The sequence below is a fragment of the Siphateles boraxobius genome, unplaced genomic scaffold (genome assembly GCF_051911475.1).
Source record: "Siphateles boraxobius isolate OS27281-9 unplaced genomic scaffold, OSU_SipBor_1 160, whole genome shotgun sequence".
Lineage (NCBI taxonomy): Eukaryota > Metazoa > Chordata > Actinopteri > Cypriniformes > Leuciscidae > Siphateles > Siphateles boraxobius.
Window position 1 is genome coordinate 3267 of NW_027508767.1, and position 116834 is coordinate 120100.

The window sequence follows — 116834 nt, forward strand, 5'->3', positions numbered from 1 at the left end:
ACATGCGTGTAGAAAACAGCTATTTTTCATTGTGATAATGTTTAACAATATTATTGTTTTTACTGTATTGTTGATCAAATAAATGCAGCTTTGGTGAGCAGAACAGACTACTTTCAAAAACATGAAAAAATCTTAATTACATAATTTTGACTAGTGGTGTAATTTAAAAAAAAAAGAAGTTAAGTAAGTTCAGTGATGGTTCATGGTTTAGTACTCACATATGAAGAAAATTAAGTTAAATATATTTATATCATGACACCTCTGAATAGTTTTAGCATGTTTATGAATATGTTAATGTATTTGGTCTTGACGGACTCGATCTGCCACGCTTGCTGTTGGTTATTGCTGTCATTACAGAGGTATGGACTTTAGAGTTATGGCAACATGGACTTACTACTAATAGATACACAGACACTCCGCTGTGAGCATGTAAGATATGCTGCTGCTGCATGAATAGACACACATTAATCCTGTATCAGATCTAGGCAGGTGGAGCTGGGGAGGTGGAGCGGTTCACAGGAGCTCTGAAACTGCAGGACTAGCTTACAGTAAACACTGAACCAGACTATTTACAAGTTCAGCGAGCGATCTCATTGGCTGCAGGATCAGCCGAGGCCAATCAGCTTGCGTCATGCGGTAATGATGCGATTTGCATGTTTAGATTGCATGTGAAGGACCATCAGCCGGCGCCCTCTAGAGTTTCATGACTGAACTAGATGTACTGTACAGTTTAAGGCTAGCATTAGCAAAACTTGATACCAGCTTGTCTAAAATTCTGACATCAAATTACCATTTTTTTTGTAATGAATATTAATTGTGTTTAGTTTTTCTATAATTGAATTACACGACCAGTAAATCAGCTTTATTCGTATAGAAACCATGACACAGGTGATTAGCATAAGACATCAACTCTCACTTTAATCAAATATCTGTCCCAAAGTCTCTGAGGATAAGACTGGCTCTGTTGCCACAATCAGATTACAAGACCCATCAGAGAAAGTAGACGTCTTTAATTGCGAATGTCTGAAGGAACTACAGCGAAACAAACCCACAGGGAAAAGCATGGTCTGATCCAACAGGATAAGATGAGCTACTGCCGCTTGAGGAGGAGATGTGTAACACAAAATACACACTGCCATTTAAAAGTTACTGTTCATTTTAAAATATATTAAAATATAAAACTGTTATTAAAAAATCGAATATTTTACATTATTACTGTATGTCCCTTTTGATCAAATAAAAGAGACGTCTTTTTAAAACATCCTTACTAACCACAAACTTTTGAGTAGTAGTGTATACAAAAATCTTCACTTATCACTTAAATAGTTGAGAATTTAAAGGTAATTTATTTTAAAGGTAACATTTATTCAAGATTGGCATGACCTGTTATTTTTTCTTGATATATATTTTCTGTATATATTCCAATAACAATATGAATGACCATATGTAATGCAAAGTATAAAATGCTTTAATATAAACATTTGACACATTTTAATAAACAGTTGCTTTTCTTGTCATTTTATGAGATTAATTTAGATCGATTATAAATAGGCAAGACATAATACATTTTTTTAAATTAAGTACGATTCCTTTCATTTATATTTCTTTTTGAAATAAAAATGAGATCTAATATCTGTATCATGACCTGATAAAAGTGATTTAACATGTAAGCGATAAAAAAATAAACATACAAAAATTTAAAATAAATTTTTAAGACATTTAAAAATACACATTTGTGCACAGACAAAGTGAAAACACAGCAACAAACAAAATATGCTAACACTATTCATTTAAAGTTTTCATATGTTACATTCATGTTATTCTCTCTTAGCATGTATCTGTATTTGCTGTAATGCATGGACTGTACATAAAAACTTTTGCTGCAATAAACATCTGAATAAAACATAAGTAGGCTTTTTATTAATCATATTTTGCACAACAGTAATTTTAAATAGTAAAATGGCTTTCACACTTTCCATTTACTTCCATCATACTTTAATAATCAAGTATTTCCATTAATTTAGTTTCCATAAAATTCGATCTTGCACAAAAAAAAAAAAATACAGCATTTGTTTACAACTAACGTAAACGTTAAACAACTGTTATCTCAAACTTTTGCAATGACCTTTTTCTGATAATCTTTAGACTTAAATCAGACATTAAAAAAAGAAAGTACAATCAGTAAGTCCCATCAAGTCTTTCAGTTTCACAGTGTGTACACTGATTCATTCTGCATACAGAATAGACAATGAATCAAACATTAAAGCTGTGCAGTGCAAATTTGGCAAAACATTCAAGAGTTTAACACTTCAACGTTTTGGACAAGCTATGATATACCACTCTCCTACACTTTCTTGGAAATTACATTTACAAAACAAAAAGGACTTAACACTTTTAAAAAGGAAAAAGGTTTTTGGCAAGAATGCTAAAAACCACACGCTAAATGAACACTACTGTACCTTATTTTATGCTTCATTTCATCCTATATAACTGGTATATTCCTCATTTATTAACCTAAACAGTTATCAGTATTGCTTATTCATGCATCTGTTAAAAAAGACACATAATACACTTTTTGATATTCCAAATTTAGCATAATATTTTCCCTTAACTATTTCCTTTGGCTCTTTTATTTTAGATAACTTTGATATAAAGTTAGAGTTATGAAGCAGTTAAAAGTCAAAAACAAACTCATTCACAAGAATTCACAGACAGTGGAATTTTGGTTATTTTGCATTTGTCGTTATTGCTATATTGCATGTTGTCACATTTTTAAGAGCACATCATTTTATCACATAAACAGGCAACATACTATTTCATAGTAAAAAAACAAGAAGAAAAACTTATATTCAGCATACAGTCCCAAACATACAATTACCAGGTTTATGATTTTTAGTAAGACTTTTAAAATGTGGATTCAACACTATGTGCAAGGTGGTACAATTTTACTAATTGTTTTAAAAGCAAAGGCCCGATCCATGAAACAAGAGCTCATCATTCATGATTCATAAAATCATTCATCATTCATAAATTGTCACATTTAATTGAATGCAATAATTCTACTCCAAAATGTGGTTTTACACAGAAATTCATTCCGCTCTTGTTCATAAATGGGCCAATTGTTTAAATCATTATAATCACTTTTGTATTTTTCTTGATTGACACATTATTTATAATGTAAATTACATATGATTTGACAGATGCAAGAATAAGACAGACGGCAGTTGTACATTTCACAGATACAAATAATTTTTTGGATGACCATACAAATATGCCATACAAAAAAGTTGAAAACTGATTTTATAGTGACATACTGGTATATTCCATTATATGTAAGATCCATATTCATATATTAATGTGTTGATTATTCAAGTTGTAATTCTTGTTCCAACAAACAGAACTGGAAAATTAATGAGCCATAGTGGCGTTACACCATATGATTGCTGCCCACTAGTTTATGGTTCAGACAAAAGGAGAAAGTTTTTTAACATCGAAAAAATTACACTCTTTATTTTCAAAGGTGAAGTATGTAGATTCTTCATCACCAGTGACGCCTAGAAGAATATCAAAGATAAAGCATTTCTTCCCCATTTGTGTGTTGCGTCCTCCAAGTCATCACAAATACAGCCCTTACAGGAGCTTGTGAAGGTATGTCTCAACAGGTAAACGTAAGCTGCTTTCAATTAAAGGTCCAACATATTAGGAATACTTTTAGCTGCTACAGTAGCCACGCCCCCAACTCTCAGTCTGCTACAGTAGCCACACCCCCAACTCTCAGCCTTCTACAGTAGCCACGCCCCCAACTCTCAGTCTGCTACAGTAGCCACGCCCCCAACTCTCTGTCTGCTACAGTAGCCACTCCCCAAACTCTGTCTGCTAGTGTAGCCACGCCCCAATCTCGCTGTCTGTACAGTAAGTACGCCCCAATCTCTCAGTCTGCTACAGTAGCCACTCCCCAAACTCTCAGTCTGCTACTGTAGCCACGCACCCAAGCCTCAGTCTGCTACAGTAGCCTCGCCCCAACTGTCAGTCTGCTACAGTAGCCACGCCCCAAACTCTCAGACTGCTACTGTAGCCACGCACCCAACCCACAGTCTGCTACAGTAGCCACGCCCCCAACTCTCTGTCTGCTACAGTAGCCACTCCCCAAACTCTGTCTGCTACAGTAGCCACGCCCCCAACTCTCTGTCTGCTACAGTAGCCACGACCCAAACTCTCAGCCTGCTACAGTTGCCACGCACCAAACTCTCAGTCTGCTACAGTAGCCACGCCCCAAACTCTGTCTGCTACAGTAGCCACGCCTCAACTCTCAGTCTGCTACAGTAGCCATGCCCCAAACTCTCAGTCTGCTACAGTAGCCACGCCCTCAACTCTCTGTCTGCTACAGTAGCCACTCCCCAAACTCTGTCTGCTAGTGTAGCCACACCCCAATCTTGCTGTCTGTACAGTAATTACACCCCAATCTCTCAGCCTGCAACAGTAGCCACGACCCAAACTCTCAGCCTGCTAAAGTTGCCACGCCCCAAACTCTCAGTCAGCTACAGTAGCCACGCCCCAAACTCTGTCTGCTACTGTAGCCACGCCCCAACTCTCTGTCTGCTACAGTAGCCACGCCCCAAACTCTCCACCTGCTACAGTAGCTTTGCCCCAAACTCTCAGCCTGCTACAGTAGCCACACCCCAAACTCTCAACTCCTACAGTAGACACACCCCACACTCTCCACCTGCTACAGTAGCTTCGCCCCAAACTCTCCACATGTTACAGTAGCTTCGCCCAAAACTCTCACCCTGCTACAGTAGCCACACCCCAAACTCTCCACCTGCTACAGTAGCCACGCCCCAAACTCTCAGCCTGCTACAGTAGCCACACCCCAAACTCTCCACCTGCTACAGTAGCTTTGCCCCAAACTCTCAGCCTGCTACAGTAGCCACACCCCAAACTCTCAACTCCTACAGTAGCCACACCCCAAACTCTCAGCCTGCTACAGTAGCCACGCCCCAAACTCTCAGTCTGCTACAGTAGCCACACCCCAAACTCTCCACCTGCTACAGTAGCTTCACCCCAAACTCTTACCCTGCTACAGTAGCCACGCCCCAAACTCTCAACTCCTACAGTAGACACACCCCACACTCTGCATATGCTACAGTAGCTTCGCCCCAAACTCTCCACCTGTTACAGTAGCTTCGCCCCAAACTCTCAGCCTGCTACAGTAGCCACACCTCAAACTCTCACCTCCTACAGTAGCCACACCCCAAACTCTCACCCTGCTACAGTAGCCACACCCCAAACTCTCAGTCTGCTACAGTAGCTTCGCCCTAAACTCTCACCTCCTACAGTAGCCATGCCTCTAACTCTACTGGTTGAGCTGAAAGTGATTGACAGATCTGAGTGGACGCTCTCAATGCTTTAATGGTGCTTAAATGTTTACAATTTTTGGAAACCCATGAATGGCATACTAATAGCAGTCAGTGAACAATAAACTGGGTTAAGAGAATGTATTTTAACATAACAAATCTTACATACTTCACCTTTAAAGTAAAATACTAATTGAGGTCAGTTTGGTTTGACTAGAACAGGATCAAACCATCTTCCCTTCAACCCATCCTATCAGACATGAAACACATTAGGAGAACATATCATCCCTTTCTGAATCTGGAGAGCCCGGCCTTGATATGTCAAACAAGTTCGAAGTTCTTGAGGTCTTTCTGTCTTTGAGAAGTTGGAGCATCTCTGCGAGCTGTGCTTCGATTCCGCTCATTCTGCTGCTGAGGGAGCTGATGTCTCCTCGCAGCTCCTGCTTCAGCTCTGTAAAACAGGCCTGAAGACTCTTTTCGGGAATGGAGTGGAACGCTCGTGTCCCCTCAGGCTGAATGGGGCTCCGTTCCTGAGGAGTTCGAGCACTACCGTCACCCATATTATCGAGTCGCAGGTCACTCTTGGTGATGCCGCTGTCGCACGAGTCCGTCTTCTTGAGGGACAGTTCATTTTGAGACTTAGTCCTGTCTGGTAGCATCTCCATGGACTCAGCTTTGGACACAGGACACCAGGAGAGATCAGACTTGGCGGTGGCTTCTTTAAACCGACCCCAGCCTTTGCTTTTGGTTGGTTCTGCTGACTTTTTTCTTGTATAGTTTCCATTAGAGGCCACAGGAGCGTAAATTTTTGCTCGACATGACGAGGATGATGAGGTGGGGGAAGACGTAACCGGAGTAGCTGGACTTTCAGTGACCGTGATGACGCTGGTTGGTGACGTGATCTCGAGCACCATGGTCTCCGCTCTGCCTTTCTCGAGATCCGGTTCTCCTTGACTTGCTCGCTCCGCCGCCAGACGGGCCTCTCTCTGCTGGCGGAACCGCTGGAAGAGACGTCGCACAGGGTGATCTGGAGGTAGATTCAGAGGGGCTTCATTCTTCCTTCGCAGCATCTCCTCTTCCTCCCGTTTGACGTCACTTATTTTACGGAAGACGATCTATATGATTCAAACAAGAGAGTACATGTATACATAAGAATAAACACAGTTTATTAGTAAGGGATAGTGTACATCCAGCTGGTTGTTATCTCAGAATAAACCCCCGAAAGGGTGATGAGGACCCGACACGAAGCGGAGGGGTCTTGCATTAGCCTGAAGGGGGTTATTCTTAGATAACAACTGGCTGGATGTACATCAACCCGCTTATTACACGGCTACTTGCCACGTAAGTTAATAATTAGACACAAAATATTGATCTGATTCTAAATATTTTATTAGGTCTTTAAGTGAGCATTTGCTAGCGCGGCAAGTTCAAACTAGACAGACATTTAAGGGACACGGTATACAGTCATGCCACTTATTACACAGAATCTCGCAACATAAATAACTATGGGGATAAGAGATATTGATTTCAGATTAAACGGTTTTAAGATCATACCTGTTTGTTATCCAATAATCCAACAGTGTACAAAAAAATTGTCACAAAATGGCAGCAGCTGCGTTTGTGTGAAACAAGAGAGACCAAGGCCACGATACTGGATGGCATAATTAAATAACTTTACAAAATATTGATTCAACTGAGTTTTATTATTTTATTAGCACACCAAAAGCAAAACTTCCATGAAGAAAAAACATTATTAGCAAATGTATAGCGCTGCTGACTTCAGTAACCCGGATGGACCTTTGTTATCCATTTTCAGCGTTTTTTGTCAAATTTAAGTTTTTACAGGTTTTGTGAAGAGTGCTTTATGTGAAGAACAAACCAAAATTTAAGTCGTTAATTATTAAAAAAAAAACATTCAATCATGGCATTCAAACACATTCAAACCGACTCTCAAGTAAGATGATGATGTCCAACATCATCTGACGACAATCATGACGTAATGTGTTGAATGTGTTGATTGCAACATGAAGGACAATAAAAATTAGAAATGCATCATTGACCCAGAAATGTTCACAGCCCCTAGTCAATTTGTGCTTTAATTGCATCTATCTGGACTCTTGACGCTTAAGCACCTTGAACGATGAGAAGTGAGTCACATGGTTCATTTTAAAGTGTTTGCTAGAATGGTTAGTCACTGCTATTTTTAACTTCATGGTCAATCAAATAAAGCTTTTAATTTCTGAACTAGCTGAATAAATACAACAACCAGTACAATAAAATGTTGTCAGATTATGTGTGGGATAAAACTAAATGCAACTTAATATCATTGTGCAGAAATATTGCCAGAAGTACGTTTCTTCCAGAATGGATTGGAAAAATCAGTCACTGGTAGAACATCTACTATAGTATAATGAAAAATCTGTGATTTTGTCATGTCTGTTTAGGTTTTGTTTTAGGTTTGTGATTCCCTCTTCATCTTTAGTCCATGTGCAATCTTTTCATTTGTTCATTGTCTGGTTATCTTGATGTCAGTTCTGTTTTTTCACTGGTTCATGTTAATCAGTTCCACTTTGCCATTGGTTGTAGTTGTCATTTGTTTCCCATTGTCCTTGTATTTAAGCCTTCGTGTTTGGCATGTTTATTTGTGCGTTTTTTTGTTTATCCTGATATTGGTGAGTTTGTCAAGTCTGGGCAGGTTCAAGCCAGGTCTATATTATCAAGTTCAAGTTCTCATGTCCATGAAAATTTTATTCTAATACCATAAAATATTAAGTGTCTGTATAATATGTATTCTTTTATTAATTTTCAGGGCTATGGATGGGTCAGCTAAACAGAGACTACTATTATTCCTTTAAATTATACAAATGCCTCATTAAAATGTTTAGAAATGTATAAAACTCATCAGAGATCAGGAAATAGACACTTAAACACTTCATACAAATACTGTAGACATAGAAACTTCTTCAATGGTTCACCACTGGGGGGTGATCTCAGTGAATCTGCATTCATGTTGGTGAGTTTGTCAAGTCTGGGAGATCATACCCCCCCTTATGGCTTGGCTTGTTGATCAAATCATGATGTCTATGGTTGAATCTCTCATTTTCACCCCAGAACCAAAGAAAAAAAGGCAACCACCAGCAGGTGAAACTGCCCAATGGGAACCACCCACATCTTGTTTAACAAGAATGTTGTTCCGGGACCAACAAAAGATGCTGATCCAGAATCATGTCTTACTTGGCGAAACCTCTGTGTCCTTCTACCAACACGGAGGGTATCACATCTCAGTCTACATCCAAGACAAATTTATCTGGGCCTGCAATGTGCCTTCAGCCTTTAAAAGAGATGGTAATTTTCCAAGTCAAAATGAAAGTGGACGAGGACTATAATATCGTGCAGATATTTCATGCTGTGTTCATACAAAAGGGTGGACAACAGCTTTCCATACCCTGGGAGAGTGATCTCACACGTTTTTACTTAATTATGAATGAACCTGGAGGCAGAATGAAAGCAAGATCCCTGTATTATTGCTACCTTCTAAAAACTTTTAACTCATAAATGTGATGTGATAAGATTCATGAGATGTCCTTGTTCGGTAGTAGTTCACAATTTATAGTATTCCTATGTTATTTTCGCATCCGATTATTGTTTGATTATTCCTGCTTCTAATGTAGATGATTTTCACAATTAGAAGACTATTAAGGTATTAAGTTTAGTTTGTCTTGTTTAGGTTAGATTGATTACTAAAGGAGTGTGAGTCAAGTCACCCTCATTTATATAGAGCTTTTTTTTACAAAGATTTACAGAGATAACAGGAAAATAATGCAGCAAAGATTGTTTTTGCTTTACAGCAGAACTGGAAGAAAGTCATTGTCCAGTTTAAGTGCATTTTTGATTGATTCATTTCTTTTGTGATCATTAGTTATTAACTTAAGGGCCGCTAACACGACACCGTTTTAACTGAAATAGGTTTCAAAGTGCAAGTTTTTGAAACGGGTTTTGAAAGCGATACCATCATCATCTCCGTGTAAACTTCAAAAACGTGAATCTGTGAGAACAGTGACGGCATGCATATGCGTATTACACGTTTAGTCCGTAGGCATGAGCGTTTCTTTACAAAGTGACATTGACAGTTACTTGTCTGGCATGCATAATACAGCGTTTTTAGTCGTTTAGTTGGAGATTAAATGGTACTACATTTAAATGTAAAACATGAATATTAAGCACAAGGTGTTTAGAATGGGCAAAAAAAAAATTCTAACCTAATTACAAGCATTATGTTCATGCATGCGGAAGCTGTCCTAATGTGTTAATGATGTTGGTTCATTAATTCATTCCTGTGCACAGACTGACTCAGCAAGACTTTGTTTTCTTACCCGGTCACATGGATCTGCTTCCTGATGAAGCCATTTAGGTGCATTGTAAAGTGCAAAAATAAATGGATTTTCTATCAGGTCAGACAGATGACTGTGAGATGTGCGGTGGGAGCAGCACTGGACTGCAGGCGGACAATATTCACGAGTGCCGTTTCTGCATTTATCCTGTCAAAGCTGAAGATAATGAGTTTTGGAGGTTAGAAAGGTTCATAGTTTATTGCCCAAGTCTGAAAACAACAATGAACATGATTTTCCTAACGTAGAGCCAGCTGTGGAGAATTACTCTAGTTTGAAATAAAATGAAAAACATTACATGCTTCATTGCTGCACGGCTAAGACAAATACGTCACTATACAGAAGCCTAAAAGTGCCCTTTAGCATCTGTTTATTAACACGTTGGGTTCACTTACAAATCTTTATTATCATAAAGCTATTTTCTTAAAATATATTTATTCTTTTGCTGGCTAAAATACATCCACGTTTGTGTTTATTTGTAGAGAACAAATAATATAGTGTGTGCATTTTATTAAATTCACTTTTTGTGTTCTGTGAAAGAAACAGTCATGTGGCTTTAAGTAAATGACGACCGATTTTTTTTTATTAACATTTTGGCTGAACTATTTCTTTAAGACATTACAAGAAGGTTTTTCAGTAATGATTTTAGAGTCTTTAAGGAGACTTGGTTAAAATTGAGTCTAGAAATGTATCCGGCTTTTACTGTACGTCATCCGCGCGCTTTAAAACACATTTCTTCATTTACTCACTCCAATGCAGGTGACTAGTGACAAAACTATTGACAATTTACTGCTCATGATGATCAATAGAGCCACAAGACTTTAAAATTGGCTTCCAATGTCTGTTATTAGCATAGAGGTGAGAGGAAACAACTGCATGTCTCAAAGATGAATTACTTCAACAACTCAGAAATCACTGTTCAGCTCTGAAGTGACATCCAAGTCAGTTTTTGAGTTTTTGCTTATGTAATTAAATAGTTATAATTTCTAAATTGAATTATTCACTACTACAACAACACTCTGTTGTAATAAAAGGTACTTGGATACTCTGCATAACATGAAAATATTCTGTGTTTACTGATGCAATGCAGATAATCAATGAACCAGAAGTATAATTTATTACCTATTATCCACATGTAGCATCATGAGGTCACGTGATAACAATATAGGATACTTCATGTCATTTATCATGAAATAATGTCTATGGTTTCACTTAGACAGTATAAACTGCACAGAAATAAGCTAGTTTTACTTTCTGAACAAATGTCTATATATTTTACTGATTCAAAATGATCACTTGTGAGTTTGTGAGTCTTTTGAGCAATTAATTAAAAAAAGCTGAGAAACATTTGTTCCTGAATCAGACTACACTGATCATGCTGAATGTATTTGCATGCAGCAACTAAAGATAATGCTATATACAGTAAATATGAAATATGAACTCTTTTTGCCATGTTGCAGCTAAATAATGGTGAAGGAAATACTGCTGTCTCTTTGACCTTTATGTGATGAAGGTGAAGTAAATTCCCAGACATATACTCATTAAGTGTCATTTATCATAAAATGACATGCTAGAGATAGTTTCCAAACCTTGCCTAACAGCAGGATCATTTCACAAGGTGCATCGGTAATATAATATTTCACATGCAGCCACTCGCCTGATTTGTTTCAACATCATCATCACTTTTTATGGGCAAACAAGAGACTAGATACTTTCCCCAGGGTTGGATGTGACCTAAATCAACGGGGACTTCTGAAAGCAATGTATCACAAAAAAATTAAGACCCTGTCCAGCTTTAAGGTATGATTATCATACAGAAAGTCACACTTGTAGCGCAGGCACTGTTAGAGATCGATGATATAATAGAGACAGACAGGAGCGCAAAACAGGAGGATGTAAATAAAGTAAAATGAGTCTGTGGGAGAGAGAGCCATAATACCAGTGAAGATCGTGAAAAGTCTGCTTAGACAAATGCGAAAATAAAAGGAAATGGGAAATCAATATAGTATAGCTTCAAAGAAGGTGAAATGCAAGAGAGATTTGTCTGAATAAACAGCACACAGTTTGATAAGCAGCAGAGGACACTGAATAAGAAAGATCTGTCCATCCCAGAACACAATCAATACCACTGACCGGTAACGGAGAGCTTCAAGCGGCCCAACATGTCACTGTCAGGATGCTCTGGTATTAAAGGTTATAATTCACCCTAATGGAAAACTAACTGCCATTACATACTGACAACAGGTGATTTTTTAAGACTATTCGGGGGTGAATAGTCTTAAAAAATCACCTGTTGTCAGTATGTAATGGCAGTTTTCTAAGATGATCTTAAACTACCTAGCAGACAGACAGACAGATCAGTCAAGTCACCTTCATTTATATAGTGCTTTTTACAATACAGATTGTTTCAAAGCACCTTTACAGTGAAAAATACTAAAAAAAAAATTTTTTGTGCTGTACAGCAGATCTAGAAGAAATTCATTGTCCTGCTTAAGTTTTTAATCGATTAACTTTAGACAGACAGCAGATCTAGAAGAAATTCATTGTCCTGCTTAAGTTTTTAATCGATTAACTTTAGACAGACAGACAGACAGACAGATAGATAGATAGATAGATAGATAGATAGATAGATAGATAGATAGATAGATAGATAGATAGATAGATAGATAGATAGATAGATAGATTAGGCTGCATAAATATTTCTGCATAGTCTTTCTGTTTATTCAATGATATACTGTAGTCAGCTGAATCCAGGCCGTTTCCAGACCAGATGGAGGACCTGCGCCTAGACACGACCACAACGCATGATGCAGTAAGCCGGATCCAGGCCGTATTCAGACCAGATGGAGGACCTGCTCCTAGACACGACCATAACCCATTATGTAGCCAGCCGGATCTGGGCCGTATCCCAATCAGATGGAGGACCTGCACCTAGACACAACCATAACCCATTATGTAGCCAGCCGGATCTGGGCCGGATCCAGACCAGATGGAGGACCTGCTCCTAAACACGACCATAACCCATTATGTAGCCAGGCGGATCTGGGCCGTATCCAGATCAGATGGTGGAACTGCGCCTAGACATGACCACAACACATGATGCAGTCAGCCGGATCCGGGCCGTATCCAGATCAGATGGAGGACCTGCGCCTAGATACGACCACAACGCATGATGTAGCAAGCCGGATCCGGGCCATATCCAGATCAGATGGTGAACCATGGCAAAGCATGACGCAACCAACATTACCGCAACGCATTCCTGAAGTGTCAGCAGAGATTGTGTCAACTAGACTCTCCCCTGTGAAGGCCTCATCGACACGACAGCCATCGGCACTGATCCTCAACAAAACGTCTCCATACCCGCATGACTCTGATCGTCAACTAGATGAACTGAGATAATATATTTTGATTGTTTCAAACCAATTTGACTTCTGACCTGTAATGCCTGAATCATAATCATACACTGTTGGTTCGTTGGCCAGAGGAGAACTGAGCGATTGAGTCTGGTTTCTCCCGAGGTTTATTTCTCCATGCTGTCATTGATGGAGATTTGGGTTCTCCCTTTTAGCCTGGCTAACGTCAGACCTAGTCTCATTGAGACGTGGGTCTGGGAACCACATGTTCATTTTCTAGTATTTGAGGCGTGGTTTACGAATGCCCAGAGCCGTTTATTGGGTGCTACGAATGTCTATCAAATGCGCCTATACGTAGCTCATAGCCAATCGTTTCAATTATACCAGATGACGTATGTAGAGCGACAGAAATTAGACGAGGAAGAAGACGATGTGTCAGAGATTTATGTGTACATGATGGCGTTCAGCGACTAACGCCGTTTGTGCTGCATCGAAAGGTAACCTCGCGTCTGCTGATTTCATGAGAATGCTAATGTGAATCATATGACAAGCCTTGAATCCTGCCTCTTTAGTGCATTCTTAACAGAGAGAGAGAGAGAGAGAGAGAGAGAGAGAGAGATGGAGAGAGAAGGAGAGAGAGAGAGAAAGAGAGAGAGAAAAGGAGAAAGAGAGATGGAGAGGGGGGGGGGGGGGGGTTGAGGATGAAGATACTTCTGTATCAGGTTTCTATTTTCTGTTCTTCCAAGGTCAGTTTGACATTGAGTTCCTCTAATTCAGCTCTTGACTCTACATGGCCATTTTCTGACCGTTACTAAATTGAACGGCGACTTTGATCATGGCTATCTAATCTTTACCTCTATCTCTCTCTTCATCCTGCACTCACACACAGAGCAGAGCCACGCTTAAGATTTACAGTAAGCTGGATCTGATCAGGCTGTACCGGGATAATACAGAAGATACACAGAGCAGCTTACGACACTATCTCACCTGGACAAAGAAGGCCATTACTGTGATGATAGCCATTCAATCACTGAAACATGAACACAGGCAATGCTTGCTTCGGTTTCATGTGCTGAGTGAACCAAGAGCCTTTCATAAATCACACCCACAGTATAATGCCAGACTAGAGAACAACCAATCATTCTAGTGGTGTCATTTGTGTTTAGTATAATGCAAGGGGGCTGGGTTCAAATCCTGATCTAATGCAATGTTTTATGATGAACTGCAAATGCAAAATTGCAAATGAACTCGACTTTAGCTATGGACAACAGCAGAATTGACAGTTACACTTAATTTCGATGGCCTGTTTTAGACATTAGTTAGAAGAATAAGTTGACATGTAGTTGCAAAATTTATTTTAGTAAGTAGAACGTCCAAAGTGGACCATCAAAATAAAGTGTCACAGAAGAGGCTTTTTGATACCATTTGTGTCATTGAAAAATCCACACATAAAAATAATAATTATCATTATTTATAATAAAACTTTCCTTTTTTAAAATCTAATAATTATAATGTCTTCAGGCTTGATTCTATTATTTTTTAACTTGTTCTGACTTATGAGCCAAAGCGAGATCATACATTATTAATCATATTCTTTTAATTATCCCTGAAAAGAAAACTGTTTATGGTCGTTCAGTTTTGGTTTTGCTGCTCTACTGTAAATGATTGAAATGTGCTAAAAAAGTCATTGCAATTAGAGTCATATATTTCAATCTCTGCATTTAAAAAAATAGTTGGGAGTGTTTTTTATCACAGCTTGTAAATGTTTTAAATGAATGTTTATATGTGTGTATTGTAATGTATGTTTGTATGTCTTTCATGAGATTTGAACCCTCCTGCCAGTCTGTTGCTGAAAATAAGCACTTGTTTTTAAATGGTTAAATAAAGGCTAATAATAAATAGTATTAATGCTTACTGTGGCTATTCCAGAACATTTAAAGTCCTACATAGATTCAGTCTTCCCCATATTTTAGCTTAATGTGACAAATGAATTTAAACCATAAGTTTTGGACACCGCAAGGTTAAACTGCATCTCTGTCTTTGGAAGCGCATCTTGTGCAAACACTCTTTTGGCGTTAAAAAACTACTGTCAGGAATTACTAAGGACACGCAGTATAAAACAAAGTGCTGGAAAATTTACCAAAAAATTGGTAGATTGTGTTGGTCATCATGGAAATGATCCGGCTGTGTGTGTGTTTAATGTGTGTGTCGTGTGTCTTGTCAGAGCTTTTTTGGTTTTGCACTCTTGTGCTAATCTGCTCTGTTTAGTAAATCTGGCCCTTAAACTCTTAGGTTGCGTTTGTTTTGAAGGGAGATTTTGTAGGGATTCGCCAACCACTGTATGCAAAAACTCCTACTGTATGCATTACTTTTAAAATCCATCTTTCGTCTATTTAATACAGGCGTCTGCAACCTTTTTTGTCATGTAGTGTCATTTTTAAGTTTGTGAGTTTATCATGGTGCAACATTGTGTGACGCTGAACTTTGTGCTTGCTGAAGAGATACTGACCTACTATATCTGTGTCGTATCTGTCTCGTATCTGTGTCGTATCTGTGTCGTATCTGTCATATCTGTATCTGTGTCGTATCTGTGTCGTATCTGTGTCGTATCTGTGTCGTATCTGTGTCGTATCTGTGTCGTATCTGTCTCGTATCTGTCATATCTGTATCTGTGTCGTATCTGTGTCGTATCTGTGTCGTATCTGTGTCATATCTGTGTCGTATCTGTCATATCTGTATCTGTGTCGTATCTGTGTCATATCTGTGTCGTATCTGTGTCATATCTGTGTCGTATCTGTGTCATATCTGTGTCATATCTGTGTCGTATCTGTGTCATATCTGTGTCATTTCTATGTCATATCTGTGTCATATCTGTGTCGTATCTGTGTCATATCTGTGTCATATCTGTGTCGTATCTGTGTCATATCTGTGTCGTATCTGTGTCGTATCTGTGTCGTATCTGTGTCATATCTGTGTCGTATCTGTGTCATATCTGTGTCATATCTGTGTCGTATCTGTGTCATATCTGTGTCTTATCTGTGTCGTATCTGTGTCGTATCTGTGTCGTATCTGTGTCGTATCTGTGTCATATCTGGGTCGTATCTGTGTCGTATCTGTGTCATATCTGTGTCGTATCTGTCACATCTGTATCTGTGTCGTATCTGTGTCGTATCTGTGTCATATCTGTGTCGTATCTGTGTCGTATCTGTGTCATATCTGTGTCGTATCTGTCATATCTGTATCTGTGTCGTATCTGTGTCGTATCTGTGTCGTCTCTGTGTCATATCTGTGTCGTATCTGTGTCGTATCTGTGTCATATCTGTGTCGTATCTGTCATATCTGTATCTGTGTCGTATCTGTGTCGTATCTGTGTCATATCTGTGTCGTATCTGTCTCGTATCTGTGTCATATCTGTGTCGTATCTGTCATATCTGTATCTGTGTCGTATCTGTGTCGTATCTGTGTCATATCTGTGTCGTATCTGTCATATCTGTATCTGTGTCGTATCTGTGTCGTATCTGTGTCATATCTGTGTCGTATCTGTGTCGTATCTGTGTCATATCTGTGTCATATCTGTGTCGTATCTGTGTCGTATCTGTGTCGTATCTGTGTCATATCTGTGTCGTATCTGTGTCATATCTGTGTCATATCTGTGCACACCGGATCTAGCTACCGGGAGCCGGTATAACATGCTCTCACACATTTATTTTTTGCCATTTTGGGAGGAGAAAAATCTATAAAAATACGTATATTTAATGATAAATGATAAATACATTTTCATTTCTGTGTGAACTATCCCTTTAAAAATAGAACATTTGAAAATATGAATGAAACATTACAGTGCATTCATCCCTACAGCCGCACAAGTGATGGAGTGCTATAGGGATTGTGCTGTGAGAGGGTGTAGATCTTCCCGCTCAGTTGGCTTCATAATCACTTCACTGTAAAAAGTGCTTACACAGAGAAACGAGACATGAATTTAAACGAAGCCGTGTGCAGTCCGCCTCCACATTGACACAATGTAGCTGACAAACTCTAGGACAAAAGCAGCGTTCAGCCGCACCAGCGATGATATTAATAAAAAACCTGTCAACGTCGTTCTAGGAAGAGCAGAGTAATTGAAGGACTTGTCAGTGAAAGAAAGAGGAAAACATAATAACTAAATGAATGAAACATCACAAAGCTTCAGGAGTTTGTTCATTCAAATGAGATACATTAAGATAAAGAGGTTAGGTCACTTTTACATTTCAGAGATGTGTGAACACGGCCTTTGAGAAGTATCAGTAAATTAGTCAGGCAAACTTTCCAAGATAAGAAGTTATAACTTAACCAGTAAATTACCATTGTGATGCTTGTGTGAACAAGGTTAAAAGGGCCATTCACAACATGGATGATAACTATAATCATAACACTAAAGATATATTTAAAAACATATTCTATATGTAAAATAATAGCAGAGTCCACAGCACAACTATAACGATAATTACACAGCGGAAGGATAACTTTGCAATCACTTTCATAACAATTCTTTCCAGCTGATGAATGGTATTGACATCCTGCTTCAAAGAGCTCGAGCATTTAAAGCTGCAGCGCACGCTTAGAAGAAACCGGATGTTATTGTCTGCTGGTGTGGAAGCTAATTCAGTTATCATTAGTGAAGACTACCAGTAGAGTACAGTAAAGGCCCCCATATATTCATGGGAAAACTCATTTTGTTCTTTGTTTTGGAGTAAAAAGAAGTTTGAAATATCTTTTTAGCGACACTGCGCACATTTAGATGAATATGTAAATATGTGCTGCACGCTTTCCTTTCAATAATAAATTTGTATGAAAACAGCAGCTTTACAATGTTAAACGTAACGTAAAACGGAAAAACAGTTTCTGTGTCTCTTTCAATGAAAATTACACTTCAAATTCTTAAAGAGTAACTAAACACTAAAATAACTTTTTTTAGTAAATGATCTGTAAGAATGGAGCTTCATAAATGCTGTTCATTGATTCCAGTAAATTTTTTGACATTTGGGTTTAAAGTGTTTTAATTACATATTTAAAAGTTTTTTACTTAAAAATGTTTATTTATGGCATAAAATAGCTTGAATGTAACTCGACACCCTTGCCTCATTTAGTATTTGTGGTTCTATGAATATGCAAATAAGCCCCGCCTCCACTCACTCACACGTTGACCTGATTGGTTTCAAGGTTTACCAGCCAGTTTGCAAAAACAGGCTTGACAACAAAATTGTAGATCCCTGTGAAAAATCACAATTTTCAGGTACATAAATTAAATATAAATTATATTATGTTACAAAAGTTATTGAGTAAAGAGCAGTGACTGATTTTTCTTTGTCTTTTGTTGTTTGAGTAATATTAAGGACGCAGAGGGCAGAAGGAATATTAGGCTGCTGTCACTTTAAGAGGTAATGCACCTATCCAATACACTGTTACTCATGCGTTTTCTTTCTCAACTGTTTATGTTCACTTAAGACATAACCGGTGAAGTTTACAAGGATGCTCGCCAACGTGAAAGAGCTCAATTCAGTATTTGCACACTGGCTAAGATCCGGATTTCTGGACAGTTGCTTCAGATGTTTAAAGACAGAAAACTTCCCACACGGTAAGTAATGAATTGAGCTCCCTATCGCGTCTTCTTGCGCTTAAATATTTAAATTGGCAAAGACTAAAAAAAAAAAAAAGATTTCCACATCAAAGAAGACGGAGCCTCAGAGCACACCTACCTATTATGTATTCTAGGACCAATGGTAGTTCAATTGTGTTTAACAGCTGGAGCCGAGAAGTTTGAGTTGGCATGCTGTTTCAAACTCCCGAAATGAACTTCGTTTGGGCCTGATTTTGATCAAAATGATGTCACACATGTCCATTCTTTGATTTTGGTTGAAATATATCAGGGTCTATTTAGATGTACAACACCTGGCATGTTAGCTTTGTTATGTGACCTTATTTCAGTCATTTAGAAGTCAAAAAAATTTTTGAAGGCTGAGGTGTTTCAGAATAAGCACAATTTAGTCTGACTTAAATGCACCATTGCGTCTTTACACTGAATTTTAAGCAGGCACAGAGCAGCCTTAACTCTGTAGTGTAAAGATGCTTATAGAGCACACTACTTATGAGTTTGTCAGTTAATGAACCATTCAGTGTGTTAAATAACGGTGACATCCAAAATGAGTAGGTTGGGAAACTGCTTTAACAAGAGAAGCCTTGTCATACTCATTTGGAACTTTGGGGGGGAACTCATTTGGAACTTTGGGAAACTCATTTGGAACTTTGGGGGGGGGGGGGGGGGAGACTCATTTGGAACTTTGGGAAACTAATTTGGAACTCTTGGGAATTAATTTGGAACTTTGGGGGGGAAATCATTTGGAACTTTGGAAACTCATTTGGAACTCTTGGGAATTCATTTGGAACTTTTTATTTTTTATATGAAGTGGTCTAGGCACTCACCCTTTTCCTCAGGTTGTAGGTTAACACCAGATTGCGTGAGAAGTGGCCGGCGAAGGCTGCGTAGAATTCCAGAACCTTCTGTAAGGCATCCCGCTTTATGATGTGAAGATCGCAGTAGGTCAGTGCACGAACATTGGCACAAGCCTGAGCTAAATTCACCTCTTTCCAGAACACATCCCCGAACACATCTCCCTTTCCTGGGAGAAAAAAAGAGAGGGGGACATTGAAAAATGAATTCCATTAGGCTTTCTAATACTTTCAGGGGAATGTCCCGGATTCGTTTATATAGTTGCACATTTTCATGGAGCACAGGAAACTCAATTTGCACTTTAGGATAAAACTGGTCAGGTTGAGGATGTTATTTCAGGGGAACATTAAATAAATTCATGCATATAAATAAGATCCACAGTAAAGTAAACCAGTAAAGGTATGGTCACATTTACCATTGTGAATTTACACACATACCAGTCAATTTTAGCAGACAAAAACCATGCAGATTTTGCAATGGGTTGAAGTAACGTGAATTTGCAGTATTGAAAAACAGAAAGCTGCTTGGTTTGAAAATGCCTTCTTTGTGATCTGTGCTTCATACATGCTACTCTAATGATGATAGACAGTGGACTTTTTTGCCCTTGAAATTTTGCCTGAAATGTTGCTTATGTGACCACAGATTAACATCATGTTTACACTTGCAGTGCCACACCATGTCAGATATCATTTATTATAAAAAGGAAATGCCTAAATTGTTCCAAATGTGTAAGACCATTTTGAGAAATGTCTTAGTGTTTTTGGTGGAAGTCAATGAGCTACAGTGCTTTCTTCAAAATATATTCTTCTGTTTTCCACAGAAGAAATAATTTTTTAGAACAACAATAGATTGCTCGATATCTGTAGCTCAACTTCTCTTTTTTTTATTTCCTATTCCAGAACAAGCAAACTGTGCCGGTGTGTCCACTGTGCTTTCATACTAAATTTACATTCTTCAACTCTATAAAATACATTCACACAGCGCTTCACCCTAGAGCAGATCTCATCCCCACTGACGACTCTGCTTTGCTTCCAATCCTGCAATGACAGATTTACACCTCCAGTGAAATGACACACTCTGCTAGAGACCCGCTGTCCCGCACGGGCTGCAGTGCAATATTTATCTCAGCGTAATACTGGACACCAGATCGTTCTCTGCTGTGCAGTTTCTCTGCTGAGAGGTTCTCGTGCGGCCTTGAGCTTATTAGAGGCATTGGGTAAGGGAAGCATCGCTATTATTATTGCTTATGCTTGTGTAACGGAGGCCAGCTAGTAGTTGCTGTGCGAGTAAACCTCACTCCTCTGATCTCAATAGGCGCTCTGGCGACAGATCCTAGAGGCTGCAGTCTTTAGCCTCCTTGTTAGAGCGCCTGACTCTCATGCCGGAGACCCGGGTTCGAGGCCCGCTCGGAGCAGGTCGAGTGGGACCCGGGTGAAGGGGTTACGCTTGACCTTATTTAATCTTCTTAACCCATTCAAAAACTGACACAATGTCTTTTGCATTCCTGGGTCAGTTTTGACCCGGTAGAATGTGAGCTTTTAATAACTTAATTTTTTTTAAGCTAAAACCATATTGGATCTGTTCAATAACTTCTCATCAATTAATTAATGTGCTATAAATTAAAGTCACACTTTATATTATTGGTCTTAAACTACTGTGTACTCACATAAAAATAATTGTTAGTACAATGTATAACTGTGTTGGGTAACACTTTATTTTACAGTGTCCTTGTTACATATGTTACATGTACTTAGTAAACTATGCATAAATACATGCAACTAACCCTCAACCAAACCCTAATCCTACCCTAACCCTATAGGGTATGAGTACATGTAGTCAATTCATATTACTCAGTACTTAAATATATAATTACACTGTAACAATGACACCTTAAAATAAAATGTAACCCAATGTTGTTTATTGCAAAACGCTTTTGATATTAAGGTGGATATGGGTCAGGTTAGGACAGGTTTGGTGGTATGGGTAGATTTAAGGGTTGGTTAAGGGGTGAGGGAAGGTCAACAGTGTAATTATAGATGGAATTACATAAGTTAATTACAGCTGTAATTATATGCAGTTATTTTCTAAATATAAGTACAAGGTTAAAACATGTATGTAGTATACAATAAATTTAGGATGTTACTTGTAATTACCATGTTATTACCATATTATCCTTCTTATTAATTAAATACTTCTCTTTTTGTCAAATTAAAACTATTTGGTCTTTGAACTTTTACTCAGGCTTAATTTTCAAAGATTTTTCACCTGCTGCTTGATAACAAATGGACAAATCATTTATATATTTTGTCTGGTAGGGATGGCAATTCCAAGAAAGACAAGCTCATTACTGATTTCACCGATCCTTTCAGATTACAGTTTCACAGGCACAATCAGACTATACAAGAGCTTAACTGAAACTCATGAAGCAGAACCCAAGAGAGATATTCAACTTTTAGAGACAGCGAGACCACTTCAGCCATCTGACAGAGCAGCCCTGGCTTAAGCAAAGCTAAATAATACACTCAACCAATATTACCAGTACTAGAGAGAAGGCAGAATAATTTGTATATTCAAGGAGTCATTTAAATAGTGCAGATATTAAAACTTAAAATTTGGTATTCCAGAAAAATCGCACACATCACACTTGTTTCCTATTGTGGAGTTGAAAAGGGAAATGTTCATCTCATCTGAAAAGGACTTGAGGGATATCCAGATTTTGAGATATGATTCAAGCAATGGAACTGGATCTTATTCAGGTGGATACTGGAACTCAATATTTTTTATGACGTTTGGTTCAGTTAACAGTTCTTGAACTTCTGTCGATATGCACAGAACACTGTGCTAAAATACTGTGACAGCAGCATTATTCACACTATAATGTCATAGTCATGTAAACACAATATTAAATCAGGATTTCATCTGAGTCTGTTTAAGCAAAACTCATCACATTACATGTAGATCTTTGCCCATTACCGATTTCGTTCTGCATGTTAACACTTTTAACGCATTCTGACAGCTAACTTAATGTGCAAGCCTTGTGCAAATGTAATGGAAAAACATGTCATTTAAAATCTCATGAAAAACAAAGTTTTCTTGCATTGTCTAGTTTTTAGAATGGGCCTTTTCATCAAATTGTTGCGTATTGTTGAATCACTGTGGTTCAAACGACAGAGGTGGGGCTATTTTACCACAGTTTCAGTAAACAGTCTTGACTAGTTGGTTAGTTTCTCCAATAGTGCATTGTACTATGGTAGTTAATCAGCGAGTTACATGGTTGTACCGTAAATGCACACCAGATTGGATCTTGTTGCATGCATGTAAACAGCAAAGCATTTGTTGGATAAGATTTTGGTGTTGGCAGCCATTTGGACCTCTGTTAAATGTGGTTCTAATTCCAATATATATCTGACATCGAGACCCCATTTTCAAATATTAAGATTAGTAAAGTGTTAAGCTTAAACAGAAATATTTTTGTGATCCAATCTACAACTAAACAGTCTTATCTGAAAGTGGTGACACTGGTTAAAATTGTCACCACTACTTTAAAAAAAATAGTAAAAATAGTAACCTAAAAATCGACTCGGTTACTAACGTAACCTCGGTTCCCTGAGAGGAGGGAACGAGTATTGCGTAAGTAGCTTACGCTATGGGAAAACTCCTTTTCTCGAGAATATTGAAGTCTTTATGTAAAACGCATTGCAGCTGCACAGCAGACAGCAATGAGCGAAGGAGCTCGGTCATTGGCTGTGCTGCGGCAACTTGCTCGAACCAATGACGGGTCGATTCTGAATGCGCGACCAATGCGCCCCCGCGCGTCAGAGCCCGCCAAGATGGGCGTGGCCAAGAGCTATATATTGAGCGCCCCGTCATGAGAGTTCTTTAGGTTAAAACGACTGAAGAAAACTAACCAAGCACAAGCAGGGCAGCTTACGCAATACTCTTTCCCTCCTCTCAGGGAACCGAGGTTACGTTAGTAACCGAGTCGTTCCCTTTCGAGAGGTCTCTCCTATTGTGTAAGTAGCTCACGCTATGGGAACTATCCAGTGAGAGATTCTCTGCTTTGAAACGGCGGAACCTTTCGTACGGCCGCCAAAGCATACAAACAGTTGTTCTGTCTGTCTGAATAGGGCAGAACGCTCCAAATACATTCTGAGAGCCCTAACGGGGCAGAGTAGATTAGCGTCGTGTTCGTCTGCTGGTGACGATAGCGCAGTTAGGGAGATAACCTGTGCTCTGAAGGGAGTGGTGAGCACTTTAGGAATATACCCATGTTTTGGCCTAAGGACGACCCTGCAGTCGTTAGGTCCGAATTCCAAGCAGGCAGCGTTTGTCGAAAGCGCGTGCAGGTCGCCCACTCTCTTGACCGAGGCGAGTGCCAGCAAGAGCGCAGTTTTGAGCAAGAGCTGCTTAAGGTGCACGGTTCGGAGTGGTTAGAACGGGGCCCTTTAAGAGCATCTAGGACCGTAGCTAGGTCCCAGATCGGCACTGAGGAGGGGTGTGAAGGGTTCATCCTCCTAGCGCCCCTTAGGAAACGAATAATTAGGTCGTTTCTTCCCAATGGACGTTCCATCACAGGGTCGTGTGACGCTATGATGGCCGCCACATATACTTTCAGCGTGGAGGGGGTGCGGCCCACTTCCAGAAGCCCTTGTAGAAAAGCGAGTATGTTCGTAATCTCGCATGTTTCAGGGTTCAGGCCCTCGGCGTTACATCAGTCACTGAACACTTTCCATTTCTGGGCATATAAGCGTCTCGTGGAGGGCGCCCGTGCCTCAGCGATGGTTTTTAGCGCTCCACTCGTGAGGTTCCTGGGAACCCGTTGAGGGGCCATGCATGAAGGGCCCACAGATCGGGCGGGGATGAAATATCCCGCTGGCCTGACTGAGGAGGTCTGGCCTCAGTGGAATCGCCCGTGGTGCAGATTGCATTTGCATCAATTCTGGAAACCATGTTTGGTTCTTCCAGAGTGGGGCTATCAGGAGCACTGCGTTTTTCTCCTCTCTGACCCGACTGATGACCTGCGGCAGCATCGCGATGGGGGAAAGCATATAAGGGGCAGCTCGGCCAGCTCTGGGCGAGCGCGTCCGTGCTTTTCGTGAAGAAAAGAGAGCAGTGTGCATTCTCCTTGGAGGCGAAGAGGTCGACCTCCACCTCGCCAAAGATTTTCCATAACCACTGAATCGTCAGCGGGTTGAGAGCCCATTCTCCTGGGAGAATCTTGTCTCTGGATAGCATGTCTGCCCCTTGATTCAGCGCGCCTGGCACATACGCTGCTCTCAGCGAGCGCAAGTTGTGCTGGGACCATAAGATGAGTCTCCTGGCCATTGAATGCATGGAGCTCGACCTGAGTCCACCCTGGCGATTTATGTACGACACTACTGTCATGTTGTCCCTTCGGACCAGGACGTGTGCGTTTTTTAGATGTGGAAGCAGGGCTCTGAGAGCCAAAGCGACCGCTTTCATCTCCAGGCATTTTATGTGTAGGCGCTTCTCCGGGTTTGACCAAAAGCCGGAGACAGGCCTGCCCTCGTAAAGGGCTCCCCAACCTATTTTGGAGGCATCTGTTGTGATCATCTTTCTCCTTGTGTTTCCACCCAGACTCACGCCTGACTGGTACCAGTCGGCGGCTTTCCAGTGCGTCAGGGCTTTTATACAGCCGTGGTTCGCTCTGATTAAAAGGTGGCCCGAACGCCACGCGTGAGCCGGGACGCGGCTCTTGAGCCAGCGTTGGAGAGAACGCATATGCAACAACCCTAGCTGGAGTACGGCCGATGCTGAGGCCATGAGACCTAGCATCCTCTGAAACCGCTTGACGGGGCGCGCGCGCCCGCCCTGAATGATGTTGCAAGGCGCCGGATGGTGAGCGCGCGCTCTGATGAGAGATGAGCTGTCATCTGCATCGAGTCTAGAACTCTTCCCAGGAAAGAAATCTTCTGGCTGGGAGATAGTATACTTTTTGCAAAATTGATCCTTAGACCCAGGCATTCTAGATGGCTGATAATCCAAGATCTGTGTGTTATTAACTGACTCTCTGATTGTGCTAGGACCAGCCAATCGTCGAGATAATTCAGTATTCGCACTCCCCTTCGTCTCAAGGGGGAAAGTGCTGCATCCATACATTTCGTGAATGTACGGGGAGCCAGGGACAGGCCGAACGGAAGTACTGTGTACTGGTAAGACTGTCCCTCGAAAGCGAATCTCAGAAACGGCCTGTGATGAGGCGCTATTGGAATGTGAAAGTAAGCATCTTTCAGATCCACTGAGAGAAACCAATCTCCTGAGCGTACTTGCGCGAGGATATGTTTGGTTGTTAACATTCTGAACGAGCGAATCATTAGTGCTTTGTTCAGATGTCTGAGATCTAGGATGGGGCGGAGACCACCATCCTTTTTCGGGACGAGAAAATAGCGGCTGTAAAAACCTGCCCCGCTCATAGAGGGGGGAACAGTTTCCACAGCGCCCTTTTCTATTAATTTGCGCACCTCGGTGCGTAGAACATGCTAACACTCCTTTCTCACTTTCGTCTCGACCTCAGTCGTAAAACGTGGTGGTCTGCGAGCGAACTGGAGCGAGTATCCGTGCTTTATTAGATTCAACACCCATTTCGGCATATCTGGAATGTTTTCCCATGCCGCTGCGTGTACAGCCCATATGGCTGAATACAGGCTAGGGGCGGGCCGCTGTGACGTAGGGACCCGGCCAGCGAATCGCCTGAGCTCCCAGCTCTCAGAGGCGCGGGCGCACGCTGAGCAGCTGAGTGAATTGGCGCGTGTGTGATTACAACAGCGCGCGCTATGTCTGTAAAACTCGCAGCCTGAGCTGGGGCTGTGTTTGACACCGTAGGGACAGTGTTTATAAGTGGGGGTGCATAGACAGTGGTAGGCACACGCGTCACTTTTATAATGTTTCCCGCTTTTACTGGGGATGAATTCATAACTGTGTGAACAGTGCTTGTGTGTAGTGGTGCGTACATGACCGTAGGCACGTGATCTACATTCATGGGGCGTGCATCCTGAGCTGGGAATGAATTTGGCACTGTTTTGACAGTATCTGGGAATGCATACTTTGTGGACATGTGAAGCCTTAGTGACACCGGCAGAAAAAGACTAGTTTTGTGTTTTCTGTGTGTCGCCGTAAAAACGGCGTTTGTTTGCAGGTGAGCGAGCTCTGTGACTGGCCCAATGACTGCTGTATGGACATTTCCAGCCGCCTGTAAGGGGACTGGGTAATGTTTGAGATTTTGCAGAGAGAGTGGTCCGGCTTTTGCGAGACACGCACTCTCTCTTCTCATTCCTGTGGCTAGGAAGGCTTTCGAGGCTCAGGGTTCAGCACAGGGTTCGGCGTAGGCGCGACCAGCGAGAGCCGAAGTAGTGCGGCAGGGCTTCGAGGGGTGGGAAGCCTTGGCTTTCCATCCGGTGGTGGAGGGCGGGCAGAGATGATTGGCCACGGCCTCCTCGAGGGGCGGCATTCCCTCGTAGCCTCTTTCCTTCGTGCTGTCCACAGAGGAGAGCGACGAAGAAAAAGAAGGCTTCAGACGCGAAGAGTGGGGGGCTTTCCATGACTTGGTGAGTTCGTCATGAACTTCCGGGAAGAGAGGAGAAGGCCTTTGCCGAGGGGCCTGCTGGCGCCCCTGCAGAAACCACTCGTCCAGTCGGCTTCGGGTTGGTTCTTCGGGAGAAGACCAATCGAGCCCGAGGTCCTCCACGGCCTTCGAGAGGATGCGGACAATCTCTGTATCCATGGTGGAGCCCCCACTCGTGTTAGTTAGCGTCGACGGGGCGGGGTCGAAAGCGGAGCCCGGCCAGTCGTCCGATGCGGCGTCGATAGACAAGGTGTCATCTACTCCCCCATCGTCCTCGGACGCGCCGAAAGTCACAAGGCCCACCGCTCTGCTAGAGGGGTGTGGGTCCGGCTGAGTGAACTGAACTGGCGGTGGGGAAGACAAGAGCGGCGGTGAAGCACGCGGAGACTGGCTCGGCGTGACGTCACTGAGCTCAGGTTCAGGAAGCCTCTGTGATGGGGCGCTTTTTCTTAATGCGCGGCTCAAACAGAGGGGTGGCGGCGGTGTGCGGAGAGACCCATGTCGTCACATTCCGGGCATCCGCCCTTGGTCAAAGCAGCTTCTGCGTGGTCCCGGCCCAGGCAGCGAGCGCAGATGATTTGACGATCCCCGTCTGGCAGAGGGTCTCTGCACGACACGCAGGAAGGCATTTAAAACAACGCCTCGGAAAATTGCTCTTTTACTCATTGGTCGCGCATTCAGAATCGCCCCGTCATTGGTTCGAGCAAGTTGCCGCAGCACAGCCAGTGACCCAGCTCCTTCGCTCATTGCTGTCTGCTGTGCAGCTGCAATGCGTTTTACATAAAGACTTCAATATTCTCGAGAAAAGGAGTTTTCCCATAGCGTAAGCTACTTACGCAATAGGAGAGACCTCTCGAAAGGGAACTAAATTTAGCAAAAAACGTGCCTTAACATAGACCTAAATACATTAATTTATACCAAATATATAAATACATTTTATTAGTTAAATTGGGTAGAAATAGCTCTTTAAGCTAACAATTGTAAGTTACAACTTCTTAAAAGGTAGAAATGTTGAAATTACTTGCATTGGACCTTTCACATAGTAACAATCAGGGGTTTGTTTCCCAAAAGCATCGTTAGCCAAATATGGTCGCAAGTTCTGTCGTTATCAACAGTTCGAGTCTGTGTTTTCCGAAAACATAGTTCCAACGAACATTCGCAAACAGCAACACAAAGTTGTGTGTTTGAATGACAGCTCTCGACCCTGGTTTTAGAAGCAGAGTTTCTTGTTTGCATGACATGTGGACTCAATAAACCCGCATCTTGAGCAAAATAAGCAAACTGACATTCAGTGCAATCTGTGTCTTTTATTTAGAATACATACAAATGTCATTTAAGTTTTTTAGTTTGTCAAAAGATTTAAAGTGTCGTTTTTGAAGAGTGCGCATGTGTGAACGTCCTCTAGTGCGTAAGAATGAGCATATGATTGAGTCTGGAAATAAAGCAAAATAACTAAGAAAAATGAGAAATAGTCCTCAAACGACATGTCCACAATCTATAGCATTTAGCTTTAATTAGATCTCAAACAGATTCATTAAAAGAAGTTATTACTCCACTCCTGCGTGACATCATTAACCAACGTGGTTGAACGACACATTTGCGACAATATGGTTTTGGGAAACAGTCGTGACTAGCTAGTTGATTTCTTACTATGGTACTTACTAGCTTACTATGGTAGTTAAGCAGTGAGTTACAGCTTTGTATGATTTAGTTAGGAACCGTATAAAACAGTGCTACTCAACTACATCACACAACACTGACCAAAATTGGCACGAAACAATTGGAAAACACAGAATTAATCTGTTTACTTTGGGTGAGAAATATTATACTTACCCAATATAGCAACGACTTCATCATCCTGGATGACCTCCAAAGACCCTGACACCACAAAGCAGAGGCTGTCGACGCTCTCGCCGGCGTGGTAGATGAGGTCGCCCGGGGCGCAGTGGATGGTCTGAAACTCCATGGCAAGGGCTCGCAGACAGCCGTCGCTGGCCAGGCGGAAAGCCGGATGTTCTTTGAACACCTTACGGTTGAGATGAACACAGATGTCTGCTCGCATGTCTTTGGGGCAAATCTGCAACACCTGCAGAGAAAAACAATCAAATATAAATTTTGTGATCCCTCACATGAACATTAGTATTATGCTAAAACAAAAACTGGAGGTTGTCCAAGCCTTTCACTATTAATTCATGAGATTTTGAGAAGCTGTTCAAAGCCTTACATAACACGTAAGTTAGACTGTGATCTTAAACATTAGAGGGACATTATTCACACATGCTACGGATGTTATGGCAAAGACAGAACAAATGACTTTAAAAATGAATGAAGAAAATAAGCTCCCTGGATAAAGATCGAGATCTTCTGTCTGCGAGACTCTGTGCCAAGTACCTTATCAGTGTCAATTCCTCTTGACATGGACCATGTGGAGACAATATAGTCCATGACCCTCTCGCTGAGGCCCTTGGGAACCTGGTAGAGCTTCAGGAAGTCTCTCACGCTGTTCAGCATCTCGTGGTAGCGGTTGGTGTTGGCATACATTTGCTGGAAGATGGTGGTTACATTACCAAAGATGGTGGCATAGAGGAGAGCTGAAAGTGAGACACTGGGTTAAGCTGACTTAGAAGTAAAAACAGTACTGAACAAAGAGAGCGCTACAGATCAAGTGGTTTGGTAGGTGCCCTTTAGTTTGAGCAGTTTGTCAGATTCAAACAATTCAATTGGAGTTTACGTCTTTGTCTCAAAATCTGTTGAGTACAGTTGGTTCTCTGCTTTTTACATTACCACGCAAAAATTGGTCCCACTTTATATTAAGCGTTATATGTGATAACATTTAAATTAGTCATTTGATATAATGCATTTATGGAGTACATACATGTTAAATTGCACTTATATCTAAAAAAATAAGTGCATGCAATTACAGCTGTAACCAACCTCTAAACCCTGTATACCACCAAACCTGTCCTAATCCTAATATTGTCATTCTACAAAGGTAATTTTTTTCAGCTCTTTATTAAATACAGCTGTTAATTTAAATTGGCTATTCAATAGCTGAACATATACGAGTTAAATAGCTCACAGTTCATCAGTAAATCACTGAACAATTAAGATTAAGCATTCAGATTATCTCTCATGCATTGAACAACAGTTTTAAATTGCAACAATTTAAAACCAGCTCATCGTACAATCATATAAAAAACAAATAAGACCAGATCATGTGGTTATGTGGTTTGTTATGTTGTATTGCTTCATCTCTGCACATTTCCCTAAATTGCAAGAAAACCCTGAATAGCACCATGTTATGAAATATGTCAATTTTTAGAGGTTAGACTAAAGACAGTTGTAAGTTGTACATTCATTAAAGGACAAGAAGCTACAAAAAGTTCATGGCTTAATTTGTAAGGAACTTGTTAATCTAATCCAGCCAATCATGAGCCATGGAGTATATTACCAGCATCTTAGCTTACCATCTTCAGATGAAGTCGCTGAAGCATCCCTTCTCCTCCCCTTCTCTACCTTATTCATTCATTTTCATTTCATTTATTCATTTAGCTGACGCTTTTATCCAAAGCGACTTACAATTGCTAAATATGTCAGAGGTCGCACGCCTCTGGAGCAACTAGGGGTTAAGTGTCTTGCTCAGGGACACATTGGTGTCTCACAGTGGATTCGAACCCAGGTCTCTCACACCAAAGGCATGTGTCTTATCCACTGCGCCATCACAAAATCTGTGTCAAAGAGAGATTGAAGTTAACTTTTTACCCTTATTTTTTTTTTATTCGAGAACCTTTAAAACTTCCCCAGTTATTGAGGACACTAATATGCATGGTTGAAAATCAAAGGTCCGGTGCACACGCAAGTTATTCAACATAACACTGTCCATCTTTCCCACAGTGCTCGGCCTACTGAACAGCTTTTTTGCAATCAAATTAACCCTCAAGACATTTCATACTGTAGGCAGTAGTTGACCTATTGGTAAAACTTCCCCTCTGAACTCAGATGAGCCAATGGCAGTTGAGTATCAGTTGTACGGGGAACTCAGACATCTTTAGGTTTCAGCGCCATAGAGAAACATGGGAAGATCCGAAGCTGTCATCGGTTTGATGGTGTTTATGCTACAGAAAATGGTAAAACGATGTGCCTGGGGAACTTGTAACACTGATTCCAGGTATAGCAATGGAATTTGTTTTAATATATATATATATATATATATATATATATATATATATGTATATATATATATATATATATATATATATATATATATCACTGTAAATCCTAACGCTCAAAATATTTAATTGATTTGAGTAGGGCTAACTTAAATTATACAAATTAGTTCAATCAAATTACCTTTTTTGAGTATTTATAACTTTCTTTTTCTTTTGAGTTCACAAAACTGAGACATTTTAAGTAAGTTGTTTCTTTTAATTTAGACAAACTTAAATTTTACTGAAAATGGGCTGGGATTTTTACTTCCCAGCATGCTTTGCCATGACACTTTAAAAGGAGAGTAAATGTTAAAATGAAGTGTTATGTAATGTTTTTCGTCCCAGATTAATGTTAAGTGGGAGATTTGGTAAGTGGGAGATTTAGTAGTGTACCCTAGGTGTACCCTAAGTGTACCCTTCCGATAGGTAATTTATGATGTGCAAACTGAAGTGTGTACTCTTGTGGAGTGTGTGATATCCAAGAATGCCCATTAATGAAGAACGTCTCAAATCTGCCACTTAGGTTGTAATATCATCTATGTAGACAGTTGGCATCAAGCATGTATGTAGTGTCCTGGTCAAGGACACACAGCAAGGCTGTAATCTGAGAAACCAGACACTTGCTTGCTCTGCAACTGAACCTCTGACACTAAGGATCTCAACTGCTACAGCTGCTGATGTCTTCCTCAGGTCCATTAGTATGTCATATAGGCAACAGTATTGATCACAGCCCTGCTCTAAACCAGCTGAAGATGAAATGCTCAGCCTCAGCGTGTCCAGCTGCATGTGTGTACAATCTCCCCGATGGAGCAATGCACATGTGCTGGAAAAGATTTACACAAAAGCCTTCATTTTAGAGGGAATCATCTAGGTAGATCTACTGGCTCATGATAAATAGTGTTATTCAGTACAACAAGAAATGGTTAGACTTCACCTTTATCTCACAACTGGTCTTAATGGCCATGACATGTCATTCTTGAATATCGTCACTGCAGACAAACACAGTTTTTGAGACCTCTCGTCTCGCTCCATCAGCATTACGGCTACTTTACAGCCCTGCTTTATTGGATCAGTTACATTCAGGCAATTGGCTCCGCGGTCAGCGGTTTTCCCCGGCCCGTCACCCTCTGTCGACCTCCGAGGGATCCCTGCTTCCCAGAGGTCATGTTAATCAAACCCGGCTCTGCATGTGCAGAATGATAACCATGATAGGGATCTGGTGAAGAGGAAAATCCCGGTGGGATTTCAGGCAGTGGATAGCTGATTTATTATTACTGATGTCTGTCTATGCTGTTCAACTGTAGAAATGAGTGTACAGATCTTGCAGGACCGTTTACACAGAGTTATATTTGCATTGCTATCAGTGGAAAAGACTGTTTTACTGTTGCATGTAAAGAGAGCGGCATGGACGAACAAAGTTATGCATAAATACTGAATCAAAATGAGATTGTTATTAAATTGTTATTAAGGGGACACAACATTTTAGTTGTTTACGGTTGCTATGCAATGTCAAACCTTGCTACTATAACCTTACTTATTGGTTGGATTCATATTCTATTACAATAACAAAAGAATATGTTATATATTCTAATATTTAACCTATATACATTTTAAAAGTGTAATAGAAAAATATTCATGTAAATTCTGAGTAATGTGCATATATATAATATGAACCTCTCCTCCAGATTCACAGATGCTTCATAAACTTCATATTTGTAACAGTTGTATCATGTTATCATGTGTATGTTAATGAATTCCTGTAACTGTCACATGACGGCAGAAAGAGTGTGTGTGGACACTGATCTCTCACCTGAATGGAAGGCCTGTCACCGGCACACAAGGACGTGTTCGTCACACAGTCTAAAAGAGGACACACACTAATACAGCTGTGATGACAGCACACAGAGACGGAGAGCAACTTCACGCTTAAGAGAAGCCTGAATAAATGTTGTAGAGATCAGTGGGGGACCGTACTTTACTTTGTTATATTTAAGTACATTTTATTTTGTTAAACATTTACCTTTGTTTATATAGTGCTTTCTACAATACAGATTGTTTCAAAGAAGTTTTACAGAGATAACAGGAAAATAATGCAACAGCAAAGTTTGTTTCCAGAAGAAAATAGCGCCACAGTCCAGCTTAAGTAAGTTCAGTGATGGTTCATTTCTGTTGTAAAAAAGTTATGTTTTTCTGGAGAAAACATTGATGTCATCGTCCAGCTCAGTTAAGTTCTCATATAATGGTGTCAATGCAGGAATAGCAATAATATTGTTGAATATTAAGTGTCTCCAACTAAGCAAGACAAAAGCCAAAGGCGACAGTGACGAGAACCCAAATCTCCATCAGTGACAGCATGGAGAAATAAACCTCGGGAGAAACCAGACTCAATCGCTCAGTTCTTCTCTGGCCAACGAACCAACAGTGTATGATTATGATTATGATTCAGGCATTACAGGTCAGGTGGAGGATTGGGTCAGAACATTCAGGATATTATCCAGTTCATCTGGATGAAGATCAGAGCCGGAATGATTTCACTACATTCCAAATCATGATGTCTTACATTTTAATCCACTACATTTCATAAAACATAATGTTCCTTGTTATTTTAAACTGAAGAAAACGTCACCCGCATTCGTGAACGAGCTGATTCTTTCCAATGAACTTGTTGAACTGGTCCACAAATCGCACTGGGCTCTTCACTGATTCAAATGATCCAGCCAAAATGAGCCAAGAACTGGGATATCGTCAGATCTTAAATGGTGCAAACAGTTTTACCCCGGTTTCACAGACAAGGCTTAAGCTAGTCCCAGACTAAAATGCAATTTTGAGCTGTTTTAACTGAAAGCAACTTGACCTGATATATCTTAAAATATGTCTGTCATTGTTTTGTCTCAAGAAGCACAACAGTCCAAGGCACCTTTATAAAAGCAACTTAGATGTCCTTATTAAACTAAGGCCTAATCCTGGCTTAATCTAAGCCCTGTCTGTGAAACCAGGCAATAATGCTGCATTTTACCATTTATTATTGTAAAAGAAAATCATATTTAGGTCATGACTGTCACTAATTGCTGTTGTAATCGTTTCAAATTACATAAAACTTGCATGTTTGCCTAGCGTTCCTCATAAAATATGACATAATTTTGCACGTGTGTCATCTGTACATTGTATTTTTATACTATTTACACAAATTTAGTTTTTCCTCATTTTTAAAAAGCTATATGGTATATTATTTCACTTGTTTGCACACTTGAATTATCAGTAACTCATTTGATATTTTTTAGAAGATTGAAGTTTACCACCAAACTCTGTTGTCATGCAAATGAACGGCCAGAACACATTAAAAGTTTTCTGTTTTCTGTTAGAACGGTGTCGTGTTAGCGGCCCCTAAGTTAATAACTAGTGATGTTTGCGACGGAAGTGAATCAATCAAAACTAACTTTAGCTGGACAATAACTTTATATCAGAGCTGCTGTAAAGCCAAAACAATCGCTGTTACTTTAATTTCCTATTATCACTGTAAAGCTGCTTTGAAACAATCTATATTGTATATTGTTTGTATATTGTGACTTGACTTTACTGTCCTGTTTTTATAGTGTATAATAAGTTTTAGTTATAGAATAAAAAGGGTTGCTTATTTTCAGATCAATACATATTAAATGTCTGCAGTATAATTTCAGGGCCCGTATCCCTAAAGAATTTTTGTGCAAAAAGTGGCTCCTAGCGGACAAATTCTAAGAAAATTCTCAGTCATGACGTTTTCTTAGAATTTCCCCTAAAAGTGACATGAAAATCCCAGTTAATATAAAAGCTATTCCTAAAGTTTCCTAGCTCTTAAAAGGGCTCCTAAGGCGAGATCTGCTAAGAGCAGGGAAGAGGACTTTTAGTGGCTCAGGAGTTCCCCTAAGCAGCTGCAAAAAATGGCCAACACAGGAGGCAGGAGAGATGTCCTGCAAACACCGGATGACAGGGAATTATTGAGACGCTACAGACATTGATAAAAGCTGAGCCGTGTTACCCTGGTTAAGACCACACTGAGTTGTAACATTGCAATTTCTACTTCATTAAGGACGGCCCCTTGAGATAGGCCATCTTGTTTTCAATGGGGTCCATATGGGAGTGAAAGTACAAAATATGCCAGCTAGGATATTAATATGAGCAAATAAGACACGACTCATTATTTGAACAGGGTGTAATGAGCTTAAGTTTTCACATATTTTAGATTCTAATGTTAGGCTATAACCCCTACAGCTTACTATTCATTTTCCAGATATTTTCTTGAATGTGAAATATTATTTATAATTACAGTCTGCGTAAGATTAGAGTGTATAATTATGTTTATTGATTTGAGAGTACATCCTTTGCTCATTATCATCAAAAGTTCATTTTCATCAAACTTGTAGGATCAACCAATCACGGCTTTTGAAATGATGACTCATACCTAGCAACGGGATCAACCACACCTCCTCACTAAGATAGGATTTTCCATCCATTCCTTGCTCAGAGTTCACTGAAAATGTTCTGGAATCACTTCTAAGCTAAAACTCCTGGCAAGGAATTTTTAGGTTAAGTTAGGAGCTCTCTGAGAGGATTCTCAGAATCTTTAGGGATACGGGCCCAGATTATTGCAGACTACTGACTAGCATGACTAGTGCTGGCTAGAAAAATAAAAATAAACATGGTCCATCGATCAGTACTGTTTTGCTTTTAATAGGCATACTTAAAAATCAAGTACTTTTGTACTTTTACTGAAGTAACATTGAAAATGAGTACTTATACTTTCACTGTGTCACAGTCACCCCAGTCACATGTCTTACTTTGTCCTGTTTTCCCGCCACTCATCTGTTTCTATGGTTACAGTCATTTAGTTAATCTGTTCCACCTGTGTCTAGTTAATCATCATCTGTGTCACCTGGTTTCTCTTAATCTGTGTTCATCAGTGTTTGTATTTAGTTCCTTTCATTTCAGCCAGTCTTTATTCTCAGTTCTCAGTCTTATTTAGTGTGTGTGTTCATCCTGCCTGTCTGTACCCACTGTAATTATATTATATAGTAAAAGTTTGTCTTGGAGCCTTTTGCCTCTTCTTCTTCTGCCTGCACCACACCGTGACACACTGGAGTAGTATTTTAAGAGGGTGTCTGTACTTTTACTCATAATTTCTTTATTTGAAATACACAGGTCCTCAAACAGCTGTCAGGGTTTGGGTTGAGGAAAGTAGCGAGGACTCAAATGCAGGACAATGGGTTTTTATTAATTATAAAAATGAAACTAAAGCAAACAAAAACTACCCCGTGGGGGAAACAAGACTTTACAAGAACTGGACCTGGCAGGAACCGGACACATGAGGGTACTTTAGACGAAGGGTACTTTTACTTTACTTTGAACAAAAGAGGGTAACGAGGGAGGACAGGAGGGGCAAATGATTCAATAGTCAGGTAACAAGATGGAGTGGCTAGACAATCCACAGGAGAAGAGCACATGGCACAAGGAAACATACATGACAAGCCATGTGCTCACACCAAACATGACAAACATAAGCACATGACCAGTAAAACAAATCACCAGCCATGTGCTCACACAAAACAGACATGAACACACATGAACCAATGAAAACTCATAAGCCACGTGTTCACACCAAACATGACAACATGAACGCACACAGCTAGTGTTAAACACAAGCTGTGCTACACAGCACAAGACAAAACAGGGGTGTCAGGGCTCTGTCACTAACCCAAGAAATAGACTAGACAGAAGTGACAGAACCCTGACAACAGCGTGTCCAGAGTGTGAGTTCATCCACCAGTGAACGTCAACGGCAGCGATACATCCGAAGTTCAAGTGTAGCCTTACTTAAAAAGTATCAAGTAATAAGATCAAAGGTACTAAATAAAATCCTGATTGTGTAAAACAGGCCTTTTTGAGCAGAAACAAAACATGTTAGTTTGAAAAGAAAGAAAAACCCTGAAGGTTTTTGGAAGACATTTAAGACAACTAATAGTAAGATGGGTAAACCCAACATTTTTGTGCAAAAAAAAAAAAAAAAGGATCACATAGGCTACTGTATTTATCTTCACCATGTGGAAGTGAAAATCATGCGGTAAAGCTACAGCTGTCTGGAGGACACAATGAGAGTTAAATCTGTCTGTTAGACCGTAAAAATGAACCGAAAGTTTTCTGCTTGAACAGAGATAGATTCAAAGGTCTGCTTCCACATTATGATTTAACTAGTCATTGTTAGATTTGTAATAATGCAGCTATTGTGAAAACAGAGCACTCGATGATAATAATATGCTATTATATAGCCTCTGATTGTTCATTTCAACAACACATGGTCAATAACCTTGCCATCGCTTATTGTGCCAGTACAAGTAAAGGTTTGCCAAAAATAAAATACTCTGATAAAGTACAGAAAAATGTACTTTAACAAAGTAAACTACTATTAAGAAAAATCGGTAACACTTTCTGTGAAGCCCATGCTTATAATGAACTATATCTCCATTTATACTTATTTATAAGAAAAGTATTACTATTCTATAAATATATTTATAAAACTCATTAAACCCTATAATGCATTATAAGAACAGTTATAGTTACATTTATAATATTTTTATAATTACTTAAAGTCATGCATTTGCTCTTTACTGCATTTGCTCATAATCCATACACTGATTTATAAGTATTAATTAGTCAGTCGTATCGTTCCGTGAATGTACTTATAAAAATGTAACCTGCATTTATATAATGTTATTATATTATATTATTATATTAAAGTTACTATGACTTTTTAGTAATTTAGATATATTTCTGTCAAATAAGTATATATTGTTATTAATTGATGTGATGTGTTCTTATACATACTTTTTGTGAGTGATAATACAGTTACTAACTCTATGAATGCATCATTGATGGCTTTAAGTAAAGTGAAACATAGGATGTAATTTCCCTAAAGCAAATGTGGTAACAGTTAGCATGAACTAATAATGAACTGCACTTATAGAGCATTTATTAATCTTTGTTAATGATAATTTCAACATTTACTAATACTTTATTAAAATCTTGTTAACATTAGTTAATGCAGTGTAAACTAACATGAACATACAACGAACAGCTGTATTTTTATTACTAACCTTAACAAAGATTAACTAATACAGTAACAGATGCATTGCTTGTTAGTTCATGTTAGTTAATACATTAATTAACCTAATTGTAAAGTGTTACCGCAAATGTTATGAAACCATGAAGATGTGCTCATTGTACATTTTAAGCTGTGTACTACTAATGAACAATTAATTCCTGTAATACAATAATGGGGAAAAAGCAGAAATCATTAATAAAAACAGTAGATTTTTTTTAATGTTACATACTAGCAAAACACTGCAACAATATTTTTAAAAGTATAATTCCAAACTGCAAATGGTAATACCATGCTGATATGGCTGAGGAGATATAGATTTGAACAAATCAAAATTACCATTCATGACCTATAATGCAAACATTAGCCATTAAATACATAATTGATAACTAATTGGTACAGCAAACCAGTGTCTCTGGATCTATTTTATAAGTAACCATTTACAAATCAGTGTATAATGGATTATGAGCATGCACATTGAAAAAGCAAATGCATGACTTATAAGTTATTATAAAAATAATATAAATGTAACTATAACTGTTCTTATAATGCAGTATAAGTCTTAATGAGTCTTTATAAATATATTTATAGAATAGTAATACTTACTTATAAATAAGTAATGGGATATATAATTCATTAGAAGCATGGTCTTCTTAGAACGTGTCAAAAAATCTCTTAAAAGGTACTTCGTTACTGTTTACCACTGCATGGTATAGTTAGTGTTACTACAGTAAATCCACAGTAAATGTTGTTGTTTTGTGTTTTGTGTCTTGAAAAGCCTCTAACTGGATTGTTCATGACATAATGTCTCTCCTGTTCTGCACATCAGTGCTGTTGAGAAGTGGGTCAAAAAAATGATTCAAGCCCTTCTTAGAGGTGACACATTTCAATCTAATTTGCTTTATTTAAATATATCTATTTAAGATCATATGTGTAAATATATTTAATTGGTTTAACTAAAAAATTATTAATAGCTCCACTCAAAAAAAATATTCATTGGATGAACTCAATAAAGTTGTGGGCAGGATTTCCATCCAATAAATATATGTAGCCCCAACTCAATCTGAGTACATCCATTCAACAGAATGTAAATCAGTTAGCCTAACTCATTTGTAATAAATAGATGCAAAAGAATATAAACGAGAGAGGCTAGCTTATTTTTAACAAATACTTATTACTGAGCAGAATGACTTTATTTCTGTAAGACGTCTACAAAATTTTTATTGAGAATTAACAGGGGTTTAACTCTATGTTTTCCATTTGAAGTCACCATAACATTGATCAATGATTCCATTAGTTGGGCTCTTAACTCTTATTATATCTATTGTCTTTTTTTGCTGCTGTGACAGTGTGTTTGTTAAACACATTTGGAGCAGCAAAGAAAGCTAAAGTCAAATGAGATCAGCTGATGATGGTTAATGGTTGATGGTTTTATAATCATCATGAACCAGACTGATTCACTGAGGTATTTTAATCTAACAATTATGTTTTTTTCACAACAAACCTTGTTACTGCAGCATGAGATCAAGCATTATTATAACAATAAGTTCGAAAACTTTAACGAACATGAGCACAAAAATCTGTTTCTGATGACACACACAGACATCAACAATCAGCGTATTAATCTCAACAATGGTGACAATCACAAATATTTAGATAAACAGATAAACAGAAAAGCTACTAATTCACAACAAACACAACAGGAAAAAATAAAAGCAAATATTTAGAATCAAACAAAATTATAGGACAGTTCAGCTGCATAATTTATTCATGTTGCAATGCATGCTGGGAGTTTTGTACTATGGTGGTACCCAGCATGCATTGCAGCAAAGTACTTTTGATTGTCACCATTGTTGAGATTCATACGCTGATTGTTGATGTCTGTGTGTGTCATCAGAAACAGACTTTATTGTGCTCATGTTCGTTAAAGGCTTCAAACTTAGTGTTATAATATTCCCTGATCTCATGCTGCAGTAACACAAGGTGTGTTGTGAAAAAAAAACATGAAAACATAATGGTTAGATTATAAAAACCTCAGTAAATCATTCTGTTTCATAACGATTATAAAACCATCAACAGGTAACCATCATCAGCTGATCTCATTTCACTTAAGCTTACTTTGCTGCTCCAAATGTGTTTAACAAACACACTGTCACAGCAGCCTAAAAAGACAACAGATATAATAAGAGTTAAGAGCCCAACTAATGGAAACACTAATCACTGTTATGGTAACTTTAAATGGAAAACATAGTTATAAACCCCTGTTAATTTTCAATAAAACTTTTGTAGACATCTGACAGAAATAAAGTCAGTCTGGTTAGTAATAAGTATTTGATAGAAATAAGTTAATCAAGTCACTCATTTATATTCTTTTGCATTTATTTGATACAAATGAGTTAGGTTAACTAATTTACATTCTGTTGAATGGATGTACTCAGTTTGAGTTGGGGCTACATATATTTATTGGATGGAAATCCTGCCCACAACTTAATTTAGTTCATCCAATGAATTATTTTTTTGAGTGCATGGGTTTCGTAGCAGAGATTTCTGCAGAAAATTCAAGCGCTTCTCGCTGGATTTACCAGCTCTGTTTAACAATGGTCTGTACAGCGTGGTTCAAACAAATGGAGCGAATCATTCCGCTTTTGAAGCGTTTTTCATGGTTTGTGCTGAAGACACATACCAAGTTTAGTAATGATACACCAATGCGTTCATTAAAAGAGAGCATTTTATGACTGAATTCAAAATGGCTGACATGGAAAAAAAGTCTGCATGAGTCTGTGTGAGTCTGTGTGAGTCTGTCGCTGAGTCTGTGTGAGTCTGTATGAGTCTGTCGCTGAGTCTGTGTGAGTCTGTATGAGTCTGTGTGAGTCTGTGTGAGTCTCTATGAGTCTGTCGCTGAGTCTGTGTGTGTCTGTGTGAGTCTATGTGAGTCTGTGTGAGTCTGTCGCTGACTCTGTGTGTCTGTCGCTGTGTCTCTTAGTCTGCATGAGTCTGTATGAGCCTGTCGCTGAGTCTGTGTGAGTCTGTATGAGTCTGTGTGAGTCTGTGTGAGTCTGTGTGAGTCTGTATGAGTCTGTCGCTGAGTCTGTGTGTGTCTGTGTGAGTCTGTGTGAGTCTGTCGCTGAGTCTGTGTGAGTCTGTGTGAGTCTGAATGAGTCTGTGTGAGTCATTTTGAGTCTATCGCTGAGTCTGTGTGAGTCTGTCGCTGAGTCTGTATGAGTCTGTGTGAGTCTGTGTGAGTCTGTATGAGTCTGTGTGAGTCTGTGTGAGTCTGTGTGAGTCTGTATGAGTCTGTGTGAGTCTGTGTGAGTCTGTGTGATTCTGTGTGAGTCTGTGTGAGTCTGTGTGAGTGTGTGTGAGTCTGCCGCTGAGTCCGAAATCAAATACTTCTCTACTGTACAGTAGTAAAAACAGTACGCCAACAGAATATGTCCAAATAGTATATAAAAATTAGAAGGCATAAAGTCCCCGGATGATCTTCTTCTGGTGAGATCCTAAAGTGTGCAATCGATGCACACTTTACTATCCCATGAGGCCACGGGAGGGGATTTATGAACGGCACATAAAGTCCCGCAGTGAAGCGACACAACTGACACTGGTTGATCACATGATAATGACAGCATGGAAGATGTAGTATTTTCAAAATTTCATTCATACATTCATACTATAAAGTAATCAAAGTATCTACTCAGACTATACACGATTTCAGATGCAGCGTGTGTTTTTGTCCTAACCAGTTGCAGCTACAACAAGCGACATGTGACATTTTGTTTCTCGTTTGGTTTATATTTTTGTATGTAGCACTGGGTAGCTCCATCCACAGTGAAATATTAGATGTCTTCATCCACATAGCTGTATAATATTAAACATTGAATATGTTCTGATATGGTTAATATGGTTACTATGGTTATGATTGTTGGGCACCACACATAAACTGTAGGGATGCACAATATATATCAGCCAACATATCAGTATCGGCCAATAAATGTTCATTTTTAATGTTATCGGTCCAATAAGAAGATTTGGCCACTATATTACAGTAAAGTCGATGAATAATGGACTATTTCCTTCAGCTGAGACACTTTAGATGTGCACTGTTCAACATGATGGTTTTGAATTGGTTGAAATATGATTGAAATCACTTAAAAAAAGGAATATACGGTTAAGTGCAACATGTGAAGCACAAGTCTGTCATAAAGGCTACATACAATTATAATGAGAACTGTGATGTTTTCAACCTGTGTTCCCCAGTCAATGTTTTGCAGTCCCTTGTTATGTTTAATGTTGATTAGTCTCCCCAGGTGTTCCTTATTAGCCACGCCCCCTTGTTATCTTATTAAGCTTGTCTGTCTGTGTATTTAAGCCCTGTGTCTAGTTCAGTCTTTGTCAGTTCGTATTGTTGCTCTATGGTGGTTGTTCCCGAGTCCCGAGTCCCGAGTCCCGAGTCCCGAGTCCCGAGTCCCGAGTCCCGAGTCCCGAGTCCCTTATTCAATAAAAGACCACTGTACTTGGATCCTGCTTCCTCCTCTGATTCAACCAAAATGTAACAAGAACACTGTAATTGTGTGTATAGGACATGGATTTTAATGGTGCGAACTTTTGTTTTTTTAATCAGGCTCTCAAAAACTATATAAAATCCGGATTTGTATTTATCGGCCAATATATTGGTTATCGGCTTTCAAATATAAATAATTATTAGTTATCGGTATCGGCCACCCTAATAAACTGCATCTTTCACATGCTCTCAAGCATTTTTACCATGATTTGATTTTATATTTGAACAAACGAAACACTGTTCATGCCACCCCACCCACTCTCCGAGGAGCTTTGCTAATAAAATAATCATCACTTTAATGGTCTCTGTGTTCTCACTGAAGTGTAACAAGCTTCTAATGAGCCTCCAGGGGGAGAAGAGACGAGAAAATTAGTAACATCTCTCTCTCTCTCTCTCTCTCTCTCTCTCTCTCTCTCTCTCTCTCTCTCTCTCATACAGTTAGTCAAACTACAGAGATAAATACTGCAAATTAATAATCCTGGTAAATATATAGAAACATCATAGAAGAACATTTCTTAGATATCTACTAAATCTAAAAATATCAGATAGCACAATTATTAAGGTAAAAGACATTAACACAGTATCATATTTATAAGGTCTTGAATGTGAGTGTACACATCATAATTAGTTTAATTATTTTCATGTATTTAATTTTGATTGACCTTGACTCAGGGTTTCTCTCTGTTATATCTACTTTTGTCGTTTTCTTACTTCATTTTGTACTTACTTCATGTACTTTGAGCAGCTCCTTTTTGAGCAGAAACAAAACATGCTAGTTTGAAAAGAAAGAAAAAGACATTTAAGACAACTCAGAATTTGTAAGATGGGAAAACTCAAATTGTTGTGCAGGAAAAAAATTATCACCACATAGGCTACTGTATTTGTCTTCACCATGTGGAAGTGAAAATCATGCGGTAAAGCTACAGCTGTCTGGAGGACACAATGAGAGTTAAATCTGTCTGTTAGACTATAAAAATGAACCGAAAGTTTTCTGCTTGAACAGAGATAGATTCAAAGGTCTGCTTCCACATTATGATTTAACTAGTCATTGTTAGATTTGTAATAATGCAGCTATTGTGAAAAAAGAGCACTCGATGATAATAATATGCTATTATATAGCCTCTGATTGTTCATTTCAACAACACATGGTCAATAACCTTGCCATCGCTTATTGTGCCAGTACAAGTAAAGGTTTGCCAAAATTAAAATACTCTGATAAAGTACAGAAAAATGTACATTAACAAAGTAAACTACTATTAAGAAAAATCGGTAACACTTTCTGTGAAGCCCATGCTTATAATGAACTATATCTCCATTTATACTTATTTATAAGAAAAGTATTACTATTCTATAAATATATTTATAAATCTCATTAAACCCTATAATGCATTATAAGAACATTTATAGTTACATTTATATTATTTTTATAATTACTTAAAGTCATGCATTTGCTTTTTAATGCATTTGCTCATAATCCATACACTGATTGATAAGTATTAATTAGTCAGTCGTATCGTTCCGTGAATGTACTTATAAAGATTCAACCTGCATTTATATAATGTTATAATATTAAAGTTACTATGACTTTTTAGTGATTTCGATATATTTCTGTCAAATAAGTATATATTGTTATTTATTGATGTGATGTGTTCTTATACATACTTTTTGTGAGTGATAATAGAGTTACTAACTCTATGAAAGCATCATTGATGGCTTTAAGTAAAGTGAAACATAGGATGTAATTTCCCTAAAGCAAATGTGGTAACAGTTAGCATGAACTAATAATGAACTGCACTTATAGAGCATTTATTAATCTTTGTTAATGATAATTTCAACATTTACTAATACTTTATTAAAATCTTGTTAACATTAGTTAATGCAGTGTAAACTAACATGAACAAACAACGAACAGCTGTATTTTTATTACTAACCTTAACAAAGATTAACTAATACAGTAACAGATGTATTGCTCATTGTTAGTTCATCATGTTAGTTAATACATTAACTAATTAACCTAATTGTAAAGTGTTACCGCAAATGTTAAGAAACCATGAAGATGTGCTCATTGTACATTTTAAGCTGTTTACTACTAATGAACAATAATTCTTTTAATAAAATAATGGGTAAAAAGCAGGAATCATTAATACAAACATTAGATTTTTTTAAAATCTTTTTTAATGTTACATACTAGCAAAACACTGCAACAATATTTTTAAAAGTATAATTTCAAACTGCAATAGGCAATACCATGCTGATATGGCTGAGGAGATATAGATTTGAAAAAATCAAAATTATCATTCATGACCTATAATGCAAAAATTAGCCATTAAATACATAATTGATAATTGGTATAATATAATTGGTATAATGATAATTGGTATAATGATATTTGGTATAATTGGTATAATGATAATTGATAATTGGTACAGCAAACCAGTGTCTCTGGATCTATTTTATAAGTAACCATTTATAAATCAGTGTATAATGGATTATGAGCATGCACATTGAAAAAGCAAATGCATGACTTATAAGTTAATATAAAAAATAATATAAATGCAGTATAAGTCTTAATGAGTCTTTATAAATATATTTATAGAATAGTAATACTTACTTATAAATAAGTAATGGGATGTATAATTCATTAGAAACATGGTCTTCTTAGAACGTGTTAAAAAATCTCTTAAAAGGTACTTCGTTACTGTTTACTACTGCATGGTATAGTTAGTGTTACTACAGTAAATCCAGTTTTTGATGTTTTTCATGGTTTGTGCTGAAGACACATACCAAGTTTAGTAATGATACGCCAATGCGTTCATTAAAAAACAGCATTTTATGACTGAATTCAAAATGGCTGACATGGAAAATTGCTGAACTTAATCTTAAGAGATGGGTCTTATGATTTTTGGTCAAACTGTTCAGAAGATGGTATGGAAATGATCGCCTCAGTTTCTGCTTTAACATTAAAGTCCCAATTCACAACGAACTTTAAGAGCCAGTCACATCATGAAGACAGCCTTGCCATCACAGCTCAGTAATGTGTTAGCAGACGTAGAGACGAGACGAGACTCTCATGCAAAACAAGCTGTGTCAGACTCAGTTTTGATGTAACCAGTCTGTGTGAGTCTGTGTTAGTCTGTATGAGTCTGTGTTAGTCTGTCGCTGAGTCTGTGTGAATCTGTGTGAGTCTGTCGCTGAGTCTGTGTGAGTCTGTGTGAGTGTGTGAGTCTGTGTGAGTCTGTGTAAGTCTGTCGCTGAGTCTGTGGGAGTCTGTCGCTGAGTCTGTGTGAGTCTGTATGAGTCTGTGTGAGTCTGTGTGAGTCTGTGTGAGTCTGTGTGAGTCTGTCGCTGAGTCTGTGTGAGTCTGTGTGAGTCTGTCGCTGAGTCTGTGTGAGTCTGTATGAGTCTGTGTGAGTCTGTGTGAGTCTGTGTGAGTCTGTCGCTGAGTCTGTGTGAGTCTGTGTGAGTCTGTATGAGTCTGTGGGAGTCTGTCGCTGAGTCTGTATGAGTCTGTGTGAGTCTGTCGCTGAGTCTGTATGAGTCTGTCGCTGAGTCTGTGTGAGTCTGTATGAGTCTGTCGCTGAGTCTGTATGAGTCTGTGTGAGTATGTGTGAGTCTGTGTGAGTCTGTCGCTGAGTCTGTGTGAGTCTGTGTGAGTCTGTATGAGTCTGTGGGAGTCTGTCGCTGAGTCTGTATGAGTCTGTGTGAGTCTGTCGCTGAGTCTGTATGAGTCTGTCGCTGAGTCTGTGTGAGTCTGTATGAGTCTGTCGCTGAGTCTGTATGAGTCTGTGTGAGTATGTGTGAGTCTGTCGCTGAGTCTGTATGAGTCTGTCGCTGAGTCTGTGTGAGTCTGTATGAGTCTGTCGCTGAGTTTGTGTGAGTCTGTGTGAGTATGTGAGAGTCTGTGTTATTCTGTATGAGTCTGTGTGAGTCTGTCGCTGAGTCCGAAATCAAATACTCCAAGTACTATACAGTAGGCAAAAAACAGTACGCCAACAGAATATGTCCAAATAGTATATAAAAAACAGAAGGCAAAAAGTCCCCAGATGACCTTCTGTTTGTGTGTGTTTGTTTGTGTGTGTGTGTGTGTGTGTGTGTGTGTGTGTGTGTGTGTGTGTGTGTGTGTGTGTGTGTGTGTGTGTGTGTGTGTGTGTGTGTGTGTGTGTGTGTGAGAGAGAGTGTTGAGAGTGTCAAGCTGACTGAATGTGTGCCTGCTGTGTTTGCTGTGCATCAGCAGGATCACACTGTGATCTTCTGTCTTCCAGTCAGTCTTCCTCCGCTTTTATGACACTCCACATCAGCGTCACCCTCAGGCGCCAACAGGATCTCTCACACCCTGAACGGTGCAAACCCACAGAGACCCTACACAACCACACTACACTAACTGCACAAACACACACACATACGCTCAGTTGAACGCAGGTCATCATGTCCCAGACAACAATCTGGAAAGGCGATCACAGTCAACAGAGAGATTCGGTTTTATGCTGGTAAAATCCAGTTTCAAATATGCACCTACATAAAAATAAAAAATAGATACAGTTTTTGTTTGTTTGTTTGTTTGTTTAGCTGTATTAACAGGGGGCAGTCATGGCCTAATGGTAACAGAGTTGGACTGGTGACCCAAAGGTTGCTGGTTCGATTCCAGTACCTGCAGGAATATGACTGAGGTGTCCTTGAGCAAGGCACCTAACCCCCAATCGCTCCCCGGGCGCCACTCAAGGCTGCCCGCTGCTCCGGGTGTGTGTATCCACGTTTGCAGTGTGTGTGTCTTCACTACTCCCTACTCTGTACCTAATGTGTGTGCACTTACTTGGATGGGTTAAATGCAGAGGTCAAATTCCAAGTATGGGTTACCATACTTGGCCATCACGTGTCACTTTCACTTTCACTTTCACTTTCACTTTCACTTCATTACGGTGCAGTCAAATCAACATGTCAACACTGAACTGAAGAGAGCTGAATAACGACTACTGGGTAACACTTGATTTTGATGGTCCACTTTAGACATTCTACTGACTTTAAATAAATGTACAACTAAATGCCAACTAACTCCCAATAATTTGCAACTATACATGTCAACTAACTCTCAATAATTTGCAGTTATACATGTCAACTAAGTCTCAATAATTTGCATTCCACAGAGATTTCAACACACTCCCACGGCAATTAGTAACTATTTTATGTTTTAGGAATTGGTGGCTAATTCATATGAATTCATACAATGTCATTTGTACATTTCACTCGAGTTTGAAAATTTGAAGAAAAGCGTATTCTTTAGTTTGAAATGTATTTCTGTGCACTGTTGACAATAGAAAATTTCACTGAAATGTTGCTAATTTGATCACACCTTTATTATACAAAATTACTGAACAACCAGCAAGAATTAAGTAATTACGAGCAGCTCCATAAAGTTTACTGTGGTTATCACTATTTCTACAGTGCAGAAAAGTAGAGCCTAACTAAGCGATTATGTAAGGTGTAATCTAGAACAGCACAGGGATATATCTATATAGAGATTCTGTCAACGGCAGATAAAACACCTGCAGTCCAAACCTTTACAACAAACACGGGGACGCAAAACATCTTTACAGGGTTTTTTATTAAATAAAATTGATAGCCTGCAGATTGTGGTCTTTGCCTGATTGTTGTTGTTTGAGGAAATTGAAACCTACACTAATGGATCAACTTTTTTGTACCAGAAAGTGTGATTTACATAGTACCACAGTGCACCTTGAATTTGACGTAGTGGTGGAGAAAAGTTTTACTCACAGCCAATCATCATCATGGCCACGGCGAAGATCTTCTCTCCATCTGTGGTGGGGGCGATGTTTCCGAAGCCAATACTGGTCAGGCTCGTCATGGTGAAATACAGTGATGTGATGTAGACCGAGTCTTTGCTGGGACCCCCTTCCCACTTCCCCATGCCACTGGCGTTGAAGCGATACGGTGACCCGACGGATTCTCCCAGGAGGTACAGCCAGCTGTCCGTACGGACCATGTTGGATTCTTCATCTATGACCTCGTAGTCCCCAATGCTGTACCAGATGCAGGCCAGCCAGTGGGCGGCCAGGCCGAACACACACACCAGCAACACCAGCACCGCTGCACCGTACTCAATGTAGTGGTCCAGCTTACGGGCCACTCGCCCGAGGCGCAGCAAACGCACCACCTTCAGAGAACTGAACAGGCTGCTGATGCCCTGCAAGAAACGAGACAAGCGATTAGTCAATAAGTGAGTTTGTGGTCATTTACCCATGGTGACTTACAACACCATACAATTACAACAGTCCTGAAAGGGTCTTAAAGTGAACCAGTCAATGTTTCTAAAATCGAATAAAGCTGCTTTGAAACAGATCATACTGTTAAAAGCGATTTATAAATGAAGGTAACTTGACTTGACATGCGACTCGTTGTCTCTGTACTCTTGTATTTGGAGTTGACTGATGAACTCAATATAGTTTTGTTTTCCCATAAGCGCCAGCTACTGTCAGAGAGTGAATTTTCATTTTCATTCAGCCTGTCTTCTGTTTTCTCTGTGAAATTGAAATTTGTTTCTCTGCTATTGACAGCTTACAGTTTTTTTCGATTGCTAAACGACAGTGAGCACAACTGGAGCTACATGTGAAAAACTCTAACTACAGTCTGCACTACCAACAGTCACCTGAGCTAAACAGTTTACATCACCTGCAAAACTCATTCCAAGCAACACAACTCTTAACACATGGCTCAAAACAGGCTCAGTGAGCCAAACACTATGCACAACCCTCACTGAGATAACACACACTGTCACTCAGAACACACTGAGAGTAAAAACACTAGCATCAAACACCAATACAGAAAATACAAACTTTTCATCTTTACAGTTTGAACAATTTCAGTGACTTCATACATATTTTCTTCAAAGAAAAGAGTGACATTCTTTCACATGATTTATTAAAATTTTTAGAACATAACAATTCTTTAAGGTAAATGAAATTAGCAGTTTGCTTCAATAGTCTGTAGTAATTTACAGAATTACAGTAATGAGAGAGAAAAAAAAGGTAGAAACTAAAAGTACATACTGTAATTCGAACAAATAACAAACAAGACACTGCTTAGCCTTTCAGCTGAAATTGCAGTCAGCAGTGTTTGAAAGGCACAAGGCTGAAATCTTTTCTGTTTTGAATGTGTGGTTCACAGTTTTGACAGCAGTGTGTTAGCATTTGAACAAAGTGCTGTCAATCCACAGTGTTGTGCAGGTTGTGGTTAAACTCATGGGATAAGTGTGTAGAGTTTTGAAAACTGTGTTCAAGCAATGCAAAACGAACTGGAGTTTGGTCCACATGAACTGCTGCTGTGCAGACTGTAGTTAGAGTTGTGCACATGTGGCTCCAGTTGTGCTCACTGTCGTTTAGCAATCGAAAAAAACTGTAAATGTTAGTATTGTGACTACTCTGTAAAATTAAAGTATTGTAAAATTAGCCTTCAGAAGCAGCACAACCCTGGCTGGGATTCAACTGTCTTCTGCCCGCAGCGTCAGCAGAGAAAGCAAGGATGACTGGTGTTGACGTGCCCAGCACAGGCGTCCTCTGCTGCTGTGGGAACGAGGACTGTGTGTGTGTGTGTGTGTGTGTGTGTGTGTGTGTGTGTGTGTGTGTGTGTGTGTGTGTGTGTTTGTGTGTGTGTGTGTGTGTGTTTGTGTGTGTGTGTGTGTGTGTGTGTGTGTGTGTGTGTGTGTGTGTGTGTGTGTGTGCGTGCGTGCGTGCGTGCGTGCGTGCGTGCGTGCGTGCGTGCGTGCGTGCGTGCGTGCGTGCGTGCGTGCGTGCGTGCGTGTGTGTGTGTGTGTGTGTGTGTGTTCTATAATCTCCTGCTCCGGTGCAGGCTCTGCTACTGCGGCCTGACAGCTACGCAAAGCCCCAGAAAAATACGGCTTTGAGTGTGCACTTCCTACCGAGGGATTAAATGAGTCTGTGCCAAAACCAAAACTGAGGAAGGCACCTGACAGGTTGTGTGCTGAAAGTTAACATAAAACTGAAAGTGGCCCAATTTACTTTCTTAATACCAGTTCCTGATGTATCCATGCACGTTATTTTAAAGAATAAATATGTTGTTTTCATAATCTATCATCAAAAACTAATTGCTCATTTGCTCAAACATGTTCCCTCTCTGCCAATGGCCAAAAAAGCCTCCATTATTGGATTAGACCAGTGGTACCCAAACTGGTGTTCTTGGGGTATGCAAACAAAACCTGTGTTTTGCCAGTCATTCATTTATACCCCACCTTAAAATAACATTAAAACCGAGCATGTATTACTATCAGGTAAAATGCTGCATCTAGTGTAAAAACAGGGAAATGGTAGTGCCGTAAAAGGTCAAATACGTGACATCCAATCGAATATTTTGCTGACAAAACTGCATCCACACAAGCAGTGTGCATATGATAGTTGTGTGCAGAGTATATGCTGCTCTACATTACTGCCGTGCTGCACAATGGACCTTTTTAAAAGAAGGGATTTAGCACTTACTAGCATGAAGAACAAATATAGACACATGTTGTGCTTAGAGATCGCTTTAAGACTCAAACTATCTTCTATACAAAAACATATGCTGTGTGAGTTCTTGTTCTTAATGTTGATAAACGATTATACAAGCAAGAATGCATTTTTTCCTGAATATCCAAATGTGATACATATTGTCTCTTACTGTAATAGAAAAGATGTGACTGCAGTGTAAGTGGAAGAGAAGGAGTACGCAGAAGGGAGTTAAATGCCTAACCTGCTGATGGATTAGACAGTGATGACAGATCGTGTCCAAAGAATTATACACTGTTGCTTCAAAGCGTTAAAGAAATAAAGGTTACAGGAATAGTTCAATAATTTATCTTGCGCATCAAGCAAAACCTAAACCACTGAGGTTTGTTCCAGCATGCATTGTTGATCAATGTTTATACGTGAATAAAAATTTAGATTAATATGTTCATCATATTAAGTGATTGTGTCTCTCCAGAAGACTTGGAGTAACCCGCTCAATTCACATGAATTACTATTACGATCTCTTTATGGACTTTTCAAAGCTTGAAAAATTTTGGTTGAGTATATTTCAATGGATGGACAAAAGTAATGGGAGAATATTGAAAATATTTTCATGTGTTTTCTGAAGATAAATGGAAATTTTACCTAAATGAGAAATTGACCATTTAAGCAGGCCCAAATAAATACAGTCTGATTCCTGGAACAAAATGTTCATCCACCATTTGATGCAAACTTGTATTCAGGTATGGATCTTTATGTGAAATGCCCTTTATGCTTTTTAAAAGTTTCTAATCAGAAAAGGTAGAAACAAGTCCAGTCTTTTCTTTTCATTGAGAGTTGATGGGTTGATCTGTATTACGTAAAGCTGCTAGTTTGATATTTAATACCTAAAATCCAGTCCATCACTCGCTGTGCCTCCTACAAAGCTGGACTTATTTATAGACTAGACTTTTCTACTATTTAAAAAAAAATCATGCATTGTAAAGCAGTTTAAAAATGTTTGGGGCACTTCGACATTTTACAATACACAGCTGTCAGGGCAATGGTGTCCTGATCCAATATACTGCTGTCATTAAACTGATGTTTGTACAGAGCCACACACAGAGTGAACACAATCCACATTAACCATTCGTGCTCCTGAAGGAATCCTGAATCCCTCATTCATAACGAGCCTGAGATTATGAGTCTTTAGGGATAAATGTAAATGTCCATAGTTCAATTCCAACATGAATTATTCAATTGCGTGGCACTTTCCACTGCAGTCCTCATACCGGAAACACAAATGCTATTGCTGTGGTCTTCTGAGACTGTGTGTGTGAATCACGTGAGCAGCTAATGAACATGACTTCTACATGACATTGCTTTTGAGTGGGCATAAGAAGTCTAGTAGCTGCTGATTTTGGCCCACAGACTGAATGTTCATATGCAGATGGCCTTAGATATTGACAATGACATTTGTCTTCTTGGCTAGAGGTTCATTTAGTTGAAGAAACAGAACAGTGCCCATTTACTGAGAATATGCAGATGCCTCAGTAGGGAGATAGTGTTTTTATCTGACTTATAAAAGCTTCTCAATGTTTACTGCACTTATCACTGACAACAAAGTTTCACGCTGAGAGTAAAGCTGTGCTTGAACGAGCCGCACAACACTGGTAAGGATGGCTGCTGGGATCCACAAGCCATTAATAATGATGATGGATTCTGAGGTTATGAAGTTATGAACCACTGACAGATGGATTTTACAATTCTCGGAGGGTGCAAAGCCTGTGTCTCCTATGGCAGTTTTCTTTCTGCGGTAAACCGCAGCGATTCAAAGATTCGATGCATGATGCAGCAATATCTCTCACAGAAAATCACTGGCAGCTTGATTCACATGATCCCGAGGGAAATACCTGACATGCTTGGATGAAATCAATCCTGAAAACGCCGCTTCAGTGTGGCAAAGCCATCAACACTGACTGTGAGGCTATAATGCAATTTTAGCAAAAAGATTGAGACTGACAAGGGCTCATGGCACCACTTCAATATTCCTGTAGTTTTTGAAATAGCACTTTACACTCTCAAAAAAAAGTGTATCTTTAGAGGGTAAAACAGCTTGTCACTGGGGTAGTACCTTCAAATGGACATTTCCTTACCTTATTCACCCCTATAAGGTTCATACAGTTTACATACTAACTAATCTAAGGTGTTCATATGTCAAGGTAAGTCAAATTTAACTTGACATATGAACATATGAACAACTTGACATATTTGTATGTATGGAAGAGGGGGTTTTGGGCTCAGTTTAGCTCCTCCTAAATGGCACAAGGCAGGCCCAGCTCAAAGGAGGAAGCTGGTAGTCAACGAGGTGTGAAAGCAGGAGGAGAGGATGAGATGTATAAAGGCCATTTCCCAGGCCAAGCAGGGAGAGTGGATGAGATGGGAGAGTGTGGAACAACGAAAAATGGGCTGGCAAGACCTTTGGTCAATGGAAGAGAGTAGGATCAGTTTCCTTATTAGGTCAACATATGATGTTCTCCCATCACCGCAGAACCTAAACCTCTGGGTAGGAGAGGATCCCTCTTGTCCTTTGTGTTCATCACTTTAAGGCACATTTTGACAGGATGTAAGGTGGCTCTTAGCCAAGGTCGGTTTACTTGGCGCCATGACCAAGTATTGCGATGTTTGGCTTTAGCATTGGAAGGCAAGCGTAGTATGACCAATAAGTTGCCGCCTGTTCTAGCAAAACATTACACGCAGAAGACAATATTCCTCCGCCCAGGCGAGCAACCACCAAGAAAAGGTGCTAACACCAATTCTCGCCCAGGACAACTGGAAGCTGCTAGGGACTGGAAGATGCTGGCTGATCTTGATCAACGGCTTATTTTTCCACCTGAGATTGCCACCACTAACCTACGACCAGATATTGTTTTGTGGTCTGGATCAGCACGCATTGTTCAACTGATAGAGTTAACAGTGCCATGGGAGGATGCGGTAGATGAGGCATATGAGAGGAAGAAACTGCGGTATGCTCATCTGGCCACTGAAGCAGAACAGCGAGGATGGAGAGTCCAGGTTTATCCAGTGGAAGTGGGTTGTCGAGGTTTTGTGGGACACTCTACAACCCGGTTCCTCAGAGACGTCGGATTCAGTGGTCAAGAGTTGCGTCGCACAGTAAAGAACTTATCTGAAGCAGCAGAAAGGAGCAGCAACTGGCTGTGGTTGAGACGGAAAGATTGTAGCTGGCTGAGTACAGGCTGCCATGCTACGGTTTCGTAGAATTCTTGAAAACTTGAAGGGTGTTGGTTTATTTGTATAGGTTGTATAGTATTTACAGTCATTACGTTCCTGTGTATATTGCGTGAATGACGGGATGTTGGGCAGATATTGTGTTTTGCGGTAGGTGGTATGCCATACGGAACCGTTGCCACTGAAACTGCATATTAACGAACCAGTGGGGCTCGACAGCCTTAGTGAAACGGGTTGGCACGTATGGTTGGGTTGCGGAGAGATTGTGAGATTGTGGTTAGGTCTCAGCAGCACTGTTGGTTTATTTGTAGAGGTTCTATAGTATTTACAGTCATTACGTTCCTCTGTATATTGCGTGAATGACGGGTGGTTGGGCAGATATTGTGATTTGCGGTAGGTGTTATGCCATACGGAACCGTTGCCACTGAAACTGCATATTAACGCACCAGTGGGGCTCGACAGCCTTAGTCAAACGGGTTGGCGCGTATGGTTGGGTTGCGGAGAGATTGTGAGATTGTGGTTAGGTCTCAGCAGCACTGTTGGTTTATTTGTAGAGGTTGTATAGTATTTACAGTCATTACGTTCCTGTGTATATTGCGTGAATGACGGGTGGTTGGGCAGATATTGTGTTTTGCGGTAGGTGGTATGCCATACGGAACCGTTGCCACTGAAACTGCATATTAACGCACCAGTGGGGCTCGACAGCCTTAGTCAAATGGGTTGGCGCGTATGGTTGGGTTGCGGAGAGATTGTGAGATTGTGGTTAGGTCTCAGCAGCAAGAGGGAAGTAGAGGTCAGTAAGCTGGGCTGAGTTGAGTGGGGGACGGAGGGGGGTGACTCTGGGACGCCAGAGTCACTGTCGAGCCCTCTTGAGGTGTCTTGGGCTAGTCGACGATACACTGAGGACGGAAGGTGCCCACTTGAAGACCCTAGAGATGTTCCCTACTCCGCTCAATCCAGAGGGTTGTTATGGGGGGACCGCACTGTGGTTGCAGCCGTTGTGTGTGCTGACGCGCAAATACACTATTAACACCAGACAGAAGGAGATTCACGTCACCAGATGGAAAGAAGCGTAAATGGACGGAGAAGCATAGGTTACTGTAAAGCTACGTCTTAGTTGGTGCTTATCTTGGCGAAAGCCGAGTACAAATCAGCATGAAGTTTTAACATCTACTCTCGTGTAATGGAAATCATTATGGCGCTTTTCCAAATACACATTGTTTCAAAGCAGCATTATAGAAAGTCATACTGTAAATTTTAGGGCTTGGCGATAAGACAATATAAAGCAATGATACAAATGATTTTCCAGAGTTAGATCTAACTATTTTATTTATAGTGTTTATAGTCTAGCAAACATGAGTCAAACTCAGTGTTGGGTATGTTACTCTAAAAAAGTTATATATTAGTAGCTACTAATTACATATTGAACAGTGTAATTGGATTACTGTACGTATAACTATCTAAAAAGTATTGAATTACGCATTACTGTGACGGGATGCTGAGTTTACTGCTCTTTTAATTCTTTCAAATACGCAATATTAAATTGCATGAATTATTCTCGAACTGACTGAAGTATTTAAAGTGAGAAGTTTACAATAAAAACATACATTTTAACATTAGACGTTAAATTCTGTTGTTAAATCCACTTTTGTTTTATATAGAATTGTTCTAAACTCTATACAGTTTTAAATGTAATTACATCAGAAGTAACTGTTATTAAATTAGAAAAATGAAGAGTAAACCATTACTTTACTTTTTTAAGGGGAAAATAAATAAATTAGTAATTAATTACTTAATAATGCATAAACACTGCTCAAACTCTGCTCCTGTAGGGTCAATGTCCTGTAGATTTCAGCTCCAACCAGCTCCAAAACTGTGTCTAGTGAACCTGAAGGCATTGGTTAGTTGGCTCAGGTGTGTTTAACTAGGGTTGGAGTTAAACTCTGCTTGACAGTGGCCCTTCAGGAACTGAGTTTGACTCCCCTGGTCTAGCACATATAACTGTGCCGCAGTGACTCGGGCAAACGTCTGAGCATTCAGCAATTCAGAGATTTAAGGACCGGTGACACTATACTTTTCATTAAATTTTTACATCATTACACTTTTCATTGACTTGCATTTAAACCCATGTAAATCCGGGAGACCGTAAACGCAAGCTCATGCAAATAATTTTGGATTTCACTGTGCTCCAAAGAAAAAGTTTGGTGAACTCTGACCTGCGAATTCGTATCACATGAAGGCGTGTGTACAATAGAAGATTAATATTTCATGGCTTAACCTTAGCTGAATTAAAATGATGCAAACAGTTTTTGCAGTAAAATGGGGTAGATTGTATATTTGTACATTTTTGGTTTATTATTTGTTTTATGTTGAATTCATGTTTTTCAAAAAGACACCGCAGAGTGTGACATGACATTATATCAAGACCGCTGCAGTGTCCTTAGCAATTTTGAGTGCAACAACCAAGTCTAATGTGACCGTGGCTTTAAATATTTGTCATTTTTTTACACAGCAGAATCCCCAGAGTTAAATTAACTCTGCTCAGAGAACATTTGGTCCCACTCTAATGAGAGTTAAAGTAAATGAGATAATAAAGTGATTAATTAAGCATTAGTGATGAACACCTGCTGTTAACGAGCAGAATCAATGAAGGAAAGAGAAACACAAGAACTACAATTGACTTCCAGCCACAGCCTAAGATGAAATCAACTAGAGATAAAAGACATTAAATCTCTCAAGTTCTCAGTAGAGGAGGAATAAACAACAGCATTACCAGCTTCATTTATTTCTAACCAGATCGACTTTATTTCGGTCATACGATCATACAAAAGGGCTTTGTGAGAATTAACCTTAATTAATTTAGGTGTTGATGTTTTATTGAAAATATTTGGTCACCATTATGGTGATCATTGTATTTAGTTTGACAGTTTGACTCTTTGATGTGAGTTTGTGGTCTTTGAAACAGTCTTCACCAAAACACACAACAAAACTGCAAAGAAAGCTGGAAACAAAGATGATCAGGTGATCTAGTTTACAGCATCATAAAGTACAATAAGGCAGTAATCTTATCCCTGACCAAAAGTGGTTATTTGTTGTTAATAGACTATATTCATCAAGAATACTTTCTTGCCACATATCAGACATTCTGAAATTAGATTTTTACACATTGCAGGAATTCTTTCCTTATGAAACACACAGACATCAAGGATCAGCATATGAATCTCAACAATGGTGACATGCTTCATGCTGCAATGCATGCTGGGAGGCCTGAGTTTTATACTATGGTGACAAAAATTAAAAATTCAGAATTTCTGATCTGTTGCAAGAAAATATTGTTGATGAATAAAACATATAATAACAAATAACCACTTTCACTAAATGAAAGACTGATCACCATAATGGGGACCAGAAATTAATAAAACCTCAACATCTAAACCTCTGTTAATTCTCTATAAGAACTTCTGTAGACATCTGATAGAAATAGTCAGTCTGGTTAGTAATAGGTGAGGCTGGTAACGCTTTTTGTGGAGTTGTTTAATCCTCCTCTACTGAGATCTTGAGAGATGTAACATCTTTTATCTTTAGTTGATTTCATCTAAGGCTGTAGATGGAAGTCAGTTGTAGTTCTTGTGTTTTTCTTTCCTTCTGTGATTCTGCTTATTAACAGCAGGTGTTCATCACTAATGCTCAATCATCACTTAATTGATCACTTAATTACCTAATTAACTTCAATTCTGATTCAGAGTTACTTTAACACTCTTTAGAGAGGGACCAAATGTTATCTGAGCAGAGTTAATTTAACTCTGGGGATTTTGATGTGTAATATTAAGGGAGTAAGCCATTCTCAAAAAGTATTAATGAAAATATGATAGGTTGTCACAGGTGAAAACTCAAAAAAAAAGTCTGATGCTCATGTGCACACCTGATTTAGATAATGGTTAGTTTTGTTAGGCCCCGTTTACACGTACATGGTTATTTTGAAAAACGGAGACATTTCCCTTCATTTGTGCCCTTCGTTTACACGCAAACAGAGAATTCCTGAAACTCTGAAAACGATTCTTTATAAAAACTCCGGCCAGAGTGGAGATTTTGGAAAACTTTGTTTGCACGTTTGGATGTAAACGTGCAAACGAATGTTTTTAGGCAGCCGACGTCACAGTATGCGAGAGAACTTTCTCCTGCGTCAAAAGTGCAACATCTTTGTTCAAAATAGAAAGAGGAAGTGATTTGTCACTGTTGTTGCTATTTTCGGGATTCTGGTTGGCTAACGTGGGCTTGAGCTTCTCGTTACATTGCCACCTACAGGTTTGGCATGCTCTTGACAGCATATATACACCGGTTTGTGTAAACGAACACTTTTCTGAAAACTGACTGGTGTGCACATTGTTATTTTTGAAAACGGAGAGGGTGAAATGTCCATTTATGAAAATAGCCGGCCACGCGTAAACGTAGCCTTAATGAAGATATGATGGGTTGGCTTAAGTGAAAAATGGTCTGATGTGAGCTCAACATTTTCCAAATTTAATTCACAGTCATTTTTAAAAAAGAGAGAGAGAGAGAGAAATATATGGTATGGCTTTAATTTCAATGAATAAAGTCTTAGTTACTATTTTGTGATGTCTTTCCTTACTGTGGTTGAAAATTAACTATATTGTGGTAAAAATGTTGGTCCTATTGCCCCTCTCTGAGAAGTTTAACAGGGAGCTTCTAGAAAATCAACACATAATGCTTTGGTCCCCCAGTGAGTAAAGCAGCAGAACCTGATTTCACCAAGCACAACATGTTCCTGAATCAACACCTTTGTTGATCCTGGAATATCATCTTATCAACCAGTCAGATTTGAGGGACAAGTTTACAGTTTATGTTAAGTTTAGGTTCACAACCAGAGTTAGGTGCTTCTACATCAGCGTTATTCATCTATCATTTCCCTCTGATTTTAGGGAGAAATTATGGGTAGGGTTAGGGTTAGGACTACATTTTCAGACCGTAATGTTGTTCCAGGATCAACAAAATATGTTGAACAAGAGACACGTCTAATTTTGTAAAATCAAGATGTGCGAATAAGCCAGAGGTAAGGATTGAAATTAAGCAGGAGAAAAAAACCTTGGGATATCCCAGGCTACACCAGGGAGCCAGTTCTCCTCTAGATAAACAATTTAAACAATGTCATCTTGAACAACAAGGGCAATATGTACTTTTTAGGGGTAGTTAAAGTAAAAAGTTGTCCCTTTGAGGCTACTGCCCCAGTAACAACCTGTTGTATCCCTAAAGGGACAGTGTCCAATCGGTGAAGAGAAAGAAAACTCACCTCGTCAACGTTCTCAAAGGCATTAATGACGTCGTAAGGAAGACAGGAGAGAAGGTCAATGACGAACCAGGTCTTCACGTAGTTCATGCGGATTAGCTTTGGGTCTGAGATCACCTCCCCAGCGGGTCCAACAAAGGTGGTGTGGAAGTTGAGCACGATGTCCACCAGGAATATCACATCCACAATGCTGTCGACTACCAGCCACGTGACGTTGTTTTGCTTGGTCTTGAAGGACACGTTGTAGGGGACCATGATGGCCGTGTAGAAGGTGAGGATGAGAATCACCCAGTCCCAGGTGGTCTTGAAGGTGCAGTAGTGCAGGATGATGTGCGGGGGGGTTTTCGGAGCCTCTTGCTTGTACTGAGGGAGGATGTCCGAGCCAAGCTGCAGTACCTGACAGGGAACAAGAAGATGACTGAGTAACTATCTGAAGAAAATTTATGAACATTATATAAGACAGCACAATAAAATTTCCTCAGCTCACAAACAGCATCCTGATGGAAGGAAAATATATTTCCCTATATATGAATTATGAATGATCAATATATGCAATGGTTTAACAGTATATTTGAAAATATACAGAATAATATATTTGTGTTATATATTACAATATATTGAAAAATATGTGACAATATATTTACTAATATATCATAATGTAGGTAATTTTATATTTAGTAAATCACTTTGTAATACTATGTGTGAACATACATTCACATTTATATGAGAATGTATGTAAAATGTATATACACAATAAAGGATCAAACTTTCTGAATGCTATTTACATGTAATGCTTTATAGTCTTGATCTATAAATATTTTAGATGTATTGATATATAGCCATACATGGTCAATTAATATTTTGCAGTATATTGAAAAATACAAACACTAGTTTCCCATATAAGGAAATGGATTATGTAATATATCACATACAATACATTTTTGCAGTTTATTCCCATATATTTTTGTTCCATAAGGGTAAACTGTAACCGAGAGAATGACAGATAGGAGTGAGAGAGACGTGACTGTTTCCGCACGTGTTTGACAGTGACAGCCTGAATCTGGGGATGGAGATTTGCACACGCTTGCTTCTATCCAAAGGAACTTAAGCCAAGAGCAGACAAGGAGACAGAAGAAGCTCATCCCCCTTTAAGTCTGCGACAAAAAGCTTCAGAACAGAGCCAACTCAGTGTGTGTCTGCGTCTCAATCAGCGCCCTAGTCCAGTAGTCAGGGCACTAATCAGGGAGTCGGACATTTTAAGGTGCACTGAAACATTCGCTCCCTAAAAAGTCCCACAATGCACCGTGAAATCCAGGGAGCATCAATGCTCACTATGTCAACTACGTCAATGCTCACTATGTCAACTATGTCAATGCTCACTATGTCAATGCTCACTATGTCTACTATGTCAGTGCTCACTATGCCAACTATGTCAATGCTCACTATGTCAATGCTCACTATGTCAATGCTCACTATCTCAATTCTCACTATGTAAATGCTCGCTATTTCAATGCTCACTATGTCAACTATGTCAATGCTCACTATGTCAATGCTCACTATGTCAACTATGTCAATGCTCACTATGTCAACTATGTCAATGCTCACTATGTCAATGCTCACTATGTCTACTATGTCAATGCTCACTATGTCAACTATTTCAATGCTCACTATGTCAATGCTCACTATCTCAATGCTCACTATGTCAATGTGCACTATGTCAATGCTCACTATGTCAACTATGTCAATGCTCACTATGTCAATGCTCACTATGTCAATCCATGCTCACTATGTTCCCATAACGGAAGTTCTGAAGCACGAAATATAAATCCTATGAGCCAACTTACTACACATAATGACACACGATAGACATTTTTTTTAAAATACAAACCATTATTTAATTAATTTCAGAATAAACATACATAAATAACCTTTTTACATTGCTTAAAAGTATCCAAGATGGATACTTCCACATCTTGGATACTCAGTATCCAAAGATGGCACCGTAGACGGCTGCCTCGGTGTGGGCCTCTCCAGCTATTGTGTTGTTTTTGTTCGTTTGTTCTGCGTTTAGTCATTCTTTTCCTATCAGTTTCACCAAAGACGAACTACTGGACATTAGGAAACACACACTAGAAACCTTTTCTACAGTTTTTGATTATTCAGACGTCTTGCAGGACATTCTCGTCGGAGGGGCAGCGTTGTTGTTCAAACGCACGGTCAGACATAAACGCGGGAAGCGAGCCGTTTATTTCATAAACTGTAAACCTTTCTACTCGCCTCGGGAGTTTTCCTCTTTCATTCTCGTGAATGTATACATCCTTCCAGACGCGTGTGTGAGCGCGGCGCTACAACAGCTGGCTGAACATATAGCTGAAACAGAACAAAGGTATCCTGACTCTCTTTTAATCATTCTTGGGGATTTTAACAAAGAAAATCTTTCCCGTGAACTACCAAAATACAGACGGCACGTTACATGTCCCACCAGAGACAGTAATATACTGGACCCCTGTTACACCACAATAAAGAATGCGTATCACTCCGTCCCATGGGCAGCTTTGGGGCTCTCTGATCACTGTTTGGTTCATCTCATACCGACCTACAGGCAGAAACTGAAATCAGCTAAACCTCTAATAAGGACTGTAAAAAGATGGACTAATGAAGCAGAGCAGAATCTACAGGCCTGCTTTGATTGCACTGATTGGACTGTTTTTGAAGCTGCTACCGACGATCTGGATGAGCTCACAGATACTGTAACATCATATATAAGTTTCTGTGAGGATACATGCATTCCTACCAGGACATTCTTATCATTTACTAATGATGAACCATGGTTTAATGGGAAACTCAAACACCTGTGTCATGCCAAAGAGGATGCCTACAGAAGTGGGGATAAAATCTTGTATAACCAGGCCAGAAACAGATTGACAAAGGAGATCAGAGTTGCTAAAAGAAGCTACTCTGAAAAACTGAAAAAACAGTTTTCATCCAACGACCCATCATCAGTCTGGAATGGCCTGAGGAACATCACCAACTTCAAGTCACCATCCCCCCGATCTGTGGACAATCAATACCTGGCTGATGATTTAAACTCATTTTATTACAAGTTTGAAAAGCCCTCATTCACACCACACAACGGCTCTGACCTGCACTTCACAAATTCACAATCACCTCCTGCACTCCCATTACTCCCCCCTCCTGCCATCCAACCTGAGCTTAAGGTCTGTGTGGAGGACGTGAGCAGAGTCTTCAAAAAACAGAAGACTAGGAAAGCCTCAGGCCCAGACGGCATCTCATCTGCTTGTTTAAAAGCCAAACTCTCCACTATCATTCGGCCGATCAAGCTGCAGAAGCAGTCCTGCAAGCGGTGTCTGCTCGTCAGAGGTTGCCTATCATTGTCGCTGCCGAGACTCTAGCAGACTACCTTGCCAAGCTTGTCAAGATCCTCGATGTGCCCGTCATGTCTTGTCCCGAGCCAACTGTGTCTGTGAGCTCTATTCCCAAGCCTACCACTGTGAGCGCCGCACCCGATCCTGTCCCTGTGAGTGCTACACCTGATCCTGTCCCTGTGAGCACTGCCCCCGATCCTGTCCCTGTGAGCGTTGCACCCAAGTCTGCCACTGAGAGCGCTGCACCCAGTCATGCCCCTTCGCCTGCAATGTTCCCCGTCAGGAGTCCCGTTTCCACATCCTCTGTGTCTGAGTCTGTTGCTGCTGCCGCCAATACAGTATCCCAGTCTGTCTTCCCGTTCGCCCCTGTCTCCACTAATTCCCGGACTGTTTCTCCGTTTGTCCCTGTTGCCACTAGTCCCCGGACTGTTTCCCCTGTCTCCACCTCCCCTCGGACTGTTCCTCGTGTGTGCCCATCCAGTTCTCCCCGGACTCCCCGCCCAAGATCATCACCTTGTCAACCCAAGACCCCTAGTCCACCTATTCACCCTGGACTGCCCCCTAAGAACTTTGTGTTTCCTCCACCTCCCCTGCCTTGTTTATTGTTTTTGATGTTTCACCCCAACCCAGTAATTGTCTTTTTGTGTATGCCTTTGTTTTTGTCATGTATTGTTGGTTTGTGTCTTTGTCACAGTCTGTCATGTCCCGTGTTTAATGTCCCCCTGAGGAGCGTCTGGAAGCCGCTGTCATGATTCTGCCTTAGTGTTCTTGATTTTCCCTGTTCGTGAGGCAGGATCATGACAGAATCATGTTTTGTGTACAAGCGCATGGTCTGTTATTTGGGCCATGTGCTTGTGTTGTCTTGTTATGTAACTCCGCCCCCTTGTTACCCTCGTCTTGTCATTATTGTCTAGTCAGTTCCACCTGTCCTCGTCATTAGTGTTCCCTATATAATCCCCTTGCGTTTGCTGTCCTGTGTCGGTTAATTGTTTGACGTTGTTTGATACTGTGATTCCTATCTGCGTGTTAACTTACCTGTGAGTACCTTGTGAGAGTTTTGTCTAGTGTATTACTGTACCTGTTTCTGTTGTTATTTATAGTCTAGTTTGTCAAGTCTTAGTCTAGTTTAGTTATTCCTGTTCCAGTCCAGTTTTGCCCCCTTGTGGGTTTTGTTTTCCCTGTTTGTGTCTATTATTAAACGTTGTGTCACCGCATCCTGTCTGCGCCTGGGTTCATCCACCACCCACATAACAGCATTACTTTTTTCTATGAACTTTCACTAATATTTCAGTAAAATGAACTTCTTTCGTTTAATAAATCTGTAAAGACTGTTTTTTAAAAGACATTTTACAGTATATTACTGTTTTTACTTGATTTTACGTTAATCTACTGGCAGCTGTGGTTGCTAGTAAATTGCTGTTTTTCTACAGTTTTTGTTGTAAATTATACCATGGTCTGGGTGAATACTCGATTCTGATTGGCTGCAGGGTGTCCGTTAAAAAGTGATAGAGGACACCTAGTAAAGTAGTTCTGGTGAAACTGCCTGTTTACCATTCGAAATTAATAAATAAATGCGCTGCCTACAACAGCTGTGAGTAACCATAACAACATGCAGTCAAAGTATCCGTTAACAATTTGCTCTATCAAAACAAACATCTAACGTTAGTTAGATATTACATAGCCTACTAATACAACAATGAGCGACTTTAAATTTAAAGCTTTAAATTTCTTTTAACATTTATGGAGAATATGACAACTTTGACGACTGGGATGCTGCTGAAGAAAGAAAAAATGTAAATAAAACGGAGAAACCACACAAAGAGATAACACCGGGAGAATTAAATCAAATAGAAGACGAAAAAGATGAGATCAACACGAAAAAAAATACGAAATGGGCAGTAAATACACTCAGAGACTTTATTGTTCAAAAAGAAATGGACTCCAGCTTTGAAAATTACACCGCTGCTGCTCTGAATGAGACCCTGCGGGAGTTTTACGCAGCTGTCCAGACAACCAAGGCAGGAGGAGAGTACAGCGTGAAGGGTTCTACAAGCTGAGCGGACTATAAATATCTCCGGTTGCTAAATAAACCGTCAGGCAAGTTATTATTTGTAAAAACTAAATTTAGCCTAATTAAAATATAAACTAATGTTTTAAAAAAAAATTGTTTGGCAAGTGACCATGGTATAAGCGGGTTAATGCCCGACGAGGTGTCCATTGTCAGGTTTTAATGGACTTCGCGTCGGCCGGTTCACACCTCGCCGTCGTCCATTAAAACCTGACAATGGACACCTCGTCGGGCATTAACCCTTACTTAATTTACAGTTGATTACCGTTAAATTATCCTTTAAAATACGTTTTTTATTTATTTGACACATTTAACCCTTAACCCCACTGCTAAATCTTCAGTTTTAAATAAACAGGAGTGTGTCCACACTACAGAGTGTTGGAGTAACACTGAAGCAGTGTTGAAGTTAATGATATAATTCAGTGATTAATTAACTGATGATTGAGCATTAGTGATGAACACCTGATGTTAACAAGCAGAATCACTGAAGGACAGAGGAACAACAATAAGATAAAAAAGCAAAACACAAAAACTACAACTGACTTTATTACTAACCAGTTTTGTTTTCATACATCTACAGAAATTCCTATTGAGAATTAATAGAGGTTTAGATGTTGTTTTGTTTAATTTGACGTTACCCTTATGGAGATCTGTGTTTGCTTTAGTTGGGCTCTTGACCCTTGACTTCAACATGAGTTTTTCTTTGGCTGCTGTAACTGTGTGTTTTTAAGACACATATGTTGTGGCAGAAACAAAGCCAACAAAAATTAAATCAGGTGTTGCTGATTACCAATCTCATCCAGTGTCTTAATCCCTTATCAAAAATGTGTTGTTTTAATACAACTTAATTTTATATCACTGCACAGTGTAACTACTCCAAAAGATCAAGCAGTGCTGCGCAATCAGTTATGAAGGATTTTTAAACTCATAATTCACTAAAAAATGTTGAACTGTGGCTTCAGATAAACAAACACACAGACATCAAGAATCAGCCAGTGCATCTGAACAATGGTGACAATCAACAAAAAAGATATCATCAAATCTGAACATCACAAAACACGCTGCTAAAAATCAATACAATACCAACAGCAAAAATAAAAGCAAAAAGTAAAAATGAAAGAAAATAACCAGACAATTCAGCTGCATAATGTTTTCCTGCTGCAATGCATCCTGGGAGTCATGGACGATTTTTTTGTAATATGGTGGAACCGAACATGCATTGCAGCATGAAACTTTTGATTGTCACCTTTGTTGAGATTCATAGGTCGATTATTGGTGTCTGGCAGATCTACAGTAGAAGTTCAAAATGTTTTGAGCATAAACCTATCAAAATCCTTCATATTTTCTGGATGTCAAATCCCTGATAGATCTCAACAAGTGTATCAGGCCACTAGGTGATGATTGTGACCATTAAAAAATAGTAACCAGCATCTGATCTTGATTTATTTAAGCTTTTTTGCCATAGCAAATGTATTTTAAAGTCACAGCTAAAGCAGCCAAAGATCAACTAATGTTCAGAAGTCAAGGGTCAAGAGCCCAATAAAATTCCTTCTAAGCCTCTGTCACCTTTTAACTTCTGTAGACGTCTGACAGAAATAAAGTCAGTCTGGTTAGTAATAAGTGAAGCTGGTAATGCTGTTTGTGGAGTTGTTTAATCCTCCTCTACTGAGATCTTTTGCTAATATTTAATGTATTTTATCTACAGTTGATTTCATCTTTTTTTTGTTCTTCTTGTTCCTCTCTCCTTCAGTGATTCTGCTTGTTAACAGAAGGTGTTCATCAGTGTCTGAATTAACTAAGAAAATGAACTGAATTAACTATGAAATTATTCACTCAGTCAAGTGGACTATATTAGTGAACTGTGAATAGTTAGATTAGTGAATGAGGTAGGTATAGAGTAAAGGTATAGAGTGTGATTTGGAACACAGCCTCTGAGTGTCGACTTTGAGCGCTGATAATTTACAGTATATTCCTGTAGGCTACTTTCTCGAAAACGACAAATATCACCAAGAATGCATCTTTTCTACGGTATATTGCTGATTTAATGGAAAACAGCACGTTACTGTCAAAATTTGGTCGTTTTTTTACAGCAATTTTTTGCAGTGAGTTTGGACCCAAATAATATAAGAGGGTAAAGTATACTCCATTCGATAGCATTTGATGGCATGTTTCTCTGTCCAGTATCTGCACTATTTCTCTCCTGAAGCTATGGCTGATAAAAATGCCTTAATACATGTTTAAACTACAGTTTTAAGAATCGGTTACACTTTATTTTAAGGTTTCATTGTTACATATATTTAAGTACTGGGTTATTTAGTCAGCTAGGGTAGAATTTGTTTGAGGGTTAGTTGCATGTTGAATAGTTGCATAATTTGCTGTTGCTATTATGGTAAGTACATGTAACATATGTAACAAGGACACTGCAACATAAAGTGTTAAGCAAGAATCTCTTGTTGTTCCGGTTTTTTTCAGGCTCATTTATGAGCTAAGCACACAGCGACAAATTAATCTAGACACATGCACTATGCTGATGATGTAATTTACATCACATGCACTGTATGCATACCATATAGCGTGCCAAAATGTGCTCAGAATGCGTTTTAGAGCCGATGCAGGAACTGAGGGGGACGTTGATGTGGTGTGTGTGACTGACGTGAACAGCAGCTGCACATGTTGGAGATTTATCTCAATACAGCAGAGGGGCTTTTGCGATTGCTTCATACACTCTTGGCCAAGAGGGCTCAGGTATAAATGGATGGAGTGTTGCTTTGATGAAAGTGCTAGAACACACATGTAGACACACACACACACACACACACACACAACAGTGATCACCTCGGCCAGACGGGAGTGCTTGTGGACGTTCTCGCCCTTGTGGACAGTGGGTGTGAGCTGCTGTAAAACACCACGGCTGCTGGTCAACGCTCGCGTCAGCCGAGCAAACTTTCCCCAGCCTTCAGTCATATAAAAAGAGGAAATGGTTAGAGGAAAATACATGTATAATGTAAGGAGTGTTTAAAAAATCAGTATTATAAAGTGGGTCTCATTCCTGCATGGTAAATATATAAAAAAAATTGAAATTGTCCCAGCAGTCAAAAAAACAACATCCTTATAAATCTAAAGTCACACACAGAGTACAGTTTCCCTTTCCTGATGCAATTTACATCTAATGAAATGTTTTGGCTGATGGGAAATGAGTCAAATCAAACCTTTAGATGAGTCATCTTCAATAGGCTGCTTGAATGCAGTGATATCACTGAAAGTGCAGAGGAAGAGTACAACTTTGTCCTGCTCGTTTCGGATGGGAGCAATTTTGATGAAGAACCACACTGGCATCCCTGCAATATCAGCCATTTTGTTTTTAAATTCCTTTTTAAATATGATAAGAATAAACTCTTTCAAATGATTTCAAATAGCCAACTCACGGTTCTTCTTGTACATAAGTATTTCAAAGGAGTTCATCTCATAGTTCTCAAAGGTCTGGCGGACCTTCTCGCAGGTTTCTTTGTCAGTGAGTTCCCCATACATGAAGCTGAGAGAAGGACAAAGATGTGCACATAACCAATCTCTATTAAAATACTGAGTGAGCCATAAACTCAAGCTGTGAGCCATGTTGCCAAATCCATGATCTAACAACTTGAGGTTGCGGTTAGTCTCCATTACATAGTTATGGTCCTGATTTGTTAAAGGATTAGCTCACTTCAGAATTAAAATTTCCAGATAATTTATTCTCCCCCACGTCATCCAAGATATTCATGTCTTTCTTTCTTCGGTCGAAAAGAAATGAAGGTTTTTGGAGGAAAACACTCCAGGATTTTTCTCCATATAGTGACTTCAATGGAGTCCAAAGGGTTGAAGGTCCAAATGTGAGTTTCAGTGCAGCTTCAAAGTCTCGACACGATCCAGCCGAGGAATAAGAGTCTGATCTAGACAAACCAGCGCAAATTTTCTAAAAAAATAAACATTTACCTACTTCTGTTCCACAAATGCTCGTCTTGCACTAGCTCTCGCTGGCGGAAGTACCGACCTAGTGTTTACAAAGCCAACGTGCAAAGACTAAGTCAAACGCCATTTACAAAAAATGTAATTATATTAAAAGGTAAAATGACGATGTCGGACCATTTTGAAGTTGGAGGAGAAAATGAGAGTTTTTCGCCCTACCCTACATTTTCCACCTTTCCAGCAACGTGGAAACGTGGAACGTACCCTACAAGTGACCTTTCCAGCGGGATTATGTAATTTGTGAAGTCGTGGACGTGCAAGACGAGCATTTGTGGTTAAAAAGTATATACATTTTTTATTTTTTTTTAATGGTTGATGGCTTGTCTAGTACTTTTATTCCTCAGCTGGGATCGTGTTGAGACTTTGAAGCTGCACTGAAACTCACATTTGGACCTTCAACCCGTTGTACTCCATTGAAGTCACTATTTGGAGAAAATCCTGGAGTGTTCTCTTCAAAAACTTTAATTTCTTTTCGACTGAAGAACGAAAGACATGAACGTCTTGGATGACGTGGGGGAGTAACGGGGGTAAATTATCAGGAAATTTTAATTCTGAAGTGAACTACTCCCTTAATTGACAATGATATGACTTAGAAGCAGTTCATTTTAAATCATAAAAACAGGGAAGCACCTGCATGTGCTGCTCTTCTGCATGACTTCAGCACGATGGTAACCAGACAGCTTGCAGAATCCATCATTGCTGTAGACAATAGGCCAATCCACTATTTGGGCATTCCCCAAAACAAAATTGGTGTCTGCCAGGAAGGAATTTTTTTTTCATTTTGGTTACATCAGCAATAACATAGGGGTCTCAAAAGTCAAGACTTAATTCTGATATAAGTAAAAACACTAGATCCCACATTCACCTTAAGCTGCGGTCACATTAGCCAAAATTTCACAGGGCAAAAAAGATCCATCGTACATTACTAGTGTAGCAATGTTCAAAACCAAGCAGCGTTCTGTTGGTCAACATGGCGAATGCACGTGACCAATTTAAACATGATGTGAAATCTGTGTGGGGAAATCTTTCGCCCCCATGTGACATTCCCAAACTCGCTGAACAATGGTTAATGTGACCGCAACTTTACTCTTGAAGTAATAAACAATTCCATAGGTGAATTCTAGAAACCTATGGTTTCTGCTAGCAGTGGTGACTGCTGAAGAATAGAATGTCTGATATCTGATACGCTTCTTTGAAATAACCATTTAGAGCACCTTAAACACCACCTTTAACAATGCTTCATAGATAACTCTAAATTTGATGCCCAAACTGTATCGCCAAATACAGTGTGAAACGAAAGAATCCAGTGAATGTTGTTAACCAACAGACAGCCAATCGTTAATTACCTCATTAAATATTCATGAGCTTTCTACAGTCACAGTGTAGAATGTAAAGAAAGATCAAACAGGATTACTTTAAAACAGAGTAAAAAAAAAGTGATTGTTTTGTCGTATAATGTGATTTCACCAGCAAGTGATTAAAGAAGTAGCTCATCATTTTCAGATCTCTATTAATACAGATTTTGCCTCTTTTACTAGGGTGTTGATTCCTCCCACATTCCTCCCATAATAGTGAAAATATAGTGAAAGCACATTGCCAGTACAATATACAGAGAATGAATTAAGGGATATGAGAAATCACTTATACTGATCTAGATCTACAAACTACAGATGTCAACGCAAGAAACGATAAACAGAAACAGCACCACAGTGGGATGGATGGGACTGAACCACAGCAAAACATCAGCTATATACCTGTCTGTCTATGAGAAAATGTCCAAACTGAAAAGTTGAAAGGAAAAGTTACAGCAAGAACAAACATCTTTTTAATAAACTTTAAGATTTTTGTCCTGTCTTTATTCCCAAATGAATCAATTCTAAATCCCTACTTAAAATTGCATACAAATATGAAATGTGAAATACGCTGGCTAATAGTAATACATATTTTATATATGTATATAAAATATATATATATATATATATATATATATATATATATATATATATATATATATATATATATATATATATATATATACACACAAACATACACAAGCACGTCAGCCTAAAACTACAGATAATTTAATGTGTGAAATTCCAAATAAACTCATATCATATCAGTGCAATCATTGTGGTACAACAGTACGAGAAATGAATGGCTATACTATATGTAGGCACAGCTAAAGCACATGGAGTGAGTTGACTGTAATGTTGCAGAATAAATGATTTCCCCAATAGGAAATAGTGAAAGGCTTCTCTCACCGTTGGAGCGGCGGACTATATTCTCCAGGAAAGTGTTCTGCGGGGCCACCAGTCCTCTGCGTCCCCCGGCCATCCCTGCTCCTCATGCGATCTGAGAACAGTGTGAGGATGAGGAGGGCTCCTGCCTGAAAGCAGCCTACATGATTCTGGCCAGAGTAAAGAGCCCGGTTCAGGATATAAAGCACCCCCCACCCCTGCCGCTGAAGAGCCAACCAGAGTCTCCCATAGACAACATCTGTGTGAAGACATCCAGCATGTGCTGAGTCTGACCATCAGGGATCGACAGAGACATCTGTTGGGGAGAGGGGGAACTACAGAATAAACAAAACCTGAAAATTTCATACAATCATCTAAACACTGCAACCCTTTTGAGTTTGTTCTGTACAATTTCTGGGTGTCAGAGATTGTAAAACGCAGAGAACCCATCTTGTCCGATACATGCACCGCTCCTCAGGTCCAAAAGACACGTATGAGGCTGTTTTTCATTATATCTTTGCAACTGTATGTGCTAGAATCAAGTTGATTGTTTTCCCTCTGAATTCTACAGTTAAGTAGTCAAACTCCACGTAGGCTGTTAGTGTCATTTGCATTAAATGCCCAATATCTGCTGAACTCAAAGTCCAAACTTAACTAAATTTGGCACACATCGACAACAGGACATTCTGAGGATGCATGCAAAATTTTGTCCAATTTTGTCCATGGGATTAAACTAAAACTCTATCATATTCATTGTATTGCCATGATATCACTTGTGTCAAGCAATGTGTGCAAACTGAATTGTTGGGGGGGGGTTGTCAGTATGCTTTTTTTAGCCATTGTAATTCACCACAAATTCAAAATAAAAATATTTACAGTACACCAGAATTAAACAACTTTGAGAGCTATTATTTTTAACAATGCTTTAAATACAAATAGCAACTTAAATAGACTAAATAGACTACATATGACTGATAAACTTGTGTTAAATTTAAGGTTTATGAAAAAATACTTATAAATATTTTTAAATATGAAACACACAACTTTGTGAATGTTTAGGTCCATATATGAATGAGTAGTGTGTAATTATGGCAAAGGTTTTGTTTTTTGAATATGTAATTATTTCCTCAGCTTCTGACATAATAAAATCATACTCATATGCAGTATACTTATTTTCCTTCCTAATAGAACAAGAAATTTGCCACAAATTACCCATCAATGTTTTAGGACTATATGAATTACACTGATAATACCATTCCTTGGCCAAAGACATTTGAAGTTTGAAAGACTTTGAATTAAATTTTTTGAGTCAATGCTGCCATCTACAGGAAAATAGGCGTTTTGTTAAAAAAGAAAGAATTTCTAGAGTACACTGCCATCTAGAGCAAACACAGCATTACTGTGCGAGTGTGTGCTCCAGCCAGCCATTAAACACCAGCACACATAATACAAACAAAAATCCCGAGATACATGTTATGTTTGTTATATGCTGTTAAGTTCATTTTGGTTTAATGCACTGTTCGATGTTTGTTATGCTACTTTAACTTAATAGCAATTCATCAGGATGACCATACATTCTCTAAAATGGACACCATACAATTCATTAATTCCATTTATTTATTATTCAAACCAGCATAATATCTGTAATACAGTCTTGGTTCGAGTGACTTGGTTTTAATATATTAGGATTAATGCTCTAAAAACTCCATCCATCCATTCATTCTTCAAACTTGTCCGCTTGTCCTACGGTTGCTAATGCTGGAGCCTATCCCAGCATCTCAGATCATAAACACCCTGGATGGATGGATGTATTGGATTGGATGTATTGGATGTATTGGATGGATGGATTGGATTGGATTGGATGGATGGATGGATGGATTGGATGATGGATTGGATGGATTGGATGGAGTGGATGGAGTGGATGGAGTGGATTGGATGGATGGATGGATTGGATGGATGGATAGATGGATTGGATTGGATGGATGGGTTGGATTGATGGATGGATGGCTTGGATGGATGGATTGGATGGATGGATGGATTGGATGGATGGGATGGATGGATTTGATGGATGAATTGGATGGATTGGATGGATATATTAAATGGATGGATGGATGGATGGATGGATGGATGGATGGATTGGATGGATGGATGGATGAATGGATGGATGGATGGATGGATGGATCAGGTGTGCCCAACCCTGCTCCTACCGATCGACAGTCATGCACATCTCCAACCCCAATCAAACACACCTGAAGCAACCAATTAAGGTCTTCAGGATCTGAAGCAAAAAATTAAGGTCTTCAAGATCATAGACATAATAAATACATAGACGCCCTATCGGCCGCTTTGGAACGTTGCTGCGATACGTCAACGCGTCCACCATTTTGCTGAGGGCAAAACTGCGCTATAAACAAATGCAAGTTAACGGGTGAGCTGCGGTTTTCCTGGATAAAAACAGTGATAAAGTTTACATTTATCAAACGATTTCAGTGGTTTGTACGTGGTGTACGTTACTATTACTAATTAAATAAAGACCAAATACTACCAGAAAAAAAAGTTTCAGTCTTGTTTGTGAAAGGTAATTCCCGAGACCTGTTTTCAATTGTGTGGCGATTTGTTCAGCCCCAAGCAGCACACGAAACAGGCATTTTTCTCAATTCCCGTAATGAGAGGTATGGGAAAGTTGCCCTCCGCAATATGGCAGCGCCGTTGCTGTACGCTCCAGCGGCCAATTTATTATACACATCTATGTATTTATTATGTCTATGTTCAGGATCACTTGAAAATTAAAGGCAGGTGTGTTTAATTAGGGTTGGAGATAAACTGTGCAGGACAGTCGATCGGCAGGAGCAGGGTTGGGCACCCCTGGATTGGATGGATGGATGGATTGGATGGATGGATGGATGGAATAGATGGATGGTTGGATGGGTTGGATGCGTTGGATGCGTTGGATGGATGGATGGATGGATGGATGGATGGATGGATGGATGGATGGATTGGATGGGTGGATGGATGGATGGATGATGGATTGGATGGATGGATTGGATGGATGGATGGATGGATGGATGGATGGATGGATGGATGGATTGATGGCTTGGATGGATGAATGGATTGGATGGATGGATGGATTGGATGGATGGATTGGATGGATGGATTAAATGGATGGATGGATGGATGGATGGATTGATGGATTGATGGCTTGGATGGATGGATGGATTGGATGGATGGATGGATGGATGGATTGGATGGATTGGATGGATGGATTGGATGGATGGATTGGATGGATGGATGGATTGATGGCTTGGATGGATGGATGGATGGATGGATTGGATGGATGGATGGATGGATGGATGGATGGATGGATGGATGGATTGGATGGATTGGATGGATGGATTGGATGGATGGATTGGATGGATTGGATGGATGGATTAAATGGATGGATGGATGGATGGATTGGATGGATGGATTAGATGGATGGATGGATGGATGGATGGATGGATGGATTGGATGGATGGATGGATGGATGGATTAGATGGATGGTTGGATGGGTTAGATGGGTTGGGTGGAAGGAAGGATGGATGGATGGATGGATGGATGGGTTGGATGGATTGGATGGATGGGTGGGTTGGATGGATTGGATGGATGGATGGATGGATGGATGGATTTGATGGATTGGATGGATGGATTGGGTGGATGGATTAAATGTATGGATGGATGGATGGATGGATGGATGGATGGATTGGATGGATGGATGGATGGATGGATTAGATGGATGGATGGATGGATGGATGGATGGATGGATTGGATGGATGGATGGATGGATTGGATGGATGGATGGATTAGATGGATGGTTGGATGGATGGATGGATGGATGGATGGATGGATGGATTGGATGGATGGATGGGTTGGATGGATGGATTGGATGGATGGATGGGTTGGATGGATGGATGGATGGATGGATTGGATGGATGGATTGGATGGCTCGGATGGATGGATGGATTGGATGGATGGATTGGATGGATGGATGGATGGATGGATTGGATGGATTGGATGGATGGATGGATGGATGGATGGATTGGATGGATTGGATGGATGGATTGGATGGATGGATTGGATGGATGGATTAAATGGATGGATGGATGGATGGATTGGATGGATGGATTAGATGGATGGATGGATGGATGGATGGATGGATTGGATGGATGGATTGGATGGGTTGGGTGGAAGGAAGGATGGATGGATGGATGAATGAATGGATGGGTTGGATGGGTTGGATGGGTTGGATGGGTTGGATGGATTGGATGGATGGGTGGGTTGGATGGATTGGATGGATGGATGGGTTGGATGGATAGATGGATGGGTTGGATGGATGGATGGATGGGTTGGATGGGTTGGATGGATGGATGGATGGGTTGGATGGGTTGGATGGATTGGATGGATGGATGGATGGATGGATGGATGGATTGGATGGATGGATGGATTGGATGGATGGATTGGATGGATTGGATGGATTGGATGGATGGATGGGTTAAAAGGGTTGGATGGATTGATGGCTTGGATGGATGAATGGATTGGATGGATGGATGGATTGGATGGATTGGATGGATGGATTGGATGGATGGATTGGATGGATGGATTAAATGGATGGATGGATGGATGGATGGATTGATGGATTGATGGCTTGGATGGATGGATGGATTGGATGGATGGATGGATGGATGGATGGATTGGATGGATTGGATGGATGGATTGGATGGATGGATTGGATGGATGGATGGATTGATGGCTTGGATGGATGGATGGATGGATGGATTGGATGGATGGATGGATGGATGGATGGATGGATTGGATGGATTGGATGGATGGATTGGATGGATGGATTGGATGGATTGGATGGATGGATTAAATGGATGGATGGATGGATGGATTGGATGGATGGATTAGATGGATGGATGGATGGATGGATGGATGGATGGATGGATGGATGGATGGATGGATTGGATGGATGGATGGATGGATGGATTAGATGGATGGTTGGATGGGTTAGATGGGTTGGGTGGAAGGAAGGATGGATGGATGGATGGATGGATGGATGGATGGGTTGGATGGATTGGATGGATGGGTGGGTTGGATGGATTGGATGGATGGATGGATGGATGGATTTGATGGATTGGATGGATGGATTGGGTGGATGGATTAAATGTATGGATGGATGGATGGATGGATTGGATGGATGGATGGATGGATGGATTAGATGGATGGATGGATGGATGGATTGGATGGATGGATGGATTAGATGGATGGTTGGATGGATGGATGGATGGATGGATGGATGGATGGATGGATGGATTGGATGGATGGATGGGTTGGATGGATGGATTGGATGGATGGATGGGTTGGATGGATGGATGGATGGATGGATGGATTGGATGGATGGATTGGATGGCTCGGATGGATGGATGGATTGGATGGATGGATTGGATGGATGGATGGATTGGATGGATTGGATGGATGGATGGATGGATGGATGGATTGGATGGATGGATTGGATGGATGGATTGGATGGATGGATTGGATGGATGGATTAAATGGATGGATGGATGGATGGATTGGATGGATGGATGGATTAGATGGATGGATGGATGGATGGATGGATGGGTGGATGGATTGGATGGATGGATTGGATGGGTTGGGTGGAAGGAAGGATGGATGGATGGATGAATGGATGGGTTGGATGGGTTGGATGGGTTGGATGGGTTGGATGGATTGGATGGATGGGTGGGTTGGATGGATTGGATGGATGGATGGGTTGGATGGATAGATGGATGGGTTGGATGGGTTGGATGGATGGATGGATGGATTGGTTGGATGGGTTGGATGGATGGATGGATGGATGGGTTGGATGGGTTGGATGGATTGGATGGATGGATGGATGGATGGATGGATGGATTGGATGGATGGATGGATGGATTGGATGGATGGATTGGATGGATTGGATGGATTGGATGGATGGATGGATGGGTTAAAAGGGTTGGATGGATTGGATGGATGGATGGATGGATGGGTTGGATGGGTTGGATGGATTGGATGGATGGATGGATGGATGGGTTGGATGGGTTGGATGGATTGGATGGATTGGATGGATGAATGGATAGGTTAGAAGGGTTGGATGGATTGGATGGATGAATGGGTTGGATGGATTGGATGGATTGATGGGTGGATGGATGGATTGATGGGGGGATGGATATTATTGTAAACCCTCTAAAAAGGTATCAGCTGTATGCAAGGTCCCCTACATATGGTTTTTACCACTGAAAATGTACAGTTTAACAATTTGGTTGTTTCAACATGGAATGACCCCATTATCTTGCATACGTTCTTAAAGTTCTTAAAGGTGCAGTGTGCGATTTTTAGCGGCATCTAGTGGTGAGGTTACGATTTGCAACCAACAAAAGTCACGGTGGCCGACAGGAAAATATCTCATCGTCTGAGACAGCAAAGAGTAGCAGTTCAGCAATGAGGTGTCTTTACAAGGATACATTAAGAAATTATGTTTACTTAATTATTCAGTAAAACTATATGTTATTGCGAATATTATTGTTACTTGTTCATCATTGTGTCAGTGTTTTATTCGCTGAACTAAGCTTGCTTCCTTGCACGAAGAGCAACATAGTAAAACGCGTTTGTTCGTTTAGGGGCACTGTAGAAACATGTCGGCGCATTTCAATGTAAGGGAACCCGCGGTGTATGTAGACAGAAACTGCTCATTCTAAGCTCATACAAATATAACGGTTCATTAAATAAGGTCTTTATACACCACTGAAAATGTATTTTTCAAGGTAGTGAGGAAACACGCTCTGTAGCGCTGTGTGTTCGCTGTCGGCTACGGTAGTAACATGATGACACAATATGTCGACCTCCAAAGAAGGGGGCGCCCGCGGTTATGGAGATATAAATGTCTAATTCTAAGGTAATAAAAACATAACGGTTCATTATTCAAAGTCTTTATACACCACTGAAAACATAGTTATGGATCTTATATTGCATTTCTGTCAATAGATCCTCAGAAATATTAAAATTTGCACATTGCTTACACATACACATTGCACCTTTAAAGCAAGTAACTTAAAAAAGTTTTGGGTGTCGAATCCTGCTCCTTGAGGGCCACTATCCTGCAGAGTTTATCTCCAACACTAATTAAACACACCTGATCCAGGTACTCAAGGTCTTCAGCCCAATGGCTGTTTCTCAAACGAAGGCTGCATATATCGGCTGACACGTCATCAAGCGTCGCTGAAAGCCGCCTCAGTTTGAAGATCCTTGGAAGGCTGAGTTTATTATGAAATATAGGACAAAAAATAATGTTTTCGGACATGAAAGCATATATGTTATTTTGTTTTGCTTTAAATTAATCACTAACACTAAACTGACAATAGCGTAAGCCACCGGGAGACCGCAGTACATGGCCTCTGTACTGTACTGAGTTCTGTAGTGGAGCTTCATCTGTATGTCATTTGTCAGGATATAATTCCTGCTCTCACCTTCAGATCAGAGCTTAAAATGATTCAGGGTCTTCATTGCAATCATCTGCACGCTCATTGTTGCTGTCAGACCATAACTTTTCTGCTTGACATGTTCCCATTTTTTTGGCAGTAAAATGATTCGCTGTGTAAGGTGCTTGTATAAAAGTGGTTGAAAGAAGGCATCCAAAGCTTTGATAGACCTACCTATGAATGTCCTCTAGTAGAATGGGCAGAATTGGACAATTGCTGGACTTGAGTTGCTTCTGTATCAACAAAGTCCATCAGTTGCCCAGTATCCATCAGAAACCATTCAAGATCCCCCTTTAAAGATATTTTTAAGGTACATGCAAAAGGGTTTATGAAATTAACCTGCAGCACAGAAAAAAAAACTTAACTTGTGACAAAAGGCTGAGGACTTAATTTTCTCTGATCTCAGCAGGATTTACTCAGATTTACTCAGTGGTGGATAAAGTACCTGAAAGCCACACTAGAATAAAAGTATTTAAGTTAACAAGTTAATTTAAGAAGTAACTGTAGTAAGTACAAATATTCTTCGGGGGAAGTGTATCAGAGTAAAAGTTCACATTTTATTTAGGAAATGTATTGGAGTAAAGTAAAAATGAAAAGAAATAAAAACTCAAGTAAAGTACAAATTCTCGAAGTGTTATTACTTAGTTACATTACACCACTGGATTTCCTCAGTGTTGCATACCTTTATGAAGATGACTGATGTACATCTAAAAAGAAAGCTAATCACACAAGCATCAATGACTGCCAAAACATGCTTTATTGTACAAAGCATAAAAGTACCTCTTGCAGTATTTATGACACTGTACATTAAAAATCCAAAGGTCTCTAGACAGTGGTTTTAAAGAGCGGATCCTCACTGATGACCTGCTGGAGGATCCCGTTCTCGATGGTGGAGGGAGCAGGGCACTCGGGGGACGTGGTGCTGGGGAAGGCCTGGATGCTGGGTTCCCTCTGTCCGGGGATCTGGGGGTCCGGGAGGAACGGGAGGGTGGAGGCCTGTGGAGGTCCTGCAGCAGGACTCTCAGGGAACGATGGAAGGGTCATAGGTTTATCCACAGGAGGAAGGACACTGACCATCCCTTCAGGGCGCCTCACTGTGGGTTGATGCGCATGATCGTGGTGGTGGTGATAGTGCTCGTGCTCATGGAGGTGTCTGTGTTTGTGCTCGTGGTCCAGGACCAGCTCGTGGTCGTGCTCATGGGTCTCCTCCCTCTTGTGAGCGTACTGGTGGTGGTGGTGCTCCCACTCGCCCGGAGCGTGCTCATGGGCCTTGGCGTGATGGGCGTGAACATGCTCGTGGTCGTGAGAGTGAGTGTGTGTGTGGCCCTCGCCTTGTTCATGGTCGTGTTTGTGTGTGTGGGGTTTGGTGTGGTCATGCTCATGGTCGTGTCCTGAAGACGAGCCTGTTGTGCTGTTGTGACTGTGATCCAGTTCACCTCCGATCAAGTGCTTTTTCTTCTCCTCTTCAGCCGCCTAAAAACAACAGTAAATCTGAATAAAATCTAACTAAGTATTAAAGAGTAACTTGGCTGATTTTCAACCAGTTTTGTATGGTTACAATCAGTGTTGGGTAAGTTAAAAAAAAGTAATCCACTACAAATTACTAATTACTACTTTAAAATTTTCATTTGATTACATTACCAATTACTTAACTTCCAAGTTACTTTGAAAACCTATTAAAACACTACAAAGTGAAACTCAGTTTTTTCCGTAATATTGATAGCGGCTCCCTGATGCTGCAAATTAGTTAAAATCTCCCGGAATCTAGAGCGAGCGAGCAAGAAGAGACTGTGCTCCAAACCGTGTAGTGCGTGCACGGCGGAGAGGGAGACAGCGAGAGACCTTGCGTGTGTGTGAGTGTGTGTGTGCCTCGTGAAGCGCGTTCTCCAGGAATTCATTAAAGCGTGTGCTCAGCCAAACGTGATTAGAAATGCATTTTACTAAATATTTTTTTCTTAACAATACATTTGTAAAGCAAGTAACTTAATTTTATTGACATCAGTAACTGTAATCAAATTATATCAATTTTAAATGTAATGAGTTACATTACTGCGTTATCATGAAAATCACGAAAAGTAATTAGAATACAGTAACGCGTTACTTTGTACGTTTTCCGCTTGACAGCTTCAGGGCTTTTGTCAAAACTACAGATTGCTGCCCACTCACAGACAGTTGGATCGAGTCCAGTGCATCATTTTTTCTCGAGTCATATACCAGTACCACTGAGATATACATAAATCACCTTTCCACTGAATACCCTTATGAAAAGAAAATATATTTATAATAAATAATTCATAATATACATGGATGATCAATATATTAAATGGTTTAACAGAATATTATAAAATATATAGAATAATATATTGGTTAATATATTAGAATATATTGAAAAACAATGACAATATATATACTAATATATCATAATGAATGTCATTTTATAGTCAGTAATACACTTCATAATATATAAATGTACATGTGATCAGATATGGTACTGCATGTGTTATATACTGCAGATATGTTTACTAATGCAGCATAAACACACATATAGAGAAATATATATAATGTAAAATATTATACATCATTCATCTTTCATATTTTCAAGCTAGTTCACAAAAGCACACCTGCATGCACTAAAGTATTTAGCCAGGAGTGCACAGCCATTACTTAAAAAAAAAAAAAATATAGTAATTATAGTCTTAATGGTGCCTTGGTAAATGGTCAAACTTTGTGAATATTACATGTAATGCTATTTTTGTCTTCATTTATAAATATTTTATATGTATTAATATATAGCCATACGTCAAGTCAAGTCAAGTCATCCTCATTTATATAGCGCTTTTAACAATGTAGATTGTTTCAAAGCAGCTTTACAGAGATAAACATATAATTTAAGGTAACAGAGATTGGTTTAGTTTTATAGTGGTTCTTGAAAAATGTTTCAAGATAAGTAGTCAATATTGCAGTATATTGAAAAACATAAGCACTAGTTTCCCATATATGGAAATGTATTATGTAATATATCACATTGTATTTTGCAGAATATTCCCAAATATTTTTGTACAGTAAGGGTAGACAGACAAGTTTTATCGAAAGCCCATCTTGCAATAGTGGTGAAGAAGTGGTTTGTTTTGCTCACAAACTCATAAATAAATGGGTAAATTACCTCTGGTTCGAAGATCTCACACTGAACACTGAGCTGCTCCTCGCCCATGGCTGGGACAGAGTGAGAGACTTTGCAGAATCCTTTGTGCTAAACAGTTAAAGATCAGGAACATATGTGATACATATAGACAAACACAGCATACGATGACTGTATTTCTATGCATCTCCTACAGATAAGTCTGATAACTTACCGCAAACTCACATGCCATGACCTCACACTTGGAGAAATCAGCTACATCTGTTTTGGAAGAGCAGGATGTCTCTTGGATGGTGAACTCCACAGTGTAGAATCTTCCGAAGTGAAGCTATAAAGACGAATCATATTGTTTCATATGCAAACATCATATCCACATACAATTTGATGAAGATTTTTGTACAAAAAAGTGTTGTTCCTCATTTTTTTCTCGTGATTAGTTACTTCATCACTTACTCACCGATGAGAAAACTTTTGTAATGTTCAGAGGAACGAAGTAGTTGGCCAGCCCACTCTCTTTATTGTATTTCTCCATGCCCATCTTCACGGTCTTCAAGGCTTCTTCGTGGTCCTGAGGGAGCTGGACAGGGCAGTCTGGGCACCGTTCCCTGATTTTGGAGGCGGGCACTGGCGAGGGAGAGTCATGTTACTGCATTTGCCTTCTGTTACTCCCTTAAAAAGTAACTAATTACGTTAGTTACTTTTTAAGAAAAGTAATGCTTTACGTTACTTTTTCTCACTTGGGTGAGCTTGTTTTTTGTTTTGTTTTGTTTTTTACAATTTTTGGTCCTTATCATATATGTGAAATAATAAGGCTTAAGGAAATGTAAATTTACACATGTACAGTTAGAGAGTGCAGCTCAAGCAAACCTTTCTGCTCTTCTGGATTGCAGAAGAATAGGATGCAGGAGAAGAAAGTTTAACACTTACTTCACCAATAAAACAAAAATTCGAAATTAATTTTTCTTATGGTTTCGCTGAATCATTGAAAGTCAGCAACAAGTACATTGGTCAATAAAGTAAGATCAAATGCATACAAGTATTTGTTTAATTTAACATATTTAATTATTGGAGGTTTGAGTAGTAGTTCCCATGTTCACATGCATGTTCACATTTAGTTCAGATCTACAATGTTCACAAACACCGCCTCTGCACTTACTTACGATTACTCTGTCTCAAGATGAGGACAGGAGAGCTGTCATTCAATAAATGGGAAAACTAAGTAAACTTATTTGAAAAAGTAGTTTGTTGTAAATTTAAAAGTAATGTGTTACTTTTGTTACTTAAAAGTAATCTGATTACATAACTGAAGTTACTTGTAATGCGTCACCCTTAACACTGATGATAAAACCCTGGTGTTTGGTCATTACCTGGCCTCACGGTACAGCTATATTTGTACAGACGGGCGACTCTGTGAACTCTGTTCATGTACATAACTGCTTTGCATTGTCCATAGACCTGTCGGTTGAAAAGGCTGTTAAAATGCAGAACAAAACATCAACAAGTTATTTTAGTTGTTTATGGATTAGCAAAACCATACTGGGAACTCTTCAGGGTTTCGGATTTCACAGTTTCTCCAGTTTTTCTTGCTGAGGACATGACATTTGGTCTCCAAAACATCAAGTGTGAAATAGAAGACAATCCCTGTTTCACCCTAAAAGAAAAAAACATTATTAAAAATTTGTAAAAATGTGTTATATGTAAAATGTGAAGTCATTGCATCCCTTTAGATAGACATAGTCAATAGAACAATAGGATCCCTAAAAAGTAGTTGAGATTAAATGACTTTAAAATCAATTTAAATTATTACTCTTTTAAAACTGTCTGTTGACTTGGAATGTAAAAGTATCCATATGAACAGAAGAACCTGAAAATGACTCACGTGCTTCGTATGATGGACATTGCTGAGACGATCCAGGCTGAAGACGTAGCCCTCGGTGCGGTCTAGATTGATTTTGTTCAGAGCTTCAGCGGCAGCACCGCTCGCTACAGAATCTTGGCAGGATCCAGGGGCCAAAACGTCCACAGGGGCCCCGTGGACACACAGGAAAGCCATTATCAATGCCACACACTGCTTCATGATGGAGCTGCGCTCGTTCTCCCAGACACAGCAACAAAACTAGATGCTCCATGGAAGCTTTTTTATATGTCATTTAAAAACCACTAACCCCTTTTCTCTTCTCCTGATTGGCTACTGACGCCTGATTGAGTTTCAATCAACATCTCAGGGCCCTTGCACTCCCTCTTAGTGTGATCAAATAAATGATTGATTTAAGGGAGAGGGCAGGTTGCAACATGCTGTAGATCTGTATGGCTTACTGTTGTATGCTAGTTCAAATACCTCCAGTGTTTGCAAACTGGTTGAACCCTAATCAAATCAACTGTGAATTTTGTAACACTTTCTTCTTATGTTGCAACATGAGGCCAGTGATTTTATCTCGCTGCACTGAGGGTCATTCCCAGGAAACAGTGCGTCCCCATGATTTACTACTGATTTAATTAACCGGATGATGAACTTCATTTAACTCTATTTATGCATCTCCTTACAGATAAGTCTGATAACTTTCCGCAAACTCACATGCCATGAACCTCACACTTGGAGAAATCAGCTACATCTGTTTTGGAAGATCAGGACGTCTCTTGGATGGTGAACTCAACATTGTAGAATCTTCCGAAGTGAAGCTATAAAGACGAATCATATCGTATCAAATACAAATATCATATCCACATACAATTTGATGAAGCTTTTTGTACAAAAAAAGTGTTCTTCCTCATTTTTTGCGGTGTGTACAAAGGTTTACGAAGAACATGCGGTGTACAAAGAACACCGCATGCTCTTCTTCATCCGGTGTGTACAAAGGGTATGTAAAGATTTTTTATTATTATTAAATAAACATTTTGGTCACACTTTTGGCTTCCCAAATTACTATGCGCTTGCATAAAAAAATAAGTTCAATATCAACTTATTGTGTTGATGCTGTATTGCAAAACACTTGCTGTTATTGAGGTGGATACGGGTCAGTTTAGGGACAGGTTTGGTGGTATGGGTAGGTTTAAGGGTGGGTTAACATTGTAATTATAGATACTTATAGATATAATTATAGATATAAATAACTGCGGTAATTACATACAAGTCAAGTCAAGTCAAGTCATCCTCATTTATATAGCGCTTTTAACAATGCAGATTGTTTCAAAGCAGCTTTACAGAGATAAAGATATAATTTAAGGTAACAGAGATTGGTTTGGTTTTATAGTGGCTCTTGAAAAACTTTTTTTCCAGCTAAAGTTAGTTTTGATTGATTCACTTCCGTCTAAATTATCATTTGTTATTAAATTAGGGGCCGCTAAGACGACACCGTTCTCTCTAAACAGACTTTAAACGTGAACCTGTGATAGACGCTGATGGCGTTCACATGCGCATTAAGAATTGATTCTATAGTTATGTGCGTTTGAATATATGTGCGCAGGTTTGTAATTCCTTACAAACCATGCCTAAACAAACTACTTGTCTATAAATTTTAATGCAGAATTTTTATTTTATCTTATCACTTTGGGTAGGTACGCGAACCGAAAAATTCCACAACGCTTTATCTGTAGAGTGGTATAGGGATCCTCCATAGGGAGAGGCATTGACAAGTACAATGTAACAATATTGTCACAATCACGTTAGTTTGGACTCGCCATGTTTCGCCTTCGTCACTCATCTGTTCAGCTGTGTCATTAGTCACCATCATTAACACCTGTATATATGTTCAGATCTGTTTGAGTTCAGTGTCCGGTGTTGTCTATGTTAGGTGCGTGTTGCTCTCTGTTCGCCTTTCTGTCAGATCTTTAGAGAATAAACCTTTTGAATTGATTCTTAAGCGTCTTCATCATCTGTCTGCCAGCAAACACCCGTGACATATGTACACGATAATTGCACTACATAAAAATTATTAATTTAAATGTTTGTACATAGTAGCTAAAGGCACCTAATAATATAAAGTGGGACCAACATTTTTTTTAAACATTTTTTAAATTATTTATTTAGTCAGATTATACCACTACTAAAAATTACTGTCTGTGTAGTTTTTTTATTCCATTTTCTGAGAAATTGCAGAATTTCTCTTTGCTCTTTGTATTTCAGGGAAAATAGATAAACTAATCTTCTAACACAACCAGCTATTAAACTATCCAAATAAGTTAGGCGTGGATTGATTCCATTGTTCTTTAGACTGCGCCTTTATTTGTACTTTTTTTGGAAGAACACTAAATTTTACTCATAAATAATGATTCCAAAGCTTTGCATGTTTCTCTAAACTCTTCCATGTAAACATGAGATTATGTCACACTGTGATCTGTGGACTATGATACTTGCAGCTGTAAGGTCAATACCATGTTGTTGTAGAGATGTTGTGTACACAACATTATGTTTGCTTAAAGGGGTCAAATTATATGATAAAGTCCACTTCTAATGTTAAGAAAGTTTAAAAGCAGATTTAAAAAAAAAAAACAGATTTAAAAACAGGTATGTTTTCTTAGTCATATATTCAAAAGATCAATGTAAATAGGATCGCTCATGTTATGAACCCTTCAACGTACAGTGTAAAAATGTTGGTGGATGTTTGGTTGATGTTTTCCAATGTGTTGTTTATTAATTGTTCTTGGTAACTTCTCCTTTTTCAGGCATTCTAACTGACAATTTACAGTTATGTCACAACAACTCTCTGAGTGTTTGGCATGGTAATGGATTTGACAATGTTGTATGTTTGGTCCTGGTGGAATAAATCTGCTACGCTGCTGCTGAATGTTATTGCTGCTGCCGTAGAGCGAGTATGGGACTTCCTACAGCAAATACATACATGACACACTGCTGTACAATATAGCGTACATGAATTACCCATAGCATAATTCTTAGAAGGAGGGTTTCTGAAAGCGCGCCGCACTGCTAGGGCAAATGCTACCTATGTATTTGAAAGTTGAGCATGCAAGGTCATTGGCTATTGTTACAGCAGGAACCAATCAGCTGCGCCCTATAGATAAAGATGTGATTACGAGCAGGTTGAGTTAGGACCTATTAGCCTGTGCCATCTAGAGTTTGATGACAGAACTTTGTATTTATATATGATTTGATTTTCTTGTCACAGCTGTTTTGTAATATTGTAATACTGTGTTTCAGGACCTTTATCAGTCAATCACATTGATCAGTAAAGAGTATTTATTGGACTGAATGTACTGGAGACATTTACACTCTAATGTTGTTCAGTTTTGAATATTTTCCCCTTCAAACCCTGCAACATTGGATAACATCTGGATGTTCCTCAGCAGATTATAGTGCTAGTTTCTGAGGAGGAGGAGGAGGAATAGAAGGACGGGGTACACGGTCTGGAGGGCCCAGGCAGATACGTGGTGGAGGGAAGGGACAGATTGGATAAACAGTGGGGGGTATTTTTACAAAGCCATGGCATGGGAATTCATGGTGTTCCTGGGATTCTGGAAACCCTGAAGAGCCTTTTGAACAGTGTGTATGTTCTGGACGGCCGCTTTGGCCAGGTGTTTTGTCTTTGTGGTCATGGCCAGCATGTTCAGGTCGGCCCCTCTGGTCAGGTGTTTTGTCTTTGTGGTCATGGCCTCCATGTTCAGGTCGGCCCCTCTGGCCAGGTGTTTTGTCTTTGTGGTCATGGCCAGCATGTTCAGGTCGGCCCCTCTGGTCAGGTGTTTTCTCTTTGTGGTCATGGCCTCCATGTTCAGGACGGCCCCTTTGGTCAGGTGTTTTCTCTTTGTGGTCATGGCCAGCATGTTCAGGACGGCCCCTTTGGTCAGGTGTTTTCTCTTTTTGCCCTGCATGTCCCGGGCGATGGGGGTGGGGTGGAGGCCCATGGAATTTACAGTCTCTCTTTGAGTGAGTGGGGTGTTGCATTGGATGAGTTAAGTTCTGGAAACAATTAGAGCACAATAATTACATAGCTAGAGAGGAGAAAATAACTGGCACTTACTGTTCCAGTTTAAGTGTGTTATCGAGATGTATACCTGAGCTTCATAAACTTTACATTCCACATCTACACGTTGAACCCCTTGTACCGGAGTTCCGACCTTAGAGGACTCACAGAACCCATACCGCTAGAGAAAGAAAAAGAGAAAGAGAGGTGTTCAAAACTACAGATCTTAAAGGAACTGATGGACTGTATGAAGTTGTAAGGTAAGACACTACAGGTGAATATGGTGAAAAAATTAACTAGCCGATACCGTATCACCATATTTTCCCCAGTTGATTAATCACAGTAGATTAAGAACACTGTTTTGTATTTGCATAAAGTTCCAAGACAGAATTCTGAAAGCTTAATAAAGCCCGGTTCAAAATTGTTTTTTAAATTTGTTGAAATTATAGTTAAAGGTGTAGAGAGTGGATTTTGGATATCTCTTTTCTATACATCAGAAAACACTGTCAACAGGCATAAACACTGCTGGTCTGGAAAGCCTAGGCGGAACTGCTTGCTTGCGGGACCGAGGTGGAGCCAGGGACTCGGAAGGCCAGGGTTACGCCAAAGGGAGCAAGGTCAAAGGAGAAACCGGAGGGAAGGAGGAGCCTGGTGGAGCCAGAGGAATGGAGGGCTGAAGGCACAGCCTGAGGCCCCGAAAGTCTGCAGCAAAGCCAGGGTAAGCAAGGCGAAGACATGACGGACCACGGTGGAGCCGAGGGAACGTGGAGCCAAAGCAGAGCCGAAGGCCTAACAGACTGAGGTGGAGTCATGGGCTCCGAGGCCCGAGGTGTAGCTGAGCTAGGGAACTGGATGGAGCCAGCAGTGGGAACAGCACTGGCTGGCACGAAGGAGCTAGGAGGCTAGGCAGGACTATCAAGCTTTGGACAGCTTGTTAAGGCTGGAAGTGGTCAGGATAGTGTGTGAGGGAACGGTCCCTTTGATCAATGAGAAGGAGATGATTGGCTGGTATGTCCATCACTAATTTCTTCACTATGTAGATTGGTTCTTCTGTAACGACTTGTTTAACACGCACAATGGGGATGAGAACTCTTCAAAAGTAAGTAATTTATAAACTAAAACAGAATCGTGTGCAGAACAGGAAAAACCATGACACCAAACAAGACAGATATGTAAATAATAATGTAACTACAGAAACAAACAAGGACAAAATCAGAAACTAAGGAAACCAAAACTAAACAAAGAGGAGAAACAGGAACCAAAGGAAGCAGAATGTCAAAATAATAGTCCATGGAACCAAACATAACCTTAACCATCTACAGAGACAAATAGATAAAGTGTAATTAAATAAGCATTTAATTGTGTATTTTGGATGATTTCTTTGAACTAGTCTGACATAAAACTATGGTATTTATAAGAGTAAAATAGCTGAAAATCTCAAAATTGGCCAGTGACTCTAAAGACAATGGTTTTGTCTGTAGTGTCTTACTTTAATTATAGTAATTGATGAAATAAGTTATAAAATAATGAACATGTTGTGCACTTACAGCCTGATCCCCACATAAAGCCTTGCATGCTTCTGGACTCTGGGATGCTTCCTCCTTTGAACAGTTTGTCTCCATAATGGCAAATTCAGCAAAAAAGCTTTGACCGAAACTCATCCACTAAGAAAACAGACAAATATTCTGTTAACATGCAGTTGCAAACCACATGCAAGCAAAGAATGTTTTAAAAAATTAATGTTGTAATGACCGTATTCAAACTGTTGTCCGTTTGAAAACGAAACTTGGACATTTTGCTCTGCATTGTTTATATACACACCCATATCGAAACGCATATTTTTGAAATATTTCAAATGCATTTTTTATTATATTTCTTATAGAAATACAGAAAATAATACAGATATAACTGAAATACAGGACACTGCTTACGTCTTGCAGGATGCAGGATAAAGCTCCCAAATTCGGGACTGTCCTGCATTTTCACCATACATAGAGCATTAACCTTTTAGCACCATTCACCATTAGACGTTACAATTCAGAACTGTGGTGATACGTAAAACAACCAACTTAATAAAACGTTGCCAGATTTACAAATGCATCTGTGTCTGATAAAACTGAACGCGCTTTTAGCACCACTCGCTGGACATTTTCAATTTGAAACTGTCAGAAATTGCGCAACAAGCAACGTAAGGTAGTTTTGAAGAAATGTCGCAACAGGCAATTTTTTCAACTTTTTTCCAGTTGCATTTTACATCTTCATTTGTGATGATTTTTTTGAATCTATCTGTGTTGAGTGGAATTGGTGTAAAAATTATGAATACAGACTGCCACCTGCTGGTTTGGAGAGTTAATTTCTCTCAGACATGTGCATAACGTACATGCTAGCTGGCTGTTGACTGTAGTCTTTGCACTTTGTGCACTTTTTAGCCCAGACACAGACATCGTGAGGCAACAACACAGTCAGCTTTTGACGGCGCTAGTTTTTTTATGTTGGTTTGGTGTGTCTGATTTTTTCCCTTAATTGTCTGTGTCATTAAATTAAATATTCAGATTGTGGAAAACTGTTCAACTAACTTGCTCAGCAAGATTCTTTTTAAACTGTCGCTCTATTACTTGGCGGGTATTTAAGCTGCGTTACAAGTTGCATTTTGACAATTATGGAATGGAATGACGGATATAATTGTGTAATTACCGTTTTCCATTTCCATTCATGTACTTGCTTATAATAATTAAGCTTCACCCGAGTTTGAAAGATGTCACCTGTGTGCTGATCCTTCCCACTTCCAGCAGTTTAAAGTAAGATGAATGACTGGATTCTTTGTTGAACTTCTGCAGGGCAGTTTGCACACTCTCCAGACCCCTCGGGTCATGCAAGGGCAGTAGACTGGGGCAGTCAGGGCATTTTGTCACAAGTATTTTATGTGAAGCTGGAACAAAATACAAAACTATGAGCAATATACACTGTGAAGTGTAACTTAATTTGACTTTGCATTATAATTTTACATGAGTTGCATTACCTAATTTATGTAGCCTACTCTTTGAAAAAGTGAGCTTAAATAGTACTATGGGTTCTTTGAAAGGCTAGCCACTAGAGTTTTGATCTACTAAATAAGTAAAGTGCTTCAGAAGAAAATTCATTCTGCTGATTAGTTAACAGCACCTGCTTCAGTGTCACAGATGTAGCGCTTCACGGCTGCTTTTCCCTTAAAGCTGGAGACAGTCACATTACATTTTGCTGTCACTTTCTATTAAGAGAACATTAAAAGGCTGTTAAATGGATGTACCACTCACAAAAGTCACTCTATTAAGAGCAATAACAGGCAGTATATCTGATTCTGTGATGTTCAACTCACAGTCTGATCTTCGCTTCTAGTCGTACACTGATCTAAAGGTTTGGGACTGGCAATGTGGCATTCAGTTTCCTCTAATGTCATTCCCAAGATGACCTCACAAGGATCCATCTGCACAGAAACAAGACAGTTTGCACATATCTTTTTTTCATTATGTTGTTGAAATACACTAAAAGCAGCAATCGTACACTCTTTTGAAACTCTAAAACTCAGCCACAGGAAGAGACTGTCATAAAACTCACCTTCTTCTCTGCACTGCGACTGTCCAGCGAGACAAATTTGAATTTGTATCCATGGCGGTGATGTTCATTAATGAACCGCTCGGCAGCTAACGTAACATTTTTGTCCTGATCTACTTGGCACTTGTACCCAACATCACTGTCTTTATGGAGGCTGGCCGCGTGTAGAGCCGAGACCAAAGCTGCTAATATCACCAGCTCTCTCATACTGCAATCTTCAACCAAGTAAAAGTTCTCCTCTCTCGGCCAGACCTTTATAATATACACCACACCGTAGGGGGACATAAGCAAACAATATAGAGCCAGAGTTGCTTGCCAATGTAAATGATGTCAAAACAAATATAATAGAGAGACGTGAGCGAATGTCATGAGAGAGGGATAGTTAACTTATTAAGCAGAAATAACCATCACTTTGATGTTTTGTTGGAAATAAAGTACACTGAAAAACATTTGGTGTAGGAACAACACTTTTGGGTTACACTTTATTGTAAGGTGTCTTCGTTACACTGTAATTATACATTTAATTACCGAGTAATATTAAGTAACTACACTGTTAACCCTTGCTGTAAAAAAGGCCAAATTCTGACAATATCATACCATGTTCCATTAAAAGTAATATACCGTACAAAACAAAAGTAGCCTACAGGAATATACTGTAAGTTAACAGCGCTCAAAGTCGACACTCAGAGACTGTTCCAAATCACACCCTATACCCTCACTATTCCCTACACTAATTCAGTCCACTTGACAGAGTGAATGAAAAGAAGAGGGTGAATTAAGACACTGATGAACACCTGATAAGCAAAATTACTGACAGACAGAGAAACAAGAACAGAAAAAAGAGAAACACAAGAATTACAACTGACTTCCATTGAACCAACTTAATAAAATTAAGAAAAACTTTTCCACGAAATTGAATTACATTTTTCCAACAAAATTTAATTCGTTTGAAATGATTTGTTGTAATCTTGCTGTATGAACTTAAATTAATTTAGTCAAGACTACTAAAATACTTGTGTCATTCCTACTAGATAAAGTTTAACAAGTTAACTGGATTTAATTTTTGTCCTGCCTAAACCATAAAAGCTTTATGGACAATATGTGCTGCATAAATATTATTACCACAGAAAATACATGCAATCGACATAAAACCATACAATGGTTTAAAAGACTTATTCTGTTAGTGCATAATTATTTGGGGCAAAAACAACAACAAAAAATCATGTATATTTTTTTAATTGTTGGGTTGTTAAAAGTAACTGGTCAGCACTAAGAGATGAAAAAAATCAATGCGTTATCCAACCTGAGTAAAGTACAGGAAAAGTTCACCTCTAAACAGCCAATGAAAAGTGGGGCACTTTTATCATTTGGAAGGCAATTATTTGCTAAACTCTGGTAAGCAGAATCTGCTGTTACTTTGCCCATGTGTGAGTGGGCTTCATTATTAGCCCTTATTTTTATTTGGCCATGATGCAATCAATCTAAATCCATTTCGATCTAACTATTCAAATGGCTCACACAAATACACTAAATACTTACTAAAAACTAATTTACTTTTGCGTTGTTTACTATTGTTTTTGGAAAGTGGAGCATTGTCTTAAATGGTTACTTAATGTACAGAACCGTAAACCATTTTAAATTAAAATGTATTTCAAAAATGAAAAATAAAATTTAGGATTTAGTGTTCAGCTGCAAATTGTTTTTAAAATGTTTATTGAAAGTTTAAATAACATTAAATCATGTTTATTCTGAAATTTGACTCTTGTCTCTGAATTGTGTAAGTGAATCTCATGTAATATTTATTTATTTATTTTCTTGTATCTCCTATCATTCATTTATTTGTTTGCAGGTTTCTTCCTCCATACAGGAAACTATTGTTTTTATTAAAAATTCTCTTAACAAAATTAAAATGATAACCAAATGTTTGAATGCCCAAATAATAGATACAATTCTCTAAATTGATGTTCCAATAAAATATAAATTTCCTCATTTGGAACAGCTTAAACTGTAACAAAAACAAAAAACATCTAGCACTTCTGGCTCGATTCTGCTGTTATGTTTTCATTCTTGTCACCTTCAATGATATCTAGCCATTTCGACTGAAAAATGAAGGCTGTGATATTAATGTTTTTCATTAGAGGGATAATGACTCTTTAAAGCCTAATATTTTTCTATTGGATTCCATCCCTTTGAATAGAAATAAATAGATAGATGAAGTTCATTTGTATAACTATGGTGTACTGGCAGTATAGTTATATTTATTAGTGTACATATAGTCAAGTCAAGTCATATTTATTTATATTGCGCTTTTTACAATAAAAAGTGTTTCAAAACAGCTTTACAGAGATAACAGGAAAATAATGCAACAAAGTTTGTTTCTAGAAGAAAACAGGGTCACAGTCCAGCTTAAGTAAGTTCAGTGATGGTTCATTTCTGTTGTAAAAAAAGTTATTAATTTAGTTAAAATAATATATATATATATATATATATATATATATAGCCGCTCTGGAGAAAACATTGATGTCATCGTCCAGATCAGTTCAGTTCTCATTTAATGGTGTCAATGCAGGAATATCAATAATATTGTTGAATATTAAGTGTCTCCAACTAAGCAAGACAAAAGCCAAAGGCTCGACAGTGACGAGAACCCAGATCTCTTCACAGGGACAGAATGGAGAAATAAACCTCGGGAGAAACCAGACTCAGTCGCTCAGTTCTCCTCTGGCCAACGAACCAACAGTGTATGATTATGATTCAGGCATTACAGGTCAGAAATCAGATTATAGAAATGGAAAGGAAATTACACATTCTTCAGAGCCCCTAAAGGGAAATGGAGATGGAACAAAATAAGAGATACGTTATTCATTTTTCTTTACGAATTCTGATTTAGGCTTTGGCCACATCCCTATTACAGGGCATAAAATGTTTAACCTTTTTATACCCCAATAAACACAGACCCCAGACACAATTAAATATGATTCTGTCAATTTAAAATGAAGAGATAATAGTATGTATATTTTTCATGATAATATATACAATTTCTATAAAGACATTTATTGTTGTGATATGAATAATAATAAAACAAACACTGATGTGTTCCTTCAAGCAACATCATTCTTACATTTTCAATTAGTAAGTCATGACATTGTGTGTAAGCTGATTTCCATTACACGAGAGTAGATGTTAAAACTTCATGCTGATTTGTACTCGGCTTTCGCCAAGATAAGCACCAACTAAGACGTAGCTTTACAGTAACCTATGCTTCTCCATCCATTTACGCTTCTTTCCATCTGGTGACGTGAATCTCCTTCTGTCTGGTGTTAATAGTGTATTTGCGCGTCAGCACACACAATGGCTGCAACCACAGTGCGGTCATTCACGCAATATACAGAGGAACGTAATGACTGTAAATACTATACAACCTCTACAAATAACCAACAGTGCTGCTGAGACCTAACCACAATCTCACAATCTCTCCGCAACCCAACCATACGCACCAACTCGTTTGACTAAGGCTATCGAGCCTCACTGGTGCGTTAATATGCAGTTTCAGTGGCAACGGTTCCGTATGGCATACCACCTACCGCAAATCACAATATCTGCCCAACCACCCGTCATTCACGCAATATACAGAGGAACGTAATGACTGTAAATACTATACAACCTCTACAAATAAACCAACAGTGCTGCTGAGACCTAACCACAATCTCACAATCTCTCCGCAACCCAACCATACGCGCCAACCCGTTTGACTAAGGCTGTCGAGCCCCACTGGTGCGTTAATATGCAGTTTCAGTGGCAACGGTTCCGTATGGCATACCACCTACCGCAAAACACAATATCTGCCCAACTTCCCGTCATTCACGCAATATACACAGGAACGTAATGACTGTAAATACTATACAACCTATACAAATAAACCAACACCCTTCAAGTTTTCAAGAATTCTACGAAACCGTAGCATGGCAGCCTGTACTCAGCCAGCTAGAATCTTTCCGTCTCAACCACAGCCAGTTGCTGCTCCTTTCTGCTGCTTCAGATAAGTTCTTTACTGTGCGACGCAAATCTTGACCACTGAATCCGACGTCTCTGAGGAACCGGGTTGTAGAGTGTGCCACAAAACCTCGACAACCCACTTCCACTGGATAAACCTGGACTCTCCATCCTCGCTGTTCTGCTTCAGTGGCCAGATGAGCATACCGCAATTTCTTCCTCTCATATGCCTCATCTACCGCATCCTCCCATGGCACTGTTAACTCTATCAGTTGAACAATGCGTGCTGATCCAGACCACAAAACAATATCTGGTCGTAGGTTAGTGGTGGCAATCTCAGGTGGAAAAATAAGCCGTTGATCAAGATCAGCCAGCATCTTCCAGTCCCTAGCAGCTTCCAGTTGTCCTGGGCGAGAATTGGTGTTAGCACCTTTTCTTGGTGGTTGCTCGCCTGGGCGGAGGAATATTGTCTTCTGCGTGTAATGTTTTGCTAGAATAGGCGGCAACTTATTGGTCATACTACGCTTGCCTTCCAATGCTAAAGCCAAACATCGCAATACTTGGTCATGGCGCCAAGTAAACCGACCTTGGCTAAGAGCCACCTTACATCCTGTCAAAATGTGCCTTAATGTGGCAGGTGATGAACACAAAGGACAAGAGGGATCCTTTCCTACCCAGAGGTTTAGGTTCTGCGGTGATGGGAGAACATCATATGTTGACCTAATAAGGAAACTGATCCTACTCTCTTCCATTGACCAAACGTCTTGCCAGCCCATTTTTCGTTGTTCCACACTCTCCCATCTCATCCACTCTCCCTGCTTGGCCTGGGAAATGGCCTTTATACATCTCATCCTCTCCTCCTGCTTTCGCACCTCGTTGACTACCAGCTTCCTCCTTTGAGCTGGGCCTGCCTTGTGCCATTTAGGAGGAGCTAAACTGAGCCCAAAACCCCCTCTTCCATGCTGTACCTGTCCCACGATATCCCCAATTTGAAGGTCAGCCTTTGCCTCTACTACAGATTTCTTTGCTGACCACTTTCTATCAGTTTTTACCACAGGGGCTGCCTCCCTTACACATTTGTCACGTGACTCTGCTAAAGTCATTTCCAGTCTGACCTTGGCACACTTAAACTCCTCGGTTAAAGCAGAGACTGGCAGCTGCAATACTCCTTTACTATAAAGTCCCACTCTGCTGAGGCAGCGTGGAACTCCCAACCATTTCCTGATGTATGAACTTATTAACGCTTCCAGCTTATCCACTGTTGTCAAAGAAACCTCGTACACAGTCAGTGGCCACAGCAACCTTGGCAGTAGACCAAACTGAAAGCACCAGAGTTTTAATTTGCCTGGTAGAGCACAGCTGTTTATGCTCTTCAACCTTTCCACTGCTTGTCGTCTAACTTCTCCCACTCGAACTGTGTCCTTTAGATCCCCATCGTACCATCGTACCATCTCCCTAGACTCTTCACTGGCTTCTGAGAAACTGTTGGTATTGCCTCACCATTAATGAAGAATATTTTATCTACTACCTTGCGTTTAACTATTGAGATGCTCCTTGATTTAGAGGGCTTAAATTGCATTCGTGCCCATTCAATATTATCTGTTAACTTCCCCAATAACCGATTAGTGCTGGCTACCGTTGTAGTCATGGTTGTCATGTCATCCATATATGCTCTGATTGGTGGTAGTCGCATCCCAGAGGCCAAGCGCTCTCCTCCTACTACCCATTTTGATGCCCTAATGATTACTTCCATTGCCATGGTAAAAGCCAGTGGAGAAATGGTGCATCCTGCCATTATTCCAACCTCTAAGCATTGCCATGTAGTGCTGAATTCTGGAGTTGAGAAACTAAATTGCAAATCTCCAAAATATGCTTTCACTAAATTTGTTATTGACATCGGTACCCTGAAAAAATCAAATGATGCCCAAAGAAGCTCATGTGGCACTGAACCATATGCATTAGCCAAATCCAGGAATGTCACGTGGAGCTCCTTCCTCTCCTTTTTAGCTGATTGTATTCGTTGCCAGATAACACTGATATGTTCTAAGCATCCTGAGAATCCTGGAATGCCCGCTTTTTGAACTGAAGTGTCAATGAAGCCATTCTTTAATAGGTAGGTTGACAATCTCTGAGCAATAATGCTGAAGAAAATTTTGCCTTCGACGTTTAATAGTGAAATAGAGCGAAACTGACTGATGCTTGTAGCATCTTTTTCTTTGGGTATAAAGACTCCCCCTGCTCGGCGCCATGATCTAGGTACAACCTGGTTTTCCCAAGCCACTTTTATCAATTTCCACAGAATCCTTAGAACTCCTGAAGCACTCTTGTACACTCTGTACGGAACTCCATTAGGCCCTGGAGATGATGAAGCCCTTGCCTTTCTCATCACCTGCTCTATCTCTTTCCACTTAGGTGCACAGACCTCCATTTGGTATTCTGGTGGATTGACAGGTGGGATGTCTGACGGAATTGACATAGGCTCATGCCTTTTTGCATCTGTATGCGTTTCCTCCAAATATCTCTCTAGCTCAACCCTAGATGCTTATAAAGTGCCATTCTTCTCACTGGTGAATAACTTCTTTATGAATTTGAATGGATCTTTATAGAAATTAGCCCTCGCACGTTCCTTCTTTTTGTAGCGTTTCCGTAGGCGCTCAGCTCTGCGTAATGTTGCAAGCTTATCTTTTATGGCCCTTTGTAAGAGATTGAGTCCCTCCTTCTGACTTTGTTCCGCTCTTTTCCATTGCTTCCTCAGCTGTCTCCTTTCTCTAACTAACCCCTTCAATTTTCTGCTGCCGTCTAGACAATCCAGAAGTAGTTTGTACTTTTTCCTTCCTTTTTTCCACACCAAACCTCTCACTTCCATATGCGTAAATGATGTCCCCAAATTTATCCAGCTTCTTTTCAACTGTACCAGTTAATCTTTCCAATGCAAAGCATAGATCTGTGTTTACCGTGTCCCATGCAGTTTTCTCACTAGCTCTTGGCCATCTAACTCCAGGCCTATGCCCGTTGAGGTTCTTTTCTCTCTTATGCTGGTTAGTCTGACCGGGTTCACAAGAATCAATGTGTTCATCACTAACTGTGCAAACCCTCATCTCCTCTATGACAGGGGTGCTGATATCCTGCGAACTGTGGTTTGCTTCCTGTCGCTGGATTTCATTCGACTGACATGACTGACTCCGTAAGAAGTACTGATCAATGCGAGGCCCTTGTCCCTTCTCCCTCAAGCATTTCATTTTCCCTTGATGAATCTTCAAACCCCTGAACGTTGTCGCCTTGCTCCAGCCACAGACACAAGCTTGGAGTTCAATGGCTTTGCTAACTGCTGAACCTGAACTAGTCTTTTGTGAAGTACTCTCCATACTCATATCCGTTTCCATTCCAAAGTCGTTAACCATGTTGTCCACCATTGAGTCACATTCCGCCCCTGCTCTCGCAGACTCTAGGGGTATTTTCCTCTTTAATTTTTCAGAAGCCTTGGGCGGGTGTCTCCAGCATCCTGTAAACACAGAGCTGGATACTGCCGACAAGGGTAGCTAACCCTTACCAGCCCCATTGGGGTCTCTTTCCTCCTGTCAGCTGTCTCTCCAGGCTGTCACAAGGTCTTTCCCTTGTTGCCAGCAGCACTATTCACCGCAGTCACTGGACGTATCCAGATCTTCATGATTTCCATTACACGAGAGTAGATGTTAAAACTTCATGCTGATTTGTGCTCGGCTTTCGCCAAGATAAGCACCAACTAAGACGTAGCTTTACAGTAACCTATGCTTCTCCATTCATTTACGCTTCTTTCCATCTGGTGACGTGAATCTCCTTCTGTCTGGTGTTAATAGTGTATTTGCGCGTCAGCACACACAACGGCTGCAACCACAGTGCGGTCCCCCCATAACAACCCTCTGGATTGAGCGGAGTAGGGAACATCTCTAGGGTCTTCAAGTGGGCACCTTCCGTCCTCAGTGTTTCGTCGACTAGCCCACGACACCTCAAGAGGGCTCGACAGTGACTCTGGCGTCCCAGAGTCACCCCCATCCGTCCCCCACTCAACTCAGCCCAGCTTACTGACCTCTACTTCCCTCTTGCTGCTGAGACCTAACCACAATCTCACAATCTCTCCGCAACCCAACCATACGCGCCAACCCGTTTGACTAAGGCTGTCGAGCCCCACTGGTGCGTTAATATGCAGTTTCAGCTGGAAAGGATTTGTATGCAGGTATGATGTTCATTATATTAGGATCGGAGTTAGTGTCCATGTTTTATTAACGCTTTATGTTAGTATTGTGTCTTTACCATGGTACCTGTAAATTCCACAATTCCACTTTATTTACACTTGTTTAGTTATTTCTATATTTTGATGACTATGGTGGCTCATACCAACTTAACGTTATTGTATTAACCAATACTAGTCCTGACGTATACTGTTATTCATTAGTGTTAGTGATATTCTTACAATTTATGTATAAGTTAAGTAAAGAGGGACAGTACTAAAGTATATTACAACCATTTTGAGAAATAAAATCAAAATTCCTAAAATATTAGGGCTTCGTGACCTTGGGAAAATGTGGTCCAGCAGAGCAGTTGAGTAAGCTCTTCTTTAGGCCACTCCATGTCCTGGTCTTTATCACCTTTCAAAGCTGAGGGGAAAAATAGTTTGTTCCCATTGTAAACCGTTGAATTTCATTGGCAACACAACTCGATGCAATCCAGTAATAGCTTAGAACTGTTACTATGCCCAATAACAAAAATAACAAAAAAATCCTACAAACAATGATGCTTTTCGCAGAAACAGATCAGACAGTTTGGTGGTCTTTGAAATAGCACAAACGTGAGGCTTCTCATTTGCATGGATTCTCAAATGTTGTTGTGATGCTAAAATAATGTTTTATTGATCACAGTTAAATTACCTTACTCCAGAGTGAATTCAGAGAAGATCTGCCCCAGTTTACTCTCAGCTTCACTCCGGTGTGAAATCTGTGTGCATATTAAGACTTCCTGTACTTGTGAAACTCTTTCCACACACATGACTTGGCAGATATAAGGTTTCTCTCCAGCGTGAACCCTTATATGCATGCCAAAGTGTCCTCTTTGTGAGAAAATCCTCTCTCACTGAGGACATGTGTACGGTTTGATGCTTCAAACCTTTCTGACTGAAACTGTTTCCACGTTGGTGCCCTTGAAAGACTTTTCTTCAGTTATGAGATTGTGAGGTTTCTGATGTTTCTCCTCCACTTCGATCAGTCTTTCACATTTATCAAGTCTAAAAAGGAAATAAAGAAAATAGACAAAAATCAATTCTATTTTGACAAATGTAAAGCAAAAACAAATAAAAGGGAATCAATTGTTTGTTTGTTTTTGCAGAAAGTATCTATTTGTGCATGCACAGTTAGTTTACATGCACCTGCAGGAATATATATTTGATTACATTTTGGAGAACAGACAGAAGAAGATCTGTCAATGTGCATTTGATCATTGTTTGTGTTTAGATATTCAGTAGCGGTCAATAAATGAAGTTTTATGTAACAAAGTTCGGGAGGAGCATGTTCAGGTAATCAACCAATACATTCAAGAGGAAGCCGGTATAAATAAAGCTTTTTCTCACCTCCTGTCTCACGACAAGTCTCTCAGCATTTGACTCCGCCCTTGTGCCGTCATGTCCGAGTCAGAGCTCTTCCCCTCCAATGATGAAGGTCTGCGCCACGTCGCCGCAGACCTTCTGCCAGCCTGGGCCTCGCCCCAGAGCCAGTCACGGAAGGGCTTCTCTCTCTTCCAGGTCAAATCTCCTCCTCAGCCACTCCCACCTCGGCACCGTACGCTCCAGATCTCCGCACCACCAACATAATAGCAGCTCCTCAAATGTTTCCTCTCCCTCCTGACGTCACCTCTTCAATTTTCCCTATTTTCAAGCAACAGGTGCGCACCCTAGCGTTAGGATGCCTCCGTTAGCTGGCCAAACGCAGACGCATTTTCTTCCTCTTCCTCACTATCCTCATTTCTTTCCCCCTCCACCTGTACCAGGGGCTGACATTTGCGTGAGGATGCCTCCGCAAACGGCCTCAGCACCGGCCCTCCCTCCTTCCAACCCTCTCCTCGCTCGATCTTCCTTCCCTCTCTTTTCAGCCACTCCTCAACCAGCCCCTCCAAACGCCGTCGCCGCAGAACCTCCGCCAGTGACGAACAGCATCAGAGCTCAAATTCTCGAAGGTGCGGACGTAGACTTGGGCTCCCTCCTGTCAATGTTCCCCATGTCAGAATCCAATCGCCAGGTGGACTGTGGCGACATATCCGTCACTCTAAAAAACAACACGCAGGTTTCATCTCGCACACTGTAGTTGGCCTAATTTTGAATCTCCTTCAACCGCTATACTGAAGTTATATGCTCTGTTTTTCCCCATAGACGGCGCGAGCTCAACGATTACCTTTCTATCATAGCGGAGCTTGCGCCGTCTTATGGGGGTAGTCATTTTTACACTTACCACAAATTATTCTCTGCTAAATGCGCCGTCCGTATTTCCCAATGGAATCAGTGTCCTTAGGACTCTGATCTCCACAACCGAGTTTTTCTCGGGTGCCGAAACATCTCTTGCGCAATTTGCAGGTCCGTAAACCATGCCACCACGGCATGCCCTCAAATGAATCCCTCAATTCCTCCCGGCCCAGCGCAGATCCCCATCAAATCCACAGGTTACGTTCCGCGACCGGCAAGAGAGGATCTCTCTTCCGGTAGGGACTTTTCGAACAGACCACCATACGTAGCTTCCAACAGGCAAGTCTGCAATAATTTCAACGAGGGTAAATGCCCAAGACAACGCTGTCGCTATCTCCACGTCTGCAATTATTGTGGCGGTGCCCACGCCCGCATGGTATGTCCTGTACAAAAGGCCGTAAATAAAAGTGAAAAAAATTATCTCTCGACTCCAGTGCATATTTCCCGTCTGGCTGAGGAATTATTCCATAACCCAGACGTCAACTTTACAAATTACCTGCTGTCCGGTTTCAGCCAAGGTTTTAAACCCGGCGTAGAATGCCAGCCTACCTAAAACATCACCTGCAACAATCTTCAGTCCTCCCTAGCAGAGCCTGAAGTAGTAGACGATCTAATTAAAAAAGAAATAGAATCAGGTGTCATGATCGGTCCGTTCGAGGCCCCCCCGTTCGACAAATTTCGCATCAGCCCCATAGGCGTGGCTACAAGAAAATGTTCAGGAAAAAAGCGTTTGATAATTGACCTCTCAGCTCCTCATAACTCTCCATATCCAAGCATTAACAGTCTCATTCCCCTCGAAGAGTATTCCATTAAATACCACGACATCGAACAAGCCATAACCATGATCAAAATAGCGGGTTGTGACGCATGGTTGGCGAAAGTAGATATCACTTCCACTTTTAAAGTAATGCCAATCCACCCAGATTCGTGGCATTTATTCGGCGTGAACTGGCGGGGAACATTTTATTTTGCCGTGCGCTTAACATTCGGTTGCAAAAGCAGCCCCAAAATCTTTGACACACTATCAGAAGCCATATGTTGGACCCTTTCCAAAAATTATGCAATTCCTCACCTTCTCCATCTGCTCGAAGATTTCTTAATCATTTCACCTCACGACGCCATCCCCGCGGCTCACCTCGTCATGGTGCAAAAAGTCTTCGCCGAGCTAAGGATTCTGTTAGCTTAGGAAAAAACAACGGGGCCGACCACATCCATAGAATTTCTGGGCATCAATCTGGACTCAGTTAATTTCCAGGCTTCACTGCCAAAGGAAAAAATAGATCGAATCATTTTAATCGCCGCCAATCTTACAGACTGCCCAAATTGTTCCAAACGCGGCCTCCTCTCGCTGCTTGGCCACTTAAACTATGCCATGCGCATTATCCCGCAAGGCCGCCCTTTCATCGCGCATCTCCTCCCCCTCCACCCCAGCAAGCAATAGCCGTCATTTTAACGTCTCGGTTAAATATAGACCCGATATAGTCCGGCTATGTGTAACCCACTTCTAGCCAAAATAACATTGAATCTGGTTAAATGTAATTTTTTCCAAAATAACTTCAAAAATGTATAATATTCCATCATGTAAGCAAAGTCAACTGTGATTACAAGGTGTTTGGTTTTCATTTCTTTGACATGTTCTATGTCGAGGCTGTGCGTAGACACGATCTAGCTCGTATATCAGCCGGCTGTTTGTAGCCCATAGTCGAAACTGATTCATTGTAGTTTTACTTAATTGTTGGACAGGCAACGCACGAGATGGTTGATATCCCATCATGTTCGCATTCGGTAATAATATCTACAAGGTGCCAGTGTAATTTCATGACATGTTCGATCTGTAGTCACGATTTAGCTCTGAATTGGACGGGCTATGTAGCCCGCCCTTTGAAATCGAGGCAAGTGGTCTACGTTTAACGGCTTGGCTATAGCCAAAATAGTCTTAAATTGTTTACATGTTTTTCGCCCACACAGCTTCATGTTTGCTGCCACACATTCATTAAAAAATCTACAATATTATTTGACCTTTTTTATTTTAAATTAAATAAAAATGCAATTACATTTCTCAACCGCTAGATGGCAACGAGACTTTATAGTCGCGATCGCGCGACAAACACATTTCCACCATTTTGAAACATTGTAAACGAGTCAGAGCATTGCATTCAGCTGTCGGTCGAAGAGAACAAGCAAAAGACATTCCTACTTTTGTCTTGTAAGTATCTGGGTTTTCGTTTTGACATGTGCTAATTTTTAGCTAAATTATTTGTTATGTGTTGTTGCAATCGTAGCATTTTAGTGGGTAACAGTGTATTATGGTACATGCACGTGTACTGTATGTTTCCATGTGCCCTTAAATTCAAATTATCTGAATCCAAACCTATTATAAACTGTTATGAAAGCCCCAAATAGGTTCCTCTTTTCTTTAGATCATTATGATATGAAAATAGCATTTCCTCACTTAAGCTCTCATCTTTGACAAAGTTCAACATTGATTTGAACTATAATATTGAATTTGTCTGAACAATGGCTTGTGATGAAGTTTCATTCAAAATGCCTTCATTCATTCAAGTTTGAAATTTTATAATTAATTTTATATTACAGCATAAAAATACGAATTATTGGCTATATAAAATTAGCAATTATAAAAAGTATCTCGCAGTATATCAATAATGCAAATAGCTCAGATGTGTATTAAAACCTAAACAGAACACACACACACACACACACACACACACACACACACACACACACAGGTGAATGTATTAGTCCATGCACACTTGAGGTTAAACTCAACAATGCTTTTCTTGTGCAAATTTTTTTTTTCTTATTTGGCAGATGCCATGATGACCAACTTCCCAGCAGCAACAGAATTTTATATTTTATTATCTTAAGTTGTTGATTGTTCCTTTTTTTAAAAATAATTTTATGTTATATTTTTAATATTTGATTTGGTCATTTTTATGTTTTGATCTTTTTGTAAGTTGTTAATGTTCTTTTTCTAAATAAAACCTTTATATTTAATTTGTTTGGATGGATTGTCATTTATAAGAACAAGTTATATTTGAGTGAAAAGAATCCTTTAGCCATCATTTTGTTGTCTATTACATGTATATGTAGTTTAATAGCCATCTAGTTGATGACTAGTCTATTCTTGGGCTACATTTAGACGTCTTATTAGATTTTTACTGACAGCCCAAATTCAGCCTTGTTTTAACCTAGACCCATATGCACTGTCTATTAGACGTATACATGTAGTCGTTCAATAAACGTCTAATTGATGACTAGTCTATTCGTGGGCTATGGTTAGACATCTATTCTTGGGCTATGGTTAGACGTCTATTCGATTTTCACTGACAGCCCAAATTTAGCCTTATTTTAGCCTAGACGTCTGGGCTGTGTTTTAACGGCTATTAGACGTCTTTTAGATGCAAAATTGCTTGCTGGGTTGTCATCCGTTCATGCGCTGGAAGAACAAATTATCCTATCTTGCGAGTGCAAAAATGAGCTTAAATTATGGATCACTTTTCTTAACCAGTGGAACGGTTTAACTTTTTTTTACGACGACTTCATCTCTCTCCCCCTCGATATCAAACCGTTCACAGACGCAGCTCCCTCAGTCGGCTTCGGAGGTTATTACCAAGGTCACTGGTTAGCTATCGTAGAATGCATTAACAAAGGTCGTTCTCGCTCACCTGCATTAATGCCACTCCGCTAGACGCCTCATCTGGATCTCCGCCTGCGATCAGTTCATAATAAATGCAAAACACGTCCCAGGTGCTCTCAACCAAATCGCTGACTCTCTCTCCCGTTTCTCTTTTCAGAGATTCAGGATGCTGGCACCAGAAGCGGACCCCATTCCAATCCCAGTACCTCCTTATTCTCAACTAATCTTCCCATAAACCATCCGCTGAAATCCCTTCTGGAGACGTCAATCGATTCCATCCTACAAGCAGTTTCACCCAGAACTCTCCAATCATATTACACCGCGTAGAAATCTTTCAAATCATTTCACCTCTCGCACAATCTGCCGTTTCCCGAATTCTCTCTTCTAACCGTTACTTTATTCATATCTCACCTCAATCGAGTTAAAGGTCTCCAAGCCGGATCCATAAAAAGCTATCTAAGCGGCATTCAATTCTTTCACAAATTAGTTTATGGTAGGCCCGCCCCCGCCATTAATAACTTCCAAAACGTCCCTTCTCATTAAAGGAATTCAGAGAACTCATCCCACTCGCCCGGATACCAGACAACCCATTACAATTGACATACTCGCCAAATATATTTCATCACTCCGTCTCGGATACCACTCCACCAACACGGCGCGCACACTAGAAGCAATGTTCATCCTAGCTTTCTTTTGCTTTCTCCGCTGCTCCGAATTGGCCATCACATCTAATTTCAATTCAAATATTCACCCAACCATTTCATATTTACAGATCGTAGATAACGAAATTATATATTTTTTCATCAAACAAAGCTAAACAGATCGAGCTAAAAAGGTCACTTTGTTTACATTTTCAATCTGCCGACTCCCATTCAACCGTTCCATTCTCTGCTAAATTACCTTCAGTATAAACGTTCTGCGCTCAAATCTCCTCTCGATCCACTCTTCACAGACGACTCCAATCATCCAGCCACGAGATTCTGGTTCCAAAAACATCTCAAAGCAGTCCTCATCAAATCCGGCATTTCAGCAAACAAATTTTCAAGCCATTCCTTTCGCATCGGCACAGCAACCACAGCCGCTCAAAAAGGTCTTTCCCAACAACAAATTCAAACCCTCGGTCGCTGGTCATCTGAAGCTTTCAAAACCTACATCAGATCCAGCCGCTTCCTCATCCGAAACGCACACCAAGCCCTTACTAATTAAATAGTTAATTCCCATCACCTGTTGCGCTCCTTTCATTGCCACTCTCACCGCCAGCCACGCCCGCTACGTAAGTATATCCAAATATAGCGTAATTTTTACAATCGCAGGCTCCCCCGTTCGTACGCAGTGATGGCTCCTCGCTCGTGGGCCGGGCCCCGTCCCCCTTCCGAAGCGATGGTCGAGCCCTCCCGTCCGAATAGCAGTGAGAGCCTGCCCGTCTTAATCTTCGTCGGACGGCCGCGCTCGCGTCGCCGCGTGGGCTCCCCGTTCGTCGGGCCGCGAGGGGTCTATTCCCGTGCCCCAGCCCCCTTCGAAGCGCCGGTCGAGCCCACCCGATCGAGCACAGCGGGCGCCCCCGTCCAACTGGCGAGGCTTACCCATCCGATACCCAACGGCTTACCCAACGGCTTAACTCGTTCCAAAATTACGCTCGCACAAATCTGGCGTCATCGAGCTGTCAGTTCAACTGCTGGCGGGCTTATCCGTCCGATGCCGTGAGCATCCAATTTCCCGTCGGACGTCGCGAGAGCCCTCACGTTCGAACGGTCAAGCTCGTTCTTTAGTAAATACCTTCTCATGCCCTTCACTTTTTGGGGGGGTTTATTTCTACGCTCGCTGTCCCACACTTACCTGGCCTTTTTGGGGGAGTACTCTGGGTTTGGGCATAATTCCGAGCTCGGAGCCCTCCCCCGGACGGCAAGCCAAATACGCAGTAATATTACCTTTGATTTCATGTATGTGTGAACTCGTGAAATGAAGTTTTATGTAACAAAGTTCGGGAGGAGCATGTTCAGGTAATCAACCAATCAACTCAAGAGGAAGCCGGTATAAATAAAGCTTTTCCTCACCTCCTGTCTCACGACAAGTCTCTCAGCATCCCTCCACCACCCCATCTCCTCACACTCGGCTGGGTTTACCCCAGTATAGGGGGAGTACTCTGGGTTCAGGCAAAATTCCGAGCTCGGAGCCCTCCCCGGACAGCAAGCCAAATACGCATTAATATTGATTTCATGTATGTGTGAACTCGTGAAATCATAAAAGTGGTTTATTTGGTTTAAAAATGGTATAAATGTATGAGGTGGTGAGGTGTGCCTTTTACCCCACCGACACACGGGACAAAAGGCACCGTGTGTCTTTTGTGGAATCACCTCACGCAGAATTTTTATTTTATAGCAAATAAACAAATGAAAGATTTAAAGATAGGATATAAAAAGGTTTTATTCAATAGCTTAACATTCTGGCTTCATGAAACATGCCTCAAACAAATCCACTTTAAAAATCCACACACACCCCAATAAAAAACACTTTAGCAAAGTTTGTACTATTTTCTATTTATTTTGATAAATAAAGGTATTAATTTTTGATCAATAAGTATAGTGTCATTAAAATTGTTCATTTTAAAAATACAGAAACAAAATTATTGAATCCATAAATCATTACTATTATGCTTTATGTCCGTCTGTGGGTTTTTGCAAATATTTAACCAATAGAAAAAAGCTTGTGACTGAACCTCTTATCTCCATTGGCTCCTTGAACTGTCAGTCAAACTTCATAACTACGCCCCGCCTCCATCGTGAATGAACCGCTGCACAGAGTTTGGACTGGAGCGTCTCTGCTTGTTTGCAAGGGTTAAAAAAAGAACAGGTTGTTTGAATAAATACATTGTTTTCTTTACTCAAGAAATTATCTATATATAAAGGCTAATGTTTTATGTATTCGAGGAGCGAAGAAGTCTGTTTTATTCTAGCATTTGACGAGTCATAGTCAATAGGCTACTGTCTTATAGCCTGTGTGAAGCACTTTAATAACATAAAATGTTGGACAAATTACAGAAAAACTGATCGCCTACTCAGTTACAATAAACTTTATAACCCGTAAGTTGTAATACGATACAATTTACTGCGTTAGGTGAATCCATCTTAGTGGTTCTTTTTTTTCTTTTTCTTTTTTTCTGAAAAGTAGTGGTTTTGGACATTTGCGGTTTCCGCCCGACAGCGAATGTAGGCTACGCAAGCTACCGGTTGGAAGGGTATGGGGGCCCTAAACATTTATTTAGACAATGTCACAATATGAGGTAAATCCGGCCCTGGAAGCTTGTTTCCGACAGAGAATAAAAATTAAAAGGTAATAACAACTTTTTTTTCTCACAGTTCTGATATTTTTGCAAGTTTATATCTAGTGTCACTTTACAACTCACAGTTGCGATTTTATATTTTGCAGTTCTGAGAAAAAAGTCCCAATTGTGAGATAAAATTTAAACAAAATTATTCTGTGGCAGAATTAATCTTCCATAACGAACAGTAGGCTAACTTTGATCTGACAGACTTGCATGTAAAGAAATTGGGGGGAAGTCACTTTTTACAGTTGAATGCAGAATAAAAACACAGATAATTTGTCTATATAGACAAATATGTAGATATTATAAAACGAACCATTTATTATAGGCTACAGCATTAGCATGTATAAAGTGCTTCCTCAAGAACCTGTTAACCTTCTTTGGTCCATTAACAAGTCTCTGACCACAGGAACCAAGATAAACAGTCGTTAATAGCAATCTGGAAAAGGCTAACCCTAATGACTGCAATTTACTCCTTGTCATATGAATGCACTTAATGACCAGATCAAAATGGCCATTTAATTATTCATAACAACAATTGAAAGCATTTGGTTTTTGGCCAAACTGCAAAAAATAAATTCTTAGTAAAATCAATTTTTTTCAGTATTCTAGCAAATAAAATATAAGAATATTGTGTAGCACAAGCCTTGCTAAATATAATGTATGAGTGCTTAATCATAAAACAAATGCATCCCGTTCTGTTGTTTAACTGGAAAACAAGACAAATACTGAATAAAAAAAAGGATTTTTTTACACCTGTTCTATTCGACTGACTCTTCATGAATGAATTTAGGAAACTAATAAATACAAACCAAATTTCAATACAAAATACATGTGAAAATCTATAAGATACAAGTTATTTCCACTGGTGGCACATAATCACAGAAGAACATAACATTGAGGAAGACAGAATTTTCTCTCATTTTACAGGCACCGTCAGTAAAAAAATAACAAAATAAGTGACACATACTGATCATATGAAATCAAGGTCGGAGCTATGGGCTATAGCAGCACCAGTCATGATCCAAGCCATGTTTTTCTGGTGCTAGCCAGTCTGGTGAGCATGTGACGGCAGGACCAAGAAGGCCAGTGGAATTATTAACAGACTCGGTGTGTGTGTGTGTGTGTGTGTGTGTGACCTTGGCACTGATGAACCCCAGCAGGTGATTTTGGACAAATATCCTGTGAAACTGTGTGGACTGAAAAAGCGTTATTTTAGCTGCAGTTGGTACAAAAATATGCATTGGCTTGTACTCGTTGAAAGCAGATGCAGCGTTTTGTTTCCCATGTTGCAAATTCAGTTCCTCAGACACAACATTCACCATAAAAGGATTCCCTGATTGGAAACACGCAACTGAGACTAGTAAGTGATTGAACAAGCATGGTTCCTATAAAGAACACGTGAGGTGTGAATCTATGTGGAAAGAATCCAAAAGACACACACAGACAGGTACAGAGATCAGCACTCTTGTCCACGCAGGCCAGCTGGCACGTAATAGATATTATATATCAGCTATTATTGACATGATTTAGTTTTTAGCTGTAAACCAAATGGCATTCAGAGGACACGATTACAGTTTTGCCAATATGAAAGACGAAAATGCAAACGCTGGGGTTTTTCTCTCATTATTTGAGTATGCTTTGAGAAAAGATCATCATCTGGCTGAAATAACCAAATCTATCCCTCAAAATGCAACATACACAAGCCATGATGTGCAAAACGAGGTCATCGAAATGATGAGCGCCATACTGACAGAAGAAATTGTCAGAGAGATCGGGGACTCATGGCACACCATCAAAGCGACCCTACAGGTCAAGAAAACATTTCAATAGTTGTGCGTTACATTGATGAAAATTAGACAACATGTGAACGCTTATTAGTCATGGCTACAGCCGAAAAGGGGGATGCGGATACTCTAACTACAACAATAATTGATGAGTTGAAAAAATCGGACTCAGCACTGACAAGATATTAAGCCAGGTTTATGATGGTGCTTCCCTTATGTCAGGGAAAAATGGAAGAGTGCAGAAACTACTCAAGGATAAACTTGGCCGTGATATCCCATACGTGCATTGCTTTAATCACCAGCTTCATTTGGTTATTGTTCACGCATGTCAGTCGAGAATGCAGTTGTGGAAGTTTTCCATATCTGCAATCTGCTCTACAAATTCTTTAGAAAACCCACAATATCAATTCACTACAAAGGCCAAACTTTAAAACGCTTGTTGGATCAGCGGTGGACAGGTCATTTGGCGACAGTATCTATCATCATTGACAATTTTGATGCTATTTAACAGTACTCACTGAAGTGGAGAGTTCGAGGGCCTATGGAGCAGATGTGCGCATCGAGGCCGTGGGTCTCCTTCGCGCAGTTAAGCCTAGTTCACACTACATGATTTTAAGCCCGATTTAAGCCCGATTTGCAAATCGTTGAGCTCGCCGACAGGTCAGGGTGTTATCGCGTGCAAATCACAGGGGATTAGCGGGCGATGAACGCTCGCCAATCTGTTAGTATGAAAGGTCACCGGGTAAATACGCGGGTAAATACACGATTTTTGCCGTCAGCCAAACATAAACATGCAGCTACATTTCCGATATAAACATGCTGTACTCACCTCCAACTCTCTTTGTAGCACAGACAATCCCTGCTGTTCGCGTATGCGGATCCACTCGGCCATACTCTCTTATTTTTTCTTTTTTTGCGTTTTTTTCTCAGAGCAAATCATCGTGCAAACAGTTTGCAGCACTAGTTTCTGTCTGACGTCCATATTCGCGGCCGTGTTTGTGTTCTTCTTCGGCGCGCGTGCGGTTTCGCCTCATTTCCGGTTCGCGTGATTTTTCGTGACAAAACGTGGTTTGTAGACAAGATAGAATCGTTGGATGACAGAGTTGTTGTCAACTCGTGTAGTGCGTTACCTCTTGTTGCGGATCAATCACGTTGTGTCGTGTGGTGTGAACAGCTCAACAACTTGAACACTCCTGATTTCACAGAGAGCAAGTCATGTAGTGTGAACCCCAGAGTTCAGCCCGACGTTTTAAAATCATGTAGTGTGAACAAGGCATTACGCAACTGAGCTTCAAGTTCATAGCTAACCTCATCCGGAGAGTTTTAGCCCTGTTAGAGCCCCCAAACCGCATGCTACAAGCCGAGAACATGGACTTGTATACTGCTGTAACACTCGTTAACAGTGCGTCAGAATGCATTGGACAACTTCGCAATGAGACAGCATTTTGTGCGTTACGGAACACATCTGAATCAGCCGCCAATGACGACGCGACAACAACAACAACAACTGGACCAAGTAAGAGAAAGCGTGTCTTGAACCAGAAACTACGGGATTTTGTAGTGGAGGAAAGTGTTGGACAAAACAAAACAAATGAAAAATCTGAACTGGAGAGGTTGTTTTATAGTGTTGTGGATGGAGTGCACGGAGAGCTATGTGCGCGTTTTGGTGAGCGTAATAGCCATCTCATTGGTGCGCTGGCTGCCTTTGACCCGGAGGCCGACAGAGGGAACTTTCTGGATACAGTTAGGGTAAAACCTCTACTGGAGCTAACAGGCACTGAACTTGTTGAATCAGAGTACATCGTGGGCCGCCAGTTCCTTTACAACAAACTCCGTGAAAGTGAACTTCCTCCGGATGATGGAAAATGGCCACTGAGCAACATGTTAACCAAATTCAGCGGTGCCCTGCAAGCAATGCCCAGTGTGTTTACTGGGCGCATCAACAGCTATGTGTGAAAATTCATTTTCCACACTCAAAAACACTTACTCTGAACACCGGCGGAGCATGCTTCAGAAAAGGAAAGCCCATCTCATCCAACTTGCCTTCGAGAAGGACCTTACCAACAGATTCAGAAACGAATGGAAAGAGAAACTAATGAGGAGATTCCACTCCCAAAAACGTCGACTTCAGCTGTATTAAGAACGTGAGTAGGCTAGTTGTTTTTATTACTCTTCGTAAGTTGCACCAGCCGTGGTGTAAATTATGCATTTGACACTGATATGCTATATGTGTGTGAGTGTGTCATAGTTGATTATGCATGGTTGATTTAACTTGAGATTTGTGACTATTAGGCTGTTATTATAGGAAGTTGGCTTATAGCATGCTGTGTTCACGGAACAATGCAGACCAAGGCTATAACTGTAACATGATATCTTCAGTAGCCGAAATATGATTGGGCAATAGGCTAATTGTAGTTAGGATATTGAAATCGCTGTGAAACTGTTGTAGAAATAGTTGGTTGTTGTCCTATAGAAACATTTATTGGATGTCATAATTAGGCCCCACCAAGAATATTAAATGCCCGTCCATTGATTTGTTTCTGCCGCCGGCTCTGTATGAAACCAAGATGAGATTTGATTGATTTGATTGGCCAAACTTTGATTGGATACATGTACTGTCCAAGAGCAGTCGGCATTGTTGCTGTAGTCTTGTGGATGACCTGGGCTTGAGATGACTCCTGAAAGACCGGTCAAAACCATGTGCGGATGCTGCCGTGGGATTTGCTGCCTGTCCTGATAAACCACACATCCCATCTCTGCTCTTGGCAGAATAACCCATATCTCCATCCTTGCTGCTTTTTGGAGATCTTTCAGACTTTGAAATGTTTGATGCGTAAGAACACTTCATGCATGTCCTTATTAAACAAATTGTCAGTATCAAACTCTTTTTATCCCTCACAAACTCAGCAACAGACATGTCCTTAAAAGGAAATGTTCTGAAAAGATGGAGGACCATGACTTCCTGAAAAGGATGCGTTTCTGGGATTTTAACACCTTGCGGCTCATTATGGAGGAAGTCGATCCTCTCAGCATGTATGTGGCTCACGCTTCTGCTTCATTATTCCCTGTTGCTTTGGTTCCTTTTTCCATTGGATTGAAAAAGGTTTTAATTTTGTTCTTCAGGATGATAAAGGAACTGCAAGGCGTGCAGTCACCAATTTTTTAGTCAGGACCACTATCTTCAAATACGATTGACAATAAGCATACATTCTGGATTGGCGTTATGGTTCCGTTCTGGGCGAGAACTCCCGGTAACACTTTATTTTGATAGTCTACTTTAGACATTCAACTAACTATAAGTAACTTTGCAGCTACATGTCAACTAACTGTCATTAGAGTATTAGTAGACTGTCTGCTTAATATCTGCTAACACTTTATTTTGTTGGTCCCCCAACAGATATTCTACTGACCATACGTAACTTAGCAACTACAAGTCAACTTGTTCTCCTAACCCAAAACCTAACACCTAACCATAACCTAACAGTCTACTGAAAGTCTACTTCAGTCTACTAATACTCTAATTACAGGTAGTTGACATGTAGTTGAAAAGTTACTTATAGTTAGTAGAAAATGACTGTCGAAATGAATGTCTAAAATGACTATAGAAATAAAGTGTAACCGAACTCCCTGCGCATCCATGCAGCACCCCCTTTAGGGTAAACAGAACATAATCAACATGAATGCATGCAATATCGTTAATTCAAGATTTTAAATTACAACATAATTCGAGAATTTATTCTGATTCAAGGGGAAAACCAAATCCTGCCTGACGAGAGGTGGAGCTGGGGAGGGAGGATGGTAATTAGCTCCTGAGAAACTCGATAGCTGCAGATAATACTGAAAGAGCTTATATATGTATACAGTGATAGGCGTCGTATTCCTATAGTTAGATGTGGATCAGCTGAGAGTCACTGATGCGAGCTTGACTAACGTGACCTGCCAGAACTAACGCTATGCTTGATGTCTCGCCGATCGCTGCTCAACACGGGTCTGGGTCCCCACTTGTACAGGACAGGAGCTTGGACAGCTCTGGTGAAGTCTGGCAGAGGTAGAGTCCCACTCTTCCCATAAACTCTGACCATCATTTCCCATTGGTTCAATCATGAACACGTGTCATCTGAACATGTTTTCTTCATGTTTTCCAGTGCTGCTGTTTCAGTCAGGAAGAGCATGTTAAACAAAGGCCTTTACCAAAAACATCCTGTAAGCCATCCACTGCTCAAAGCCTTTTCCACCTACTTGGAAAAAACTCTTGCAAATGACAATTTCAAACAGGAGGTAATTGAAATAAAAACCTACTTTCATTTACACACATACAGGTATTCATCCACAAAATCTGGCCTGAAAACTGAAACAAGACAGCAGCTAAATGTATCACACTAATGCTGTCCGACTGAATATCACAGGTGGAAAATGTGGCCCGCTTCTTGTTCTTTATGGACCCAGTTAAACCGAGTCTGGAGTTTCTTTGGCAGCCAGAGCGAGTCTGGGAATATGTGAATGAACTGAAAGAGGCTAAACAGGCTAAAAAACCTGAAGAGCATCAGAAGGTCAGGAACGTTTATCATTCATGTCACATCCATATAACGCCTTTTAATAAAACATTTTTATTAACTTATATTTCTTTTTTACTTAGGTTCCTAAAGTGCCACACAAACCTTTGTCTTGAAGATGAAGTCCTCCATCACGACTGTGAGGCCTTCCTTACTTTTATTGCCGATTTGCAGAGTGAAGTCTCAAAGCAAATGATCAAGGTGACTAGGAAGAGGTTGGCATTTGATTTCATTGCATGTTTGTTCTTAAGGGTTAGCCGTGACATGCCTGACACTTCGCCGTATTGCGGCTCGTAAAGATAGCCACGAACATTGGATTTGAGCAGAAGACTTTCAAAATCATCTTTTCTTGCATATCATGTTTATTTCCTTCCATCATTGTCGTAACTTCCCATCTGGCTCCACAGCGCTTGTTAGCTTAGCTTCCAAACAAGATGGTGGATATTGCTATTAGATTCGGGAAGTGAAGTCCCACCCAATGATCGGTAATAGGTCTGTAGCGTGAGTGGGCCCCTCCCCCTGAATAAATGATGAGCTAGTGTTTGTAGTCTCTACACTTTTCAATGAAATGTGACTTCCTGCTTATTATGACGCAAAATTACGATTTTTACGTCATAATAAGCAGGAAGTAAAACACTTAAATCCTTATTTCTTCCATCTCAGGGAAAAATAAAGGAAAAATCCACGATCATTATAATATATGACTGGGTTTCTAACAATACAAAGCTTAATGCAAATGGGTGAAGTGTCCCTTTAAAGTCCCTGTAGTCAATCCTTTTATCCCTTAAAACGTACTCGGTTACTGACGTAACCTTGGTTCTCTCTAGAGAGGGAATGAGTAGTGTGTAATATCTTACGCTATGCGGAAAACCTCTTTTCCAGGAGATATTGAAGCCAAAAATGATCCTTAATTTTGAATTAATGTAAAACGCATTGCGGCAGCATGCAGACATAGGCAAGGCGGCTTGCGTGCCTATTGGCTGACCTGCGGCAACAGCAGCAGCCTATCGAGAGAGGCCCTGCGTGACGCCATTTCCAATGGGG

General features: G+C 40.0%; 3 protein-coding genes and 1 long non-coding RNA gene across 4 annotated transcripts; all 4 read right to left on the reverse strand.

Moving 5' to 3' along the window:
• Positions 1-1445: 1445 nt before the first annotated feature.
• On the reverse strand, positions 1446-4300 carry LOC143739461 (uncharacterized). The gene is made up of 2 exons (XR_013204208.1): positions 4135-4300; positions 1446-3974 (listed from the first exon to the last, which is right to left on the reverse strand). It is a non-coding gene; the product is annotated as an uncharacterized LOC143739461 (long non-coding RNA).
• Positions 4301-4463: 163 nt separating this feature from the next.
• Positions 4464-71971, reverse strand: kcnh1b (potassium voltage-gated channel, subfamily H (eag-related), member 1b). The gene is made up of 12 exons (XM_077231947.1): positions 71820-71971; positions 70189-70312; positions 68982-69088; positions 68766-68894; positions 68392-68510; positions 60106-60498; positions 48829-49258; positions 29556-29755; positions 28998-29250; positions 19555-19751; positions 4827-6469; positions 4464-4592 (listed from the first exon to the last, which is right to left on the reverse strand). Exons 1-11 carry the CDS (start codon positions 71890-71892, stop codon positions 5624-5626), a joined length of 2871 nt encoding a protein of 956 aa, XP_077088062.1. The 5' UTR covers positions 71893-71971; the 3' UTR covers positions 4464-4592; positions 4827-5623.
• Positions 71972-80086: 8115 nt separating this feature from the next.
• On the reverse strand, positions 80087-85042 carry fetub (fetuin B). The gene is made up of 7 exons (XM_077231948.1): positions 84367-85042; positions 84025-84138; positions 83855-83942; positions 82945-83111; positions 82702-82815; positions 82512-82598; positions 80087-80821 (listed from the first exon to the last, which is right to left on the reverse strand). The coding sequence occupies exons 1-7, from the start codon at positions 84562-84564 to the stop codon at positions 80174-80176; spliced, it is 1416 nt and encodes a 471-aa protein (XP_077088063.1). The 5' UTR covers positions 84565-85042; the 3' UTR covers positions 80087-80173.
• Positions 85043-87667: 2625 nt separating this feature from the next.
• On the reverse strand, positions 87668-92236 carry ahsg1 (alpha-2-HS-glycoprotein 1). The gene is made up of 7 exons (XM_077231950.1): positions 91997-92236; positions 91758-91865; positions 91565-91649; positions 91165-91331; positions 89950-90066; positions 88494-88583; positions 87668-88398 (listed from the first exon to the last, which is right to left on the reverse strand). Exons 1-7 carry the CDS (start codon positions 92198-92200, stop codon positions 87793-87795), a joined length of 1377 nt encoding a protein of 458 aa, XP_077088065.1. The 5' UTR covers positions 92201-92236; the 3' UTR covers positions 87668-87792.
• Positions 92237-116834: the final 24598 nt, after the last annotated feature.

Excerpts from the sequence above, each read along its gene's own strand:
- fetub (XM_077231948.1), bottom strand. The coding sequence starts at position 84,564 with ATGAAGCAGTGTGTGGCATTGATAATGGCTTTCCTGTGTGTCCACGGG. Across the intron at positions 84,139-84,366 it reads ATGTCCATCATACGAAGCAC|GGTGAAACAGGGATTGTCTT; the intron begins GTGAGTCATTTT and ends TTTTTCTTTTAG. Across the intron at positions 82,816-82,944 it reads TTACAAAAGTTTTCTCATCG|CTTCACTTCGGAAGATTCTA; the intron begins GTGAGTAAGTGA and ends TCGTCTTTATAG.
- ahsg1 (XM_077231950.1), bottom strand. The coding sequence starts at position 92,200 with ATGAGAGAGCTGGTGATATTAGCAGCTTTGGTCTCGGCTCTACACGCG. Across the intron at positions 91,866-91,996 it reads GTCGCAGTGCAGAGAAGAAG|ATGGATCCTTGTGAGGTCAT; the intron begins GTGAGTTTTATG and ends GTTTCTGTGCAG. Across the intron at positions 91,332-91,564 it reads CATCTGTGACACTGAAGCAG|CTTCACATAAAATACTTGTG; the intron begins GTGCTGTTAACT and ends ATTTTGTTCCAG.
- kcnh1b (XM_077231947.1), bottom strand. The coding sequence starts at position 71,892 with ATGGCCGGGGGACGCAGAGGACTGGTGGCCCCGCAGAACACTTTCCTG. Across the intron at positions 69,089-70,188 it reads CAGAAGAGCAGCACATGCAG|CTTCATGTATGGGGAACTCA; the intron begins GTGCTTCCCTGT and ends TCCTTCTCTCAG. Across the intron at positions 60,499-68,391 it reads AGCACTCCCGTCTGGCCGAG|GTACTGCAGCTTGGCTCGGA; the intron begins GTGATCACTGTT and ends GTTCCCTGTCAG.